This window comes from Colias eurytheme, chromosome 7 (assembly GCF_061535395.1).
Source record: "Colias eurytheme isolate Ceu_HAF_F1 chromosome 7, ilColEury1 Martin Lab GWU primary, whole genome shotgun sequence".
Classification (NCBI taxonomy): Eukaryota; Metazoa; Arthropoda; class Insecta; order Lepidoptera; family Pieridae; genus Colias; species Colias eurytheme.
The window spans coordinates 9802974-9917842 of NC_142986.1; the positions used below are offsets into that span (position 1 = coordinate 9802974).

The 114869-nt window shown below is 32.9% G+C and overlaps 2 protein-coding genes across 5 annotated transcripts; one reads left to right on the top strand and one right to left on the bottom strand.

Annotated features, from left to right (window-relative positions):
- The first annotated feature begins 2059 nt into the window (after positions 1 to 2059).
- LOC149907288 (uncharacterized) lies at positions 2060 to 4568 on the top strand. Its single transcript, XM_090103664.1, has 2 exons — positions 2060 to 2154; positions 2682 to 4568. The coding sequence occupies exons 1-2, from the start codon at positions 2060 to 2062 to the stop codon at positions 4414 to 4416; spliced, it is 1830 nt and encodes a 609-aa protein (XP_089959790.1). The 3' UTR covers positions 4417 to 4568.
- Positions 4569 to 7723: 3155 nt separating this feature from the next.
- On the bottom strand, positions 7724 to 113850 carry sdt (MAGUK p55 family member stardust). Of its 4 annotated transcripts, none has more exons than XM_090103653.1 (18): positions 113677 to 113850; positions 104702 to 104835; positions 100575 to 100933; positions 60237 to 60352; positions 58949 to 59040; positions 55216 to 55344; positions 20716 to 20902; positions 19273 to 19493; positions 17975 to 18139; positions 17266 to 17374; positions 16785 to 16882; positions 15533 to 15737; positions 14866 to 14998; positions 14318 to 14481; positions 13128 to 13292; positions 12480 to 12611; positions 11620 to 11801; positions 7724 to 11023 (listed from the first exon to the last, which is right to left on the bottom strand). In XM_090103653.1, exons 2-18 carry the CDS (start codon positions 104720 to 104722, stop codon positions 10841 to 10843), a joined length of 2661 nt encoding a protein of 886 aa, XP_089959779.1. In that variant the 5' UTR covers positions 104723 to 104835; positions 113677 to 113850; the 3' UTR covers positions 7724 to 10840. The 4 variants fall into 4 exon arrangements, with proteins under 4 accessions (XP_089959779.1, XP_089959775.1, XP_089959776.1 ...); XM_090103649.1 differs by having other exon boundaries at positions 58409 to 59040; XM_090103650.1 differs by lacking the exons at positions 100575 to 100933; positions 104702 to 104835; positions 113677 to 113850 and adding an exon at positions 98196 to 98337 and having other exon boundaries at positions 58409 to 59040.
- Between the last annotated feature and the right edge of the window lie 1019 nt (positions 113851 to 114869).

Genomic DNA, 114869 nt, shown 5'->3' on the forward strand with positions numbered 1-114869 from the left:
CAATTATTGATTGATCGATTATTGATAGATCGATTATTGATTGATTGATCGATTGATTGATCGATTGATAGATTGATCGACTGATCGATGGATCGATCGATTGATCGATTGATAAATCGATTGATCGATCGATATATCGATTGATCTTTTATTGATTGATCGATTGATCGATTATTGTTTGATCGATTATTGATTGATCGATTATTGATTGATCGATTATTGATTGATTGATTGAATTGATTGAATGATTGATTGATCGACTGATCGATGGATCGATCGATTGATCGATTGATAAATCGATTGATCGATCGATATATCGATTGATCTTTTATTGATTGATCGATTGATCGATTATTGTTTGATCGATTATTGATTGATCGATTATTGATTGATCGATTATTGATTGATTGATTGAATTGATTGAATGATTGATTGATCGACTGATCGATTGATTGATTGATTGATCAATCAATCGATCAATCGATCAATCATTCGATCAATCAATCAATCAATCAATCAATAATCGATCAATCAATAATCGATCAAACAATAATCGATCAATCGATCAATCAATCATTCAATCAATCGATCAATTTATCAATCAATCAATCAATCAATCATTCAATCAATCAATCAATCCATCAATTGATTAATCGATATATCGATCATTTCTTTGTTTATATTCAAGCTACATTCACATATTGTTACATTCACAAATCACAATACTTTAGGGGAAATATTTATAAACAACAATGTTTGATATTTTTGCGATTAATTGTTTTAAATATATTTATTGAATAACTACTAGATAAGTAGGTAAATAGCTCGGAAAACTCTTTTCAATCAGGACATCGCTTTATAACAGTTTACAACCTATTCTATGACCTACGGAATATACCTTTAAAATTTAAAAAAGAAATCGATCCTTATCCGATTATTTCATTATATGTATTATAGAAGTTTATAATATGTATTAAAGTAAATATGTATTATATTGTTTACAATATTAAATAGTGAATGGATATGAATGTGATTGGTGCAATTTCACGCAAAATCTACACAGTCGTTTTGAATAAAATTTGCTATGCAAATTGATTGGCATGAAATAGGTAACCATTGGCCGTAAATAGATAACACGTTCCCGGTTCCGTTCTAAATTTCTGATAGAATTTTTATTTTATAATTATGTAATATTATGCTCATCTATCTATACTTTCTATAATAATATTATAAAGCTGAAGAGTTTGTTTGAACGCGCTAATCTCAGGAACTACTGGTCCGATTTGAAAAAAATAGCCCATTTATCGAGGCTGCTATAAGTGCTATAGGCTATAGGCAGTAGGCTATATATACATATATAGCCTAAAGCGCGATGATATTATCATTCATGATATTATCATCGCGCTATAAGACCAACAGGAGCGGCGCCACGCGGGTGAAACCTCGGGGCGCAGCTAGTTTCATATAAAATCAGGGTTTAAAATAAAATTCAAAAACATTTTTAGTAAAATTTAATTAATCTATTACTCTAATAAACCAACAATTACCCAAAATACTGAAAACAATATTCAGTAGCATATTTTGAGAGGTGGTACCAATTGAAAAAAAATGCCCATAGGTTATACGAATCAGGCACGTAAATAATAATTACAACGTAAACATACTAATAAGATATGTAATAATAAGACCACATGAGGGGTATAGAATCAAAGGCAGCTATATCCACAACAAGTCATTTTTTAAACTGTGAATGCCATCTTATTCTTCATACTATTCCACATAAGTTCACAAAATTGTTTGGTACCTAAAACAGCTAAATCCCAGCCAAATTCCCGTTTAAAGAATCGGTTTAGAATCAAAGTCAGCTAAATCCACAGGGTTTGGAAACGAACACAGCTAGAATTGAGCTCGGCCAATCACAGGCATCCATTTTCGTAATGACAAGATGGCGGATTTCATACTGAACCGTGTTTGCGTGGGTGTGATTTTTATCGAAATTAAATAGGATTTTGCATAGTTTTCTTACTAAAAACGTGTTATACGACTAGTTAAACGTGTAATGGAAGTGCCTGTAATAGAAGCATTGCCAGGGAAAGGAAGAAAGCGCAAAAGACAGCCGGAGAAATGGAAGGCGAACAAAGCGAAAATTGACAGGTAAGCCTAGTCTAGTGATGTACTTAATCCGATGGAGTTCGATAGAATTTTTAACAAAAGATACAATTTTTTAAAGAATAGATGGAAGAGGTATATATTCTAGGTTTAACATTACCTATAAGTTTAATGTTGTTCAGTTCGATTTCTATCAATAGATGGGTCCATTCCATTAAGGGTCCCGGGGATTATAGTGTATTGGAATTTAGGCGATAAGCTGACAACCTATAATTAAAGTACGTTCAGCCTGAAGCGATCGCTCTTTGTACCTGCTGCCTAGGCGCGTGCCGGCGCTTGTCAAAGGAAGCCGTCGCCGCGACACGTTCTGAACGAATATACTTTAAGCAATAAACTTCCACCTTCCTACCTTCAAAACTTTGTCAGACGTCGTATAAACTATCTATGAGATCGGTGACGCTCTGCCCACACCGTAAGAGATATAGGCGTCGCTATTTGTTTTGCAAGTATTTCATCTTAATGAAAATTGAATAGGCTAAAACAGTAATGGTTACGTTTGTTTTGTTTCACAGGTACTCGTCGCCATCTTTGCCTGAAAACATAACCTGCAATCATAACACAAAATCATTTGCGTGTAAACAATTGAAAATACTAGATCTAGTGCATTTTCACAGATCGTTTTACTCAAAACCCAACAAACAACACCAAGATGCGTTAATATTGAAGTGCTGTTCGGTAAAAAAAACAGCCAGAAAACGGCCTGTAAAAAACGTAAGAAAAAGCAGAGCTTTTTCGATAAAATATGCAATTTACGCAAAATCACTTAAGAAAGCCATTCCAGTTTGCCAGAAAGTATTTCTAAATACACTTGGGATAACGAAGTATCGTGTTCAGTTCGTCATGCAAAACTTCTTTGAATCTGGTCGGGTTCCTACAGAGAAAAGAGGCGGTGACCGTAAGACACAAAAGTTTGCAGCACAAAGACAATCAGTTCATAGTTTTTTAAAGTCTTTGAATTGCGTTGAAGCACATTATTGCAGAGGATCATCGCAGCAACGTAAATACCTACCTAGTGAGCTCAATATTAAAAAAATATATAAACTTTTTAAACAAGCACATCCAAACAGCCCAGTCAAATCATCTTACTTTAGATCTATCTTTAATCAGGATTTTAATCTTGGTTTTGGGAGTCCAAGGACGGATGTGTGCTCGAAATGCCTTGAACTTCAAGAAAAATTGAAAAACGAAAATGATACATCAAAGAAAAACCTACTGATGATAGAGAAAAGGATACACAAATTAAGAGCACAAACATTTTTTAAACTACTAAGGGAAAAAGAAGGGCAAATGATTACATTCTCATTCGATTGCCAAAAGAATTTAGTACTTCCGAAAGTGCCCGACCAGAGCTGTTATTACAGCAGGCAGCTGTATTTGTATAATTTTACAATAGTCCAAGGATCATCGAAAGATCCTTTAAATAAAAACACTACATATGCATACATCTGGACAGAAAATGAATATGCTAAAGGTTCAAACCAAATTGCTTCTGCTGTATATGATAGGCTCAACAAAACTGACCTAACTGATGTAACCCACGTCCGTTTAGTGGCAGATGGATGTGCTGGCCAAAATAAAAATTATATAATGATTTCCATGTGCATGCGATGGCTTTTAGAAAACCGTCATGTAAAAAAAATGGAACTAGTGTTTCCCATCACAGGCCATTCTTTCATGCCTCCTGATAGAGTTTTCGGGAATATTGAAAAACAAATCCGAAAACTTGAGGTAATCACATCGCCAGAAGAGTACATCGCTGTAATCAGTGAACACTCTACAGTCACGCAACTACGTGATATACCCGTGCTTGACTGGAAAAGTTCAATAAATAGTATTGTTAAAACACCGGCTCAAATTCACTTCAAGATTTCTCAGTGCAAAAGATTTATTCTTCGAAGATCCAAAAAACAAGGAAGTGTGTTGGTACGTGGTGAATTATATTACAATTCTGACACGGGAAACAAAAGTTTGTGTAAACCAGGCAAAAAAGCTGAGGATATACGACCAACAATAATTCCTAGCGGCATACAAGTGAATCCATTAAAGTTGCGAGATGTCAGAAACTTGCTTCAAAAACACTACGGTGACTCTTGGAAAAACCTGGCACATTTAAGATATTTTCACGCCGTATTGAATCATTTAGACGAAGATGAGCTGCGGCTATTAGAAGAAAGGGGAGTTGAAGAGAACGATACTGTAGAAGATCTATGTGAAGTTCAAGAAGAAGGAGAGAATTTAAGTATATAAAATTTAATTCATAATAAAAATGATTTTATAAAAATGTTCTTTTATTTACTCAACTAGCTGACCCGGCAGACGTCGTCTTGTCCAGTAATCAATCCAACACCTACGCTACACCTACCCTATACCTGCCCTATACCTGCCCTACACCTACCTTACCCCTATGTATTATTCTGGGTCTTCAGCTACCTACATACCAAATTTCATCGTAATCTGTTCAGTAGTTTTCGAAAGAGTAACAAACATCCATCCATCCACAAACTTTTGCCTTTATAATATTAGTAGGATTATAATTCGGTATCAATTTTTAAGCAATCGACGTGATAATAACGAATGCATATTTTCATTTCATTTTGGATAGAAAATCCTTAGATAAAGTTTAACTGCACATCACTATTCCTGTGACGTCATCACCAAAGAATTGGTATCAAAAACAGCTATATCCATTACAATCAGATTCAAAGACAGCTAAATCCTTTTGTTGGTATCAAATACAGCTAAGTGATTTTAAAATTATCGCGTAAAAGTTTTAATTTGGATTGGTTTATGGGTGTGTGTTGTTCAGTGGTACCAACATTCCTAATACTTTTTTTAAGGCTTTTTTTACACGTATTTCTACAGTAAAAATAAAATAAGACGTTTTTTCTGCTTTATGAAAAAAATGCCTAGGTGGATATAGCTGCCTTTGATTCTGTACCCCTCACATATCTATGCATTTTATGTTAAAACTAAACTAAACTAATATTTTATTATTTATTGGTTTCTATCTTACAATTTGGTTGTCTTTATGTTTAAATTATGTAACATAATACCACAGTATTACAATATTATTTCCTACAGTACGGAATCGCCTTTGATGTCGCGCGATGCCGCCGCCAGCGTAGGTACTTACGCTGCCACACGAAAATACGCTAGGGTTGCAACAAATGGGAAATAAAACAATTGTGATTATTAATATTATGATGAAATCATTTATTCATATTTCATATATGTACATTCAAAATAATTGCGATTATTAAATCTGATGTAATTATTTGTTCATAAATATATAATTACAGATATTGCACTGCTAAATATTATTTACGTGGACACTTTATTTTTGGATGTTCTTAATTGTATATTATAACATTTAACTAAGTAATGCATTCGCATTGGGATGTACAATCTGATTAGGAAATAATGAGGACAACACATACATAGCTTTGATTTTAATTCAACAGATACAATTAATACAATCTTTCTGAAATATTGTTTCCTTCTGGGATTTCAATGTAGATTTACATCCGTAAACGGAACAGTTTGTGCGTGCCATAATAGAATATGTAAGTACGGTCTATGTATAATAAAATTATAACACAAAAAATACGACTGCGTCGTCCTTTCACGATAGGTAAAGCAATCTCAGCGTGATTGCTTTACGCGGCCCGCGTCGCCCGACCCCCGCCAGTTCCCCTCCGTTTCTCTGCACAAGTACATTCGTCGCACTACTGTAGGAAATATGGTAATACTGTGATAATACTTAGAAGAGTTTTTCTGTATCGGATACATTTTACAGAGTATATTTCTATCGATTATATAATGGACAGAGATTTTGCATTTTTTTTTCTTTATTTTACTTGTATTAAGAGGTCTCATTTTGAACAATTTATTAGTTTTAATAGTGTTAAATTAGTAACGTTCTTTATGTTGACATAGTGTTGATGATACAATAAAAAATGGTCAATTCCATGATATTTCCATTTCTACGTGCAAATGTTTTTACGACCAATAATTCTTTAACATTGTCTAATTCGATTTTAATAATAAAATAACAATATTTTTTTTTTTTTAGTTACTTAAGTAACTAGTTCGATTCCCGGTCGAAGTAAGATTTTTTTTGAAAAGCTATGAATGCAGTTCTATATCATTTTAAAAATGATGAAAGGAAACATCCTTTTAGCAAAATTCAATATTTCAAATATGTAGTTTCCCTCCAGGGCCCATCGAAATTTGAAATCGGCCGAATTGATAACCTCCTCCTTTTTTTGAAGACAGTTAAAAAATGGTCTATGTCAGACAGATAACAACTAAGGATAACAAAGTAATCATAATATATCTATTATATTACCGTTTTTTCTAGTCATGGGCGTTTTCGATTATGAACGCAATCGGATATTTATTCGATCTCAGATTTTGAAATCGATTTCAAAATCCGATTTTAGAAATCCGATTTCAGTTTTACCTAGCTTTGCCAATTCGCTTGTTTGTGTTTAGATATGGCTTTATTATGGATATGGATACTCTTAGATTTGCGCGATTTTCCTGCATGCTTTATTCTAGGCTTAGGACTAGCAGAAAGCAAGAGTTTTTTGTAGTAGGTAAACAAACAGCCAAAATTAAGTACTTAAATTACCTCGCCGCCTATCCACGCAAATATAGTCTTTATGTACATACTGAGTTGTAGGACTATATTGAACGCACGTATTCAATGGAAATAGATTTGCGAAGAAGTTCAGTTTATCTCGTTCTAACCAATTGACACAAAGCGGAGTAAAGAAGATAGCATGAATTTCAAATCCGATTTGAGTTTGGATAAACATTAAACACACAGTACGTTTGGTGTAGATCGTAGATCGCTAGCGTTTTGGTTCGCTTCGGCTTGATTTCTGAAATCGAGAAATCGTACCGTATCGGTTTGTTTTTGAAATCGGATTTTGGATACGATTTGATACATCGGACGCATCCCTAGTTTTTTCCGCTTCAAGCTAAATCTTCAAGCTTTTTTGACCTTGTAATACTCATTGTTAAATGAAATTCTATCCACCGTCGGTATTCCAAGCTCAATTTAAGTTATAGTTTTGATAACGCTGAGTAGGTAAAAAATACTTATAAAATTCCACTTACATTTTTTTTCAAATAAATGAATTCTTGAAACTCTGTGTACACGCCTAACAAGCAACCCGCCCAACTTTGCCACCCGCCCGTGAGCTATCGTTTAAGATTATGTTTTCATAGACAAAATGCTCACATTAGCGAAGCGTTATATGCCGGCTGCGCGGCAGCGAGAAGAAAACATGAATTTTAAGGAAAAATTTAGCAAAAAATGTATATCGTAATTTTGTTGTTTAAGTATTTTTTACGTGATCAGTGTATGTAAGACTACAAGTTCCTTCGCGCTTAGTATACCGATAGTAGGACACCCTGCATATCGAACACAGGTCGTCTATGTTTTTCAGTCGCTTTCAGTCGCTCAGTACTGACAATAGTATTTAATAAAATGGGTACCTGGATTAACTGGATGAGGATAATAATTAATAAAAATGAAACAAGGTAATATCTGATATTAAATTTAATAGGTATAATCTATTATTTACATTCAATTGTTCTCTATTAACATGGTATTTATAATAATTTTAATCAATTTGTTGTCAATAAATTTTATATACAGGACTATTTATAAATTATATAATAATAATAATATCAATACTGTGAAGTTCGATAAATCCACAATTGAATACGTGCACAAAATGTATATTAAAATACACGGGGCAAAAACATTATGTTTTAGATACAAATAAATTTGCGAATACATCCAATGCACGTTTCATAAATCAAACAGATAACATAGAATTCTAGTTTACATTAGCACCTCCACAGGCTACCACAAAATACTCAAACTTACATTAATAAAAATCAATCAATGTATAAAAATAACACGATATCCGTATCGGTACATCAATCGGTAAATATAAATTAAGTAATATACACAAAATTAAAATGCCAAGCGCTCTGACGGTATTTTACTATTCCACTGAATATTTGTATTATATTTTATTATTATAGTCGACATTTGGCAACTGCAAAGCAATATCACTAGCAAAACAATCAGTTTTTGTGAACGCATTAATTGATTTTTTTATCAGTTCGTAAAATTCGTCAGTGGGCCCACACTAAGTACATTGCAAAATTGTGATTAAAAATATTTTAAGGTAGTTATTGTTATCAATAGTAACACCACGAACAGTGGTTGGTATTTGGCACTTAATTATTTGGAATGCACTTTTCTGTCTACTTATTAATATAATAAAAAATCGAAACTAGCTGCATATATATAGGTACTAAATTTGAACATGGACATAATATTTTAGAATATTCACAGCTGTAATTTTTCTTATTGGATAACTATTTAATACTTTTCATAGAGGAATTTAGTAATTGTGTTGTAAAACATTTGATTTTGGCGCCATTTTTGACATGCAATTTGCAAGGCAAATTTTATTGGACAAGAGTTGATAAAATAAACTAACTTTGGAATGTTTAAAGTATGTATTAAACATATACGAAAATGTTATAAATAATGTGAACTACTTAAACCGCGTTAATGCCTTCATCATAAAGTAATATGAAGAGATAAGTGTGAAACTATTAAGGTATAGGTAAAGATAATATAAAAACAGATATGTCATTTTTAGGTTAAAATATTGCTTTCTACTCGCTATTACAGCTGATTTTAAACACTGTCCAATATACTTGTTAATATTTAAAATCTACCATTGATTTACCTCCCTCAAGATACTACAGGAGAAAATTTCCAAAAAGTTACTATTTTTTAAAAGCTACTGCAAAATTTTGGAAGTATTGAAATATTTTAATAATCTTTTTATTATGTATAGTTTTATAGTTTTATTTCGTTAGTATATTTATTTATTAGTTTCGTTAAATATATAATATGTGAATATAAAAACGACCAATAACATGAAAACATATTAATTTTAACAGTTAATATTTTATAATTTATTTTGTTATTACAAAAGATCAATTATAATCAGATAAATGATTCTAAATATAGAAAATTATTATTTTATTGAATATTAACAACGTTATTGATTAAATATTGATCCATCAAGAACATGAAGAGTATTGGTTATATTGTTACCTAATGATTCATTAAAATTAGAAGCGTTTCAACGATGGTGTTTAGCTAGAACCCAAATGATCGTATTGAAAATTCTAATTTTAACAAACAACTATGTTTAACGTTTATAAATTTTAAGGCAGTATTAAAAGTTGTTACACGAAAAACCGATACAAATATATTTTATCACCTACGCCGACACTCCACGACAATTATTGCCAGTGCATTTAATATAATTTCAAAACATGTGTACGATTAATTTAATCAAAATAAGGAATATTCGAAACAAATATCGTTCTACGAATGCGCGATTCTCGATGTCGCACTAATCGAATGAAAATCAATATCGATTTAAATCGAAATAAATTAATAACAGTCTTCAAAGTACTCGTTAAATACATAGTATTATTAATTTTCATTCGTCTACGCTACTCTATGAACAGAACTTTTTATCGCGCCTACGAACTTTCCAAGCAAATGTATAACCATTCGCGTCACTACACCCACGAGGAGGACAAATTTTAGGATATTTCTGTTGACATCAGAAAATGATTGAACACGTCTGTTGTTATCGGAAATTTGTCTCTGAATTTTTATAGTTGGAATTTTATCGAAATCAGATATAGGTTCATCAGAAATATGTAAATCTTGTTTATTTTCGATTGGATCATTACTGGTAATGTTAGAATCATTGAAGCTTATTACGTGAGATAGATTTTGAACTTTTGATTTATATTTTCTGATTTTTAACTTCTGATGTTTTGTTTTACCAGCGTTTTCAAGCTGTTCAACATTTCTAACAAAATCAGTTGAACCAATATTTTCGACCTCATAAGTATTAAAAACTTCAGAGACTATTTTGTAATTTCCGATATCAACAGAACAATTACATAGTACATTCCCTATAGCATCAGTCCTGAAACAATTATGTTTCCTTTCTTCATAAAACATATTTCTGTTGTCAACAGAATCACACAATTCATTTCCAACAAAATTAGTTACATGTCGATCACTTTCCACATTTTCGATTTCAGTACTGAAAACACCAGCGTTTTCTTCATCACAAAGCTTTTCATCATCATCATTGTTATAATCACATTGTTCCACATCTCTATCAGTTTTGCAAGCAATGGAATGGTTTCCTAAAGGATTAGGTTGGAATATATGGGGCAGAATATGGGACATTTGTGGCACTTGGGAAAATTGCTGTGATTGTTTCACTTGATTCGACCATTGTCGCTTCCGTAGATCTGACTGATCTAGTTTCTGTTGGGGCACTTGGTGAAGGGAAAGAGCAACTTGGGGCAGATTCACGTGTGGCACATGGGGCAGAAAAACGACTTGAGACGCAGTTGTTTGGGGCACTTTTTTCATCTTATGTGATACAACTAGGGGCAGTTGAGGCACAGTTACTTGGGGCACTTTTTTCACATGAATCACATCTTGGGGCACTTTTTCCATTTGACACAAAACTTTTCGGGGCACTTTTAGCCGGCATTGTCCCCGGGGCACTCGGGGTACAAGGGGCAGGTCCCGCTAGGTGTGCTTGAGCCAATGTGCGGGCACCCACTGCGGCTCGCGCTCGAGACTGTTTATTTCGTTAAGTAATTGTGTGTAGGCACGCTGTGTGTCGTTGTTGATTATGATCATGTCGAACAAGTGTCCCCAGCGGAGTTCCATGTCTCGGGCGGTCGCTATTATCTCTTTTAGCTCTTCTTCCTGTAAATGAGGAATAGTAAATGTTAATAAATAAAAATATATGCTAATACTGTGACATGTTTTCATATTAATAATAGTATGTCTCGTTGTGATTTTGTATTTTTTTTTAATTTTAGTAATTATAAATTTCTCTTGACAAAAAAAAAGTGTGTTACTGAATACATTTATGATTACAGACACAATTTATAAAATATTTATTATTAATTTAGCAACAAAATTGAATCTACAGGTTGCAGAGCAAAGATTGTTGAAAAGTCCCAAGAAGCTTATATCTAATACACTGGAGATTGCACTATGACCATTAACTTGTAACAAGAAAATATGCCTAACCCCTAACATGGCCAAGTTAGGTGTAAAAGGGATAAAAAAAACATACAGGCGTCATTCAACGTCATATTTTCTTGTTACAATTTAATGGTCATAGTGCAATCTCCAGTGTATTAGATATAAGCTTCTTGAAAAGTCCTCATCTAAAGAGCGACAAGTGCCAAGTTACAACAAATAACATAGACATTTTTTAAAACATAAAAATTTACACCAAGTTTCCAGCAACATTTTTCATAAGAAAAATGGTCATAAAAAATCCTACTCCTTACCTTAAAAGCCTCTCCGTTCCTGATCTTCTTCTGCCGTAACTTCTCCAAACTAGGTGGAGCCACGAACACAGTGTAGGGCTTCAAGTCAGACCCTCGCAGGATCTTGAGCGACTGCGGGTGTAGGTTTAGTACGCAAATCTTCCCGGAGTTCACTACTTCGCGGATCGCTTCTAGTGATGTGCCTGGAAAAAGAAAACAAATATTTTACTACTTGCCCTACTACTTCAAATTGTGTAAAATTTAGAAACGAAATAAACTATTTTTATTTTATTTTTTTATTTATTTATTTTAGAACATTTTTTTACGATATTAGAATTGCCTGGTGGTAACTAAAGCGGTAAATCGATTTCCGTAACCAATACGAGTGTTGTACTTGGAAAAGAAAAGGGACAAGAGACAACATAGATTTATGATTAGTAACTATTTTCTTATAAACATGTTATTAGAGTGTATTAACGTAGATGTTTTTTCAAAAATTTATCTTGATAAATGGTATTAAAATTTTAGGTGAGGTAAGTTAAGTTATACACAAATTAAATGGCCAAAGTAATTTTTCTACAAACTTTAAATTATTATACAACAAAAATAGACCTAATAAAACTTCTTACAATAAACAACTTATTTTATATTAGCTTCATAGTTGTTTACTATCATCCTACATAGTATAAAACAAAGTCGCTTTTTCTGTCCCTATGTCCTATGTATGCTTAAATCTTTAAAACTACGCAACGAATTTTGATGCGGATTTTGTAATAGATAGAGTGATTCAAGAGGAAGGTTTTAGTGTATAATTTATTAGGTTTTAGACAAAGCGGGCGAAGCCGCAGGATGAAAACTAGTACATATATAAAAACACTCACCATAATACGCCTTTTCATATTCGCCATGTTCCACAAACTTTCTATTCAATATATCTGCTTCAAACTGCGTCCGCGATATAAAGTGATAGTCTTGCCCGGGGACCTCGTGGTCTTTGCGGGGTCGGGATGTGTCTGGAATAATTAAGATATTTATTAGAAATAATAGTAATTATTTGACTGACCGGTTGGCATGGTTGGTAGTGGCCCTGCCTTCAAAGCCAGGTCGTGGGTTCGATTCCCACCCGGGGCAAATATTTGTGTGATGAACATGAATGTTGGCTCTGTGTCTGGATGTTAATTATCTATATGTATAAGTATTTATTTAAAATTATATATGTATGTTTATCAGCCATCTGGTTTCCTTAACACAAGCGAAAGCTTAGTAAGAGATCAGATCGTGCCGTGTGTGAAAATTGTCCTGAAATATTTATTTATTTATAATTAGCATCTTCTTTATATAATGTATGTTTGTTACTCTTTGACAGGAAAACCATTAGACGGATTTCGATAATACTTGGCATTGATGAAGATGACGTAATGATTGTGGTAATAGAACTATACCAATCATTGTAGTCATACTAATCATGACGATGATGAAGCTTTAAGTTTTTTTTATATATATTTTTTTTATTTTTTTGATATACTCACGTGGTACAGCAGCAGCGAACCTCGCCGTGTCCTCCATGAGCCTCTGCCGCAGCTCGTGGCGGCCGATGTTGGGCGGGCCGATGAGCACGATGGGCCGCTTGTGCGACGCGCGCGGGTAGTACAGACCCACCTCCTCGTATGTGAGGATCTCTTCTTGCTCGTATTCTGAACATGGAAATTAATTCTGTTAAATTAAAATCTCCGTGGTCTCCTCTGAAAATCAGTGCAGCAATACATTTTAAATAATGGTTGCTGCTTTGCTGACGGGGAGTCCATATTGCCTCCATTGCTATCTTTTTTTTTGTTTTGTGTATTATTTTTACTAAGAGTTACATGGTGGCAAATAAAACGCTTTCTATTTCTATTTCTATTTCTATTAAAATGAAAAGCATGACGAGCACGTGTCAGAAGTGAAACTTCTTTGGTAAGTTTAGTATTGTCGCCGTCGTCCATGACTTGACGGTATTGTGATATTGAAATTTTACGCTCAACGCGCCAGAATTTTCACATTTTTGAAGTGAAAACTTCTTTAACGGCGTTGAGCACTTTTTCTGTGATGGGTATAAAATCTTAAACTCGCGTCAGGACACGTGACCTGATCGAAAAAGCGTAAGACGGATACCATTCCAAAATATCAAACATGCTCAACGTTAATAATCAAGTTTTCACTTCTGCCGGCACTCCCGGAGTGCAACCCGTCTTTTTTTAAAGACAGTAATTGATGGGATGAATTCATTCTCATAAACAACGTTTGGCGTTGTATATTACAGTCACGCTTATATAAAGATGATTTTGACTAATCTAAGTAACTGCTGGGTTCACATTCATAATAAATTATTAGCTGTATATTTTGAAACAATAAAAAATTTGATCATTTTTACCCGACTACGGCAAAGCAAAAGGAGGGTTATTCGATTGAATACTAAAACGGAAACGAAATAGACCAGTAGACCATTTATAATAATTACTTTACTAATCTACAAGACTGAAGTGTGGCAACGGCGCAGTATCGATAAATGTTAGAGAAGCTAACTATTATCTACAGGGTGTTTTGTACAATGTACAGAGTTATATACAGTTATACATTATACATGTCAAAGATCAAAGGGACTAATAACAGTTTTGCATACTGATTTCGAAAAAATAATATTCCCTATAAATACAGATGTAAAGATAATTATAAAACTCACCATCAGCCCCAGACGTAGAATACAGAGGATATCCAGCCTCACTGGTGGCTTTCTTGCCCTTTTTCTTTCTTGGCGGTTTCTTCGCACATAGTAAAGTGCCGCCTTTCCGTGGCTTGTCTCGCGCAGCTACCTCGCCCGCTAATGTTAACTTCATTGATTCACGTCTGGAAATTATATTAATTTTTATGAAATGTAGGGTAGGAAGATAATTTTGACAATACAATATTTAAAGGGCAGTTTTCAGATTTAAATTTTAATTTCTTTGAAGGATATTTTTGTAAAGTTCTCTCGTATTTTCATGTTTAAGAGAAATAGGAAGATATACGTTTAGGCAAGAATTGTGTCATCAATTATTTTTTATTTTTCGCTTAAAATTCTTGGTAAACCAACATCAATTACACGAATCCATTTAACAGTATTCTTCCACCCTTACACCCTAAAAAAAGTCTATCAAAAATACCCTTATTCATTGACAAAAACCCCATCCGCCTTCTTTCCAAAAATTCCAAACACATATTCTAAAGTAAAAATAATGTAATAAAACTCACTGGTGCTGAAAAGCTTGACTAGGAATGAGTCCAGCGAGGGTCTGGTCCTCCTCCCCCTCGCGGAACGCCTGCCACCAGTTCGGGTCCTCGCGGCTGATCACGTGTAAAACGTCGCCTTTTTGGAAACTTATACCTGGAATGATTTGTTTGTGTCATTTGACTTTGCTAAATCATCGGGTAAATGTTTTGGTGGAGTGGTTCGAATGAAGAATAAAAAATTAAAAAAAATTAGAAGATTCTCTGTTTTCTTCTTATTTCGTTGTACATAATGAGCATGATTATTAATAGTTTAGAATTGAGCTATGAAATAAAAGCACCGGTTTGCTGAATAAATAAATGCTCGTTTTAACGGCAACGGTCGCGTTGTGCGTGTAGTTTTTTTGCATATATTTTTATTGTGAAAAAATAAATAAATTTTTATATTTATTTATTTATAGGTGTTGTGATTAGCAGTAGTCGTTCGTGTGTGTGTATTGGTGTACGTGTATGTATGCATGTGTGATTATGACACTTATCGCACGCAGTATGTATTCTTCGTCCTCGGTAGTTATAGGTGCGTGTGTGCGTTAATTCGTGGTAGTTATGCGTGTGTTTACAGTACGTGTTCATCTTAATAATATTATAAATGCGAAAGTTTGTGAGGATGTGTGAGTGTGTGTGTGCTCACCCAGCTCGCGGCACGGGATGTACACGTCGTCCTCTGGGTCGTAGTCGAAGTGCGCGCGCACGTGCAGCACGCGGTGCGGTGCGGGCGGGCGCGGCGCGGTGCGCGCGCACACCACCACGGTGAGCGTGCCCGCCAGCGCGCCCAGCACGCCGCACACCTCGTGCACTGACTTGCCGCGCATGCTCACACCGTTCACTTCTAACAGCTGGAGTTAAAAAAAAAAATTGTTTATTTCTTTAAAAAAAATGTGTGCCTATACTTGTGTACACACGTAAGAAGTAAAACTTCTTTATGGCCTTAAAAATGTCACGAGTATGGCGTAACGCAAAAATGTCACGCGTACGGTGTAACGCAAAAATGTCATGCGTACGGCGTAACGAAAAAATGTTACACTAAATTTTTGCCCGACCCCGATAAAGAAGTTTCACTTCAAAAATTGTTTATTTCTTTAAAAAAATGTGTTCGTGTACTAGTGTACACACGTAAGAAGCGAAACTTCTTTATGACCTTATTTTTCAAAAAATAATTTACTATATGCAATTTTACTGAAATACGTCGAATCACGCGTGGTAGGGATAAGAACAAGATGGCGCGTAACGGAAAAATGTCACGCATAACGAAAAAATGTTACACTAAATTTTTTTCCAACCCCGATAAAAAAGTTTCACTTCAAAAAATAATATAAAATAAAAATTGTTTATTTCTTTTAAATAAGTTTTAATCTTGGGTTGGAGGTAAGTGCCTTCATTTAATTGATAAATTTCACTTGTGTTAGAAGGCGCTTCTCTTCTATAACAATTAAAAGAAAACTTAAAAAATAAGGTAATGTTAGTCATAAAAATACTCTAAAATTGGTAGAATGGATGTATGAGTGTGTTTGTGTATGTGTGTGTATGTGTGTTCGCATGTTTTTGATTGTGTAATGTACAAGAATCAAAGTGTGTTAGAGTTATGCAGCTGATATAGACTTGCTATACAATGCAATATGGTTCAAGTGATAGTAGCTCTGTGTAATTGTAAAAACCATTTATTTATTACCGTTAAATCGTAGGATTTATCGAAATGAGATGGTGAATAAAATGATATATGTATAAAACAGGTACGTTTTTGCATGACTTTTTCAAAGCTTTAGAACAATTTTTTTAAACAAATTCATCAATTAACAGGGTCCCTTATTATCTTTAATTTGAAAAATTCTACAAACTAACTATTAAATAGTATAATATATTTCTACAAATCATGTAAATCTTACCTCATCTCCCTCGTGTAACAACCCTGACTTTTCCGCAGCTCCCCCTCTCACTATCCTGCCGATTATAACTGCTTCACCTTCATTTCTTACTGTAGCACCTGTAAATAAAATAACATAAAAATAAGTTAAAGTACATTTTTTTTCTACATTTTCCCCATTTTTTTGCGTATTTTTTCCTTTTAGGAGTTTATTTTTATGCTAAAGAACTCGTGAATTTTGTTTAGGAAAAGAATAATCGTTGTATAGAGAAATTTTATTATTGAATTTGATGTCATCACACATTTTGTAAATTACAAAATTTTGTGACATTTATTTAATTGAAAAAAAAAAAAAAAATTTGGTCTGTCTTACAGAAAATATTGCTAGAAAAATTCTAAATTTGAATCAAAATCGAACTAAATAATGAAATTAAAAAAATATATATTTAACTGTTTATCGTTATCACATTTTTTTAGAAAATTATAGGTTATTAAATACTTACCAAGTGGTTCATTAGTCTTTTCGAGTTTAATAATTTTAATCGTATCGCTCGTGTCGTCGGGCGAGCCCGCGGGCTGGAACTTGTCGTTCTCGCCCCTGTGGTTGCCAGTCTGCAAAATATTATATTATCTATGATTTTTTTGTTGCGTCATGTCATGGCGAATTCATTTGAATTTTATACTTCTTTTTTTACATTTTTTGCATATTATTGTAAAAATTGTTATAAGATGGAACTTATTTCATATATGGAGGTGGGCATTGGCATCCATGCCACAGCTCATTTATGCTTTTACAGGTGTCATCGTAATTTAAGTTTATGTAAACTTTGTTTATTGTTCCATATAAAGAATTTTGAATTTGAATTTTTGACTGGCAATACCGTCACGTCATGGAGTAAGGCGACGATTTTGGTATCTTTGAATCTTGCCAAAGAAGTTTCATTTACATGTATGCTCGGCACACACGATCTTATTTTTTTATTTATCCCATGTATAAAATATAAATGTATCCATGACATAAATCTAAATACATACAAAATAGTTATAACAAGCAGTAAATCTATACTAATATCATAAAACGGAAGAGTTTGTTTGAACGCGCTAATCTCACAGAATTTCTTGATTCGGTCCCCGCGCTCAAGGCCCGCGATAGAAGCTATGCATTAGCTTAATAAAATAAAAACATACAAAATAAATAATTACAAGAAATACCTTCCGATTCCTCGCAAAGCACGCCGGGTCTACCAGGGCCGCAGCGCTGTCGTGCGCTTGCAGTAGACTCTCGAGCTCGAGCCCGCCCAGCACCGACACGAGTTCCGCCGCCACACTCGACGTCGCACCTCCTGATGCGGCGTGCGCGCCTAGTACGTCTATACACTGGAATAACAATTATAATCATTTTTTTAATCATTATTTAATACAATTCGCCATGTTTATTTAATTACAGATAAAAAAATAAAAAAATATAAAAAAATAATTTATTGATCAATTTGTGGGTTAGTACAAACTACAAACATGTAACATTTGGACCCCAAACTAGGACAGCCTGTATTTTGGGGTCCACCTTCCTTAATGACACAATAATAACAAAACTATAGCATAATATTAACTTAAATAATGATTTAGGTAATTTAGCTATTTTTTATACAAAATACAGATATTTTCCACATTTGCATTATTATGTAATACATAATAATAAAGGTAAAACGTTTAAGCATATTTTTGACTGTTTTTCTTCTTATTTTTTGATGTGACAACGTCTTATAATTCGATAGCGCCGACTGCACGCACGAAAAAACATGACTCATGCGGCGTTACCTCGCTCTGAGGCGTTCCATGTAAGGTGCAAGCGGGAGCGCGGAACGAGCGACAAAGAAGCACAATCGGACGTTGTCACGTTCAACTATCGTCAGTAAACAGACTTTACAGACAACCAATTTTTTTTTTATTTTTTATCAATCCTGAAAAAAATATCTATATATAGTTACTTAGGGAAAATAATTTCATTTCAAATTGAATATTATATTTTATTAAAAAGGATGATAATGGAAAATTTATTAAATATCGTTTGTAATTTAATATATGAATAATCTATAGCACAAATTGTTTTGTAAAAGATGATGTAATGATATTGTTTGATAAAAATTTGGGCATCCGCGTGTAACCATTAATGTTTGCTAATTATTATTTAAATACAATAGCTCAATTGTTGCATGACTTTGATTATTTAAAATTTCCATGATTTTTCGAGTCTTAAAATACATATATACAATTAGGTACATATACAGGTTTCGTCACGTTACCATAAGCAATTAAATAACCAAAAGGATAATTCACAAACACCCAAAAACACACATATTGGCAATTAATAATACATATTGCAACAAATTTTGATGTAGTTTTTTTTAGAGAGTGGTTCAATCGAAATGTTTTAGTATGTACATCATTTGTTAAGTTTTAAATCGCGCGGGCGAAGTCGCGGGCAACACCTAGTAATAAAATAAACTTACATCTTTTAACCGATCCTGCGCTCTCTGTGTCTGCGGGGGTGATAACCCAGGTCGCTTGTGCCTCACCGCATTCAGCACAGCCGTTCTCGTGGTGAGGGGTGTAGCTAACCCGGGGCAGAGCGTGCTGGCTGCCCCGGCGATACGCGCCGCTAGACCCGACTCGCCCAGGGAACCCAGGGCCTTTTGTACCCTGGATAACGCTGCGCATACTTCTTGGTAATCTGGAATAGAATAATAGGTTAGATAAAGAATGTAGAACAAATAGTGATGAATATTATAACAAATAGAATTGGTTTGTGGTATTAGAATTGAACCTATTATTTATTATTTTCCAATTTTGTAACATATGTATGTTACAAAATAGAGGGGATTCAGAATGCTGTAGGTACTTAATTGTAGAAATTTTTCAAATTATGGATTCTATATACAATTTCAATAGGTATTTTTATTCCTATGTATTTGTACTGTATAACAAAGAAGTTCTTAATATTCAATATTTCATACATTACATTGTCTTCAATTTTCATTTAAATAATTTGTACCATTTACTAAGGCATAACTTCTTATATTTTAAATGTTAAGACAATAACATTGAATGTTTCACATATTATTCCATGAATGCAATATGTTACATTAAAAAAGGTAACACACTTTTATTCAAATCAAGAAAATAGGTCATCACATCTTCAAACCAATTTCTAAGTCGACGATTGAAATCCTAAAAATGATATCTGATATTGAAGCCCAGGAATTCTATTACATATTTCCATGGAATATTACATATTGAAGCCATATGGCTTATATAGTTATAGTGGACGAAGAGGCCACATTATTTCTATTTGGATGGGTGCAGCTAAATTAGCTGAACTTTAAATAGCACGTAGAAATAGATTTTTAATTAGGTTAAGTTTTTCTATCGTACCTATATTTATTTAAGATGCTCTTTCGTACGATCAGAAATAAGGAAGTCATCTTAAGTTTTCAAAAATTAAGGAATATTAGAAGAGTGAGTCAATAGCAAAATGCTATAAAAATAGCATTCCAATTGAGTCAAATACCCTCTGAAATTTCCAATGTCATTGCAAGATTCCATAGGGATTCGACAACTCGTCTATTATTTTTAAATCTATTACGAGAGACAAGAAACCCTTGAAAAGGGGGCTACGGTAAACAAAATTGTTAAAACTAACTATTAACATAAATTGCTAGCCATATTTAGCAAAATTACATGTCAAAAACAACACCATCCCAAATCAATGGACAGCCTTCTCCTAACTTAAATTCTTAACCAAATATTATTGCAATAGAGGAAGGTTTTGAATCATATTATTGTCCTACTTATATTATAAATGCGAATGTTTCTTACTCATTTACGCAAAAACTGCTGAACATAACTAGTATAATATTATAATAGAGAAAGGTTTTAACTGCATATCAACTCACCAACAATACTATACAACTGTGAGGGTTCCTCCACATCCTCCTCGTACGCCTCGTTCACAAAGGAGGTAGTGTTGGGAGGGTTGGACTCCAGAGCCTGCAGTTTGTGCGAACCCCTGAGGGAGTTTCGGAGGAACTCATTCTGCGCTGCGATCCTCTCTTCCGCTTCTTTACGTTGACGGAGCTGTTCCTGGAAAGAGAAAGAGATATTAATTAAATGGTTGTAGGTAGTTTTTATGCTATGTTACTGTTATTTATCGAGATTTTTTAGGAAAAAAAAGAATCTATATATATAAAACTCAAAGGTGACTGATATAGTGATCTGTCAACGCACAGCCCAAACCACTGGACGTATCGGGCTTAAATTTGGCATGCAGGTAGATGTTAGGACGTAGGCATCCGCTAAGAAAGGATTTCCCGAAATTCTTACGGGAACGGGGAAAAACGGGGATGCACGTACAAAGTCGTGGACGGAAGCTAGTATTATATATGAGGTTTTCAAGGTTCAAGAAATTATACAATCAAAGGATCATCCAGTTACATTTTACTTTTAAATAAAGAGACAGAAGATACGTCGTACGTTTTTAAAGAAACTAAGAACAGTTAATTTGGGTATACTGTTCCAAGTTTCTAAGAAAAAGGTCAAGATTGGAAGTTATGTGAAGAAGGGACTCGGCAATACCAAAATAGTGAAGAAATATTTGTTTACTTCAGTTATAAGTTGTAGTACCCGCGTACTATAACTGAAGTAAACAAGTTTTTATTTCACATACTTTATAATAAATCTGATGAAAATAAAAAGTTATAGTTTTGTGTGAAGGTTTATAGCAAACCTTAAAAGTATAGCATAGGTTTATAAAGACAAACTTGAGGCAACATAGCAATTTTTTTACAAATATGTATCGCTTATGTCGAATACTGAAAAAAAGTTATATGAAAATTGAAAAACAATACAAATAAGTTATAATTTGTTGGACTCGACATGACCATCTTTATACCTAATTACACCATTAAAAATGCCATGTTTTGTTCGTTTGTCCTCTCTAATCTCGCTGCAATATACAAGATATAAAAAGAATATTTCTCCCAACAATATACAATACAAATATTTCTAAAAATATTATTTTATATTTGAAACAGAATAACGTTACAAATATGAGTGTATCGGAGTTTGTAGTTCCCTGTAGCTATTGCATATCATACGATGCATTCCAAATTACTGTCTCGAAGAAAAGAGTTTTATTCGTATTTTCAGTTTTAATGAAGGGTTGGATTTGTTCTCGGTTTAATATTGGGAACAGATATTATATTATACATTATATTATAAATGCGAAAGTTTGTGAGGATGTGTGTGTGTTTGTTACTCTTTCACGCAAATACTACTGAACCGATTTCAATGAAATTTAGCACACATAGAGGATTAACACATAGAATAGGTTTTATCCCGGAAATTCCACGGAAACAGGAACTATGCGGGTTTATCTTTGAAAATGCGGGCGAAGCCGCGGGCGGAAAGCTAGTACATACATTACACTTACATTTGAATATAGTTTAAAATAAGATAAAATGTTGAATTCATAGATATCTTATCTAAGATCTAACAGATATAACATCAGGCAAAAATCTTAACACTATTTTCAGTGAAATCGATAATGCTGAAATCGAAAATCTTAGCGTTCTAAGCTAAAAAAATCTAACACTAATTGGTTGATCAGTTTATGACTGTAATCGATACACATCGAATCTACTATTCACAATTGCAATTCTTTAGATATAGATGCATGGAAAAAAACTTATCTTTTATTTCAAATTAATTGAAATGAAACAAACCTTAGAGGGTACCTACTCCTACGCTATTTGACAACAAACAAACTGAAATTCATCTATATACATATACCTACTAAATACTAATACAATTAAAAAGTTTGACGTCAATGCTCGTCGCTCAGTTAACCCGTAATGTCCGTTTGCCCCACTTGGCTGATGTTTTTATGTCTTTCTGCCTCAAATCACATTCTATGAGATTTTTAATCTAATGAATTATTCTTCACGCGATAGCAGTTTCTATACAAACTTAGCAACCTATTTCCTTCGATTTAAATTATAGAAATCAAAAAGAGATTACATTCCTTGATCATTTGCGGACTTGAAAACATCCGAGATAGGCTTTCGCATTTATTTAAGTAAACATAAATGAAACAACAAATTAATTTAACTTTAATTATTATATTCTATGCATATGTAAATGTAATTATACCTATTCTAAAAAGGAATTATTAAAATAGTCTAATATTGTAAAAAAAAATTACAGATAATTTCCACATTACAAAAACTATTGTACATACTCATATTTTTTATGTCAAGCTCAAGTAGCATCAAGATACAAAATAAACATTGCACAAAGCAAATCTTAATTTGAATAACAAAATATCTTGAAGTTGCGAAAGCCGAAAAGTTCAAAGACCCCATAACTGTGCCAAATATGTACTATAAAGATTAAAATATTTCGTTAAATTAAATCATGCGAATAAAATCTAACTGTTTTTTATGCAAATAACATATTTAAAAGCCATTTTATCACCAATTCTTGATATATTTCCGTATAAAATTTGACAAAAGAAACGCCAATATTACATTTAACATTTTAGCGATACATTCTTGTAAAATTAAAGTGAATAAAGGGAGCATACCTTTAAAATGCTTTACAGAGGCTGTATCAAATTTGGCACTCAATTACGCTACACCCTCGAAACGCATCTACCCTTTGTGACTAAATGTAGTCACTTCTATGGACAGTGGTTATTGGCCTTTTGTCACTCTAATGCAATTTTGAACCAAATTTAAAAAGATACGTAATATTTTTATGTTTAATTTTTGTACCTTTACTACTGTAGGTATTAGCTTTAGTTGATATTAATCCATCAGTCCCCGGAATCACAGACACAATAGAAAATCTATTGTGTCGCGCCCCGATCGGACCTTTACTACTGTATTAGCTTTAGTTGATATTAAAGTAAGCAAATAATAATAAATACTAGAAAAATTACTCAAAAACATATTTTTGTTCGGAGGATGTCGTAGATTATATGAATGCATTAAAAAAACCTGTGTATTATTTAGTCACATTAAAAATAGTCCTATATTGTTCGCAAACAGTATTACACGTACAGATTGTCAATACATTTTTATATAACACTTGCAACACAATTCAATCACGCTTACGTCACAGAATCATGCCACAGACTAAAAAACGTGTGAAACTCACCGAGTACGCCTTTATCCTTTTTGGGTCAACATCATGCGACCGCGTCTGCGCACGCGGCGACGACGATACCATGATCTATGGATCACGATCTATGGATCACTAAGCTAACGGTCTACACGCACAGAACGCCATCCCAAACATGGTACACTTTCACAAACCACTATGAAATTTTAAAATATGGCCGCCTAATTGGATTTTTAGCGGCTAATTGATCTATTAGGGTAAAGATTAATTAAGGTTGAGTGTTAATCACGATTTAATAATGCGACAATTATATTGATACTCAGGGAAAACTGATATATACGACACATTATAAACATTAGTTTTAAATATCTCCTTGTTCCCAAATTAAATTCTGTTTGAATTCAGCTATTTGTAGGTTTTAAGCCTTAAGGTTAAATCTTTCATTAAACTACCACCGATACAGTATCGATTTTATCGAGATTACAACAAGAAACTTAAGAAATCGTACAAAATATATTATAAATAACCATTTATGGATAAACGATTTTCTCTCCTATATTTATTTCCATTCTACATATTCACTTATCTACTTCGCAAGCAACAGCAAGTACCTAGTAGTCCTAGTACTCATAACTGTATTATAAACTAAATCTGATCATATATGGCTTATTTGATTAAAATATTATAAACAGCCTCCAAACGAACGCATAACATTGAACTTTTAGCGATTACGTCACAAAATAGCGTTAATCGAAGGTTAAGTCACTTTAATCTATAAATAAATAGGTACGTTATTAAAAATATGTATTAAATAACACGACAATGTTATGTATTATTTTTACTATTACGTTTGAGATGAATCGAATTTGTACTATATTAATATGTGCCGTAGCCCGTCGACGTACCTAAAGAAATATTAGAAAAGCTAATTATTTTCATCATGAAAACAAATTGAAAGAAAAGAAGAACTGTTTAATTTAGGAATCGTCGTCTCTCGGTATGAAGTGAGTGAAGTCACGAAATGGACCTACTAGCTTTAATTATAACACGATTCAACACCATGGTCATTGGGCAAAATTGTGCATGAAGCAAATAGTCTTAAGTTTGTAAATAGTCTTAAGTGCCCTAAGTTTCCATACATAAACTATAACTATAATAAATTAAAATCATAAAACCTGGGGCTTCAAAACAAACGTTGTTTACAAGGTAAAAGATTCACCTTTCAGCTTTCAGATATACAAGACAGCTATTATATAAATCTTATGTTTTAATTCAAAGAAATAGCAAGACGTTTCGTGAATTCCATTTGAATTCCCCGGTGTGACCTCAATATATTCTACATGTTTATTACGGCTTGTAATTTGTTGTTACAGTTGCTGTAATATGTTGTTACAGTTGCTGTAATTCAGTTAAGCATTATGTAGTTGTAATGTGTATTGTTATAGAGTAATATAATTATTTAACCACTCGCTTGGTGCAGTGACGGAAACTCTAGTACGGTTCCGCTTAAGTTATATGGAATTTTGGGATGTATGATATTTATGTTTTTGTTAACAATTTTGTAATTAAGATCCTATAATGTATAAAAATAAGATAATGGTTTGAAATTTTAGACCGTCCCGAGAATATAAATACATTTAAATTAGAGAATTACCGATTAATATATCATGTACTAGAGGTCCGCCCCGGCTTCGCCCGTGGTAGATATTTCGCAATAAAAAGTAGCCTGTCCTTTCTCGGGTATCAAAATATCTCCATACCAAATTTCATGCAAATTGGTTCAGTAGTTTAGGTGTGATTGAGTAACAGACAGACAGACAGAGTTACTTTCGCATTTATAATATTAGTACGGATTAGACTTTTTTCGCGTGTTTTATTAACCCGATATAAAGATTGTCAATGCTTGTATCACGCTATCATTAGCAATATCATAGAAAAAAATATCGTGAAGTACCTATCTATACTACTTAATATTATAAAGAGGAAAGGTATGTATGTATGGTTTTCACGCATAAACTACTGGACCGATTTTCATGGAATTTGGCACAGATAATCTTTAGACCCTGAGAAAGAACATAGGCTACCTTTTATTGCGAAATATGTACCACGAGCGAAGCCGGGGCGGAACACTAGTAAGGAATATACTTACTTATTCCTTAAGCGAAAAGGGAACCTCTCAGTCAATTGGCCGGCCATTAGACTTCGATAGATGTTATTGGAATAAAAATATATGGTGATCGTCGAAAACACTTCAATTGCGATAGAGTAAAAACTAGCTGTAATCCACGGTTTTACCCGCATTTCTCCGCTCCTATTAGTCTTAGCGTGATGATATATAGCTATAGCCAAAGAATACTAAATAGTTAATACATAACTATAGCCTTTCTCGATACCTGGGCTATCTAAAACTGAAAGAATTTCTCAAATCTGACTTGAAGTTCCTGAGGTTAGCGCGTATAACCAACCAAACAAACAAACTTATCATATATTTTAATATAACAATATAGATATATATGAACAAAACACTTCACCAAAACATAATAATCTGATTATAAATCGATTATAATCTAACAAGCGATACGTTAAAATGAAAACGCAAACTAATCAGTTGGTCCACACTCAAAGCACATTATTGGATAGCGCAAAATTAAACTGATACCTCTTGTGTAGATAAAGATAAATATATAATCGAAGTTGAAACTATATTTTGCAGAGAATCTGCAAAGTTATTTAGGATAATGTAATTGATAACGAAAAAGAGAAAAATCTAAAGTTAATGTGTGAAATCCATACCTACTAATATTACAAATGCGAAAGTAACTCTGTCTGTCTGTTACTCAATCACGCCTTAACTACTGAACCAATTTGCATGAAATTTGGTATAGAGATATTTTGATACCCGAGAAAGGACATAGGATAGGTTTTATCCCGGAAATCCTACGGTTTTTCTTTTAAAACGCGAGCGAAGCCGCGGGCGGAAAGCTGAAGAATGTCCATAATTATTCTCACTTAGTAAAAGAAAAATTGATTTAAATTTTAAATCCGTTCGGTTATCTATACTAATATCATAAAGCTGAAGAGTTTGTTTGCATGAACGCGCTAATCTCAGGAACTACTGATCCGATTTGAAAAATTATTTCAGTGTTAGATAGCTCATTTATCAAGGAAGGCTATAGGCTATATATCATTACGCTAAGATCAACAAGAGGGGAGCAATAGGGGTAAAGCAAAGTGTATGTCAAGTCATATTTATAACACTTATTACAATCTTCGCTACCAATCACAAAAGATTCAATATTCGCAAAGGCATCCGTAAAACCTTTATAACGTACACACAAGGTCAAAGCATTCGTCACACAAACCAATGTGTGTGAAATGACTTATATTATGCGTTGATGTTAAATTCGTCACAGTGTTTTTATTTATACCTACATAGAATCTATCCCAATGATTTTAATGTTTTTTTAATCATGCTAATATATATTAAATTAGCTTTCCGCCCGCGGCTTCGCCCGCGTTTTCAGAGAAAAACCCGTTCCCGTAGGATTTCCGGGATAAAACCTATCCTATGTCCTTTCTCGGGTATCAAAATATATCTATACCAAATTTCAAGCAAATTGGTTCAGTAGTTCAGGCGTGATTGAGTAACAGACAGACAGAGTTACTTTCGCATTTACAATATTAAATTATTAAGTATGGATTGCTGATAAAGTGTCACAACAATAAAGGAAGAAAAATGCACTTCATATTAAAAGTTTTAAAATATTGTATTTTCCTAGGAAATTTTTCAGAGCATTACCATAGCAGTTGTATTTCAAAAATCATTAATTTTGGGCTTCAATCGGTTCACTAGCCACTTAACAGAAGAATATTATTTTTAACTTAATACGTACATTGTAGAGGAAACAAAATCTTTTCCAGTCTTAATTTAAACTTGTAACAACACAATCACTACAAATATCGAACTAAGAAAGAAAAAAACACCCAAGTTCTCTTGTGTTTCCCTAGAGCAATGTTTACGTTGTTTTTTGTTAAATCCAATAAGTATTTGTTGCAACTTCAAACGAAAATAAGGCGCTGTGTTCTTCGGTTAGAAATATGTTTAGTTTCTTCTTAAAATTTAATAATTAATATAGTGTTAAAAACTAAAAACACGCTTTAAAGAGATGAAATTATTGAATTGGGATTGTTTATTGATTAGTGTACAAAGTTTTAGTAGAATCTGTCCGTTTAAACAGTCCTTCAAAATCGATATTCAAGAAGTCGATTACATACAAACATACAGGTGAGCTAATAAATAAAAAGACGTGTGGCACTCGGGGACTGCCGCGGTAGCTATTGCATGCTATGCCTTCAAGCCACACCTCCGCGCCCGTCGGAGTGGGGAGCGTGAGGTTTTTTCGTTACGCAATTTCTGGATTCGGTTTCGGTCTCCGCGCTTAAGGCCCGCGATAGAAGCTATGCAATAGCTTAAAAAAACACTTACAAGGCGGTAAATACAGCGTTTGTATAAAATTCCTTGCTTTACAAGACACAACATAAAAATATTAATTTTGCATGCAAAGCGTAAATTCTAACCTACATTTCAGAGTTTTTTAAATTAGAATTCCATTGTAGTTAGAAAAAAGTCATATATAGTTCGCACAAAGGTTTTCTTACAAAGAATTTACAGCGTTTAATTAGGCTAAACTTTTAATCACCGTTGAGAAATACAAAGTGGGTTATACTTTGCTTTTTCCAACAGTTATACTTTGCCGCGATCACTTAAAATTCGTTTTCTGTGTTAAAGATAGGATATCTCATTCCTTGTTTAGATGGTACAATTTAAATTTATTTCACTTTGGAATTGTGAAGTAAATCGTTGTAATTTTCTTTAATGTTGGCTGATGATGTTCTTAACTCCAAATATAAATTTTAAACTGTCAAAATAATTTTTCGTGGGTAAAGTACTTTTCTTACAAGATCGTAACCTTATGCTAAATGAAAATAAGGTCACACATAATTAGAATTTGTTTTCATTACTTATTTACACTCTCGAAAAACGTTATCCATGATATTTTTCCCTTCCCATGATATATTTTTTTATATTATGTTATGGCATGATATTTTCCCCAAATTCTCTTGTTATCCCGTCTTGACCAAGTCATTTGTCGAAATATCGTTATAAACATTCAAATCAATAATTTCCAATAATACTATGACCAAAGAGAAATCAATTACTACGATTTAAGAAACTATAATTGCCGCGTATTTCCCCATGATAACATTATCCTCAAACTGAACGATTTTCATTGGAACTTATTTACAATTCAAAACATTTACTATGCGCTTACGAGGACTTGTATGTCTGTACATTTCCTGCTTTGTTTAATAGTTTGTTAACGTTTATTGTTAATGTCGTACTAGTATTATAAATGCGAAAATTAGGATGTTTGTTATTTCTTTACACAGAAATAGCTGACCGATTTTGGTGGAATTTTGGGCACAGATAGATAATATGGATTAATATAGCCTTTTTATTCTGCTCGATTGTCGATATTCGATGTCTCCGATTATTATTATTATTAGAGCAAAATTCGATATCAAACATAATGATAACAGAGGCAAAATTTTGTCAAAAATTGTGTAAACAACCTCTTATTTTCTATGATAAAAATACACATTTCTTATCAAAGAAATAAGTAAAACAATCCAATACATTAACATGTAATGTTCTTTATATTTTTGGTTTTATGGCATTCAAATGCTTTATAAATATAAATTTATAAAGAATAGAAAAAAATCGATCACGAGGCGGGACTCGAACCCGCATCCTTCGCGCCATTCCGGGGCGGATGCCTGACCAACTCAGCCACTCGTGACCCGCCAGAGCAATCGAATTTATATTGGTTGAAATGGTTGTTAATCATCTCAATAGATGGCGCGCGGTGTGTCCCTTCAGACACATAAAACTGAAAGAATAGAATAAATTCGATTGCTCTGGCGGGTCACGAGTGGCTGAGTTGGTCAGGCATCCGCCCCGGAATGGCGCGAAGGATGCGGGTTCGAGTCCTGCCTCGTGATCGAATTTTTTCTATTCTTTATAAATTTATATGTAATGTTCTTCCAAATTTATTTATACACGAAAATGTATTATTTCTTTTCTAAAGCTGTCTCAAATCCACATACGAGGTCAACCAATACATCTGATTATGATAAAATATTTTTTATATCTCCCTATCTTATAAGATCGATAAAGATACTTATGATAACTCCAGCACAATTTATATATTGTTATAAATAATGATTCATTCACGAGAGAAAATTTTATTTATATTGAATTTTGACAGTTAAACTAGCCTTTTTGTTAAACGAAGTTCATTATTAATAATAGGTATAATAAATATAATAAAACTCCTAATTTACAAATATAACAAGAATAAGTATGTTTTTTTATTCTTCATGCGTATATATAAGTTTTCATATAAATATTTAAGGAATTATTAGCAGTGTATTGTTGAAACAAAGTATTTCTGAAGCAATATTAGTTTACAATAAACGTCATTAATATTTACACATAGCGTTCTTAGCATCATTATTATGCTAATTTCTTTAACACTTGCGTTATATACGATTTTCCGAGTCCTTAGTAGACACAGTATTGGCTTCAAGTGTCAATAAATAGTTTTTTACAACGTATAATACAAAAACAAAATTAACCTTCCAAGGATAATACGTTCTTCAAACAAAACAAAACATTTTATAACATTTTTAGCAATTTAATTTTTAATTACAACCTCGCGCTTGATTACCTCATTGTCACCTTGATACCTGCGGCAAAGGCACAAATGTTTCAGTCTATCCACGGCCGAGCAACACCGGGATGTATCCAGTAAGTTCACATTCAACAGCTGCATCACCTTTGCCATAATGGAACGCAAAAAAATCAAACTGTCACATCACGTCACGTCACTTTTTCGCGGGAATTGTTTTTTTTTTCTCTTTTCTTTTTTTTAATTAGTCCGCATTGTTTAGCGATAAGGTGTGTTGGCGTTTTGAAAAGTCTGTGAATACTGGTCGTTATCAGAGGCTGGTTATCTCGATTCTCGAGTTTGTCACGCCAGATATTGTTCAGTGTTGATGACGATAACGCCGGCATTTGTGGGCGTTTGGATTTTATGTGTTGTTGTTGCGAAAATAATATTGTTGTGCACTTATGAAGTAGGTTTAATAATAGAACCGTGATAATTTGCAGGTTGTGTGAAATTATTAAATATTTTAAATACTATATAGTTTTCCGCATAATAAACATACACATATTAACAATTTAGCATAAGTGGTTATCAGGGAAAAACGTAGTTTATAAGATTTATATTCTTAATTATATCTGACATTGACTTTGACTTTATTAGATATATAATGTTAACAACCTGTTCTCAGAATAAGCAGAATTTATTTAATAAATTAAACATACCAGTTAAACACGGCTTTAGTTTAGATTTTATCAAAGCGTCTTACACATCATCTAAAACCTACTTAACCATCATTTGCTTAACAGATACCTCAGGAAACCATCCTTATATAATTATATATGTACTTCATACTAAGGTATAAACTAAAAGGTTCTATATAACATAGAGTAGCAGCTGACCATAAAAACCTTACCGTATCGTAAAATCTAAATATAACTGTCCCTCTGTATCGATTAGGCATATATTTAGACATATCTAGATATATTAGGCTGGCAGGTGACATACTAACGTAGCCTTGGCGACAGCTGTTCGCATTCCTTGCTACCATATGGTTTGGTTAAATATCAAGATATTTATATTTGTGGGAATAATTTTGTATTTACTATGTGAGTATATAAAGTATGATGTGGTATGAAACTATTTAATAAAGTAATACGAGTAAAGTATCAAAATAGAAAGTAAAAATTGAGATCAGCAATTCTATAAAAGGTTATATATTTTAGTATTGAAACCCATTACAATGAAAGTTAGAATCATTTTTTTATTAAGTGGATAGTTTAACCAAATAAGGGCTGATTTTTTCATCCTTGGTTAAAATTTATTCGTCGAATAACGTATTAAACTACCATTTCAAAAATGTATTCTAATTGCCCGGATTTGACAGTTTACAGGTGACATTTTAATATGTTCGTGTAATACTTTATTAGACGGATACATTTTAACCAAGGATTGAAAAATCAGCCCTAAGGGATTTAAAACCTTTTCGAACCGAGAGCTTACTGTGTTATTTTCGTTAGAGATTTTAAGACGTAATTCCAAAAAACATAAAGGTCAAAATATGCTGATGTAATACGTGAATATTAACAAATTATGACATTACTATAAACAAAAGCAGCAATTCAACTATACAAATACTAATTCTTCTTTAATTAAAACTAAAAGCGAAAGATTTCACATTAATACCGCAGAATAGAACGATAAAGTCAATAAAGCTAAAGCATTCACGGCGCCACATAAAAAATAGAAGAGAGAACTTTGAACAAAATTCCGTATTAGTTCCCGAACTTCCATCAATTGGCAATCGCAGGAGCTGCACTGGCCTCGTTTTAAACCAAACAGAACAATGTTAATTAAAATTTTATTGTCTCAACTCGCAAAACGAATTATAACTAAAGCATTGTAAAATAAAGTATGTAAATCCAAAGGTACGATTAAATACTGCTCAATTCAATCGGGAAATTCTATCTACTTTTTAAAAGTTTTGCAAATCATATTTCAAATGGTACTCAGTCAAGTATACTACACAAATTGGTTTAACCAGGAAAATTTTCAGTAAGGTTATTGGCTTGCGATAGCTGTATTAAGCGGTGTCTTCAAGGGCTTGGCCTTTTATCTTTCTATCCTATAATCATTCGAGCGTTATAATTTATAAATAATATGGCCGACAAATCTATTTAAGGTAGCGATGAACCTGCTTGTTTTACATTATCTTTGTTTAAACATATTAAAGACACTGTTATCTATACTACAACTTCTTCATATAACATGTAGATGATACAATTCTCTTTCGTATTTCGTGAATGCATAGCAACCTATGACGTCACAAGCCAGCACATTTACGCCAAGTAGGAAATAACTTCCGCCTAAGTAGTAATGCGCTGACACCTCTTGACCTAGGACTAAAGACCTCTCATTGTGCCCTAGAACACTGAGTGTAATTGCGCGCTACTTGAACCTCAAATGGAATATATTATGGTTATTTTTATCCCCTGTCTAGCGGAATGAATAGCTTGCTAGTCGATGGTAGTTTTGTGTAATGTCTGTTATACATGCATGATATGGTTGTTCGTAATTAAATGGCAGGATGCTAGTCGAATGGTACGTTGTGAACAGTGGAAGGATTAGAAGGACGTTTAGCTGGGGGGAAATACAACAATATGGAAAATAAGTAAGAATTTGTGTGGATTCCATTTCTATATAGATGATTTTATGATAATAAATGACTAGATACATTCGTAATAGATTCTTTGTATTCATATTTTAGCAATTAATTAGCGTCAAATTATGGAAAATAATTCACATTACATGAACATCTATGCTGATTATAATCGTTTAAGGATTAACAGGACAAAAAAATAGAGTTGCTAAAATCTAAATAACAATTATTTCGCACTTCAATCACATTAGCTAAATGTCTATTGTGAGTGTATTAGAAATATTATTATTAATAACCTTATTGTATTCACTTTAATCATTTTGATGTGGCGTCACAGCTAAATTATTGCGTTGCGAAATTCATACTGTATGCTGCTGCAATTGCTTCTAGCTTCATAGCTTCAAACCTATGAAGCTAGATAAAAATTGTAACGATTGATTCTCTGCAAATTCTCTTTGGTTGTTTTGATGCACTTTCAATCAGTCTTTGATAGCACTGCATGCACGATTTGTACCGTAATCAAATCATTTAAAATATTATTTTTGTCGATAAACTATTTTTATAGACGACCTTTTTATATGGAATAACTGTAAACTCCCAGTATGTAGTTTGTTATCGTTATACTTATGGTAAGGAAAGCATGCGGGTCACAATAGTCTATACAGACTGCTATTGGAAACCGATAAGTCAATTTAGTGAAGTTTTGAAGTCTCGTCTACAGTACAAGTGCATTATTTCACTTCTAATTCGTATTCAGACCTATATAATTTGTAAATCTTAGTAGAGTATACTAACCTTTACTTATAAACGTTAATTTTTATATGCGGGTTAGATATGAATTATGATTAAGAGAATTGCTAATGGCTTAATTTTTTTTGTTTTCTAGTGATATAGTTACGTCTTTGCCATGTTCCATACATAGATATAATAAAATTTCACACTGCTTACTAATCCGTAAATATAATAATATCCTTCCATAAATTATTTCATCAATTACTCTTAAAAAGTACGTTACATTGAACTAGGCGTTTAATTAATAACTGATTATCTGTGCATTAATTACGGTCATTATTTTAACACTATTAGATTTAAAACCTTCCTATCATTTGACCTAACTGGCTGAACTTTAAACTGTACCTGTTCTTGTAAATAAACTTAATTTAATTTAGTTATTTTTATTTCTTCTAGTCTCATCCAGTTAAATTCTTTCTACGTATACCAAGTATCGAAGCTTTCTCCTTGTTGAGTCGACCCCATTCACTCGAACGCTTAATATCAGCTATGTTTAGATAAATTGATTTACCAAGTATTGAGTTTAGATGCAGTTTGCTTCAATGGTAATATTGGTTGGTTTGTGGATTATATGAGAAGCTTTTTAGATGAGTTATAATGGATAAGGAGTGTTAAAATGATGTAGACGATAGGCTTAGTTGGTAGTGCCTTCCAAGCCAGAGGTCGTGGGTTCGATTCCCACCCAGGGCAAATATTTGTGTGATGAACATAGATGTTTGCTCTGTGTCTGGGTGTTAATTATCTACAGGTATAAGTATTTATTTAAAATTATATATGGATGTTTATCAGCCATCTGGTTTCCATAACACAAGCCAAAGCTTAGTATGGGATCAGATCGGGCCGTGTGTGAAAATTGTCCTGAAATATTTATTTATTTATAGAATATTGATAGTATTATAACATGTTAATAATATTTAAGTTATTAACGTAGTAGTAAGTACCAGATTGGAAGTTATGGATTTAGTTATTTAAAATTGACCTACACGTGTTTATCAAAATATGCTATTTCTTTCTTTCTATTCATACAATCACAAATTCACAATGTATTCCATTAATATCAGGCTATAAAATTTATAAAAAATGGTATAAAAATTTAAATTCATATCTATAAAACAGAATTGTTGTTGGCAAGTTATAATAAAACGATTTTAAATCGTTTGCAGTTCACCGGGCCGTTTAATCTCATATAACATGTTTGTTTAGAAATGTGTTTTAAATTTTCTCTTTTATATTTTATACATTTTACTTTTTAACCCTTTAGAAAAGACTAGCAACTAGATATTATAATATCGTTCTCAAAACACATCCGATGGAATTGTAGTAATATTTATCGTTCCGATAGGAATACATCCGATGTCGTAAACGTTTATGCGATATTTGCATACACACTGTAATAAGGTTTAAGATGTTATGTAAGTTACGTAATACGAATCACATTATGTCGGAACGATATTTATGGTCGATAAATTTGTCGGATGTTTGTGATTTATTAGAACAGTTTATCGAATGGTTTGGGGAGAGAAAATATGAATATCTTAAGTTATAGAAAATACTGAATTATCTGCGATAATGTTTGTAAGGTTCTTATAGGCAATGTTCGAACTTATGTTTATTTGTCGGTAATTTGTTTTTAGGCAGGTATATAAAAAGGTAAAATACAGCGAATTAACAGCTATACCTCGGCAAAGGGACCGAGGTAATTAATTATTTATGAAAAGTTGATCCTTTTAGGTACGGGATCCTAAATAAAGTGTCTAAAAATATCAATATAAATTATCAAAATCGGCTTGGTATATCATAGCTATAGCAATATTCAAATTAGCCAAATTACTTATTTAAAACGTCATCCATACATAAAATATAAAAACATTGATTCAACCTGATCACCTGTTATTTTCTATCTCTATTCACCCGTATATGATAATGAGAGTGAGAGAGACAAAACACAATGATTCACCGGTCGCCATGGTGACGGACAGACAAACAGGCACGTACTTCCTGTTTCCTGTTAATGAATGCTATTTCTAAACGTGAGTTTTACAATATTTTTTTGTTTGAATTGCTATGCTCTTTTGTATTTTAGTACGGGACATTCGAAAATTTTAGAAAAAATATATGGACAACGATAGATACAATAGTCAAAATGTTTTTTTTTTTTAAAGGGACAATTGATACAAATGAGCTAATACTTTTACTTTTAGATCTATTCTAACTTGCAGCATGTCAAAAGGAAATAATATTATTCGTTTATAAATTCAAAAATAATTTAAGATTAAGATAAAGAATTGTCCTAATACGTATAATAACATCTTCACTTTGATGTATCGAAAACAAAAAATCGAGAATTCATCGCAAACATTTTTTGAAAAAACGCGAAAGTGCTTACATAAATCGATTGTTTCACGTTACGCTGTATTAGAGTGCATTATAATACCATTTGCACCTTCTGGGAATACATTCCTTGCAAATGATGATATTATATGGCTACGGTACCGTACTATGAGAATTCTAAAGCTTTAGGTGTCTATACAAAAATGTAAAATAAAAAAAAAATAAAAAAAAAATCGTTTATTTGTTTCAAAACATAGTGTACAATCAGTTCATCAAATCATTCTACTTTATTGTGAACCTTCTTCAGTGTGACCGCATTGTTTTACTGCTATTGAGAAAGTACACTTCAGTATTTTTTCCTTCCTATCCTATGTTGAGAATAATAGAAGCAAAGCAAAAAAGATATCTACGTTCATACGCAACAAAAATGACCATAACACACAAAAAATTAGGTGGTTAATAAATATAACACCTCTTAAAATAAATCCAGACAACGTTTATATCAAAACTAAACCGACACCGATATAATACCGTATACCGTACCGATATAGTACCGATATAATACCGTAATACCACAGAGACCTTCCGTCAAGCAGTATAAACAATATAAAGTACCTACGTAATATTTGTAAAGAACAAAAAACATTCACCGACCTTAATATTGTATTTGAAGCATGCTCAAGAATTTATTGCACAGCACTAACACTGATGCCAAAAATATATCTGATATTTTTACTCAATGCACGGATAAAATTGGATTTATACAGCATACAGTACGTCAATGGGGTTAAATTTAGAATGTAGATCTAAATTTAGTTTTCTATCCAAAAATAAGGCTGAATAAAAACTACTTCGGTGAAGCAAATATTTTTCCCCACAGTTTTTCCCCGTGGGATTGCTAAGGTTAGGTTCGTTTAAAGCTACTAGTAGAAGCCCTTTGCTCAAGTATAATTAAAAATTCCCTTAGATATTATATTGGTCTATAACCACAGTATTACCATCCTACAGTATGGCGACGAATGTACTTGTGCAGAGAAACGGAGGGGAACTGGCGGGGGGTCGGGCGACGCGGGCCGCTTAATGCAATCACGCTGAGTTTGCATTAACTATCGCGAAAGGATGACGCAGTCGTATTTTTTGTGTAATAATTTTATTATACATAGGTACTTACATATTCTATTATGACGCGCAAAAACTGTTCCGTTTACGGATGTTAATCTACATTGAAATCCCAGAAGGAAACAATATTTCAGAAAGATTGTATTAATTGTATCTGTTGAATTAAAATCAAAGCTATGTATATGTTGTCCTCATTATTTTCTAATCAGATTGTATATTGTAATACCACGTATTACAATATTATTTCCTACAGTAAGGAATCGCCTTTGATGTCGCGCGATGCCGCCGCCAGCGTAGGTACTTACGCTGCCACACGAAAATACGCTAGGGTTGCAACAAATGGGAAATAAAACAATTTGATTATTAATATTATGATGAAATCATTTATTCATATGTACATTCAAAATAATTGCGATTATTAAATCTGATGTAATTATTTGTTCATAAATATATAATTACAGTTATTGCACTGCTAAATATTATTTACGTGGACACTTTATTTTTGGATGTTCTTAATTGTATATTATACCATTTAACTAAGTAATGCATTCGCATTGGGATGTACAATCTGATTAGAAAATAATGAGGACAACATATACATAGCTTTGATTTTAATTCAACAGATACAATTAATACAATCTTTCTGAAATATTGTTTCCTTCTGGGATTTCAATGTAGATTTACATCCGTAAACGGAACAGTTTTTGCGCGTCATAATAGAATATGTAAGTACCTATGTATAATAAAATTATTACACAAAAAATACGACTGCGTCATCCTTTCGCGATAGTTAATGCAAACTCAGCGTGATTGCATTAAGCGGCCCGCGTCGCCCGACCCCCCGCCAGTTCCCCTCCGTTTCTCTGCACAAGTACATTCGTCGCCATACTGTAGGATGGTAATACTGTGGTAATACTGTGCTATAACATACAAAGTCTGATGAGAAAGTACAACCTTGTGTATTTGTTACAAGAACCGAGGCCGTTCTTGCTGTGGGTTTTCTATCGAGATAAAGTTCATGATTTAGAATTACATATATAAATGTATAAGTATCGAATATATAAATGCTAATGTATACATAGACAGCTCAATATCAATCATGAGAAATATATCATAAGATAAACTAATCAATCAAAATAAAATGAAAATGATATTAATTAAAAATACATGACAGTCTCAAGATTACAATATGGCTAAAAATGGCGAAATTCTTATCTCGATCAGTGTTCACTTAGCGTAAAACTGATCAGGAAGAAGTTCATGCCTCATTAATTTAATTACCAACATAAATATACGATCCTTCCGTACATCCGCTTTACTTATATAATAATGCTAAGTACTGTTTAGAATATCGAAATAGGTGCTTTATATCTATACAAAAATAAATTTTAGGTATTTAGTTCGTTCCCAAAATCTTCAAAAGGATTAGTCATTAGACCTATTCCATTAATAATAAGGTATTATAAGTCGTCTAAACATTAGGAAGTAACCTTATTCTATATGGGAAACACTAATCGTTTTACTACTACTTCACCAGTAAGTTCTAGTAAGTCACTAACAGAAAACCACCACATTTGGACGAACATTTCCTTCGAAGTACAAGTGTAGGCCGAATAGCAACCGGTTAGAACCGGTTGTGATCTTTTCCCAACGCTGACCTAGTCTGTGCCTACTCCATTATGGTCGGATACCGTATCATGTATACGATAACAAGTTTACTACGAACTGATTCTTATTGTAGCTGGAGATATCTGCAATCGCGTGGTACTGGGATAAAAAAGATAATGTTCTGAGCTAGAAATACATAGCTGTGCAAAATTTGATACTGTAGATCCAGCTTATGATTTAATAAACAAACATTCGTCTTTTTATCCTTACCAAATTTAGGAATAAAATTTTAAAATGTGTTAATATGTCTAATAGGAATACAATCGAAAGTATATAATCTATACTAATATTATAAAGAGGAAAAGTTTGTAAGTATGTATGTATGTATGTATGTATGTATGTATGGTTTTCACGCATAAACTACTGGACCGATTTCAAAAATTCTTTCACCATTAGAAAGCTGCATCTTTACTGAGCAACATAGGCTATATTGCATTTTCAAAAAAATTAGAGATCCTTACCAAAAATGCAATAATGTAACCCAAGGTGTCAAAAATTCCTCAATAAAACTTCTGTCATCGCGTGCGCTGCGGAATCTATGGAAGATAGAACAAAAAAATGTTCTACGGTATTATAGAATGGATCAATATCTACAAGAAAGTCCGCGATACAATATGTCCATCTTCAGTAGTTATGTTACTACAACAACTTTTTTACGTTTTCAAAGTAAATAGAAGTGCCGACAGTAATCAAACCATGTTATCCATACACATATATTAATCCTTAAATGATGTTTTATTATAGACTGTTTCAATACCAGCAAAATACTTTTTAAATGAAAAGAATTGGATATTCCATTCAAAAGATATAACGAATTTTTAAAAGTGTCAATCTACAGAAAATAGTAGGTATACTGTTCGAGCAGGCCGTAGTGCGGGGGTCACGGAGGAATTCTACCAATATGCGTCTTGACGGAACACAGTGGGGTTTTGGTCGGTAGGAATCCGACATAACCCACGGCCCCTCCCCGGAGGCCATGAAAGGTTATCTATGAAAGATTTCCCCACTAAAACAAAAAAAAAGGCCGTAGTGCGGGACGGGGTACAGGTGATTTTCATGTGATTAAAAATTAAACCTATAGTCCGACCTATAGTAGACTTTTCACTGTAACGATATCGCTATCTATGCGGGTGAAACCGCAGGGCATTGCTAGTGCTAAATAAATAAGAAATCACATCAGAAGCCATGTTAGCATTAGTGACAAGAATAATACATGAATAGATAAACAACGGATTGTGAAGGAGTTCTTGTTGAACACGAAATCAATGTTAATTATTGATAAGATTAAGTTGTTCCTAATTCAACAGATAAAGCGGATAATTTTCAACAATGTTACCAGATTGAAAGATTAAATAGAAGCAAGTTTTATTCATTACAAGACTTGAGAACTCTACGAAGATTACAACAGAAAAAAACTTTTCAAAGGAAATGAAGTAAGTATGGATGGAGGAAACTTGAACGGAGCTAAGAGCAAACAGTGAAAGACGGGAATTCATTGAAATGTTTAAACGATTTACAATTAACTAGCATTTAAGAATATTAATTGCCCACTTGAAATAAGTTGTCACCACTTGGAATTCTTTATGAAACGAGTGATTTGGGCATATTTTGTGTTATTTGAAAGAGCCACTTAAGTTTCTTTTAAATTATACTTTAAACATGTGCAATTCTGCTCGACTCAAAGTATATTTTTTGTTAGCCCCTACCGGGATCGAATCCTAAGTTCTTGGCTCATGTGTTTATCACTACTACGTGACCAAGCCAACTAGACCCTTTTCAACTGTGACGTCACCCGCCCATGTCTCGGGTACAGATAGCAAAAAAAATATATTAATAATATCACTGTTCGCTCTCCGCTATGAATAGTCTTATTTTTCCCCATTTCGAGGGCTGTCTATGAATAACAACACAGTAAAAACTTAAACAAATAACAACAAAAAACTTAACAGTCAGCAACAAGCTTTAACGATTAATAATAAAAAGTACAGAAATAACTAGCGATGCGAAACGTACGAATGCGTCGATGCTGCGAACCGTACTAAGGCGAACGCGGTACCTGAGGCGGTAAGCGGGCGGGGAGGCCGCATTCCACCCGAGCGTCTAGTTGGCTTGGTCGAATAATATATAAGTGTATTTTTACGTACAAAATGGTAAAGATCAAGACTTCTATAACCAGACATAAAACAGTGATAATTATTTCCAAACGATTACCATAGATAACCATATAGGTAACAAACTTTAAACCCGACATGCAAGTCAGCAGTACCCTAAACACACTCATGAATATTATGCAAACGCTACCCCAGCACTAATTGTTGCCATCAACTACGTGACCTGTAATAGGAATGTTTTGGTAATTTTAGACTTTGGATCTAGTAAACAGACGGTAAATTAATTATAGTGGAATAAATATATATTTGAGATGAAGTTTAAACTAGAAATATTGTTGGGGCATAGCATAATTGCTAGGTTATGTTCATTAATATATTTTTATTAAATCCATTAAAAAAACCTTTTATTTCTACGATATGATTATTCTTACAATCTAACTAGAATCAAAATATTCATTGGGAATATTAAATTAATACACGAAATGGCATTTTGACAGTAAATATAAAATGGATGCCGCGTGTTGGTATTGTAAAGTAATAATTTGTTATATGTGTAGTTAATAATATTTCATTCAATGTAGAAGTGTTATGAATACACAACTATTATAATTATGTATCTTTATAAATAAACTATATGTATTAACAATGCTGTAATATATTATTCAGACTGTCATGTCGGTTGACAATAGGGATGACGTCATTTATCTTTGAAATCAATTAGCGGCCTCCTAATACCGGATTATTAACACATTATTAATTACTTTAACATAATCTAATTAAGGATTATTGACTTTTTTATCTATTTGGCAAGCTCTAATGAATTATGTAGGTAATACAAATTTATTAAAATAAATAAACGATTCTAGCTAAGTTATGCCTCCTACTTGAATTGTGACCGCTTTTGATACGACATTTTACAAAATTATCACACCTTATTTCTTCGGAAAATAACTACAATTGCTACAAATATTTTTTATTCATGTATATAGCGGAATGTCATAACAAAGTGTTTATGCTTTTAACAAACAAAGTTAAAATGTTAATCTATTGAGCATTGTTGTAAGTAATTACCATGTTTATTTTTCTCAAATCTAAATAAGTAATATTATTATACCTAATTCAATGGTTATGCAGAAAAATAACTTGAGCGAAATATAGCTATAATGCATCTGTATATTTTAACTGAGAATAAAATAAGCAGAACTTCAATTAAATGTTTCTTATTTCATACTTGATTCAAACATTACAGAGGCATGAGAATTTTCGCAAAAAAAGTGAAATTGTAAGTCTAATTACTTTCTTTGTAGAAGGCATTTATATTAATTTTCATTTTGACATGCATTTTGATAGTTATTTGTCGGAAACGGCCATATCAGTATTGTTTTTTTTTTTGTTCAGTGGAGCACGCAGAGTAGGTATTTAATTAAAAGCACAATTAAAAGCTATGTTTGGAAATGTATAAAAATGTGTTATAGGAACAAAAATGCCTTTATACATGTTTTTTTTCCTAAATTTCCTAAACGCAAGCCAATATGTAGAGTCTCGTAGAGAATAGCTTTCTATCGTAAGCTTTTCTAGCATTTTCATAAGGTAATGTTCATTATACAATTAAATATCTGAAAATTAATGCGGAGTATTTCTGTTTTATTTCATCCCTAATCTAGCAGAGCATTGACGCGATTTTGTGCAGAAATAATCCCGTAATTACTCTTAATTGTTGTTGAGTGACGTCTGCTTTTTGTGACGGGAAAACTCGAAATAGAAGCGCAGGTTAAGCTTCAGGATAAAAGGAAAGCTATAAATAAAGTTAAAATAAAAAATACATGGTATATTAAACCATTCTGCGGCGTTTAAAGGCAGTTTAAACGTAGTTAAAGCGACGTTTAGAAATAGGACGTATATTTTAAGATATTATTATTTTCTAGGAAAGGCGATAATTGTTTATTTTGAAAGCAATTTACTTTCTAGGGATCCTTAACAATTTTGAAGAAATTTCTGAAATAGTAAACCCTGGATAACGAAAAACTAAAGAAGAAAAATTTTAAACTAAACTTAAACTACAGTTTGGAAGGCATGTTTAATCTACACTAATATTATAAAGAGGAAAACTTTGTTTGTTTGTTTGATTGTAATGAATAGGCTCATAAACTACTGCACCGATTTTAAAAATTCTTTCACCATTCGAAAGCTACATTATCCACGAGTAATATAGGCTATATATCATCATGCTAAGACCAACAGGAGCGGATTAATGCAGGTGAAACCGCGCGGCACAGCTAGTTATATTATTTAATGAATGTATTTTTACCAAAAAGCGTAGTGTAAGCTATATACCTCTTAGTAAAAATAGTACATACTTTTTTTATAAATGAGAGCTATTATTTCCCTAACAGACATGCCCTCTCTACCAACGTAGACGTCTTGTTTCAAGAGTCTCTTTGAGCCCAGGTTTGCATCTTTAGGAATACTTTACTACAATACGGTAAGCATACGTGAGACAGAAAGGGCAAAATTAACATCTTCGCCTTAACGTATCGTTTTGGATGCAGGCATTTTCAAATTCAACCGGAGAATTATTCACATAAAAGATGAAGTCTACGGGATAAAAAGTATATCAAAGTAAAATAAATTTTGTTCCATTTTGGCGCGGAAATTGAATATACTTTAAAAAAATAGGATAGTAAAGGTAATGAATAAAACTCTACTAAAAGGAGTAATTGTCAAGTTTCTTGACAATTCTCCTCGGTAGAAGCGACATTTTGAATCTGTGGAAGTTTAAAGAAAGCTTCACAAGCGAGAATTTGAGTCACTTTGAGTTAAGGATTATAATGACATGACACTCTCGGATTTATAATAATACGCAAACCCGGCGAACTCCGTTTCGCCACCAGAAACACCTTTTCTTTGCTATAAACCTCACGGAGCCCGAGACCTTTTCAACGAATGCAAAACCGTGGAAATCGGTTCGTACGCTCTGGAGTTATAGCGTCAGGAAGGAAAACCATAGACTTATTTTTATATAGAAGATAGAAGACTAGCTTTCCGCCCGCGGCTTCGCCCGCGTTTTCAAAGAAAAACCCGTTCCCGTAGGATTTCCGGGATAAAACCTATCCTATGTCCTTTCTCGGGTATCAAAATATCTCTATACAAAATTTCATGCAAATTGGTTCAGTAGTTAAGGCGTGATTGAGTAACAGACAGACAGACAGAGTTACTTTCGCATTTATAATAATAGTATAGTATGATGGTATATATTGTATTCAATATGAACAATAAGGATATATATAAGAAGAAATAGATAAAACGTCACACGGATCGATACTTGCAATAACATAAAAACAATAGTCGCTCGTTCAAGGACGTCAGCATTTATTGAATACTAGCAGTCCGCCCCGGCTTCGCCCGTGGTACATATTTACGTTTTCTCTACGTAAGAACCATCCTCGTACTTCAAGGAATATAATAAAAAAAGAATTATCGGAATCGGTTCAGCCGTTCTCGAGTTATGCGCTTACCAACACATTTTGCGATTCATTTTTATATATAAGATTGTATATTCACATGTACTTATTGTTTGTTAACCACAATGTCCCCCCTCCCCTCCCCCTTATGTAGCGTTTTATGAGTTATGGTTTAAATTATGTGTTGTCTGTTTTCGATTTCGTTTTAAAAATGTTTCAAACCCATATTGTAAGAACAATAAAGCTATGTACCTATGAGGTGTGAATGAAAACATTTGACTTAACCGATTACAATGAAATTTAGCATATATAGGGTAACTTGGTTTAACATAGGATAGGTTTTATCCCGGAAATCCAACGGAAACGGGAACTAGGTATGCAGGTTTTTCTTTGAAAACGCGGGCGAATCCGCGGGCGAAAATTTAATGGATACTATAGTAAATCAATTCGAGAATTTATTTTTATCTTCAATACGTATTTTTCAGGTGTCAGTACGGGAAACGTATAGAAGTATACATATTCTTATCTTATTTAGCACATGAGAAGTACAGCTAGAGGTATCGAGTTCGATTTCCTGTTGAAACAAGAAAAACAGTGGCCTAGCAAAATATAGAGCTGCAGGTAACGTACTTTACTCCATAAGGGGACATGAAATTTTCACTTTAACATTTTTATATTCCCTAGTACAAATAACATTAAAAATAAATGATTTAGCGAACTGTCGTTTTTAGGAACTTCTGTCAAACTTTTATTAATTTAATAAAAAAATTTCATATTGTACCATGTTTCATAAATAGGTATCATAAAATAACTAGCTTATTGTTCATGCAAAGATAAGTCGTTTTAATATCAACACAAGGTTGACTTTTGATTGACAGTAAACCCTTAAAGCAAATGAACAGACAGGCCAGCGATTATGTGACAAGGGTCACATGATCTAAGAGTACATGAGTGTAAGAATTTTCCTTATTTTGTATTAAATTTTAACGTTATCATTTTAAGACTAAAAAGTGAAGGTCAAAATACTAAAGTTACCAAAATTTTTAACAGGAAATTAAAATACTCTTGCTTATTGCGAGTTAAAAACTTTTTCTTACATCAGATTCTAAAACGTCAAACGTGGTACAATTTTGCCGCGTAACGTCAACGTCTGAAAAAATGCCACAGATAACCTACGAAACAGAAGCTAAAATATTAAATTCTCGACATCTTAAGTCGATTTATACGCACTTTTAAGATTTTGCCCTTGACTGTAACGTTCAACCAAGGTATGAAGGAAAAAACATATTTCATGGTCATGTCTTACATATTTTACTGTATTTATAATGCAGTTGACTTAAATCGTTTTTAATAACTAACGCCTGGTTGTTGTTGCACGTCGAATGACATATATTTAATGTGTGTATGTGTGATTGTGTTGAACGTATTTTCTGCACCAATTTGGTAGAGATTCGAGATTTAGGATAATCTTTATCGCAATTGTTTGTTCAAATTTCATATTTAAATATAATTTGTATCAAAATACATCGCCTAAATTTTTCTTCACCATGTTTTTTCCCGGGTACCACTGGGAGTTAAGTACCAGTATATTAGAATATATAATAATTATTATCTTTTAATCAAAAAATATGCCTCTTCATAATAACAATTCTTAATACAAAAAACATATAATTTGTGTTTCAATTCAGTTTTTAGTTCATACCTCTCAGTACCAGATTTCGATTTACCGAGTTCATTGGAAAATTAATAATTATTAAATATAAAATTTTCAATTATAAGTTAGAGAAATCTAAAATGTTATACGATTCGTATTTTTGTTATTGTTGTCTGTAATAAGGTTTAGTTTGACGTGGTTTTAGGTTTCAGGGAATACAATAATTGCTTTTGAGACTTTATTTCATTATTTGTAATTTTTTACTTTAAGTATTCGATTCCTGGGTCGAAAAATTGTATTTTTTTTAATTATTATTAATGAACTTGTTTATAAAATTTTATAGCATTGTTTGATATTTTTTTTAAATTCCTATGCAATACCATAGTTATGAGTTAAACATAAAACGATCAATACCGTCGGTTCTCAGTCCATACTAATATTATAAATGCGAAAGTCTGTTTGTCTGTTACGCTTTCACAGCTAAACCACGGCACTGAAAATATTTGTTAATTTTGTCAAAATGTATCTACCCCTAGAGAGTAGAGTTGAAATAGGGTATGAAATTTTTTGCTTGTAGTTTTTTTTGTATTCGAGGGCAAAACCGCGGCGTACAACTAGTGTTCTTATAAATTCAATTGATAATTATCAAATAAGTTACGCGTTTAGGTCACGGACGGCGCTAAAATACTAAAAACCTTGAAAGTACGCCGTCATCGTAATTGATACGGGTGATTTTGTTTTGAAATTAATTCGTAATAACTATGACTTCTATATGAAAATCAGTTAAATTTTAGTAATACATACTAAGGAAAAAAAATCGATTTCATATTATTAATCATGATCAGCTCAAAAATGAAATTTTTTTTTATAATAAAAACCATAAGGTCAAATCTTGTTTCATAGTATTACATAAATGTATTAATATTCATTGATTCATAATTAATTAGTTAGGTATTTATCATGTTAATATTATAGTTTCAAGTTTAACAAGATAATTCTCGTTAGAACTCTTCCAAGTACCGACTTGTGAATTATAGGTACCTCTACCTACCTAGTACCTAGTTACTAGTTTATTATGTAATATTAAATATAGTTTTAATTTATTATTATTTTTCTATATTACTTGTGTTTACTATAAGCACAAATGTTTTACATTTGTATGTAAAAAAAATATCTAATTTTTCACTCAGTTGTCAAAAAAATACTATTTAAATGGATTTTTTGTAAAAAAAAAATACGCAATAACAAACTTCACTTTCCTACAGTTAACAAAACATGACCACAGCCCCATAATTTGAATATATCTACGTCACAAACAGGAAAGTGTCCAAGCACGTGCCGGCTAACCAGATTACACACACGCTCAGTGGTGAAAGTTAACAAGAAGGTCACAGGTTACTCCCGCCTTCGTTATTTACTTGAGAGGACTTTTACTTAGTGTTATTACTTATAGATAGTGTAATCTAATTTTCCATTAATAAAATTTGTTATTTTTTTACTTCATAATAATAATGTTTCAGGACAAATAAATGTATTGAAACTTATGCCAATAATGTCAATTGGCCGTGACATCATTATAAAAAATTGTAAATAATAGGTGTAACCTTCGTAACTATTAAAAACATTTCAGGCGTACGATAGTATGACGTGACGTCATTATAAACCTATTATTTCATCCATTTAAAAGTTTTAAAATATTATCATGTGCTTTGAAATCTTCGCTATAGGTGTTTCAATAAAATGTATTATTATTATACACCAAGCAACTTCATACATACGAATAGTATCGAAGTACAAAGTACGCAAGTACTTCGATAGGTTTACGAGTCACGTTTTTATTGAATACAACAATGAATCAACCGTGGAGACTGACCTCAAAACATACAAATAAAAAACTTATTTTCATAAACAAATACACGTAATGTGTGCGTAAAACACACCCACACATGTGAACATGTGGTATTTATCAGTTTTCCAAAAAATATAAGCGCAATTAAATATTTCAAATCATTTTTAATTGAAACAAAATTCAAATTGGATTTAACGTGTAACCAATTTTAAATTTTTCTCAATTAAAATCCCGCTTAAATTAAATTACCACTTATATCAATCCACTCATAACTTGTAACATTATAAAAAAACTGGTTATCACTTTATAGACACTGGCAGCCATAAATTATTCACACACAAAAAAATAAAACTGTCACGAACTGTCAAAAATTTGGTGGGAAAATTTGACACTTCGCTTTTTTTCGCGCGAACGTCAGGCTATGGCGGGAGATCGCGGCACACTGCCGAACAGCGCCTATGTTGTAGGGACCGGACTAACAGCCTACTTTTCGAACAAGCTTTTCAATGGAAAATGTTTACAATATAGGTACAACATAAACTCTTTCCATCGTTTATAAAAAGTTACACAATATACTTTGTATTCAAACGGCTATAATAATTGAAAAGTTGTATTCAATGGACTGACTGAACACTCTATTAAAAGAGATTTTTAAATAAAAAGGTGTTGTTATAAGTATAAAAGAATAAAAAATGAATGGATTCATTCTTTTGTAACATAAATAATAATTATTAAAAGGACGAAAAATAAGAATATAAAATCTAAAACAATCGTGCAGGTTCTGTTGACATACCTTTGGAAAAGTTTTAATCTGGTTAGTAGAGAGAGCTTATAAACTATGAAACAAATTTCTGTATAATAATTAGTGCAAACAATTTTGGCTAGAGCGTCCGAACGAGTTTATTTAGCGATCTAGATTTAATTAGATTAATGTCACAATAAAGTCTGATATTTTAAGCTGATAATACTAAATTGTAGGGGAAGCCATTTTAGGGCGGTTTCCAAAAGTTCATTGAATTCAGATAATTAGGAATATATCGTATAGAAACAGAAAAATGCTCTATTTTCTTTTTTTATGATCCTAATAATAAATTCTAAAGCTAAAGTCCTACATACAAAATACATTCTCACTTAATTTATTCGACTCTGGATACCAAAGTGGCACTAAATTGAACAGAATTAATCGCGGCTACTGTTTCGAACTAAATAAATTGACCAATTAGAAACAATCGTAATATACTGTCCTTTACGAGAAGCTACATCAAGTGTTTTATTGACAGAGAAACAAACAAAAATAAACGTACTGAGAAATAAAAGAAAGTCGTGTTAGTTACTCCACTTATAACTCAAGAACGGCTGAACCGATTTAGCTGAAAATTGGCAGGGAGGTATAGTGTAGAGCCAGGAGGACATATGAAACTTAAAAAAAAAAAAAGAAACTAAATAATATGTACCACGGGCGAAGCCGGGGCTGACCACTAGTAGAAGTTAAAAATAAATAATTGTACTATTTTCATAGAACAAATTAAGAATAATCTAATTTAATACGAAGATGATAGAGCCTGTTTGATGGCTTTAACAAAATGATCTTATATATAAATAGCTTTTCATAAAACCCAAACACAATGTCTTAGAAAGTTCAATTACCAAGGAAATGAAGCCTCTTTGAAGTATCTTTAAGACTCTCGTGTTCATAAATAAGAATGCAGAATAAATAATAATCAACACGTCCAAAAACCATCGATTTAGTATGTATGCCAAAAACAAATGTATTCATAAAATATTTAAATAACAACTCAACGAAATTAGCTAATACAAAACAATTCAAATCAAAATAATAACAATACAAAAACAAGTATCTAAACACAACAACAATAATGTTTCGCTAACAACTTTTTTGTAACATGAGCGTCATTTTGACCTACATTCAATTTAAAGTATTATTTAAATTCACAAGGAATGCGAATAATACGAAACACTTAGTTCAAGATAACAGATTACATTAATTTGTGAATTAATGTTCTGAACCTTAATATCGGTCATTAGTTTAAACATTACCAACGATTTACATAACATCTCTCTCTCTGATACTCTGTGACGTAACATTTCCCTCCCTTTCTAAATGGTAAACAGTAATAGAGAGAGCATACATTTACCATGATGTCGTATAGCAGTACTATATCCAGTGTGTTAAAGTGATGGCGCTATACGACCTATATAGCGCTGTCTTTTTTCCACACTGGAATAAGACATCACGCTACGCAGAAGAGTGGAAACATAGGTTTGTGTGTGTGATGCGACCGATTTTTTGTTAGTGTTGATGTTGTAATGCAAATTATAAGTAAATAGCAAGACCAATCTACTTGATAAAATCGTGGCAAGCATAGTTTTACATCATCGATGTTAAACTATAATGAATAATATGGTATTTTCCAGCAATATAAACCTAAAGATTAACATTTATATAAGCTTTTTGTGCATCACGGAAAAACTATTAAGTAAATGCATTTTTTACAGACGTATCAAAAGAGGTTTCATCTTATAAGAGTTGACGAACTAATCCTTTAACTACGTGGACGGTCCATAAGAAATCTGAAAATTATGGAATAAATATAGAGAAAGAAAAAATAATGCAGTTCATATGCAACATAAGTTCAACAACAGTTATACGATAATATCGAAAAACTATCCTAAACTTACATAATAAATTCGTTTAAAAAACAAAAGTTATTATAAAAACAACACACCTAAAATTGTAACAACCTAAAATTTATCGCAAGAAACACGATCTGGGAACAGCGTGGAGTAAATATTTTTGTTTTGAATGTACAAAGTATAAACCTGTTTATTTTTGCTTGTCTAAACCGAAACCTAGCACAACACGTTATTTACGACTTACGTATCATTTATTTTGTTTACAATTATTTTACATGGAAGCATTGAAAATTAATTACGTAATTCGTATATTCATATTTTTATTATTGTTTTTCTAAACATACCTAAATACCTAAATGTGTACCTATTACCTATATCATATTTATGTTTATCAAAAAAATTGTCAGATTTCTTTGAATTCAGTTAAATTAATACTGAGATGAAAGCAAAGACAGATAAACATAAAATAACTTCGATAAAAAATAAAATTCCAAATTTATATGCAAAAGCGAGCAATAGATTGAAAATAGCCGATAAAGAAGAATACGATAAAACTCTACAAACTAATGCAAATATTCATATTATTACCATACGAAAACAAATTTAAAAAAAGTCGCATCATACAGTAACAAAGCCACAGACAATTTAATAGAAAAAAGCATAGATTTCTAGAATCTGTATTGTAAAAATACCAAATATATGTGCATAAATTATGTATCTTTATCGATAAAAATATGTAAGTTTACTGAGTTTTTATTCTACGGCTATAATCCTACTAATATAAATGCGAAAGTTTGTGAGGATGTGTATGTGTGTATTTGTTACTCTTTCACGCAAATACTACTGAACCGATTACATTGAAATTTAGCACACATATAGAGGGTATCTTGGACTAACACATAGGATAGGTTTTATCCCGGAAATCCCACGGGAACGGGAACTATGCGGATTTTTAAAACGCGGGCGAAGCTGCGGGCGGAAAGCTAGTATTTGGATACTTTTATAGGTCAAAGTACTTGATATCTAATGTTGGACGCGGTTTTAAAAGTTTTGACGGATCTAGAGCATGTTTCGCGAGTTGGCGGTATATTATGAGCTTAATGTATAAAACTAGGATTTGTTTAAAGTTTAAATATAGAAAGATTTATACGTTATAAAATTAAGTTCTTGTTTATTAAATAATGTTATTTATTTATAGTACAACCAGTGTTAGCTATTATTAAGTATTATGTGGTACAACATGTATTTTGAGACGAGTATCTAACAAATAAAAAGAAAATAAATACTTATTAGACTATGTATTTGCGAACAAATTTACAACATAAATGTAAAATAACGATTTTCACATCATTTTCAATTTTCCTAGTAAAATATTATGAAATACTATTAAGACAATTTCCGTGATAATCTCCTAAACGTAATACTTATTTGAAATCCTAATTTTGAATCTCATAAAGGAAATGAACTCTCTACATTTTCCCGGCGTGCGAATAATTTTACGTCAAACCGTCATTGCCACTATTAACGTCAAGTATATAACAAACATACATACAAACAATGTTCTATAATATAATTCAAAGACTTATGCGTAATTTCTGCATTTGCTTTAACAATGAAAATGCGAAATTGTTTTTTAAAATACTTATGATTCCTAAACCATTTTTATAAACTGTATTTTTTATTAAGTAAGTATATAAAAGTATTTTCTATCAAAAACATAGGTCTGAAACGTAATATTTTTCAATAAATTGATTACCAAGCCAGATAGAAAACACTACAACTTGCCACAAATTTAATATTTCATACAAGCGCTCCGCATAATTTAAATTAAAATTAAAAACGCGAGTTCATTTAATACTAATTAAGAGTGTATCCGGGAACGAAACAAATTCGCATATACCGAAGAGGTTATAAAAACTCGGCAAGCGGTCGGTGTCGAAATTATATTTAATTTTTAATTCCTGTAGCAACCACTTGTGCAGGAAAACTTGTATGAGCTCTGGAAAAGCTTTTTCCTTAACTGGTTTATTTCAAAACAGGATTTCCTCAACTTTTTCAGTTCATGGACACGGAATATAAAGTGTATATAAAATGGGCAAGATTTGTTATCCAAAGATTTATTGAAGGCAGAAACTTTTAATGGCAGACACAGCGTAAAACAGACGCTCATTTATAAAATAGTTTCTTGATGAATACGTGTTTTGTCTCTTTCACTTTCTATTTGACCTAAGCAAGAACAAAGGGAACTTATCATTATTCTGATTAAAAAGTTTATGACTCGAAGAATACGAACATAGTGTTCGAACCCATTTCTGAAAATAGAAGTTTTTTATTCAACACCGACTAAAATATGGCCTATAGCATAAGGGAATAACGTAGTTTTATACTGTTCATGAAATATATATTTAATCGGTCTAGTAGGTTTGAGTATAATTGTTAGAAACATTAAATTATATCAACATACAAATTATCTTCACAATATTACGACCCGGTTTCACCGCTTGCTGTCACCGTCCCTGATAAGTTTCGACACTTTTTTCCGGAAAAATTTCATAAGCATTGTCTTTTTAACTGACGGATAAACTAAACAGAACATATCAAGAGGCTGTGAAACCGACCCTGATATTCAACATCTCTGAAACATATTTTGACCTAATCGAGTGGATTCGAGAATCCTTTGAGCAATATCACCTTTCATCACAAAAGCAGGTTTCAGGTATCCATTGACCAGTGTACTATTTCGGCTACATATTGTAAGAGATTGTTGGCCTTTGGAAATCGAGATAACAATGTGTTTCAGTGATTAGAGAAATAGGATCAAAATACAAAACCATATTATATAGGTTTCTGATTGTCAGAATTGTATTATTAAATTTAGCAAGGATTTTAAAAGTGGGGTTTGTTTAACCTGATAATTAATAATTGTTTAATTTACCCATTCAAAAGTACTTAGAAATTACATAAAAGGAGATTTTTTCAAACATATTATGCACAGGTAATAGGAAAACGGCATAACATAACTTCACTAATAATATTTTCAATTATAGGTATAGAAAATACGCTTAAATAAAAAAGAAAATACAAAGTATGTAATAAGTAATAACTGAATTCAAATTTGTATAACCCCACCTTTGAGTCAAGTCGAATAAAGAGATTTCACCTTTTTAAATTTCAACAAAAATTTTCCTCAAAGAAACAAATATGAAACAACCCATTAAAAGTACCATTAAAAATTAAACTTTATACACAATTTTCGGCAGCCATTTTGCCGGCGTGGCGTTGAGCAATATTTTTTTAAAATCCTAAACAAATAAAGTTTTTTTCACAAAAGTCGCTTTCACAACTCGTGTACTGAAGATACAATTGTTTCTGAGTGAAATATTCAGCTGAATGAAAGAGGCTTTATTCAAATTTTACTTTGATTAAAATAATATATTACGCGACGTTATTAATTATTATGAACAAAAATACGGTATTTTCATTGTATTATGATAACTGCGTAGCTAAGATGTCTTTTGACGTGACAACGTCTTATAATTCGATAGAGCCGGCTGCACGCACGAAAAAACATGACTCATGCGGCGTTACCTCGCTCTGAGGCGTTCTATAGGCTTGAAGTGCAAGCGAGAGCGCGGAACGAGCGACAAAGCACGTTGTCACGTTCAAATATCGTCAGTAAACCGACTTTACAGACAACCATTTTTATTTTTTTATATATTATCATATGTTTCGTCTTCTCCTTGATATAACAATAGCGAGGAAGAGATAAATCTTAATATAGACACAATATACATAATATATAATTGCTCTAATTCGTAGCTCGAAATCGTTTCACGGTTTTTGTGATCCTATGGCTCTAAGTATAGACATAAAGTCTACCAACAGATAAATGGAGATTAGAAAGAAGAAGTGTGGTTCCTGATTTGTTTTAGAGCATACGTATCACTGCATTTCTCCCACTTCTTAACTCCACTACAAACAAGAGACTCATGTGTATACGCATAACGAATACAAACTAAGAATATATACACTTCGAGAGCTAGCTATTGGTCAAGCAATATAATATTTTCTTTCTGTTTGCGATAATGTAATTTTTGTTGACATACAGGTTGATATATTATGATGAGCTGTCCCGCCCTTGTGCCCTTCTAGCCTCTTTCTTCTGTTCTTTGCCCTTAAAAATTGCACTTACATACTTTGCTGATAAAAATATATGAAAACACCTGAAAGAACTAACTACAACTAACCTGGTACTTCCGAATGGACTCGATGTGTTCCTTGGTGACGTCATGCGCGGGGGGGCGAGGGGGTGCGTCCCGCGGCACCTCGCGCGGCGGTACTGCGGGCGCTATGCCTTTGGTCGTGCCGTTTAGTTGCTACAGGAAATAATGTTAATGTATTTGAATGAAAATTTATTCATAAATTTATAAAAAATAGAAAACATTAGATCACGAGGCGGGATTCGAACCCGCGTTTTCCGCCGTACCATTATCATTTGTTAAAATATCAACTGGTAATAATTTATGAAATAAGTATGAACAAAATCTAAGACAATTTTTTCATACAATTCATACTTATTTCAGATTAAGATAAGACAATTCATTTATAAATATACTAGATAGGCCATTCATAAAACGCCCTATCCAGCCAGAACATTTATATTGATCAGGATGAAATTTGGCAAAGTGATGGATTATAAGCTTTGCGATTATAGGCTTCGTAAGTTGCCAGGTTCGATTCCTGGTTTCACATAGGCTATTTTATGATTGAATATAATTTACTACTGAATATTACCAGTAATAAAGATCATCTTAATCAAATAAATAATATTAAAATTAAAAATAACAAAAAACATAGATCCCATATTAATTTCATCTTAAAAATATGCTATTAATTATAATTGCAATAGTCATGCATTCAAAACATTAAAAGTTAAAACCCAGTCAATCAAACCTCCTTTACTTAAATCTAGCACAAAAATATTCCGATCATGCGATACATACACATTCTCAGACCCATTAAAATTCCGAAAGGTACAAGTACTTATAGAAGATTGTCGTACAGAAGATTGTCATCTTCCCCTTCCTTTAAATAAATAATTTTTTCACAGGTTGAAATAAAATTACAACCAATCACTTCTTGTACAACATAAACGTAAAAGTTCCTTATTTAATGACACCACATTATAATAAAAAATCAGTAAGGGAAAGCCAAGCTAAAGCCCTTTGTAAATAATTTTAATTCAGCTTACTTCGCGCAGCGCCATCTAGTATGTAAAGCATAAATTAAAACTGAGATCACTATGGCTTGAAAATCTTCAATCCATTCATGTATGTATATTCTACTTTGTAATCAATTTTCCTCCTCATACCGCAAACATAATATTGTTTCCGTATCGGTGGTAAATGTAAAAAAATATATGTAATGACGATTCAAAAGTGCTTCTAGAAGAAGTCTAATTTAATAAATAAATGTTTGAGTTTGAGTAAGTATATTAATGCACATTGCACATTCGTCAAATAAGCTTATCCGTCCTATGGTGACAAAAATGTGAGTTTTACCCATTGAGATAATATTACTACGTATGGAGGAGACACCACGAACAAAATCTGTGCGCCATTTTTTTGCTCTAACTAAGTTTTAAAAATTATTATTTAGTTAGGTACTTAACGATGAAAGTTATTCCTTTGCACTTTTCCGTATTATTTGTACAATATCGTAACACACACGAAGGCATGTTTGATGCGTTTCACTTTAAAACCATTAAAAAATACCGCTCAGCATACGTCACATGACGTATGTTGAGTGGAACATAAGTGATGTAGGCGGTGTCGTCTCCTATTAATATTATCTCAATGGTTTTACCTCAGTTTTTTTCTGTATATAGGTATTATATTCTATATTGCATGCTTTTTCACTCTTTCATCACATTTTGGGCACAGGCAATTGGTATGATTTTGCTGTTTACACAGGTTTATTCATAGACATTCAATTTTCACTTTTCTATAGACACTTTAAAGTTCAAATCACTATATAATACAGAAAAAATAAAATAATGTTATACCAATATTATAACCCTGTTATAATGTGGTGTCATTAAAAGAAGAAAAATTGGACCCAAAAAGGGTTTATTGATTATTCCCATTTTGAAGTTTCAGTTGATGCCCTGAAAACCAAAAGCATATGTACATACATATAGGATAGAAAGAGCGTTCGTGCAAAGTGTATTTAATGATGATGGTAAATTATATGACTTAATATTAATATACAGGGTGTTTTTTCTAAGAGTGCATTGTTGAAATAAACTGTATGCTTTTTATCAAATATTAACACTGCTTATGAATGAAATTGAATAAAAATCAAATAATACAACAAAAAAGTTCAATTTTATTATTCATGCGTGTATGCAAAGGCTCATATTATATCATGCTCTTTTTAATAACATTCAAAATTTAATTGATTTTACATAGTTTAAATTTTAATCAGCAAAGCACATGAAAATCTTCTCAGGAAAAACACCCTGTATAATGAATTAAAAATAACCAAGTAAACGACCTCGTCTGGTGCAATCAATTGTTAATTATTCTTTCAGGAAAGCCTATATAAAACACTGTCCATGTTAAAGTTAAAAATACCTTGGCCTTGTATGCATTCTTATAAAAGGTTTAAAATCGTTAAGTATTCAATTACTGAATAATCCAGCAATGAATCTTTTAAGGTTCTTTACAAATTTAATTTTGATGATTTAAATTGTAATATTTTTACGGAAACGTGATATCCAAATTATCACATATCACAGAATCACATTGATTATTATTTGAATAATTAAGTAGCATAGAGGTTAAGAATAATTGATAAATCGATTTCAAATTCATTAAAAAAGCATTCATTTCTTAACATTATAAAAATATAATTTGTTAAAAACTCGGTTTGGTAAAGACGCCATTTTAATAAATAGATAATTATGTCGGGGCTTAAAACTGTTATAAATATTCTATTCTTTAGGATTGATGCAAAAATATACAGTGATATTTTATCTTGGTTGTGTTTGATGTAAATCCTATAAATTAAGTTAGTTTTCTAATACAAATTATGCGCATGCATTTACGTAATTTTTAGTGGAATTTCTCTTCTTTATCACAAAGTTAATGAATTCAAAATCAAAAAGCGTATCTTTGTATTGCAATCATACTTTTTAATGTTACTAGAGAAAAATGTGTCGTTTTTTATAAACGATATTGTTATCGTCATAAAATAATATCGGACTATAAATAAAAAAACAATCCAAAAATACGCTTTAAATTTTACTCCCATAGAAATCTCCCTATATTTTTAAAGCCCAAAATGATTCAAATATTAGTTCCAGAATTTCATTCTCTAAACCCAAACCTTATCTACCCAATGATCCAACACCAATGACAATGAAGTGCAGTGCGTTACCTGAAACACCACGCTCTTTCTATCCGTACTGGGGTATTTGGGGGTCGTTTTCACGATCTGCACAAAGTTATCCGGGACATCCACCGCCACTTCTCGCCCCAACAGCACTGGGGTGGTATCGTACCCCGGGGGCAGTTTGTACGATGCGTATAGAGCCTCTCTAATTAGGACAGTGTCCGTTCTCGTCGAGTACGTGACCCCCTCCCTGCAATCTAGCAAAGAGTCGTCTCCGTTCGAAATCAAAAGCTGGATTTTATGGTCGCTCAAATTATGCGTTACGTTCGACGCAACTGAATGGCTATCAGACAGCATATCACACTTCGTCGTTTCTGAGGAGTTCTTGCTTTTCTTGCTGCCGAAGCTGATTGAATCCGAGCTCTGCGGGAGGGAGAGAAGTTCGGAGTTGTTTTTGAAGCTGCCAGAGCCAGAACTCGGGTTAGACGTGTTCATGCTTTGCAGGACGCTTTGTTTGCTCGCGTAGGAGGTGTTGGAGCCGCCTGAGGACAACAGCGGCTCTTCGTCGCGGGAGCGGGCGCGTACCTGCGGGGGGCGCGGCGGCGGGTAGCGGGGGGGCGTTTTGTTCCGCGCGATGAAACTGTCCGGTACGTCCACCGCCATCTCGCGGTGAGGTCCTGGAAGGTGATGTTGTTGGTTAGTTTCTTTTATAGGTAAAAATTAACAAAAGCAAAAAAAAACATTGTCAAAATTCACTTAAGCTGTAATTGATTGATTTATTCAAATAATATAATTTGAATTTGGTAAATTTTAACTCCAATTTAACTAGGTATAAGTTTCATTCTAGTAACAACACCTACATTCATTTAATATGTGAAAAATCGAAAGATAATTATTTATTTTCGCTAACCATGTTTAGTTTCGTTGAATTATTGCTTTCGTCATAGTCATTAATGAACTAAAACATATTAAAGTAATTCTACCAATTACAATTTGGCTACTCTGTTGATAAACCTAACCTAAATTTGATAAAAATTCCCACTAAGCAAGTTTTTATAACGTAAAAAATAACAAAATGAAAAACGAAAAACCTTTACAAATAATAATCGTACAAAATCCAAGGTTCGCTAAATTAAATGACCTAAATAATTAAGAAATCCAAACAATACTGTTCCTATTTTTTGTTCAACATGAAGGCCATCTGAACCACGACGTCTATTTATCAAATTATTTCACGGTACTTTACGTCAGCAAATAATTTACTGAAAATCGCTCCATTTCGGTACTTAAATAGATTTTCACTTTTACTTTACTTTTAAAACATTACTGAAGATCATCTGCGATTAGATTATTGTTTTTGTAGTAGAATAAATTAGTTTCATTTATTAATAATGTATGGATTATCTGTATACAGCAAGAAACTCAATTACATAAATAAATAAATATAACATATTATGTAAGTATATCATTAAAAAAGTAATATAACTCAAACAATATTTCTCAAACTCAAACTCACTTTTTAGAATATACATATTAAAATATGTAATACACAGATGTAATATTATGTACCGCGAAAGTTCTGCCAAAAACTAAATGCGTGTACGCCCTATACCACCAGTACCAAAGTTCCACCGCTAGATGGCGGTGTTCTTAACAAATAATTTTTTTAAACGAAAAACTATACCGCCTTCAAATCGTTAGAATTCGACAAAATTTAAATGGGATCAACCGAAAGGTAAAAAAAAAAAGAAAAATAGTAAAGTTCTGAGGTAACAAACCGAAAAAAATACAGTCGAACCTCCTGCTTTGAGTCGGTTGAAACGGAACTTTGTAACGAGTATTGTAATTAAATAAATAAATATTATCCACATACCGGTGTCTGAAGAGAGTGACAGCATGGTAAGCATATCTGGCCCGTCATCCGGCGGCGGTCGTTTCTCCTCGTCAGCGCCGACCACCACGATACTGGAGCCCGACCGGCGGCGCGGTCTGGAATTGAACACGTGGAAATTAGTATGTGTAGTAGTATAATGGTCCATGTACTTAGTAATGTAGTTAATAATGGCCAAACAATTAGTTAGGGTACAGGTAAAATACATAGTTTATAAGTAATGTGTGAATAGTGCTGGTACAATTAAAAAGGATTATAAATAATGTAGGGTAGATTGAAAGTTCTTTTAATAGTTTTATAGGAACAGTAATCTACATACTATTACGTCGTTTTTAACCTTTATTATTTCAAAAATTGCGAACTTAATTAAAAATGCACTGTCCCAACTCCCATTATAAAGATCATATCTGGTAGTTCTGACTTATTAACCTACTCCAGGACTAGGAAATAGTGTCATAAGGTATGTAGAACATTCATGGGATGATAGTCACAAACAAAGCCACGGACAGTAGCTAGTACATCAATATACCGAGATAGGCTAAGGCTAGTAACAGACGCGGCAGTGCGTGTCGTCACGCAGTGTGCACACCGCTTTATATAACGGCTTTGAATTTTAAATTCCTCCTGTTATATTGTTATGGATGTATAGGTTTATTTACTATGCTATTACATAATTATTATGACGTACACATATGTACCTACATCGTACATGGTGATTAAACTCATTATTTTTATAGACGTAATTTTTTCAACGTCACGATTTGCGATAACTATAGTATTGTTTGAAATTAGTTCCGTAGAAGGTAATACGTTAACCATAATGTCGGATAACAATTACTTAATATTATGTTATTTGAAAAAAATGTGTAATTGTACGCATTTATTAGTACATATTTTACAATTTAAATATCAATCTCAAACTCAAAACTCAAACATTTATTTATTCAATTAGACTTCTTCTAGAAGCACTTTTGAAACGTCATTAGGTACATATTTTTAACATTTACCACCGATTCGGAAAGCAGTATATGTAGCAGTATCCCGATGTTTTAATGATTTTTACGATGAAAAATATTCAACAAAGTACAATAATTTATAGCACTGAATTCATCATAATTATCCCAAAAAAGCTCATTTTCAGCGCACAAAGTATGTAGATCGCAGAGCATTGTCAAACGAAGCGAATGATTGCGGCCTAAGTACGGCGGGGCTCATGTTTATTGCTACCCGGAGCCAGCCGGAGCAGCGATGGAATGAATACAACAGGGTACAGTCGTGAGCGACACGCGATTTGGATTTATAATCTTTTTATACATATTTCGTATTGTATTCGTACTTTAATTACGAGTACATTTGATAGAAGGAATGTTGTATCAAAGTCCATGCTCTTCGGTTCATACACAGCGATGGTCTTTTTAATTTGATTGAAAAAAAAGAACTAGACTGTGAAAGGATTCATAATAATTAATAACATTTCAAAATGGAAATTATATGTACTAGTTTTCTACTATCACACGGATTTTCAAAACTAAAATAACTAAACATAATAGAAAAACTTAATAATCAATTCAATTAGCTTAAAAAAAATCCAACTCTTAGTTAAATAGTGTGAAATAAATAAAACCGCTATCGCTTATAACTTCTGTCGCTCATTTTCATACGAAGTATTCCAATTTCGGCGTCGCATGTACGTAAAATAAAATCTTGGCTAGCGTGACCATGCTTTAGGGACTATTTTGGTTTGCTTTTATCAAATAAAACGAACAGGAATAAATGCAAATGCAGCCAATGCAATAGGTTTTTCTTATTTTTTAACGAAAAGTAAGTATTTTTTTCTCGCAATAACGGACTAGTCGGGTCTGTAGTGAAATAAGAAGAGAGAAATTAGAAATTAAAGTTCATGTTAATGGTTATATCGCTTACCAATACCTAAAGCGTAATAAAAATATATGGTAGGTACTTATTTTTGCGTTGTCATTGACCCTTCCAAATGCGGAAGAACTGGTTATCATCAATAAGGATTTTTATAATTTCATATGTATCGCAAACAAGTGTAGCTGTTTACTTTAACAAGTGTATGTTATGCTTCTACAAATAATACAAATGAAGATATTATTATAATAGACCATGATTAATAATCAAACATTAAACCAGAGACAGACGTATGTATTTTATATTTACTTTTGTCGTTAATACAATATTTTATGTTACTTTTTTTTATAAATAATTTCATGTAAATTGTGACATCACAATATAACAATAAACCACAAATCAGCCGTGGTACTTGCTAGTGATCTACATTTGTAAATATTGCAAGCTCTGACGTCATACAAGACGTCAATTGCAGTAACTTATGCATCACTAGTTAAAACTATAATATTTTTCCACAAATCACAGTAAACCTCATGAAAGGAACATTTTCCTAACAAAAAATCACAACGCACGAGGATTTTCACGCAAAAATAATAATTAAAAATGCAAAACTTAAAATAATTTCCATTGTTCCGAATATGTATTTATACAACATTAATCAACTATTCATACTTTTTATTCGCATATTTTGTTCCATATTCATCAGTTACATAGGTATAATGAAGCCAAGAGAAATAGCCACCCTACAGCTTAAAATAATTTGCGGATCAAGGGCTTTCCGTCCCAGATTACTAGTCATTTGAACGGGCTACACTTGGAGACATCTTTAGTATACTTGGACGCGTTTGGCGTTTATCCACATGCTAATAATAATTAATAACATTAATTTGGAAATAAATCCTGTATTATTATCTTTAATGAATAATTAAATTATTGATTGATTATAATATCTTTAAGATTGGTCAAAACACTTGAAAGATAAAGTTGGATTAAAAGATGTTGAGACTTTAAACACATAAAAAAATTACATAATTGAAACAGTATATGAACATTATTGAATCAGGGCAACGAGGTACAGAGGTATGTTAATAGAAACAACGTAGTAATAATAATTAGTATTCTGTTAACGCCTACCTCACAAGGAGGTAGTAATACCTTCCCACTTATGTCCCTATTTATCGGTATCTAATAATAGAAACATACGTTATAATGTACCTAAGGCAAACATGAAATAAAATGTTGGTCGATTACGTAATGTAATATGTATTATAAAGAGGAAAGGTTTGTAATTATGTATGTATGTATGGTTTTCACGCATAAACTACAGGACCGATTTTAAAAATTCTTTCACCATTAGAAAGCTGCATCTTCACTGAGCAATATAGGCTAGGTTTTATCCCGGAAATCCCATGGGAACTAGGTATGCGGTTTTTTCTTTGAAAACGCGGGAGAGGCCGCAGGCGGAAAGCTAGTGTAATATAATACGATAAACATACAAATGCAATTTCCTAGTACAGTAAAATAAATGTTTATAGAGGCTTACATTTTTCTTAACGTATATTTTCTTGCTCTCATACATAACCGAGCTCTAGTTATAATGCGATTTATAATGAAACTGTTACACCCAGTTTTTTGTATACTTCCTAAAAACTTGTTGCTTATTTCTTCAGTGTTTATTCGCTAATTATATAGATAAAGCTATCATAATATCTTCAATTTCATCGGTGTTTACTGTTTATATACTTATTATGTAAATGAAACTATCTTATTACGCCTAAAATTAAAAATTATTAATCTTACAACGAGCACTAAAGTAAATTGTTTAGTTTGTGTTCGGTCAATATTTTCGTTTTCCATACCTAAATAGATTCATCCTTGATTCATCTTAAGTATCATAACCTTGAAGAAGGGTAAGGCTACATTTCGTCACAAAAATAAAAGTTGAAGAGTGTGAAATAGAGGATAGAAACATATATGGCAGTAAGCAATGGTGTAACATAACAATAATATGCAGGCTTACACACTTATTTTATCTGGCTGAAACTAAAACATTTATTTTAACCATCAGGAATGAAAATCTACCGGGTACTTCCCGTGAACATAGAGTCTTGAAATTTGGTAACAAGCAACGTCTAAATAGCATAGATAAAGGACAAATGCATAATGGTACGGGAGCCAGGAACAGATTTTATGACCAAGTTCCTCTCAAGCGGTAATTAGTAAAATGCATCAAAGTAATAGTATTATGAAGCCTCGTGAACGTCAGCTGGAGCTCGGTTGGGGGGAAGAGCGGTTGTAGCCTCCCGTATCAGCTGACGGTTTTTCCACCAAGATACAGCCAGCTGACCTATATATTTATCCACAGTTACATATAAGCTATCATCAGGTAAATTTTTGTTTGAGAGGAAATCACGGAAAATAATTTTTTCTTTAAATTTAACTTTCATGTTCGAGACACCAGCTGACGTATAATAAATACACCATATTGTAACCAGCTGATTATTTTTTTTCGTTGAGATATTGGGTTAGCTACAATTTGACAAATTTTTAGCTGAGAGGAAATGAATGAATGAATGTATTTTTTTTCCTACGTGCGTGGGAGGCTACAACCGCTCACCCCCCCAACCGAGCGCCAGCTGACGTTCACGAGGCTTTATAATACTATACTCTGAGGCGTCTGACGAATTATCTCTTGAGAGGAAATAATTAACCAAATTTGCACCTGGCTCCCGTACCATAAAATTTAAAGTTACAACATAATAAAAAATAGATATGTTCGGTGCTCTCGGTGCGCGAGTCCGACTAGCACTTGGCTTTATTTAATCGATGTTTAATTTATCGTGTTGTTTCTTACTTGCTCATGTCGAACAACTTAAAATTAAAAGAGACATTATACGAGGGATATTAATCAATGTCAAGTTATTATTAAAAGTGGGGCCTAGGGCTAAAGATATGAGATGATGAGTCAGGTGTTTTCCTTTTATATTTTATCAACCGACTTCCAAAAGAGGAGGATATAACTTCAACAATTTTTTTGCACATTTTTTACGCTATAATAACAATGTGTCATATTTTTTGTTCGAAATTAAAAAAAAATGTACACAGAACGTTCGTAATTAGTTGTTTACCATTTCCTTCAATTCATACAAACACGTATAGTTTTTGAGTCTTATCTTGTTGTTTATTATAAAAAAATAGATTTACTACACATATTGTAATGATCGCGTGTTTCCCGCCATTTTTCAAGTGTCTCGTCTCAGATCAACGATTGTAAACAAAACAGCTAGGATAGTAATATTAATGTAGCGTAACTATAGGGTGGGTTGGGTAAGGTAAGAACTGGCAGAGGTTTAATTTATTATATGAATACTAGCGGTCCGCCCCGGCTTCGCCCGTGGTACATATGAAAAATAGATGTTGGCCGATTCTCAGACTTACCCGATATGCACAGAAAATTTCATGAGAATCGGTCCACCCGTTTCGGAGGAGTATGCAAACTAACATTGTGACACGAGAATTTTATATATAAGAGATTTGTATCGAAATTTTACGTGCTTCGTTTGAGGTTTTGTGTTAATATAATATTGTTTCATGCACATTATTTATCTATAGCCTATAGGTAGTCAATTTTCTTTAAGTAATTGAAACAAAAACTTCTGATCAGTGATATTATGATCTATTACTGGTCCAGATTCTAAAAATATGTAACTGCACTCTAATTTTGGACTGTATTGTCTTCACAAATACTATAAATAAGATGGATTATTTCTGTGCATAATTTTAATTTGTAGTTAATTGTACCTTATAAGTTTATATAATATTATGTTTATGCTACTCAAAATTTGCCAACCGGGAAATTCTTTATTCCGGAAAATTTAACATGCAATTAATATAACATTTTATTTTACCCACTTTTAATCTATTTAAAACTTAACCAACCGCTCTCTCCCATACCTCGGGCCACTCATCGGAAGTTCCCCTCACAATAGCTACCTGTTCGTTCAGGTAGCAGGTACGTACCTGACCCATTTTATCTTTGTATGATATTTCCGACCGGTGTGCCGTGAGATGATACTCATTTTTTATAGTTAATAATTATTAATTTTGGGAATATTAACTAGGGAAGGCGGAATCGGATTCTATAGTTTGGCTTTATCTCGGCATAGAAAAGTATAGATTTTGAAACTTATTGCTAGATTAAGAATAAATAGATTTGAACTCGGTATGTGGCAGGCAAATTGTACATTTTCGCCGTAAAAAGGCATCGTCAGTTTACAAATGTTGGGCATTTTGTCAATACAAATGCAATCGGTAATACATATTTATAAACATAAACCTAGATAAGTATAGTTCTATTAGCAGTAAAATTGGCTTTTTAAGGCAATAAAGAATTAGATGACGCAGCTGATAACGTAAATATGACGCTATAAAGTACCGTCAAAAATTAGTGAGGCATTATTTTGATAAGATTGCATTGTTACGTTTAAAAAATGTGTGTTTTTCTTATAAAGTTACATCATGTATTACGATAAAAAGTTATTTCCATTTGGTAAGAAATTAAATCGATAAACGTGAAAACTAAAACACAATACAATGTATTTTATCAATATTAATAATGTCTGGATAGAGGCATATGTTGTACGATAGCTGATAACAATTTTATTTCGAAACATAGGAAACATAAATAATAAATTATCGATAGAATGAAATAGCTTTAGGATTCAAATATTTTTACGATATTGATCCAAAATGTTAATATGATGAATCAAAATATTTTGATAAATACGAAAATTCTCGAAATACGTGTGGTGTTTGAATGATTGTATATAATGAGTCACACTATCCCATTGCTAAATGACTATACAGATTTGCATGTAGGTGAAGAAAATAAATAGAATTGTATGTATATGTTTTGGAAAAGGTTATGGAAAATCGTCTTTTCAACAAATTCTTTGCAATATATCGAGCGAATTCCTTCTGAACCCAATAATCTCATATTCAAAGTTTTTACGTTACATTGCCCTCCCTTCAATTTAGAAAAGGCTTTCTGGTCAATAGATTTCAAGCGTTATTAAAATATTCACACATATAAAATAATAAAGTTCTTAACCCAGTTTTAATTAATTTAGCGAAAAATATCTCGACTAAATAAATCGAGCTTACAAGAGAAAATTTTCTCAAGTCGACTTCTTTATATAAGAAATATTATTTTCAATGGACTGGACTTTGAATTCATAATTTCTTGAAGAACCATTAGTAGATTAAATGGGGTGCCCCGTATAGCGAAGAAAGTTGTTATTTCGCAAATATATCCCTTGCGTTAATAATAATATATTATGCCAATAATTATGTTTTACTTGCTAGTTGCTTAATTGTGGAACATAACTAGATTATTATAGGGATTGAAATGGATTGTGTAATTCTTTGATTTTAATAAAAAATACGAAACAATTTACTCAAATGTTAGAGCACTTAGAGGAAATTAAAACCAGAAAACAGATATATTTATAAATTGTTGTATAATTACATCTAAGATCACATCACTGCTTAACATCAGATTTGATAGCGGTCAAACTGCCTATATAAAAAGCCTAGTATAAAAAATACCAATGTTATACTTCTTCTTTCTTTCTAACCAAATCAACAACAATAACAAAGTTTGAACCAACATTCTCAACAAAAAGTCTTTAACATCAAACCGTTCATGTCACACTAAAAACGAAACACGCCCGGAACAAAGCTTTCCAACATACATAACCGACCAACACACAATAACACCAAACTATAAGTAGTAAGTACATATGAGCTACTAGCTGTGCCCCGCGGTATTACCCGCAGTGCTCCGCTCCTATTGGTCTTAACTCTTAGCGTGATGATATTATGTAGCCTAACCTTCCTCGATAAATGGGCCATCTAACACCGAAAACATTTTTCTAATCGGACCAGTAGTTCCTGAGATTAGCGCGTTCAAACAAACAAAATCTTCAGCTTTATACAGGGTGTCCCAGCAACGGTATACTAAGACCCAAGGAGGTTATAGTTTTGCATACGCTGAGTACGTAAAAAATACTTATAAAATTCCAGACGATTTTTTTTGACAAATAGACGAATTCTTAAAACTCTATGTGTACACCCCTAACAAGCATCCCACTCAACTTGGCCACCCGCACGTGGGCTATCGTATAAGATTATGTTTTCATAGACAAAATGCTCACATTAGCAAAAGCGGAATATGCCGGCTGCGCGAAGCTAGAGACGAAAACATGGATTTTAAGGAAAAATTAAGCAAAAAATTTTTAGCGTAATTTTGTTGTTCAAGTATTTTTTACGTGGTCAGTGTATGCAAAACTGAAAGTCCCTTCGCGCTTAGTATACCAATAGTGGGACACCCTGTATATACACATGAGCCAAGTACACATGAACTGTAGGTACACATGAGCTAGGTACATGGACATAGTCCAGCAAGCAGTGACGAGGGTGTGAGATCGCTAAACAAACGATTGTCACCACAATGGCTATTGTGCATGACTTTACAAATATTTGACGATGCTCACTCTGGTTTGTAATACATTTCATCGTTATAACTGACTGGACGTTCTAGAATTCTATACAATTAGTTTTATATGTAGGTTAGTTATGATAGGAAATCTATCTGCTATTGATAATCGATCAATAGCAGATTTCTATGGTATTACCAAAAAACAATTTAATCACAGTCTAACTTTAAACCAGGGATCTGTCACTTTAATAGTTGTCTATGTGAAATACGACAAAACCAGATTAAAGAGAACCCTCCCTTAAAGATAAACCCTGTCTAAAGATTTTTGTGGTAAGACAGCTAGTTTCTTAAACTACTTGTCTATTTTCCACAATTAGTATTGGTTATTAATAATTCTTTTTTGCAACCGACGTTCCCAAAAACGAAGTAGGTTCACTGTATTGCACGCCTCATAAGCGAAGCGTTGAGGTGGGTACTACTGTCACTTCGCGCAAAACATCTGATTTTTCAAACTTAAAATGTCTTTATGTATCATACATTGCACTTGTAAGATAATACATACACACACATATTAAGAAAAAACACTATTTTTAACGTTCATGATATTTTTGATGTCATTTTTGTTATTTAAACTAGTTAAAAAACAGTTTAAAAAAGTTCTGTCTTGGACGTCCGTGTGTCTGTATGTGCGGATCCTTTTTCTTGTTAACACGATAGCGACCGAAATACTTTACTAATCGAGTCTTTTTTTTTCTCTTACGCTTGAGTATGCTCAGGAATAGAACCCTTTCATTTTTCAGGGTCTGATTCGATGTGGTTTAATTGTTATTAAATAAACAAAAATAATAATTAATAAATATTTATTAAAAAAAAATTATGAGGCGTGCACTTTTGGATTTTCCAAATTATTTTTTTCTTTTGTTACGGATAACTCTGTAGGTTTACAATCGACGAAATTATTTTAGTGTTTGATAGGAAATTATTGTCATAATTTATCCCATTTTAAAGTATGGCGTCTGGAACTTTCGTGAAAATAAGACGTTCTTTTTAAAAGTATATAGTTCTGACAATTTTAAAATCGTCCATAAACCACATCGATAAAAATTCTACGATACGATCATTAAATGCTCATTTAAAATCGATTTCTAATCTATACTCTAGTTTCTATTGTGATCTAGCTTCTCTAACTATAACTATAAGGTATCCACTTGAGAACTGAGACGGTATTGTTGTCATTGTTACTGGTAGGAAGGCTTAGTTCAATATGAAAGATGCCAGCAGCATTTCTGCATTTATCAACATGGTTTTCGAAGAGACGGTTGTGGTCTGTGCTCTTGTCCCGCATAGTTCCCATTCCCGTGAGATTTCCGGGATAAAACTTATCCTATGTGTTAATCCAAGTTACTCTCTATATGTGTGCTAAATTTCATTGTAATCGGTTCAGTAGTTTATGCGTGAAAACTGAAAACCATACATACCTACAAACCTTTCCTCTTTATAATATTAGTATAGATATGTAATCGTAATTGTAAAAAGTAAATTAGTTTTTATATAATACTTTTTAGTGTATTTTTCAACACGAATCAAACGAGCCCAAACTCGATAAAGTTGAGTCAATATATTACTAAGTTCCTATGACCACCTTCCGACTCCATCATCAAATCAGCTCTATGTCATAATAATGTTTCATCGTTATCCAATTTACATGCGTATACAAAATTTCAGCTCAATCGGTTACCTGGAAATGAATCAAAGTTACTTGCTACATTTCAATTAAGTCATCGAGACCAGACAAAAATGCTCATAAAATAAAAACTACTGGGCTTATAGTCCGGGATACATCGCCCATTTTTGCAAGTGATTACTATCAAGCTAATTTTTCGTGAGTAGCTTTATTTTGATGAGATGCCCAATAATTTCATGTACGAAACTCTCGATTGTGGTAGCTTACAGAGGTAACAAGGATAAAAATTTTTGATTTGACGGTTCTCAAATATTTATTACGCAATTTGTAGGACAATATGTCTGTTGAATTATATAAGTATTAAATAAGTGAAAATAAAAAAATCAGCTGGTTAGTAATCATTTATGATGACTTCGTTATCGATACACATTGGAAAGGGGGACTCTTTGATCAAACCATAGATTTTGTAGGACAAATATTTTTTCGAATAATTTAGATAATTATCTTGAGATTGAACAAAAAAAAACATTCAGTTAGTAATTAATATTTGAGAACCATCAAATCAAAATATTTTATCCTTGTTTCCTCTGGTAGCTACCACAATCGAGAGTTTCGTACATGAAATTATTGGGCATCTCATCAAAATAAAGCTACTCACGAAAAATTAGCTTGATAGTAATCACTTGCAAAAATGGGCGATGTATCCCGGACTATTATCCGAATAAAATTTATGGGACCAATTCCACACCATTCCGCATCAAAAAAAAAAAGAATCACGTAAACCGGTTCAGAAACCTCGGAGTAATCGGTGTCCATACATAAAAAAATATACCGGCCGAATTGATAACCTCCTCCTTTTTTTTAAGTCGGTTAAAACTACAGTGTACGAGAATAAATACGTTGACATAAATAGGTATTATCGCTACGCCGGTTACGCGGCAACTGGCCGGCGGCCGTCGCCTGGCAACATTTTTGTCGCCGTGCGCGCACTTGCATTGAAACCAATAGATAGGGCGACAGTTGCGTCGCGGGCTTGTCTCCGAACCCGCGGACAAAAAAGTCTCCCGGGTGTTGCGTCGCTACGTGCGCGCACTTTCATACTAGCCCATGGGCGGAGAGACAAAATAGTTGCGGAGACAAAATTGTTGCGGAGACAAAGTTGCTCGTGGGCGCTCGCTCTAAGAGCGAGCGCGCACGAGCAACTTAGTTGCCCGGCAACTATTTTGTCTCTGTCGCTGTCTCCTCGCAAAGTTTTGAACGATGCGCTCACGAAAGCGACAGCAACGCAACTTTTTCTTAAAAATTTTCTGCATTTATCAACATGGATTTCGAAGGAACGGTTGTGGTCTGTGCTCTTGTCCTGCATAGTTCCCATTCCCGTGGGATTTCCGGGATAAAACCTATCCTATGTGTTAATCCAAGTTACCCTCTATATGTGTGCTAAATTTCATTGTAATCGGTTCAGTAGTTTATGCGTGAAAACTGAAAACCATACATACCTACAAACCTTTCCTCTTTATAATATTAGTATAGATATGTAATCGTAATTGTAAAAAGTAAAGTAGTTTTTATTTAATACTTTTTAGTGTATTTTTCAACACGAATCAAACGAGCTCAACCTCGATAAAGTTGAGTCAATATATTACTAAGTTCCTATGGCCACCTTCCGATTCCATCATCAAATCAGCTCTATCTCATAATAATGTTTTATCGCTATCCAATTTACATGCGTATACAAAATTTCAGCTCAATCGGTTTCCTGGAAATGAATCAAAGTTACTTGCTACATTTCAATTAAGTCATCGAGACCAGACAAATATGCTCATAAAATAAAAACTACTGGGCTTATCCGAATAAAATTTATGGGACCAATTCCAAACCATTCCGCATCAAAAAAAAAAAAAGAATCACGTAAACCGGTTCAGAAACTTCGGAGTAATCGGTGTACATACATAAAAAAATATACCGGCCGAATTGATAACCTCCTCCTTTTTGCGAAGTCGGCTAAAAACTACTGTGTACGAGAATAAATACGTTGACATAAATACGTACTACTCGACCAAGCCAACTAGACGCTCGGGTGGAATGCGGCCTCCCCGCCCGCTTACCGCCTCAGGTACCGCGTTCGCCTTAGTACGGTTCGCAGCATCGACGCATTCGTACGTTTCGCATCGCTAGTTATTTCTGTACTTTTTATTATTAATCGTTAAAGCTTGTTGTTGACTGTTAAGTTTTTCGTTGTTATTTGTTTAAGTTTTTACTGTGTTGTTATTCATAGACAGCCCTCGAAATGGGGAAAAATAAGACTATTCATAGCGGAGAGCGAACAGTGATACAGTGAAACCTGGTTAAGTGAGACATCAAGGGACCTGTAATGTCGTTTCACTTATAGAGGTATTCCACTTACCCAGTGTCTCAGATATACAGGTATAAATAAATATCTGTCTCATTTACAGAGGGGTGATAACGATTGTAGCTTTCGTTTTGACATTTTTCAAATAAACATCTGTATGATAGTAAAGCGAAACTAAAACTGAAGGTAATTGAAGCTCAAAATTTGTACTTACGTACTTGGAATTACGTGTGGAATTTGTGGGTTGAATAAGAATGAGTAAACAAACAATGTTATCTCAGTTACAGAGGTTTATGTATATAAAATTTACTCGCTGTCTCAGTTATAGAGGTAACTATGATGATAAATCGAAAGAACAAATCCCAGATATAGAGGTTTACCTCGTCCCACTAACAGAGGTAATTCAGTGCCAAAGTGTTGGGTCCTTAGCATGAGTTCCAGTTATGGAGGTTTCCCACTTATCCAGGTCCCACTTAACCAAGTTTCACTGTATTATTAATATTTTTTTTTTGCTATCTGTACCCGAGACATGGGCGGGTGACGTCACAGTTGAAAAGGGTCTAGTTGGCTTGGTCGAGTAGTACTATCGCTACGCTGGTTACGCGGCAACTGGCCGGAGGCCGCCGACCGGCAACATTTTTGTCGCCGTGCGCGCACTTGCATTGAAACCAATAGATAGGGCGACAGTTGCGTCGCGGGCTTGTCTCCGAACCCGCGGACAAAAAAGTCTCCCGGGTGTTGCGTCGCTACGTGCGCGCACTTTCATACTAGCCCATGGGCGGAGAGACAAAATAGTTGCGGAGACAAAATAGTTGAGTTGCTCGTGCGCGCTCGCTCTAAGTCAAGAAACATAATAAACTACCTATCTGCTATTAAATATTGAAGATTATTATTATTCTCTAATTATACTACAATCCCTATACAGCTTTAGTGAATTTAAGAATTAATTTCATGATGTTCAATATTCAATGCAATTTGCACGCAATCCATATTTTTCCGACATAATATAGAATTATAAAATACAGCTAAAAATACATCTTTTCTACCTTTACAATGTTTTTATAAACTCATTCATTTTATAAATAAATCGGATTGAACTATGCAGGTTTATTTCATTCAATATCTCTGTAATAAAACAGTTTATTGAATGATGTTTTATAAATAACAATGTTAAAATAAACAATAACTAATTATTAATATTTTACAATTATCCTACGCTCTACAGGAAATTCATAATACTCAATCTACAATGCAATTACGCTCTAATTTCATATTCTCTATGAGTTCCTAAATCCTGACATGTACAATCTGCGAACAGTGATAAGCAGAAGCAAATGATAATTCTACCATTGTGTGATTGTGTCTGCGCTTTTGGAATTAGAAGCTAATCATTCCAAGCTAGCGAATAATCACACCATAATAGTGTAACCATAACTTCAAAGGATAGTTACTTCCGTAGCTAAAAGCTAATAATTATACAAAAGTTTTAAGGGAACTTATTTATTAAAAGTGACTTCATAAATTTGCTATAGTTCTACGAGACTATCTATTGATAGAACAATCTAAGAAAATACCACTTCATAGATTCTATTAAGAGGAGAATTTGCATTAATATTCTGAAACAGCCACACATACAATCAAAATGAAACTTTAGTATATGATTTATTGGGTCTTTTTCATTCCACGTACAAGACAGTTACGTAATTGTAATATTTTCGCTTGATTCATTTTTTTAACCGGTCTCTCAGTGCCAGAAGTTATGTTAGGGAGCCTCCTCTGAACTACCAATGGATATTTTGTTAATTATTAAAAGAAGAAGCATAAGAACTGCTTCTTTATCCAGAAGTATAAAATTGACAAGCTTCAAGTCACTCTGTTGTTGAGCATTTCCTACTTTAGAATCAAATAAATCTACTATCGCTCGAGGAGCATTTCTCTATTCAGAATCTAGTAAATCTATGGTACCTAGATTTACTTGAGTTTGTCAAGCATTTCTTTTTTAAAATCAAGTACCTAAATCTACAAAACTTTGTCAAGCATTTCTTACTTTGGAATGAAATAAATTATCTACTATCGCTCGAGGAGCATTTCTCTGTTCAGAATCAATCTATGGTACCTAGATTTACTTGAGTTTGTCAAGCATTTCATTTTAAATTCACGTAAATTTACAAAACTTTGTCAAGCATTTCTTTTTTAAAATCACGTAAATCTACCAAACTTTGTCGAGCATTTCTTTACCTAGAATCAAAGATATTATATTTCCTTGAGAATATTCGTCAAGTAGATGCTTGAAGTTAGTACCAATGTGGCTAGGTACATAGCGTATCGCTGATGATCGTTGACAAAGCACGTTGGTATGCGGTCTGTTGAAACGTGATAGGAGTGTAAATTACCAACGGCTGTTCACTATCTTAGTTTTATTGAGCTATTGCATAGCTTCTATCGCGGGCCTTGAGCGCGGGGACCGAATCGAGAAATTCCGTAACGAAAAAACCTCACGCTCCCCACTCCGACGGACACGGAGGTGTGGCTTGAACATGCTATGCAATAGCTTTACCGCGGCAGTCCCCGAGTGCCACACGTCTTTTTTTATTGAACAGATTGGCTATTTGCAGAATCAAAAGTCTTACTTTTCCGCATTGAAAGAGGGTGTATAAGAAATAACAAAAAATGTATTCGCAATAATTTAATAGGTTCTAAAGCTTAAAAACGGATAGTTCATCAACATTGATGTGAAACTACAAAGTAATAAAAGAATATCAGTAGTATGTGTTGAAATTTGAAGTAACCGTGGTAACTGGTAGCCAAGTGAAATTTATTGCTCAAATAATAAAATCGCCACCCAAAAGTAAACTTAGCTTCGCACAGGAAATAGGATAAAAATCAATCACATATCACAATTTTTACATTTTTATTCTTATTGTGTATTGAACTTCAAAGACATTGAATATTGAAAGTAATTGAAAGAAATTTTAATATTCTATTCCAGAATGTCCTAGAAACTTAAGAACAGTGTTGAAGCCAACATAATCCAATGAAGGACTAGAGAAACAGGAAAAGGAGGAAGCTTTTCAAATACACCGGCATTCCTTCCTCAATAACGGTACTGAACATAATGCAAATCTACACTACACGCCTTTTACCTTCAAACATGTGTCTTTCAAACTCTACCGTTAGGAAATTGCATGTGAACGCCTAGTGTGTACGCGGCCTAATTTAAATTAAAAAAGTAACAATAGTCTATGCCAGTTTACAAACAAAAGTACTTAGACTGAATGGCAGACCCAAAACAAGTATTACAGGTTTGGCCGGAAACGAGCGATTTGATCGCGTTGACGTCACATCCGCGTGCGTTGGAGCGAGATGCAAGATGCGGCTCTGTCATCAGCTGATTGCTAGTTTGAATAACGTATTTTTCGGATAATTACATTGTAAATTATTGGTCAATAATCAATGCCATTTTGGAATTTACTCTATAATTAATACTTAACATGTAAAAGCCCTCATACGTTAAATAATAACATACAACATACTACATAGTATTCGCTATAGGAAAAATATTGTGTATTTTACTTGGTATTGGGTAAGCGACGCAATTTTATCATCATTTGAATAAATATACAATTTATTGAGGCCTTAGAGTTAAAGTTATTTGGTTTCATTTTATATCCACACCAGACTTGATATTATATTACAAATGGGAACATCGATCTGTCTGTTTGTATCGTTTTCGCAGTTTTACAATAATTTTAATACGTAAATAAATACTTGTTTGTTTATTGTCTACTTTACATGTCATATCCCTATCATGAAGTCATCATCACCGCTCAGCCATAAACAATCTTTAAATACGCGAGCAAAGCCAAACGCAAAGCTAGTTAACTCATCTACATACGATACGTATTTCTAGTTCTCAATGTGTATGTACACTTTGGTTGTGAGTACGGCTTCTCAACTCCACCTCAAAATCAATAACAGGTGTAAGTAACAGCGTGATTGGCATAATTTAATTACCGAGTTAATTGGATATATACTGATAATTAAACCAAACAATAGTCGTCAGATGTTTACATGAATCATCGGTATAATTATACGCAGAACACCAACGTACCTTTGAATATGTCACAATTTATAAACCACTGAAAATAGAAAATATAACCACAGCTGAAACTTCAACAATAAAAACGTCCATTCAATTTAACACGTAGCGATTTACACTGGACTGCACTTCTCTGGATATTCAGAGCACTATTTAAAAAAAAGCACTTTCGGTTTCCCGCGCACTTAATTTCAGCCGTCACAGAATACGATTCCAGGCTGTCAATAATCCATTAAAAATAAAATAATTTAAATATCGAAGCGCGCGTAGTTTCCCGCGCGCGCGTACACAATGACAGGTACGACTGACTAATTGCCACAGATAACAAATTGATAAACAAACACGCGCCGATGGTTGGTGACGTGTGGCGCGAATGGGTGTGATTTATAAATACAAGAATTGAAGTGACGAGGAAAATCATCGCTGCATTATACCCTTCGATAAGTCATTAAAATTAAATTATCATTTTAACAGCGTTTTTTATAATTTACGTCTTTACACGACGAAATAAAGTATTGAAAACTAGCTTTCCGCCTGCGGCTTCGCCCGCGTTTTCAAAGAAAATCCCGCATAGTTCCCGTTCCTGTGGGATTTCCGGGATAAAACCTATCCTATGTGTTAATCCAAGTTACCCTTTATATGTGTGCTTAATGTCATTGTAATCGGTTCAGTAGTATTTGCGTGAAAGAGTAACAAACACACACACACACATCCTCACAAACTTTCGCATTTATAATACATATTAGTAGGATATTCATACCTCGTTAATAAGGGTGTTAGTTGAAAAATTAAAGTACCTATGACATTGAATTTTTCAATTCATGTTGAATTTTTCAATTTCCTTTTTATAATTCTTGAATGAAGCAAAGTAATATGCTCTTTCTAGAAACGCTATTTACTTAGCTCATATGAATGCTAAAATGAACAATATTTCTTCACAAACTTTCACTACTTTTACCGGATGTATGCGATTAATACCTGAAGACCAATTCTTGTGATAATTTTTACAAACATGTTCTTTAAACTATGTTAAATCGATTAGCAAGTATGTATATTAATATTAAAACCTCATTAATTAGGTACTTATTTATATATTAATTTATATCAACACGTTATGAAAAATACCCTATAGACAAAAGGACTTGTTTTATTTTTATTACATATTTATACGAAACATTCACTAAAACCTAGATACGTATTTCATTAGAATAAAATACAATTTAAAAATCTAACGCTCACTACGGTATTAGGAAATAGGAAGTAACTTTTTAGTAATCCATGATAATATGTTAAACTAGCTGCTCCGCGCGGTTTCACCCCCGTGGCTCCACTCCTGTTGCCCGTAGCGTGATGAAATATAGCCTATAACCTTCCTCGATAAATGGGCTATCTAACACCGAAAGAATTTTTCAAATCGGACCAGTAGTTCCCGAGATTAGTGCGTTCAAATAAACAAACAAACAAACTCTTCAGCTTTATAATATTATTATATTATATGTTAAATGTACTATAAAGTAATTAATGCAAATTCGTAATATTTGAAACAAATTAATTTTAATCAGTCTGGCAATATTTTTTTTGTTGCAAAAAAAAACATTAATAAAATGATCCATGCATGACCTAGACGATTTTTCTGGATAGGTAGGTATAGTTTATTTTGTTCCAACTACAAGGGAGTGTACGCAGTTTGCATTATTGACCCTCAAGGGACAGAAATCTCTACACACTAAAGTTAACAGCAACCCTCATAGTAATTACTGTTGGACATTATATCCCAGAATCTGGGCAGTTATGTAGCTGTTAACAAATTTTGTCACCTTATATGAGCATTTTAGTTTAAAACTGGTCAAAACGAGCGGATAATTGCAATCAACGATACAGTACCACATACTATATACAGGTTAAGCAACATAGAGTGCGGTCAGAAGATTGATGGGTGACCTGAACTATGAATTATGTTAGTGAACTTAGCAGATCATTTTTAGCAGATCAAAAAAAAAATGTGAGTTCTTATCGCGTGCAGTTGAGTTCTACAGTTCCTGATACTTTTTAGAAATAGTTCTGGCGTTTTTACCTTAAAAAACGACATTTGAAAAAATGATCTGCCAACTTCCCGTAGCAGATCATTTTTAGCAGATCAAAAAAAAATGTGAGTTCTTATCGCGTGCAGTTGAGTTCTACAGTTCCTGATACTTTTTAGAAATAGTTCTGGCGTTTTTACCTTAACAAACGACATTTGAAAAAACCCGACCTGGACCCGGCTTAACGTGATGCTAAGACGTAATGCTACGACGTGATGCTACGACGTGATGCTACGACGTGATGCTACGGCGTGATGCTACGCTGTGATGCTACGGCGTGATGCTACGGCGTAATGCTACGGCATGTGTTACGGCGTGATGCTACGCTGTGATGCTACGGCGTGATGCTACGGTGTGATGCTACGGCATGATGCTACGGCGTGATGCTACGGCATGATGCTACGGCAGGATGCTACGGCGTGATGCTACGGCATGGTGCTACGACGTGATGCTACGGCGTGATGCTACGGCGTAATGCTACGGCGTGATGCTACGGCATGATGCTACGGCGTGATGCTACGGCATGATGCTACGGCATGATGCTATGGCATGAAGCTACGGCATGATACTACGGCGTGATGCTACGGCGTGATGCTACGGCATGATGCTACGGCATGATGCTACGGCATGGTGCTACGGCGTGATGAATTATGACATAAATAAATTTTCTAGTGTTTCATTTTACGCGAGTATTTCTAAAAAGTATCAGGAACTGTAGAACTCAACTGCACGCGATAAGAACTCACATTTTTTTTTTGATCTGCTAAAAATGATCTGCTAAGTTCACTAACATCTATGAATTTCTATTTTATCCTTGTTACATTTACTTTACAATATCACTTTTTCACCATTAACAATATTTTAATGTTTTAAAAAACCTTGCACCACGCAGACTGGTAAGTATAGGTACCTACCTATTCATAGTTTTAATTAATTATTGACTTACCTTACAAGAAAAACAATTAAATAAACTAAAGATCAATATTCAACGCACTAACTAGACTTATTACACAATTTTTACTTACAAAAATTATTTATAGAAAACGAGAAGGTACTTTCAATTTTAGAGAGCAATTTTTTAGTCTGACTTTTAGTACGGTAATTAGGATCTTTAGCGTGACCTAGACTAATTGGTGCTGTCCATCGTTTAAGAGAATTACAAATAGGTAGCTTTTTGCATATTCTGATGTCAAGAAATGTCAACTTATTTATTAAAATTGATATTTTTTTTTTTGTTTTATGGCATTCAAATGCTTTATAAATATAAATTTATAAAGAATAGAAAAAATTCGATCACGAGGCGGGACTCGAACCCACATCCTTTCGCGCCATTTCGTCATTCGGATGGCGCGCGGTGTGTCCCTTAGACACATAAAACTGAAAGAATAGAATAAATTCGATTGCTCTGGCGGGTCACGAGTGGCTGAATTGGTCAGGCATCCGCCCCGGAATGGCGCGAAAGGATGTGGGTTCGAGTCCCGCCTCGTGATCGAATTTTTTCTATTCTTTATAAATTTAAACTTATTTATTATTTTAATATTGGTTGCCCTTTAAATATATCATATTCATATATCTACGGTAATATTCATAAATAACAACTAATCTTGCTTTGACATAAACATACCGAAAAAAATACAATACCTATTAGAATTAAGAATATTCACTCTACGTTTCTCTACGAATATCAATAGGTACTATATAACCTAATTCATTGACGAATACATCATCTGCCTCGAAACTAACATAATAAAATATAGGAAAGATTAGACATTTTTCTTTCATACTATTTACTCAGAAACTAAATGCTCGATTTCAAAAATTTCTTTACTATTAGAAAGCTACATCTTTACCAAGTAACATAGGGTATATTTTACCCGGCTCATACAGCTGTCAACCCGGGGCGAAACCGGGACAAGCAATAAAGCGTTTTCTAAACATCACATAGAAAAGAGCAGCCACAGAAAATCTCAAAACTTTAACTAACCACAACGGGACCTTTGCAAGGCTTCGCAACCCTGTTGTTGTTTTTAATTAAACATTTTCTCATTAAAACATGCTTTTATGTTGTTTTTTCGCCACATTGACATAAATGGACCAAGCGACCAGCGAGTACAACGCGAACGTTATCCGAAAGTATTATTTTTTCATGACCCCAAAACACATTGTTACTCAGGGCATCATATTTAATATTTATGTATGTTTTTGGATTTATTTATTCTACCAGAAGCTGTAAATGCTTGGAATGCTTTGAATGTTATAAACATCGTTATAATTTCCTAAGGTGTAGAAATGCCGTAAATTAATTGTAGTCGATTTCTTTATAATTCGAATATTTTAATGGTTTTCAAAAATAAAACAGTATTTTTGTAGTCCATGAGTGCATGGATATGCAAGAATTCTCCACTCAAAAAAGGTCCTATTTGATTGTTTAAATACAACACTGGCAAATTAACAACCTCGACACCAAGCTTATTAACAAAATAAATATTTTAAAATAATGTTCTAGACGTTCTCATATCTATTGTTGAAATCTGCCTGTACTATTGTTCAAATCTGTTAGCAATTAATAAAATCTCACCGTGAACACGACATAACGTACTTTCACAATTTATTCACCGGCCATTGTTTCTAGCACATTCTATTATATAATTCAAGATATAATTCGATAGTGATAACATTGACAATGGTTTTGTAGGGTTTTGTCATAGAAATCTTAATAACAAGACACTAGAAGTCGTAAGCGTGCGTGACCTTGTCGCCACTCAGGTGATTTGCACATCACCAGTGCATTCGTCACTGTTCAGTTGCTCTGGAGACGTATGAGTGTATACATGGTGTGTTTCAGCAATTCCCATTGCGGAAATTCTTCCACAAGTTGTAATTATACTTATAAAGGAATAATATTTCATCGGAAAATATATTTTTTTAGAAATAATGCCGTTTTTCCTTAAAATTATAGAATATTGACAAGTATTGCGAGTGTCACCATAGTAATCGAAATAACAATGAATGACACAGTCGACCATTCTTATTATCACGTTTGTTCGTATTGGAGCAAAAAGTCTCATATACTTAGGGATGTTATTCTAAAATAAACCGTAAATTCGTGCGTTAGGATACATATTCAAAAGCTTAATTTAATAGATAGTTAGTTTTCACTAAAATCAAGCTGTCCAATAAAAGGCATAGTTTACTTGTGTGTACTGTTTAGCTTTCGGTTTGAATGTGTTGATTTTGGCGACAGCGGTTTTCATACGAATTATGACATTATAGCCCTTCTATGTGTCTTGTTATTTAGATTTCTATGGGTTTTGTAGATAATTAAATGAAAGGAAAGGTTTTTGAAATAAAAGAAATATCCCTGCGTCGAAAGCGATAAATTCTATAACATCTAATTTATTATTTAACTATCAGTGAAGGGGATAAACAAACTTATAAATATAATTTACCTGCCGAATAGTATGAATAATGAAAAAGAAAATCTCATAATTGGTAATACCTAATAAAAATAATTTAATTCAAGAGATAAATTACATCTAATCCATCACATGCCATATTGATTAAAATCTATATGAAAAGGTAACAACAAAATATCCATACTAATATTATAAATGCGAAAGTAACTCTGTCTGTCTGTCTGTTACTCAATCACGCCTAAACTACTGAACCAATTTGCATGAAATTTGGTATGGAGATATTTTGATACCCGAGAAAGGTCAAAGGACATAGGCTACCTTTTATTGCGAAATATGTACCACGGGCGAAGCCGGGGCGGACCGCTAGTACCTAATAATTTTAACGACACCTCAGATATTAAATACCGTTATTTCCAAGTTATTTCACTCCTGTATTTTTAGATCTATGAATTATTCATAAATATTATACAAATATCGGAACAAATCAGCAATTTGGAGTATTCGTAACGGCCATTTAAATGTAATTGTGAAATAAACAATCACCGCTACTTCCTATTTAGTTATGTCATTTCTTTCCCAAAACATTTTTAAGTACAAATGTTAAATATCATGAGAAATATTAAAACTTGCTTCAGATGAATACCGTATAGAAGTCAGTTGTGCTTAATCAATTTTTCAATTAAGTAACGCTTCTATTAATACAGATATAGAAGTCTAGATTTGTTACAATATTTAAATAATGAATATGGAAAAATATCTTCAAAAATATTTTTATGCAGTAACTAGTAAGTATTAGTTTCTTACAGACATCAATGCAGACATTAGATACCGGAATGTATTTTATATTATTATGACGATTTAAAAGCTCTTCCAAACAAGTCTAGTTGGATGAACATTTATTTATATATAACTTATGAACATAAGTTTAAGTATAACGTATTCCTTCTTAAATTAGACTTTAATAAATCATTTCATCATTTTCATATTCCTTTCTCCTACAATACTTTAGAAAAAATCTTATCTCAGTACAATTTTGTCACACTCTTTTTAAGACAACATTGCATACAGAATTGTAGTCTTTTTACACGTCTGGTTATTTCGCCCTACTAACCCGATCCAATAGAAAACTAAAGCCACAATTCTTGGATGTTTTTATTCACTGTATTCACTAGAACATCTCAGACGCTTAGCACCAGAACAATCACACATTGTTACACAGCACAATACGATTTCAATGGCACGCCATTGACGGCACACCCTGTGGGTGCGTCGTGGGAAGATTGGAGAATGAGCGTGGAAAACGCAGCGTTTTAACCGCCTCTTTTATAGGAGAATGCATAATTTACGTTTATAGCAGGACTGTGTGTAATTTTTACCAAGATTACCATGACTAGTCAGTGTGGACAGTGGATGAGGTCGGAGCCGGTTTACTGGTCGAGTATATGGAGTAGTTCATCCGCGACCTGGCATTAGTTGCCAAGTCTACATACACATTACACATTTCCATACTAGAATATACTATATTCTAGCAAAATTCGATCGTCATTCAAACTTTTTTCCACTGCACGTATCGCGATGAAACATACATATTTTGATAAATATATATTTTAATTCGGAATTATGATATATAAATGTGATACGCAGAGACTAGAGGTAACTCTGAAATACGTAAAATACGACCCACGAACGAACGACTCCGAACAGTTTATAATTTATTTACATGAAGTTCTTATTTTTATTTAACACTTATAAACTTTAATTTGCAGCGTTAAACCAGCCTTAACTATCACAAATGGTAATAATTCACAAAAAAATGTGACGATGAGTGAAATGTTCTGCACTGGTTTCAACTAATTACCATTGGTAGCTGTGTGACGACTTTCAAACGTGAATATGACGAATGATTATAATAAATTTGCGCTCTCAAACCAGTGACCTACAATAGCGGGTTTTGATACTGAATATGTATTATTTTTTTGTTCAATATACGTATAGATATCGTAATTTATCACTACATAGCATAAGTCGCTGTGAATGAATGAATGAATGAAAAATGCTTTATTACATTGAAAATACATAAATACATATATAACAAAGACAAGATACAGAAACAGCAAGGGCGGCCTTATCGCTAGGTAGTGATCTCTACCAGGCAAACCAACGCTGTGGTTCTCGGTCCGTACCTATATATGCTTGAATATTTAAAACTACGCAACGGATTTTGATGCAGGTTTTTTTTTAATAGATAGTGATTCAAGAGGAAGGTTTTATAGTATATAATTTATTAGGTTTTAGACAAAGCGGGTGAAGCCGCAGGCAGCTAGTAGATTATAAAAGTTTGTTACATTACTTCTATTTTATTTAATTTACGATATGGAATTTAAATAAATATAGGGAAATTATTCAAATTGTTACAATTAACATGGTAATGTTTTGGCGTTGTGACTGCCGAAAGTTGGTTCAAGTTAACTTTGCCACAATTAATCAAAGAAAGTCGTTTTACTTATAAATTACACGCAGCTTGCGTTTAAACGTTTTTAGCTTAAGTTAAATTGTTAACAGATATTAATTGGAGCTGTCCTTATAACTTGACATTCTTGACACTTTGTTTTTCTTTACGAATATTTGAATATTTCCAACTATAAGAAAACCGAACGAAAGTTAGGAAAATAACTTGATATTCCATGTGCTATAAAATATTTTATGAAATATGGATTTCACATTTTGATAAGAAGTTCTTATTAAGAACTAAGTAAATCTATGTTTTATAAAAAATGTACTTACAAGAAAATTTCTTGAAAATTCCACCTAAGTAAATAGACATGCAGGAATACGTACCTATTGCAATGTTACTAAAGATTCACTATGATATAAAATATATAATTTTAAATATGTTGTTTCCGATAAAAAATCTTAACCATCCAATTTAATAAAAAGTTAAAACATCCTCATAACACAAAAAGCCAAACAAAATACCAATTTAACAAGCTATTTAAAATATCTCACAGAGAAAATCCACAGTTAAAGTTCAATACGGGTATGTGGAAACAACATATTTTACAGAACTCAGACTGATAATGAGCTGGGTGAATATTTTGGACTTTCCCTACTGAAGTAAAAATATCGCCACAGAAAATATATAATACTGCAGTAGTAGGTACTATCTATCCATAGACATACTTATTTATAAAATATTCTTATGACCGATTGTTAATTAAAATTCTTTTTAGATTATATACTGTCTGTTTGAAGACAATTTAACTGAGACATTTATGAATTTACATGTTGCAGTTCAAGAAACTTGAGGTGTTATGGAAAAACATTTATTAATAGATATTATTTTGTCTGTTTATTCAATATTAAATGTTAAACTTTTAACTAATATTTCAAATAGAGAGAGCAGATGCTTTATAAACCTGTCTGTTTTTGTATAAAATAGGTAGATACAATTTTAAGTTATGACACTAAATAGCTATCCTTTAGACGAAGTGCATTAAGTATCATATTTATCAACAGTAATTAGTTGAGTCACGGCTATAATTACCGGCATTGTTATATAATCAGCGAATAGGAACAATAACAACGTGATTGCGGTCTCCTCTTCTGTTTTCATGTTTCATTCTTAATCTAGGGCTGCCACTTATAGATAATAATTAAAATAAAATAAATCTGCATAGATTGTTTGTTCGTTTTTATTTAAAAAAAAGAACAAAAATTCTATAGGCATAGAACCAGATGGAAATTATTTTCCAATATATTCTAGGGCTGGCATAAAAAAATCATTATAGTAGCATATTTTTAAATGGCTGCCGAGTGAGTGAGTGAGTACGGCCTGACTTCACAGTTCACACTTACTTCACATATTGCAACCATGCTTGTTAAAATACATTAAGACGATACACAAAAAAAAATCCACTGCTTGGCGGGCGGAGTCTAATAGCTCGCTATCGCGAACGCGGGTGTGCGCGAAGTAATTCTTGCAAACTCGCCGCGCTGCCGCTGGCCGACTCGGGACAAACATGTATGGAGTCGTCATACAGTTATAATATTGTTATACATTTATTCAATTGTTGATTTATTGGTTTTATTTTCTTGCTTATAAACAAATAATCTTCTTTCCAACAACTACTTAGACATTATTAATAATTATTATTATTTCGTAATGTTTACTTTATTACAAAATAATACAGGTTATAAATAATCTTTAAAATAACAAAAAATATTGTTAGGGGAGAGCGGGGATGAAAGTCACATTTTTAACTTTTTTTATGTAACTTCCAAAATACGTTGTTTAGGAATGATATTTGTATACCAAAAGATAGTGTAATTATTCTGTTACAAAATAAATAAACGTATTTTTGTGTAATATTATCAGTTGTAGAAATATTTTGTATTTTCACTCTAAAGAAAAATGTGACTTATAACCCCGGGTCAGGCATGGTTGTCACAATGCCTAGGGTAGGTAGTCACGTACTAAATAACAGGCAATTTATAAATAGAAAGTCACACTTTGGTCTTATAATTTTACGGAATAATTTTTAATTAAGAACTCTTAACCAAATGAAACCGTGTCTACGGTCTTTATTTCAGTCTGAATATTAATCAATCACAATTTTAGCAAACAATAATAATCGTGAGTCAATATAGAGTCATCAAGGGCAGATGGACTTCCAGCAGGTTTGTTAGGGTGATTTTCCGGTGTTGATTGAAAATTTACGGCTAAAACAAACAACCTCAAAACGCAATTAAAGTCATCTCGCATACAGGGAGCTGGTTGATAGGTGACAACCAGCCCCCGAAAATTTGTGACAACGAGCCCCATAACACGTTTTATGAAAATAAAATTGAAAATAAATTCCGATCAATGAATATCTAAAAAACTATACTACGATATTATAAAACACATTTCATCATCATCAAATGAACTGAAAGATTATTACTGTAAAACAAGAACGTATAATTACGAGGTTCGACACAGCAGCACAAAAATTTACTTTTGCTGTGCGAAAACAATAAACACGTGTGAGGCCCTCACGGCAGATCGGAGCGGTCTGACGCGAAGTTGGGACAGCGTTTTCACTGTATCGCTCTTGCCACGCTGTTCAACAGACTTATTCGATAGTTCAGTTTTGTGTTAAGACCGCTGTGACAAACAACCCGTGAGACAACCAAACCCGGTCTCCCCTACTCTGAAAAAATGAAATGGTAATCAATAACGCGGACTACTGAATTGATTTAGATAGAATTTGATGCTGACGTAGATATTACATCATGCCCAGAAATGAAAGGTACTATTTCTGAAAGAAGTTATAAATATAAACCCTAATTCTTCTCAGTCAAAGTCAAGAGTGGAAGATATCACTAATACAGTAAAACTGATGCGAAACTTTGGATGTTAATTTGTATATTTTTTTGTTAGTTGTTACTTAATCACGTCAAGACTACATTACCAATTTTGATAAAATATAGCTAATTGCCTGGATTTACACATAGGATACTTTTTATCCGAACTGAACACTTCTGTGGGATAAAACAGGATTCACGATATAACCTAATTCCAAGCGGGCAAAGCCGCGGTCGGAATGATATTTTTTTAAATAGAAAAATTGTTTAAAAAAAACACAAAATATATTGACGCATGTATTTATTTTTTGCACTCTATTATAATTGTAATTATTCATTACAAATAATCAAAATAAAATAGCCAGAACAAAGTTAGGCCCTGGTAGGGTAGGTAGGCAGGTACAGCAATGTGAGACGAACACTGGCTTATTTATACCAATAATAATGTTTTATAAACATTAAATTAAGTTTACAACAAAAATACATAATATTAGCTAATGTGAAAACGAATCAACCAATCATCCCACAACAATGAAATGTGCACACAAATATTCATCCAAATCGGTTCATGTGATTAGGAGGAGTGACTGCAGCGCCATCTTCCGGGCCCAATTGTGTTTCCTGATCACCCAGGAACTCAATTTAATATACTCACACAAAATTTTTCGAAATTAAAACTCACATTACTATGTAAATATGAATATTTAAAACCTGTTTTAGTACTAAGCAATTTCCCGCACAGGTGTAGTAAGTATAAATGAAATAAATATCAACATCAAATTCTTTATACAACATACTTATCTACCACCTACTAAGAAATGTAATTCTTGAAATTTTTTCGTATTTTTTTTAAATATAATACTACTCCAATGAGCTCCTGTTCCATATCACGTCCGCCATACTTCCACTAAGTTCACCATGATTTTTTATTTCTTTGCACTTTGTTGCTTTTTGCTAAAAATGGAATCATGCGATAAAACCAGTAGAACGTTGATAACATACATTTTTGACTGAATAAAGGTACTTACGAAGGAGTGGGTTCACATTGTGAACAATCAGTGGGTTTATTTTCCTTCTGGATTCCGGATTTCAGAAAAATTATCTATGCTATAAATGAAAAAAATCTTACACATTCGTTATGTACTTAAAACAGGGGTACATATCAAACATCGTCTATAATACAATTATCATCAAATTTAAAATAAAACCAACTTCTTCATTAATTTGTTCCAATTGTAAGCATTCTTTTTTCTCCAACCTTTATGTTTCTTCTTATTTTCTTTATTGTCCCCATTTGTCTCATTTTGTCTTATCGTGTTGTCACCCTTTTTTACGATTGCGCGAGCGACACAAGTTCCCCGTGTGACGGCCGTAGCGGGAATGACTCGTGCAGCGATCGGGGTAGGAAGGTACAGGGCGGCTCTCGCTATATTGGCTGGTCGCGCGCTAATTTCAAGTATTTCTTGTTTATTTCAAAACCATCGCATATTTCAAAATTCTAAATCGGTAGACGTATAGGTTGTATATTTTATAGTTAATATCCAAAAAGTCGTAACTTTACGTTTGTTATTTTGAAGATGCCAGAGATTATAAAAAAATAACAATGAGAACTTTGTATTTTTTTTCTATCGAGAAAATATCATGGAATCATGTTTCTAAAACGGTAGACGTATTGTGTTACTATTGAACTTTCTTGTCAAGAATTTTCATCACGACAACTTTAATAATATAAAAATTACGAAGGTTTGAAAAGGGCCGTAAATGTTAGAAAAATTAATTCATCACCTTAAGCTACCGCGTACATCTGTCATTACTGATCAGAATAGTTCTCAAGAAACTTACTTGTGACAGCCCTACTCGTGATTACAGCGATATACTTTGAGTTTGATATTATTAGCTCATGATTCTCAGCCTATTAACGTCAGATTAGTTTTATAAAATTTTTTTGCTATAATGCTTTGATAAATAATGAATTAGTTTATATTGTACGTACCTTTATTGGAAGAAGCATTGTTTTTTTGTAACAAAACCATGGATATTAAAAGCAACATAATCATTTTGTAATATTTTTTTAAGACTTTACTATAATCAAGCATCACGGTCAATGATTTTTGACCTTTTTTGACGTGTTTTCCACGGGTTTTGATAGACATACATACATATAAATACGTAAGGAAATTTTTAGATGATAATTTACTAAACAAGTACAATGGTATGAATCATTTATGATTTTAGACACTTAAATTTTACATATTTATATTTGAATTTATGTTTAGCTGCAATTAAAAACAAATGACAAAATTAAAATTGTATAACATTTTAAATACTTTTTCGATGCATTAAGATAGTTAAATGTCCATTATTGCGATATAACAAGCAAACATTTTTATATTTCCTCTAAATCTTATATATAAAATTCTCGTGTCACAATGTTAGTCTGCATACTCCTCCGAAACGGGTGGACCGATTCTCATGAAATTTTCTGTGCATATCGGGTAAGTCTGATAATCGGCCAACATCTATTTTTCGTATGTACCACGGGCGAAGCCGGGGCGGACCGCTAGTCTTATATATAAAATTCTCGTGTCACAATGTTAGTCTGCATACTCCTCCGAAACGGGTGGACCGATTCTCATGAAATTTTCTGTGCATATCGGGTAAGTCTGAGAATCGGCCAACATCTATTTTTCATATGTACCACGGGCGAAGCCGGGGCGCGGCGGACCGCTAGTTATATTATAAATGTTTACATAGAAAAGATATTAATTTCTCAATAAACTATTAACACAGCACGTGTAAACGATAAACGTCATCCAATGAAACTAATCCTTTGTAAATATTGACTTTAACAAAGTGAAGCGGCCATTTTCTCATTTATAATGCTAACAAAGTAAAATTGTACTTTGTGGATTAACTGATTGTTACTTTCAAATGGATTAGTTTCTATTAGAGCTATTACGCACTGTCGACCAGTCGCCGGCGACTGTGACTTACTAATTTACTATAGTTTAAATAGGGGCTTGCGCACAGTCGTCAGTCGTCCAGGAGTAAGTCCAGTCGCCGGCGACTGGTCGACAGTGCGTAATAGCTCTTAAATCGGTTGATTGTAAAGCAATAAAACTGATGGAATGAATATTGTGAATATGTTATTATTTTTACTTTTTGTATGGAAGGCCTTTGTTACAACTTACAATATTAGTAGGACACAAAGTCAAATGTTTTAAGTTAAATGTTTTAGCCTTAGCCTAAATGTACCTGCTTAGTACCTTCTATTCTTATTAAGTAGCAAAATTTATAATATTTCATTATGACTTTTACACACTTTCATTAGCTTCCCTACCTTGTATGAAACAAACTCCTTTAGAATCGATTTTGACCAAATTTTAACAGACACACAGGAAAAATTTAACTCAAATATTTTATTTTATAAATAACATATTTAAACGGACATGTTTAATTCAAACTTTTTAATTAATTTATACTTTTATGCCTGATTTTTTTAATCTTTACATCACTATCATTTTACGCGCACTGACATAAAATCACCATAATATTTTATGTTTATGAGAATTTCTCAGATATATCAAGATGTCGTATCCCATGACATGTGAAGCTCTCCGCTTACCGGCCACCTGACACCGTCTGCTGGCTATATTATATTACTGGATTGCTACTAACCGTCGACGATATTATGTCGTGACGATGTGTCGTGATGATGTCGTTACGATATTTTGAATAACGGACGTGTAGTATGTTTAGAGAACATAGGTGCCTAATGATTACAATACAGTACAATATACGAATATTATAAATCGCTTATAAAATACATAAATTATGCCTGACTTTCACTTTCGTTAAAAATTTAAGCTATGCTTGAAATTTATATAAAAAACAATAAAAACACCTTTTGATGTTCCGTGACGAAGACTTTTTTCCCAACTACGCTGGGGGAGTCACGATCTCACCTCAGTAATCGAATTTATTCTACTCTTTCTATTTATAATGATTTTAAGGGAATACGTATATAACACGGCCTTGAAAATGATATTACAAACAGATATTTTAAAATAGTTTGTCTAATGTAACTACCGTAAAATTTGGCTCTCTGCGTTCGAAAGTTTTTAGAAATTTGTCAAATTTTGTTTCTACACTTTATGTTACTGATACTGTATATATAGAAGGTGCTAAAAAAGTCGTCAATAATTTAAACAAACAGTAAATAAAAAACACGTCAATGAATCCCAGATCACGTTTTTAAGAAAATACTTTAAAGCCAGTAACTTACCTACAAAAACTATAAGTACCATCCATAAACTACAAAATGCAATTATAATTACGTTCACAACTTACTCAGCTTAAAAGCTTAAAGTTATTTTAGCCCAGTTTACAGGCATGCGATAAGCTTTTGTTTGCTGCATTATCGTGTAAACGAACTTTAATCTGTTAAGGAATTTTAGTCACGGGAATGCGTCCTGGTTACGATTTTCTACTAAAATATTATGTAGGTATGTATATGTTCGTTTGTTTGGATAAGGCAGGAACCACTAATTTGATAAATATATATATTATATAAGTGTTGTGTAAGACTGTTTAATATCTATCGAAAAAAAGTTTTAGGCAATATACCTGTTAAAGCAATATCATTATTTGATCAATATGAGTGTCATCAATGAACAATATAAAAAATGGTAAAAAAACACGTCATCCCCATCATTGTTAAAACAGACATAAAAAATGTTTAAAACATTCCCACCAATCACAAGAAACACTTCTAAAAATACTCATCCTTTACTTAAAGCACTAACCCCCACAAAAACCCATAAACATCAAAGCAATTCACAAGACATAATCGCAAATATACCAGGAAGCATATTCTCACGGCACCAACAATGCGCATGGGCATACCAAACGCACAAAAACCATCCAAAAACGTCAAAAACTCAAAGTTAAACGCTCGCCGCACTAATCGAAGGTAATTCCCGAAAAGGCAGGTAAAATGTATGACGTCACGACTTAGACATCTTTTGGAGATGCCAGTTATCGTAAAAAAAGGCTACAATGGGTTTATTTGGAGATTACTGCGTTTGTTTATATGATTGTGTGTATGAATCGATACATAGTGGACTGTATATAAAATAATAAATATTGCAGACTAGCGGTCCGCCCCGGCTTCGCCCGTGGTACATATTTCGCAATAAAAGGTAGCCTATGTTCTTTCTCAGGGTCTAAAGATTGTCTGTGCCAAATTTCATCAAAATCGGTCCAGTAGTTTATGCGTGAAAACCATACATACATACATACATACATACATACAAACCTTTCCTCTTTATAATATTAGTATAGATATGTATCAACTGTGCTAATATCGTCAGTAAATTTTCAAATGAATATCATACAAGTAATTATTTTCAACAACAGTGGAAGTATTAGGTAAAATAATAAGATAGGATAAAGCTTAATTAAATGACTGGATGCAAAACAATACAATTGAATGTTTCCGCGCTCTGATCAAGACCTTGGCTTGACTGAGACTGAAAGGAAAAGATTACCTTCCTGTCTTGGTTTTAGAAAATAAACAATTAATATTCACATACACACGAATATTATAAAATTTTGTGTAGGTATATAAAAAACTCAGGACAAACTCAACAATATCGAAACTCAGGACTAAGTCGAATCAAACGATATCTAAAGGCAAAAATAAACATATGCCACGAATTGAGAACCTTCTCTCTTTACAAATATACGTTTAAAAATCAAATTACCTATTTAAAAAATGCTAAACGACATTCACTCATAAAACTTCCTTCTGACACATAAAATACACTATACACTTTTGCACATTCTCTCAAAACATCTCAAGTGCACAAAAAATGCATTAGTATACAATACGGGTAATATTTCAAGTCCTTAAGTATGAACACAATGATCATCAACACATGTTCAAGTCAAGGCACTTGACATTCTTATTTCTTACCCTAATTGAGGATAGCAAAAAATATTAAAAACTTTCCATAGGGATCACTTTTTGTACGAATTACGTTTTTGTAGTAGGTATCGATGTTAGTGAGTTGTGTAGTATTGTTTCTTCTATTATTGTTATGTAGAATCTAAATAACACGCTGATGTTAACGTATCAATAAAAAAATTCTAAGTTAGTGAAATATAAATTGAAAAATAGTTAAAGATAGTTCAACAACCTGAAAATTTAATTCCGGCGTAATAAGTAAATAAAAATAAAATAAGGAATGAAAAACCATATGAAAAAAAATTCACACAGTAGGTATCTAACTTGAACCTTCAAAGCCGCAGGCGAAACTAGTAATAAAATAAACTTATAATTGAAAATTGAAAAATAACACTCACTTCTGGATGGATCCAAAAATAATCGCACTTGAAATTACACTAAAAACAAAAAAGACTCCCACACAAACCAGTTTGAGACAAACGAACTTAACCTCGGTTATAACTGGTAAGTCATTACAAAACCCGTGACTCATCAATTGTACTTAATAAATAATAATTACTTACTTTTATCATAGATATCGCATATTGTTATTTTATCGTGGATACCTTCTACTGATGAAGTGTTTACGTTACATACGACATACTGTGTAACTGACAACTGTAGCATCGAATATCTGCTAAATAGGTAGATGAAGTTTTTTAGTGCTTTTTCCCTTGATAACTTTTTGTAAAACATTATTTTACCATTTGGTGGAGAAATCGTCACCAAGATAAGATCTTTTTATTTTTTATTCTGATAGTTGGTACCTACGGGTCGGTACAGTTCATATAATTACTAATTTAAATTTAACTTGCACTAAAAATCAAGATCTGGTAACAAAATACGTTAAGATTTACGACGCATCATCCAGTGTCTAAAAAGATAACTTATCTAATGCCATCAGTCATTACTCATTACCATTCCAAGGTGCTCATGAATTTTATAATACGTTTTAGGGTTCTGTCAGTTTATGTTTAAAATTTTAAATCTAAACAGAAAGATACGTAGGTAGGAACTCTAACAGCTCGGAAAAAACCAACGTAGGTATTATTATAAGCAAATAATTCCAAAAAAACTAGACAAAAAAAGATAAAAGGTTTTTTTTTATGGTAGGATATCTAGACAGTCTAGTATGTACATATTGAGGTACGATTTATGCAAAAAGCCAATCATACAAATCTAAGAAAAGCTTTTTTCGAAATGACAACTCAAAAATTTTTTAAAACTCCTGTAAAAAAAGTAAAAATAATACAAATCATAGGAATCTTCAAAGCACAAGCAGAACTAATCTACGTATACCAGATTTAAGTATATTTTAATGCGTGTCTTCTGACATTTAATGTGATTACCAGCTTATGTTCCATTCTTCAAATTCTTTAGATAATTTATACTTTCATAACTTTAAGGTTAAAACTTATTCATATTTTGTTACGTACGGTAATAAAAGCCTAACAGCCGTACAAATAAACGAGTTATAACATTTTATGCAAAGAATAAACTAAGAATAAGGAAAAATCATACAAATAAACACGAAATAAATGTAACCTAGTATAACTTCGTAATAAGTATTCATACTAATGCTATTCCGTCCGTAAGTCAAACGTCAGCAAAATGACAGCACCAAGGCTTAACCGTAGACAATTTCAATGTTTTTCATAATTTTGTGAATGAATTGCGACGTTGCCGCTTCGCGCCTATTGCATAGCGTGAGCATAGATACATCGACGTTATTCCAAATTTATTTGTAAGAAATTATGACATCCTTATTCTTTATTTATTCTTATCATATCTATGCATTGCATAAGGTTTGAATAAGCAAGTTTTTATTTGTACGGCTGTTAGAGATTTTAGATTGAGTATTTATTAAAGGCTTTTAGTAGTAAATCTTCTTAGATTCCAATCAACGTGTGTCAAGATATAATACCGTCGTCTAGCTTATGTAGGTATTAAATATACAAATATAGATTAAAGATTTGAAACCATTCATCATAGATTGTATTTCATTGACTTTAAAATCGCAAGAACTCTTCATTTTCTCACAATGTAGGTACGTAAATACGTAGTTGATGCAATTTGCTTAACAAACTCAGCAAGCCAGCTGGACAAGCATTCGAAAACGTTCATCCAGAAAACTGAAATTCAGTAAATTGAATTGTTTGCACAGCGAGTTAATATGAATCTTATTGCTACGTCACAAGTACTACAATGCTAAAACTCATTTGAGTAGCAGAGGGAAGCCTTAACCAGCCATAACCTACACGAACACCATTCTTGAGTTAACAGCCAAGTGAAATTGAATCTTGAGATAACGAGATAAAGCGCGAATCGCATTAACTCACAAATAGGCCGAGCGCCGGCGACGTAAATAATTACGTATTCGTTGAACGTCAGAATTTCCCGCGATATCGACTTGATATGCGATGTCTGTTGAGATTCCGTTTGGGATTCGAGCCGCGTCACTTAAATTGTTTCGTATTGTCCATTTGAGAGACAGGATGCTATTTTTTCAATTGTGTAACTTTATTTTTACTTTTGTCCGTTGTTCTTGAATTTTAAGACAAATCTTTTACAAAGAGGCTTAATCTTGTGATATATTTTAGTGTAAGAGTTAAAAAGTTGGTAGTTAGGTACAGATATTATATTTCAGTAAACTGTACAACTTTCAAACGCACTTTAATTTTATCACGTTCGTACATGGAAAGTGTGAGTTATGTACTCAACATGTAACTAACTACTAAGAGAAAGAGGCGATGAAAGAAGTAAATTTAACACCGACTTTCGAAAAATTGCAAATTTTTAAGTTTGTTTGAAAGTTAGCTATATCTTTGTTAGTTATTTTGTGGGGTATGTACTATGTACTTAATACTTATTGAAGTATAAAATTGATACATATTAATAATTCTTCGAAGAGGTCCTGGAACAATGAGCGCTTAATATCGAAACGACTATTCTATAATCTACCTATTCTCTTTTCACAAATTATAGCTAGAAGCTACCTTAGAAAAAACACACATAAAACATAAAACGCGATAGTAACACATTGATACAAATCATCTGAGCTACGATGCCAACACACACGAATGAAACCGTCGCTTGACGTTAAAAAACACTACAAAAAAGTGTAGATACAACAGGTGTGTTAATAATTTTAATTCTCATCTCCTATACTATTCTTTGTCCTACAATTAAATTATATTACAGGTATTGAGTATTAGTACATTTCAAAACTTACCATCCCAGTTAAAATATCTATCAAAAAATACCTACTAAAGTCTACATATTCGACCCAGACTTTCGTCTAGTCTCATAAAAACGGCTAAAAACACGTCAATGTAAATATTTTCCGACGAGATTTTGTTGCCTCTCAGTAACAACTTGACGCGGAGGTAAAATCTTTTAAAATGGAAATTCAAAAGTGCTCATCAAAGTGTGCTTAATTAGAATAACCGTTTTGCTTTTTTGTATATTATTTGCTTCTGTGAATCAGATAACAATAGACATTTTTAATGTAGGTAAACAGTGTTTGTATGAAATTAGAAAATTTTATTTTTTGTATACCTATGGGCCATCACCTCCAACCATCTGCATCGCTACCAACAATAGGGCTAAGTGGCGTGCCATGGCCTGGGTGAGACCTACGTCCAACAGTGGACGAACACTGGTTGAAAGAGAAGAGAGAGAACATCGTTATCTTCTTTCTTTATATATAAAAATGAATTGCAAAATGTGTTGGTAAGCGCATAACTCGAGAACGGCTGAACCGATTTCGATAATTCTTTTTTTATTATATTCCTTGAAGTACGAGGATGGTTTTTATGTAGAGAAAACGTAAATATGTACCACGGGCGAAGCCGGGGCGGACCGCTAGTTGTCGATAAAAATTGTCTTTAAAATATCAAATAAAAAACAATTAAACCATCGCGCGCGAACCCTGAATAACTCAACGACGAATCAACTAAAAATAGAAATATTTATTTATTTACGGATTATACCTACCTTTATCACTATGAAAGTTGTATTGTAAATCAGAGTACCTATATGTATTTGAATGTGTCCTTTCAATCATAACTTTGTTTAGGTCAGCGTTTGCTCGATTGTAATGTTAATTGACAACTTATAGTAACAAATAAAAGTAAGCCAGTAAAATCAGTTGCATCGGCTTTTCAGATTATCTGCTTAATGTAATGTCTAGCTTAATAAAATGGAAATTCTAATTCTCACGTTTTTATAACTTCATCTAGTTAATTAATTAATAGTTTGTTGGTCGCGATTTCCTAACCGGTTCCCATCCGTTCATGACTAAAGAATCCAATTCATTGAACTTGGTCGTCATTAAAACTATGATACTTTTACCGGCTTCTAAAACTATGTAGTATGTGTTTAATGTTAATTAAAATATCCGCCTAATTATTCATTAATATGAAGCGAAAAGATAAAAATGAAGCTTCTTTACGCTCTAATCTTCTTTACGAAGTAAATCTTTGCTTTTACATTTAATAACAACAATGAAATATCCTATTAAAAACGCTTTACTTATTGTAAACGTAACTAAAAACTAAAACACTTGGATAAACAGCAAAAAGTTACCTTTTAAACAACTTATAGTGCATCCTGTATATCACTCACATCACTTCACTATCACAAACACAACACACAACCGCTCAGCGACGCGTCTAACAATTTCTGAATAAGACCTTGCGCGGGAAAGAGACGGAAAAACAAGTTTGCGCTCGCGCACAGGTGGGAGAAGGAACAGGTAAACGTACCCCGATATAGGGGTTTTTACTTTTTACGCACAGTTTGTATCCCTTGTTTTCATTCGTGAAATTAGAAATTTCTAGCTGTATAATGCTGTGTATACGTAACGGTAAATATAAAATTGCTGATAGTGATCTGAGGCTGGTTGCTGGTACACGTTCAAAATAAATTACTGTTCAGACGCAAGAGATGAAACAGTTTAGGTTGTAATTCGGTGAAACGGCTCAGCATTGTGTCCAAGTCAAACATCACTGTATTTTTATTACCCGACTACGGCAAAGCAAAAGGAGGGTTATGATTTTGACAGGCTATGTATGTATGTATGTATGTATGTATGTATGTATGTATGTATGTATGTATGTTCATCTGTTCCCTCGTAACTTCTAAACTACTTATCAGAATTCGACAAATGACATATCATTAGAAGCGTCTTAATTGTCCGCTGGTTATAGGCTATATGGGGTTTCACAAAATCTAATGTGGCGCCCTCTAGCGGACAAAACATACAGAGTAAAAAAATAAAGTTAAGATAAATATGCCGTGTTTGGTATCATTTGAAAGCTTTTTACTTGCACATTTTGAATATATATATATTACTAGCATTTGCTTGTGACTTTACCTGTATTCATGGGCTGATTGCATATAATTCACATCTTTTCGTTCATAGCTTCTTTATTAGTTCATCAATTTAACTTTTGTTTTATACTTTTTCAGCGTCGTTTTTTGTCGTAGTTGGGTTTTAGTTGTTTTACTTTTTATCTTGTGGATGTAAGTGATGTAACTCTAACTACTAACTGGCATTTAAAAATTAAAGCTTCCGATATGAAAAGAAAAGTCCTATTATACCTACTGGGCTTAAATTTTCCAGGTTCTAAAGGCATTTGGCAAACTGTTTACTCAACTGTTTGTAATATTAAACGCTATCTAGCCGGTTGTATATGGAAATATTTATTATCTCCAATCCTTTAATCTAAAACAAACTTGTCCACTGATTTTATTTCATCGGTATGCCTTTGATTCTACCGCCAGCGCCATATTGTCACGTACCAGACTGACCGACCGTACTGATAGATAACGGGCTTTTTATAGAGCACAGGAATTTGTTGAAAATTGTCTATGGTTTTTATTTATTGTCTAGGTGTGTAAGATAAGAGTCATTTGTCTTGTTAAATGTGATGCCTAAATATGTGTGTGGTCTAGTAACTAAGTAGTTGATAGCAAAGGTTGATGAATTTATTTTCAATTTACTAATTTCAAACTCATTTTTCTTCTTTCATGGATTATTGTTAAACCTAATAAGAATTACGTTCAAACAGGTTGAAGTCCTAAACACAATAACTTTTTAAAAGTTTTTGTTACCATTTATTTTGACGAACAAATTTTATAATTATTTCACTTTCAATACAATTTACGTAAAAATAGTGACGTAGGGTTTAACTGTAAAAACATACAGATGTTAAGAACAATACTCAAGTGCTCTTTATAGTAAATTGTAAAGACAGCGTGCGTAAAGGCACGTTCGTAAAACGTGTTATAATCATAAAAATTCAATATTTATTTGCATGAAAACGAAGCGACCTAACGACACCAAACCATGCCTATAATTAAACATTCTTATTGGTCTGGGATTAGTTCAAGGTAACTTCTAAATAGATGCATTTATTTATATACTTAATGTCGGAGAATAATCATAATGTGCTATAAATAAACTGCTATCATTAGAATTTATCCTTACTGTAATCATTATCATCATTAATTCTAAATCGTTTATTAAACGTCTGCACTGCATTAGCATTGCATACCCTGATAAGGCTAAATTCCTATTCCACGTATGTACGCGCTGTGCATCAAAATAAATGCTTTAGATATAGGTAACTATCTTTCGCAGGTATCGAAAAGTTCCCAAAGATTGTAGACTGGGAAGAATAGGTAGGATATCAGTAAATATTCTGGAAAACTACCTATCAAGAATAATTATAGAATAAGACATCTATCCTTTTTCTATAAATTTGAGATGGGAATCCTGTATTATAATGGTAAATTAATTAGGACGGTTGCTAAAGCAGTCATTAGGGTTGCCTTCAAAAGTGATCAAAATGATGGAACTATGCAACAAGGACCATTGACCATACTAATTATTATTTGCCCTTTATTGTGAATACTGGCCCTATTTGATAGGAAACAAGTCATTAACAAGTGACAACTCACCGATTCTCTCCCGGCGTCAGCTTATTATCCCCACCGGGCGCTCGCACCCTATCCGTTTCACCAATTAGTTTCTCACACCGGCCGTTACTCAAGTGCTCTCTGGCCACATTCAACGCATCACAGATCACTTCACTATTACACTTTTCACTAACATCCTCCTTCTCTGATTCCTGGACGCCGTTCGCGATAACAGGCGCTGGTTTTGCTTGCAACGCTTTTGGCTGGGATTTGGGTGACGATATAGCTGGCTTGCTTTCTATTGCGCCGTTTTCATTTATAGACGTTACGTACACTGTTGAGTTTGCAATGTAACCGTTCAGTTCTTTGTTTTCGGGTTGCGTTCGTTTTCTTCGATTCAACTGGAAAAGGAAGAGCATGTTAATAATGGTTGAAATTAAAGACAAAATATTGAATGCCTACTATCAGATTACTAGCCGAATATTTAGTCTCTGCACATATTGTTCGTTAACCGTAGGAATACTGAATCAATAGCTGAAACAAAAATAATGAATTAAAATGTTTTATAGCTTCAGCTATCACTTCAAGGTATTCATACTCGATTTTAACCACCGAAAACTTTTTACCAATAATGCTGCCATGACAGCCAATAAATTTATATTACGAAAATTCCATTCTAACGACTCTCACCGGCGATCCACTGCACAATGCACATATTATCACAATTAGCGCACATTCTACAAATCTGCATTGTAATATAAAAACAACGATATCATCGCAATAAGTGAAGAGAACTCCGAAACAGAGAAGACGTTCTACAATCTACATAGTATTTACTATATGTATTGTTTACAAGCACATCTATCTAGGAGCAAATATTGTAGCGACTAGCGACATTCAAATGATATCCAATGTATTGCCTACGTGATCTCATATTGAATGGTAATAAATGTACAACAATGGATCATCAGCAATATGGACTCCACTGTTATGTAAATATCTATCGATGTTTTCACAAATATTTGCACCGTGTGTGTAATAAACACAATGTATTGATATTTTGAAATGTTTACTTTAGATTTTATAATGCTTTGGTATAGAAATAAAATGTTTTATCGTTTGATATTTAGTTTCATAGCTTTCAAATGCTTTAGTTACATAAATATTTGAAGAATAGAAATAAAATTTGTCGTATTCTTCAAAAATGTATAGGTATTTATTGTTTTTATCAACTCTGTTATTTTACTTTTTCCGTGTTGACCCATTACGTATCTCTGATAATATATATAATTATATTTTCAAGTAAAACCATTCATTATTTAATAAATCATTGTACAATATACGTCAAACGGATAACAGCTAGATACCTAAGTGATAAAACAGCTTCCATCTATTTTCTCATAAAAACTTGTATTTTATAAAGAAAGAAACAACAAGTGGCTACAGGCTAAGATAAATAATTGTTTCTTGATAAATTATACTCTAGTCCAGGAGCGCGTTGATGGAACCCACTATCGCTTTAAGATAATATATTTTAGTCTTAACGAAACCATTTATTTTGCTGTTGAACTTGTTAAACTTTAAACTTTTCTTTAATATTTTAGTACATTAGCGGCTCATCCGGAATGCAAAATATTTACAAATCCAACGGCCTCGAGAAATTAGAATTTATAGCTTATGAATTTTCAAATTGTGTTAAGCCTTTTCTGACTTTAACCTTTATCTCAAAAATTCGTAAAATATATAAAAATAAAAGATTGACAGAATGATTTTACCGCCGAATCCTAAAGTAAAACAATTTATACCTACTCGTAACAAAATAATTGAACGCACGCAATTATGTACTTAATCAACGCCTACATATTCGTTGAAAACATCCATCTTAGCTGTTCAGTTCAACATTAGTCCTGTCCCGTGACTTGCCTGATTTTCTTCTCATATTTACTCTAATTTGTAAGTTTTAATTCCGAGATTTTGTTGAGACAAAATTAACTATCCTAATTAATTCCTTTCTTTCTTTCTTTCAGTAAGAACCTAAGAAAGATGTTTGGGCCAGTTTTGACAGAAGAAGGGGTTTGGAGGAGGAGGAAAAACCTAGAACTTCAAGATCTAATGTCCGAGCCAAACGTCATAGGCGAGATTAAAGCCCAAAGACTCCGATGGCTCGGCCATGTGGAAAGAATGGGGGAAGATCGAGCAGCGAAACGAGCGTACCTGGGACAGCCATCTGGACGCCGTCCGGTTGGACGTCCCAGGTACCGCTGGAAAGACGAAATTGCCAAGGACCTGCGCAGCCTCCAGATCGAAAACTGGCAAGAGATGGCGCAGGATAGAGTCAAATGGAGGCTCTTATTGTCGGAGGCCAAGACTCACTTTGGGTCCCTGCGCCACTCTAGTAAGTAAGTAAGTAAGTAATTAATTCCTACATTATCTACCAGATAGCAATTAAGAATATCTCAATTCCCCATCGCCACTTTATCTAATGACCTAGATGGGGTATAATTATCTAATTCTTATAGAACAAACCACATACTAGCCCATAAAAATCGCATTTATGAGCTGGTCCTTGGAACTTTGACTGCCTAGGTTTTATCGTTTCTAGAGACTCAATTAATGTGCGGTTTGATTGTTAGGAAATGGAAATCCACTTATTTTTTGATTTATAAAATCTTATGGTAAAAACCGTGTCTTTATTTATTACATGTATTGCGTTCTGGAAAACTCTATATTCAAAACTCTCGTCTCATTAAAAAATTGATCAACAAATTCATCAAATTTAGGCCGAAAGTATGAATTTCCCAATTCCCAGAATAAGGGAAAGCTTACCTAAATTAGAATTGTAATCTAATTTCATATGGTTTAAAAGAAAAAATAAATACAAATGTATTGTAAAATGTACATTTAGAAGTACATGTTCATGCCTCTGCAAACAAAAACCTAGTTTCATAGAAGCCGTAATTGCACGCAAAATCAACAGACCTTCCAACCACTTCAATATTCGTTTCTACTGTTATTAAATTGTTTGTACTTTATCCAACTGGAGCTAAGCTTAACTAAAGCATATTTAAATGAAGTGTTTAAATCTGTTTGTATTATGCCCAAAACAATGAGATAATTATTTTCTATATGTACTATTTTTATGTGTTTCAATGTTTCCACTAAACTTGGACATTGCTTATCCGATCTGGATTAAATTTATATTGTATCCGTGTCCACAGCACACAAAATATTCTGACTTGTATGAAATTTAACTTGATTAAATTATGAAAGAAAATTCCTACTTCAATGCGAGTTTCGTCGGCTAACTGGCAGATAGTCTGTTTTAGCGCTGATTTTTCAATCCTTGGTTAAAACTTATTCGTCGAGTAATGTATAAAACTACCATTTTAAAAACGTATTCTAATTGCCCGTATTTGACAGTTTACGTGACATTTAAATATTATCGTGTAATACTTTATTGGACGGATAAGTTTTAACCAAGCATTGAAAAATCGGCCCTTAAAAGCATAAATTTTATTGCTGTAATTACTAATGATTGTCTATATTATTCTTGATCTCTAGTATACGCCACATCATATAACAGACAGTTCAACTTTCTCTGGTCACTTTTCTGTTTATTCTACAAGGGATATATGTCCCTTAACACTAAACACATATTCTTCATGAAAGTAGCTTTTTGTGACACGTCAAGAGACTATCATAAACACAAAGGAAAGCAAACATTCATAAGAATCACAGTTTCAAGCTAAGTATGCATTTGTTCCTATTATGTTCCTTTTAGAGAACCTGTCTGTAGGGAAATTAGTGAGGATAAAGCTTAAAGGTTTGGCTAGGAAAAGTTTGAGCAGGATTAATAAATAATAAGCAGGGAATATAGTTTTGTGCGATCCTACCTTGCAGAGAAGTTAATTCATTACGTATATAAAGGTTATGTAGATGTTGAAAGACTACAATTTTTTTTTTGCTAAAATTGGATATCAGATGAATGGCATTAGGAAACCGTTAATTTCGCATATGAAATTAATGTTACCAAACCCCAAAAACGTTGAACATAGCATATGTCATATAGATAATGAATTGCTTTGATTACACCTATGTGCTATAACCTCACAATATGGGGCTGAATCGATCCTATTCTTAGTCGGATCGCACAATTCAAGTATACTTACTTCTACAGACAATTTGGACATGTCCACAGGCGTGATTCGCTTGAGGGCAGACAGCCGCTGCAAGCGCTGGCGGGCCTGCTCCTCCACCGCGATGAGGAAGGCATCTTGGATTATGTTGTGGCCAATGTCTGATACTGGAACAAAAGCTTGAGTTAGAACATCAAATGTTTATTTAGTTTCTGTTTAGTTTAAATGTGTAGTTATCTGCGTTTAGATCACAGAGTGATGTTCTTCTATTATTATTGATGTAAAATATTTTTTATAATTTAAGACAATTAATCTTGAGTAAGTATCTACAAAATACTCGTGGCACATTGATTTTAAACAACAATACCTATAAAAGAAACCGTAGCGTAAGATTTAGAACGCCTTATCAACATGTGTGTTTTATTGTAACCGTCTATTGTTAGATGCAACTGGTTGTTTAGTATTTCACAAATCTAAGCATCCCTTTGGTTATGACTATTACATAATGTAACTTATATATTATTTACTACAAACCATAGTATATGCTTTGCTTTAACACTGTCGAATCAACATATAATCAAACTACACACAATTTTTTGTCACTTCTTCAATTATTATTAGCCGGTTATGAAGAAACATAACACCTAAACTCATCAGTTCAAATTACTTTTCTCTTGAAATTCCGTTTAGTTCTAGGACTATAAAAACTGCTACATAGATCAATATGCCTTGATACACCTCTGTGTTCTCTCTAGAATAGGGCAAATTTTAACTGTATTTACCCAACATTAGCATGAATCAGAGCCAGCTGCCGCGAAAATAACTATTAGTTACATAACAGATTCCGAACCTACATTATTCATACAGCACTAAAATTCCTATACCATTCTTGTGATCAGAATTTTAGGTTATAGCAAAATCAACTCTATTTGTTTCTGCTTTAATAACTATAATTGAATATGAAAATAACACTTGCAGGATTGCATACAAATTACAATATAAACGATAATGGCTCTTATATTCAATTGCATTTTGTTTAAAATTGTATGTAGATTTAAATTATCAGTTCCTCGTTCGACAAAGGTATTGACAGCTTCTCATGAATACGTAATTTTAATATCCGAGGATGTCATATATGACAGTGGTGATCGAAGATGTACCCAGATTTGTCCTTTACTTGTAATCTTACATATCAATATAATTTTTATTACCTAGCTTACCTATTTCATTTTAATAGTAATTTTCAGATTTACTCTGTTATGCTCTCTCTCTGTAGGCAATATGTTTCTCTCATGTCTACCGTGTGTCTAATTCCATCTATTATCTACGTTTATATGATTATTAGGAGAAAAAATACAAAGTCTTTGTAAGTTTATTAGGTAGACTCAAAAACGACGTCACCATAATTTCGACTTTCTCCAGTACAAAATACAAATCCCTTTAACACAACCTATATTTTCCCAAATCCTAATCCCAGTTCACCCCAATCCATATTCGCTTATAGCTTTCAAGAACCAGTGGAACAGCTTACCATGAACCAAGTATGTCAAAAGACCACGAGTAAAGCCGATTATCTCAATTCTGGAAAATGATCGTGCTCCACGATTGTGGCTAATCGCTTTTGAGAATGCCTTTGCTATTGTCTTTTCGCTTTGAATTAGGTCTTAGTTAATCTGGCTATTTTTTAAGCTTTCTTTGATAATAAATGGATGGTTTAGTAATTGAGAGATTGTATTGAATCTAGTCCCAAATCGTCTATAAGGATCTATCTAAATGATGTTCCGTTTAGTTCCTTTAGGCCTTCAAACGGCAGACTATATTCCACGTACTAAAATAGTACTTAATTTGAGTTTTATAAATTAATGTTATTACCGATACTATGTGTAATTACTTATTTTAATGATTGGATGCGCTTTTCTCAGAAACTACGGGCTGGATTTCAAGAATTATTTTTATAGCGAATTTAGCGAGACACATAATACGGTAATTGCGATATTTAAGGAAAATTGTCATTAGTTATCGAAGAAAGAACCAATGAAAAATGTTCTAAAGAAATAAGGAAAATATTTATATTCAGAGTCAACAAATTTAGTCAAAAGTGGGTCAGCTTTTAAGGTATTTAATTGCAGGTGTATGAAGTAAAAGAATTATTATTTTAGGTCATATAAGTCTGTAAAGGTTATAAAAATCTTAAAGCCTAAGCTCTAATGGAGAACCGAACGTATTTATTTCGGGTATACCTAGTAGGTCAGTAAATATAGATCAGAAAGGTCAGCCGACCAGGAAATTATATTTATAGGTAGCTTTAAATCTAAGACATGTATTGACTTTGTTTTTCGATTTATTTAATTTTTAATGCTGGCTGTACTTTACCCATAAGTTTTTTTTTATTTATCTACTGAACCCGATTCGACAATTAAGTATTTGGACTCTTGTACGAATTTTAATTTATGCCTTGTTTTAGGCCATTTTAACCCTCAACGCAAAAAGAGGGGTATTATAAATTCTATATATCTGTCTGTGTGTGTTTGTCTGTCTATCTGTGGCATCATAAATCATAACTCTCGAAAGGATGAAGCGATTTCCATGTATGTGTCTCTTGCTGGACGAAGCCAAGGCTAGTTATTAGGCTAGTTATTATTATACAGACAATTTAAAATTGAGATATTGATAATAAATTCCGACATAATTGTGTTTATTCAAACTTTAACAACGCAATTGTAATTTGAAGACAGACTAGTAGGGTCAACCGGGGCAAATGCAACTAAAAAATAACAAGTTTCAAGTTTGATCGGTTGCAGTTATCTCCTTTTATATTTGGTCATTTATTTGACCCATTTATTGTTTTTTGTATTTATTCAAGATTATTTTCAACCAATCAAGCAATACAAATTACAATAGTCTTATAAATAACTGGTAGTGAGAATATTTCCTAAAATTGGTAGAAAAAGTTACATTAACCCCTAGTCGGGGGTAAATGCAACTAACTGCCATAGCTCTTCTTCTATTTCATATAAAACAACGAATATAGAATATATTTATGAGATTTCATGTTATTCATAGGATTTTGAACTGGATTACCGTGTAGCAAGGACGAGTTTTCAGGAAAAATCTTATTTTTCTGATTGTGGGGCAAATGCAACTATTTGTTAGAGAATTTGTGTGGGGAATGCAAAAAACTTATTCATCGATATATTTTTATTATTCTATATATATATATACAATAACGTTATCTATACAATAACGTTGCGATCGTAGATGGCGCCGCATTATTTAGAGGAAAAACTCATGTACCTACTTTGATTTAAGTACTACTTTAAATCGCAACAAAAAAAAATAACAGTGTACTACCTACTAAGTCAATTTTAGTTTTTGGTCAGAACAAATAATATTCTTTGTGTTAAATATTGTTAAAAACGTAAACCAAACAAAATACGTTTATTAGTTAATCAACCGTTTACTAAAAATTACTTGAACAATCACAGAACTATCCTACCTATCGTTTTTAGTTACTTATATTCTTTAACCACGCTTTATCTAATTTGAATTTTACTTATGAACCCGTCTCTGGGTATAATATCGAAGAAATAATCGATGGTTCTTCTTTAATTAATCATAAAGAAAGTATATTTTGACTACCAAGAAGGATACATAATAAAAATATCGACACTGTCACATCACTAGTGTTTTTAGTTTCATACAAAAATATAAGGGGCTATTGTAACTAACCTCACAGTTGCAATAACCCCACAGTGAAATTTTCATGAGGCAATTGTAACTGCATCAATAACACAAAATAGAGTCAACTAACGCACTAAAAATATTAATGAAATAAGCTTAACGGCTTGTGATAATCGTGTCCAATCAAAAACACCTGCAAAAAATCACTCCTAAACAATTTTTTTGTCTGCAAAACTCGACACCTGTTTTTACGCACACCAACTTCAAAATAGCGGTTTGACACAATGGCCTATCAATCAAATAGTTTTCATCGTAGGGGCACCATCTATTACTTGTAAGATTTATTAGTCGTTGAGTTATTGAATCATAGGTGGCGATTTATTACAACAACTCTAATAAATTAGTTATGATAACTAGTTGCCATAGCCCCATAGTTGCATTTGCCCCGGTTGACCCTATAGTATATTATCTGTGACAATTCTCACAAACATATGACTTACATCATGGACGTATAAAAAAAGACGGACGCCGTATTACGAACAAACAACGTGAAGCCACCATAGTAAGCTAGCGATCGTGTAAAGACAATAAACACGCACACACTCTCACCATAGTAAGCTAGTCGGCCGCCATTACGTCGTGAACTACCGACTGATTAACTGCGACACTGTTTCACAAAAACTATTTAAAATGCCGTCTTGCGTGGTTAAATGGTGTCGCAACAGTACAATTTTAAATAACAAAACACAAGGGATTACATTCCACAGGGAAGCAAGTTATTTATTTTATGTTTTATTGACAAAATTATTACGGCAAAATTTATAGAAAAAAATACAGCCGCCATTGTCATCAACACAGCTGTTGCCATGGCAACATGGCACACACACATGGATGTTTCGCCGCCATTACTAGGCTTCACTCAATGTTTAGGCGATATACCGTCCGTCTTTTTTTATACGTCCATGACTTACATCTTCATTCAAAATTCAATTCTATGTTCACACTTGTAAGTTCATTCTTGTTTACCTTTTATTTATGAGCCTAAGAGAGGTCTAATCAAGTAATCGGCGAAAGCGTTACAACTTACACCAGTGTGAATTGTCACTCGTATCCACTCTGTTAACTTAGCGATTTTATCGAACGATTTATATAATAACCGCGTCATCCTAACGTTAAACATGCACTCAAACAAAATTGAACTCTACATCTATAACAATATAATCGAAAATCCTTCAAACGTTTCAGTAATTGTCTTCCAAAGTCATAACTTGAAAAATTGCTTTTATGACATTAAAAATACGGTCCATATTTCGATGTGTGAACGAGATCATCTTTTTGACGTCCCATGGAACCAGTTTTATGCATTCCATGGATAGAACGGTACACATTCACAAAAAAAGAAAGATTGTACGTCTCGTATATTGTCTGGTAAAATGCGAGGTACTGTGGTATGTATTGCATGGTAATTATAAATAAAATATGGAAAAAAGACATTGTGAAATGAAACCTGCGTTTGTCTAGTTTATCCTGCAACTAGGCGACTTGATTTGCATCGTGTTTACATTCATTTTGTACTTTTTAAAGTTCCTCACAAAAGCCTGTGGATGGATATGGATAATATATTATATGTAGGTAAGTAAGTATGTACATTGAAAAAAATCTATGAGAACTTTAGCATGTTCGTCTCGAAATACAACTTTTTGATTTTAGCCGGAACGAAAAAGCCACCACTGTTCAGTTCTTCGTACAAGAAATTTTAAAATTATGAGAAGTTATTGCGAAACAAAATTCTAAGTACCTACATAAAAAGTAACGTGGATTAGAATTATTAGCAACATAATTCTCTGTCATAATACCAACAAGACATATCCTTGAACAGCAAATTTACTGTTGCCGCATGTTTATTATTGCCGCATAAAATCGTATATAGGGTGGAGTCTCCTATTATCGGCCTGCTCCTAATATCGGCCTTTTCGAGAAAACGGAATATAACTATAAATATCGATCTTAAATCATAAAAGTTTTTATGCAAAAAGTGACTCTATATACATAAGCAAAACCTCCCAAATTTCGGTGTGGGTACCTCAACTCTTGAAAATTCAGTAAGCCATAGAGCACGTGAAGGTAAAAACGTGCGTAGTTTGGCGGCATTGCGTAGTCAAATCGCTGAGTCGACGCTTTACGTTGATAAGTATTTTAATGGAATTAAACAAACATATAGTATTGAATTTTATGTGTTCTCAAAGAAAAACAGTCAAATTATCGATAAAATAGTGTGTTTTTACATTTATTTGTCTTTTTAATGAAATAATTGCGGGGCCGAGATTGGGAATCTGTATTTGATGATAAATCTCAATATCGGCCGGGTGGTCGATATTGGGGTAATGCACGAAAACTTCAAATAACATGTTTAGCTATTTTATATGTTAGCAGTGATATTAATAAGGTTAGAAATGAAACAACAGCTCCGTTTGATCCCTGGATCCTAAAGTCGGCCGCCTAAAAAGGATTTTTATTAGCTACGGCCGATATAAAGCGAATTGTTGCGTAATAACGGCCACCTTAGTTAAACCTTTTCTACTACCGTCGGACTTTACAATAAACAGGGAGGTGATGTATTTTAATTTTTGTTAACTAATTGCTATGCCAAAATCATGCCAGCACAATCTAAACTAGCAGCAATAGCCAACGTTTTACTTTTATTTGATATAAAAGTAAAACGTTGGCTATTGCAAATGTTTTCCTTTTTGTTGACCTTTTTGTTTGTTCTTTTTGTTGACCATAGTAAAATTATAGAGACAGTGAATGCCGTCAAAATATGAGCATCAGTGAAGCATCTCGACAATACGACATCCTGAGGACCACTTTACAAGATAGACTTCATGGAAGAATAGACACAGAATGCACAGTTGGTAGAGATACCGTCTTATACCGAAATGAAGAAGAAGAAATTGTTCAATGGTTGATACGGATCTACGGTTTACCTATCTACGGTTTTCCTGGATCACGTGGCAACGTGATAAATAGCGTTAAAAATATTATAAAAGAAGATAAAAGACCCAATCCGTTTAAAAATGGAAAACCAGGGAAAAAGTGGTATTCCTTGTTTTTAAAATGAAAGAAGCTGGCCAGGGCTGTAGTTACAGAAGAAAGTGGTTTAATGACTTACAAGAACATAATATAAAATCAATCGGAAACAGAAGACATATTACAAGACCCACGGATAATATTAATGGGGATGAGACGAGCTTTAGTATATTTCCGAAGACAGGGAAAGTAATAGGGCCTAAGAGATGGAAGAACATTTATGAAGTTGCTAAGGGCAGTGAAAAAGTAACAATAAATGTTTTGCTAGTCATATCTGCAGCAGGAGAATCTTTATGGTTGTTTTCCCTACATCCGTAGACCACCAAAAGTAATCTTTAATACCACACCATCCTCCTGGTTTCTTGGTTTATCAAATAGTGAGTGGATGAGAAGTGAAGTAGTATTCTATGAATATGTTGGTTTAATGATTGGGTGATTTCTTATAACATTTCCAAGCCAATTCTTTTTCTAGTTGATTGACACAAGTCTCATTTAACCCCGTATCTTTATTTGTTTTATAAGAATAATGAACTTGGTATATTACTTTAAATTTTTAAGACAATGTAACGAAAAGACCATTCATGATAGGCGAGTTAAAAAAATGATTTGTATCTCAATCGATTATAAAAAAAATTACCAGTTTTAAGTTTTATTCATCTAACTTCACTTAAGAAAAGGTATGCCGATATTAGGGCCAAAGACGGCAGATATTAGGGTGTTATCTTGCTGTTAGTGGCCGATATTGAGGGAAATCGGCATATTCGAAATAAAAATTCTATATTTAATAAAGTAACAATGGATTCGTAATTTTGCAAATGTAGTAATGGAGTTTCAATATCTATCTACCCGAAAAAGGCACTGTAAGAAAGAAAAAGCTATTAATGTAAAAATTACATCCAGTCAAAGGTCAAAAAAAGTTGACATGGCCGATAATTGGTGCCACCACCCTAACTGCAATCAAATTGATTCATATAATTGGAAGCTATTCTGACACTATACGATACTTTTAACTTTTAAGTGATATTCACGCGACTATGCACGTTTACTTACTTACATTATAAAGATATATTATATTATGATAGATAGTTTGTTTGATTGGACGCGCTAATCTCAGGATTTGCTGGATCGACATTTTACCTATTTCAGTTTCAGTTTTGAGTTATGTCTATAATTATTGAGGAATGTAACATTGCGCTTCGACCAATAGGAGCGGAGCATAAATGAAAAATGTTGCAAGATTAGAAAAAATATTATTTTTTCGAGGAAATATATAGTTAATTAAATCATATATAACTAAAGCAATATCTAGCGAATACTAGAATAGATTTATATAACGAAAGGCTCATAGAGTCATCTTTGCACAACCTCTGAAGGCTTATTATAATGTTGTTGTAAGCCTGTTAGTTACTCAATGAAGATCTCTTGTCAATTTACAAAAGACGTATATGTAATTGACGATAGACTAGTCAATTTAATAAATTGACTATAATAGAATATTATATATTGTATCTATTGTCTTTCAATTGTAATGTTCACGCTTTGCCAATTTTGATTTCATCATACGTGTAAAAAATAAGGATAATTGCTGATGCTGTCATCTTATTGTGTGAGAACACCAAGTGCTGATGACGTCATGACATATATTGATCGTTTTAAAATCATAATGAAGGTTTAAAATTGTATTAATTATTTTATTAAACTTAGAGAATTGGTGATGTAAACTCAAATAGGGTTCATAGTTCAACTAGAGAGTTTTACGAATTTAATTATTTATTTTAACTCGATTATAAAGTTATACTTCGTTTAAAACATGATGTATTGGAAAGAATGTTTGAAATGTGATTAAAAAGAACACAATCCAGTGTTACTAGCTTACAGATCTAGATACTCGAGAATAAAGCTCGCTAAACAAGTTTAAATTGTTCCATCGACAATTCCACGTATAAAAATCCCTGAATTGCATGTTTTTTTTCATTACTTTTTTAAAAAAGGCTATGGGTGTTCTATTTTTAAATGTTCACAGATAGGATTGACTATTTCGAACGGGATTTCACAGATAAAAAATGAACATAACAGTACATTTAGGTAATTGAGTGAAAGTCACAATTAACCTATGACCACATCATCAGATTCATTACAACAGCTAAAAATATTGCAGGAAAGCGAGAGAAATAAAAGTTTCTGTATGAGAAATTGCATTGAGGCTGTATGGCTAAGGCCAAAGCCAAGAGGTCACTCACCCCGAGTCGGGCCACTGTCACAATCCAAAAGTAACACAAACACACAGAACAAATGTCACATACACAAAACAATGTTTTGAATCGGAACACGTAATTGTTTTTCAATATTGTTCACTGTAAAACGCGCCGGTAAATATTGCTTGTCGCGGTGACTCGTCAACCTGTTTTCCCTCTCTGTCCCTCTGTACATTACTGTGCTGCCATACGTATGTTTATAATTTCCTTTTAACTTGGGTAAAAGAGGCTAATAAAATATGACCTCTACATTCTACAGGGCAAAGAGATAAATTGCAGTTTTAATTTAATTTCTTGTGATAAGTACTTGGTTGTAAGGTTAACATAATAATTAATGATACCTACAATTCATGCATTTCATTTTAAATACGTTTGTCAATTTTTGCTTATTAATATACAATATTATGTACATATATTCGTTAACAATGAATTGAATACTAAGTACTTAAGTACTTACATATTTGAAAATTTTAAAATTATAATTTCGCATTTTGATAGAGTAACTAGGTATTCGCTGATAAAGTTTATGAAAAATGAATCATTATATGATTCACCAAATTGTATATATATTTACTACACATATAAATGTATGTGTGTGTATTTGTGCATAATGCGCAGTCTCGCTTGAGTAATATTGAGTAAAAAGTAACATACCTATTAATTTATGTTACGCCCTAACAATATAATGTGTCTATAACACGCAAAATGGTTCAGAAAAAACATATTGAAACGTTATTATACAATATTAATATCTCTATAAAAATAAAAAAACTTACTTGAACACAGCAGTATTAAATTCTTATTAGATTATTATCGCTATAATAACTATCATTAAAAAAATCCGTAAATATGACCTTTATTAATGTATTTTTTAATATAAAATACGTTATCCCATTTCAACTAGAGGCTCTCTAAAATGTCGTATTTCGATTAAACGTGGCAACATCACATATAACCTCAAAGGCTGTGTCCAGCGAAAATGAAGAACGCAAGCCATTAAACCGACAAGGTTCCAACATCGTCATTACTAACAGACTGTAGGACTTTGTCCAATTTAGTATGTAACTTTAAATGTTCGAACGGCCAGTACAAACATATTTTCAGTTATTCGACATCGTGATAGTGTATTATGTACTTTATAACATTCTGTTAAGGATGATATTAGTGCTAGAGGTGTT

Coding starts and splice junctions, on each gene's coding strand:
- LOC149907288 (XM_090103664.1), top strand. CDS start 2,060: ATGGAAGTGCCTGTAATAGAAGCATTGCCAGGGAAAGGAAGAAAGCGC. Junction 2,155..2,681: donor AACAAAGCGAAAATTGACAG/GTAAGCCTAGTC, acceptor TTTGTTTCACAG/GTACTCGTCGCCATCTTTGC.
- sdt (XM_090103649.1), bottom strand. CDS start 104,722: ATGTCCAAATTGTCTGTAGAA. Junction 100,934..104,701: donor TGTCCAAATTGTCTGTAGAA/GTAAGTATACTT, acceptor TTCCTTTTCCAG/TTGAATCGAAGAAAACGAAC. Junction 19,494..20,715: donor ACAGTTGTATAGTATTGTTG/GTGAGTTGATAT, acceptor ATTCTATTCCAG/ATTACCAAGAAGTATGCGCA.